The sequence below is a fragment of the Amphiura filiformis genome, chromosome 14 (assembly GCF_039555335.1).
Source record: "Amphiura filiformis chromosome 14, Afil_fr2py, whole genome shotgun sequence".
Lineage (NCBI taxonomy): Eukaryota > Metazoa > Echinodermata > Ophiuroidea > Amphilepidida > Amphiuridae > Amphiura > Amphiura filiformis.
In genome coordinates this window covers 40967429-41111607 of record NC_092641.1, presented here as the reverse complement: position 1 = coordinate 41111607, position 144179 = coordinate 40967429, and the positions used below count along the sequence as shown (strand labels likewise).

At 37.0% G+C, this 144179-nt stretch overlaps 3 protein-coding genes, 1 long non-coding RNA gene and 1 other non-coding gene across 5 annotated transcripts; 1 reads left to right on the top strand and 4 right to left on the bottom strand.

The window, feature by feature from the left end:
* The first annotated feature begins 29099 nt into the window (after positions 1 to 29099).
* LOC140170100 (uncharacterized) lies at positions 29100 to 34765 on the top strand. Its single transcript, XR_011861489.1, has 4 exons — positions 29100 to 29289; positions 31924 to 32027; positions 32655 to 32729; positions 33602 to 34765. It is a non-coding gene; the product is annotated as an uncharacterized lncRNA (long non-coding RNA).
* A 16457-nt stretch (positions 34766 to 51222) lies between these two features.
* On the bottom strand, positions 51223 to 51295 carry Trnaa-cgc (transfer RNA alanine (anticodon CGC)). The gene has a single exon. It is a non-coding gene; the product is annotated as a tRNA-Ala (tRNA).
* Positions 51296 to 56957: 5662 nt separating this feature from the next.
* Positions 56958 to 70912, bottom strand: LOC140170099 (uncharacterized). The gene is made up of 5 exons (XM_072193423.1): positions 70797 to 70912; positions 69422 to 69640; positions 66849 to 67013; positions 62453 to 62606; positions 56958 to 59304 (listed from the first exon to the last, which is right to left on the bottom strand). Exons 2-5 carry the CDS (start codon positions 69621 to 69623, stop codon positions 59241 to 59243), a joined length of 585 nt encoding a protein of 194 aa, XP_072049524.1. The 5' UTR covers positions 69624 to 69640; positions 70797 to 70912; the 3' UTR covers positions 56958 to 59240.
* A 3788-nt stretch (positions 70913 to 74700) lies between these two features.
* On the bottom strand, positions 74701 to 80163 carry LOC140169024 (uncharacterized). Its single transcript, XM_072192310.1, has 4 exons — positions 79956 to 80163; positions 78440 to 78604; positions 77577 to 77730; positions 74701 to 75507 (listed from the first exon to the last, which is right to left on the bottom strand). Exons 1-4 carry the CDS (start codon positions 80155 to 80157, stop codon positions 75444 to 75446), a joined length of 585 nt encoding a protein of 194 aa, XP_072048411.1. The 5' UTR covers positions 80158 to 80163; the 3' UTR covers positions 74701 to 75443.
* A 23593-nt stretch (positions 80164 to 103756) lies between these two features.
* Positions 103757 to 108707, bottom strand: LOC140169419 (uncharacterized). The gene is made up of 5 exons (XM_072192679.1): positions 108695 to 108707; positions 106850 to 107068; positions 105542 to 105706; positions 104501 to 104654; positions 103757 to 103856 (listed from the first exon to the last, which is right to left on the bottom strand). Exons 1-5 carry the CDS (start codon positions 108705 to 108707, stop codon positions 103793 to 103795), a joined length of 615 nt encoding a protein of 204 aa, XP_072048780.1. The 3' UTR covers positions 103757 to 103792.
* Positions 108708 to 144179: the final 35472 nt, after the last annotated feature.

Below are 144179 nucleotides of genomic sequence, written 5' to 3'. Positions count from 1 at the left end.
AGCTATGAAATTAGTTTTTTTCAAACCTAATGTTTCGGCACATTTGTAACGCTTTGTGCTTCCCTCAACTTTCAACCAAATTTGCAACAGAGTTATATTTATATTATATTTATATAATTATATTGTATATACTAGATTTCGCAGTTGTTGGGTTGGGCAATTCTCGTGATAGGCCTAGACACAACACCCGTTACCCATATACATGTCCTGACCTTTTTAAATTACTATGATATACGTCTCTCAATGATCAAGACCAAATTTAACACAATTTAATCAGCTCTATTTTGTAGCTGTGACCCGTACTTCGGTACCCATAAGCTGGAAACCTATCGTACGCCTCTTCCAAGCCCTGTCTTGCTACCACATTAAAAGACCCCCAAAATACCCCGAAATTAGTATCTGGATGTAGGCCGTCTTTAATACCATCCGGCTTGAAATGTAGGGGGGGGGTCGGCCTAAATTACCAAAATAACATAAAATGAGCCATTTAACCGAAAGGGGTATGTGTGTGTGTGTGTGTGGGGGGGGGTTGGCACGTCCCCCGGGATTGACGCCCATATAGGCCGCTACAATAACAGGGTTCTGCTGAAATTAATAGGCCTGTTCCGTATTGAAATTTATGTCGAAAATAGGCCTATTGGTCTGATGATATGTACCTGTTAGTTACATTGCGATGCTTTCCTATGCGAGCACTGCGTTCGTCGGAACTCCGCTAATACGCCCGTTGATACTTGGACTGCACCGTAGTCAACGTGCACATTTTGCATACTTTGGCTATTGCACGCTGATTTGTATTAACTTGTGTGCAATTGATAGATTTTCACATCTGATATTTTCAGTCACCCTACTCCCTCTGTTTGTTAGCTTCCCAAGTAACATCGAGTTAGCTATGCGGACCCGTGTACGCCGTGCGTGTAAGTCAAGTGGCGGGCGTCGTATACGCCGACCCCAGACAAACAAGAACCTAGACCTATAACTTTGGTTTGCGTAGTGAAGTCAACACTGCTTAGCAACGATTTTGACAAGGACGCAACCCGGACGCAAACAAGCAGACATGTTCGCGTCTACAGAACACGTTGCATTTGACGCGGGCGATAACGGCGCAGCAATCACGCAAACGACCGCGTTTTTCGTTCCAGACATGAACGCTTATTTCTCCGCGTCCGACCACCCGACCAAAATCACCTTGGATACGTGGCTTCACCTACTGCCACGGTTAGGGATGGGCAGTTACAGGTCTAGGTGGTATGTCTATGTACGCCGACGACGCTAACGACGGCGCGGTTCAGGTGGTGTATGACGTGCAGTCCCTAAATTCAGTAAATTTTCATCGTCAACCGTGTAATTGAATGGGATTATTTTGAAATTTTAAAACGCTTGAAATATCACAAACAAATAGGCCTATGTTGATAAATAATATAAATACAAGTTAAAACCGTTGGGGTTCGATAATGAACCCCACAAAACTAACCGAGTATATGGAAAATGCCATACGGCCGGGCGGTTTTACGAGTTGCCGGCTCGATCATGTCATCCGCCGCCTGGCGCGGTTTATGCTAGACATGTGGACGCGTTGGTTGGCATAGGCAGTAAACAAACAACCGCTATATTGCCCGAAAAACTCACTTTTTTACTGTTTTTGCAGCCAATTCTTGACCGTTTCCAACCAAATTTTCGCATAACCGTCTCCGTAAGTTCCTCGATCGCCCGTATGAATTTGGCGACATTTAGATCGAAACTGACGGAGCCTTTATACACATACATAGATAGATACATACATAGATAGATATACGAAGTAGATAAGGCTGACTTGCCAGTTACAAACAAAGTGCTCAAACCGTAAAGGAGAGCGTAAGTATAAACAGAAGTAATGCAACAATTAAATTTTTATGCAACTGGCAGTTTCATCCATGATGGAATCATCAGGCATACTGGTCTTAAAACTACAGTACAAGCACACACATATATAAATACAATCATTTAGAGAATAAAAGATAGGATTTTGTCTTTTGCCTATCCAATATCGTGTCATAATGGATGGGCTGGCCAATATTTTTATCGTAGTGGATACCGGCGCATCACGAACATCTAAGCCGCCGAATCGCGTTCTTAGTTCTCGCACGTGTCTTACGCGAACGCATTATCGCGCGATCATTGAGGAGCAACAAGCGTGCCGCCGTTGCGTGGCGGCGCGCGCTCTGACTAATATCACTATCAACTATTGTGAGATATTATACACCAGAAAACCAATCAAATTACGTGAATTCTTTACAAGACGCACCCATTGAATAAGAATATACAATGATTGTATAATGATAAGTTTTTATTTTCAACGGAACAATAATTACTGGCAGAAACTCGATATGCGCGACGCTGTCAGTGTGCGTGTGTTACGCTGTTAAGATGCGCAAGTTTTATGACCCTACTAAGACACGCACGCCACTTTATGGCGTTGCTAAGACACGCAAGTTTTCGCGCGGTAAATATTATGACACAATAACACTCATTCATTTATCAACGACTATAATTAAAGACGGAGATAAAAAGAATTTATCGCGTCTGATGTCACTGTCAATTACGATCCTTGATTGGTTCACAGGTTAATCAGCGCGTAAAAGGAAGACCGGTCTATCTGGTGCTGATCGGAGAAAAGGAATAGCAGCAAATGGCGAAATAATTACGTACTTTTACAAGGCAAAAAGCAGCTTTTCTAGGCATTGTGGACATGGTGCCTTCGGTTAAGAAGGTTTCCTACTATAAAGACCTAACTTTTGAGATGGTTTGCATGTCGAAAGGTGCAAAATTAACAATAAGGCGCCCGGTTATAAATCCGCGTTCAGCAAGTCATCATCACGACACTTGTAAACAAACCGTGCTCGAGTTTGATTGACAGATGACGTCAGACGCGATAAATTCTCTTAATTATCTTTATCTTTCATTATAGCGGGAGTGCCCGCGCCCCCGCTAGCTGAGTAATCACTAAAACGGGAAGAATCACTGCACAGAGTTAATACTTTACCGAGTTGATATTTTATTGTTCCTCTCACCCCCACCCACGCACACACCAAATAAGCATGATAAGACCACAGAATTTCTTTCTTTCTTTATCGAAAGCTCAAACTTATTCTATTGGGCTATTTCAGATAAAAGATGCCCTCCCCATAAAGAATGTAAACACTAATTGATGCAATAAATGTTTGTAAGTCAGGGCATCGGTATCAATGAAAAGAACGGACATCCGGTCAAAAAACCCTACCTTGGAATGGTGAATATAATAACTGATAAACATGGAAAATACTAAGGAATTCTGTTGAAACTAAAAAATATATTGGAATTTCGTACCTCAGAACTAAGATAATCTGGAATGCCAACTGGATGGGCATCCTTGATCGGTAATAGCAAATTGCCTCAGTATACAGTGGGCCAAAAAATTGAGGTACCTTTTGTGTTCACCCCTGTATATCCTAAATAAAGAAAAGTGTTTCAAAATTAAAACAAGCAGCTAATACCTGTACACTTTAGCCTTGGTTTTAGACCTCATTTGTTGAAATTGGTTGAGAATTAAAGAAACGGTGGTCTAAAACCTAATAAAGAAACAAAATCAAAAGTTGCACTTTTGTGTTCTTATCAATGAAAGCACGACGCTAGTGTTAACGTGTGAATCAACGGAAGCACGGCGCTGATTCTCTTATTCGTGAACGCGTTGTGTGCAAATCAACAGGGCATGCAATGCAGTAAACTGCAACTTTTAAATTGGCATCTTCCTTTTGGATCGTCACATCTTTCATGCTGGTTCCAATTATGACTAGTACCTTAATTTTTTGGCTTACTGTATATGTGACGGATGTCGCCAGTGCCACTATTGAGATATGCTCCATTGAACTTAACAATAAACAATAGGAAACAAAGGATTTATTGACTGTTTTATTGCTTTTTGACTACTTAAATGTCAAGACATGATATACAGCCTGTCTCAAAAAAAAATTGTGCAAGTGAAAAGCGCCCTCTTTGACGATTAGAAAATACCGTTGTGACATGATGCTTACATCTATGGCAAGCCAAGGGGGCCAAAAGCGTGGAACAGCTACGCGTAGCTTCTTTCTCGTTACGAGCAGCTGTTTGACCAATCAAAATAGTCAAATTTAATCACGTGGTTGGGTCGTTAGCTGCGCGTAGTATAGTTATAGGTATCCTCTTTCACAATTATTATCTTGTAATTAATTTACGGAATTAGCATAGATAACGAACGGGTAAAGGAGGCCAAATCACAGCACGTGTCAAGAGAACATTTTGCTAATGCCTGGCTAAAATGACACAAAGCATATTTATTTAGTGTTTCCAAGTTTACACCGTGTTTAATAGCAAGTAACTTTATACTCGGGCTGTATTAGCGGTGCAGGGGATATGAAGGTCAAACAACAACTACTACCGGTACTGATGTAAAGCGGTGTGTAAAGATATTGCAGGGAAAGCGATATCACATGCCACTGTGTAAATATGGAGAGAGTAAAATGGGTCATCATTTTTTTGCGGAACGGGGGGGTCCTAAATTTACAACAAGTCGGCGTCAATAAATTGCGGCCCTCACTATTTCGGCATCAAAATGTTGTGACCCCCGACTCCCACCACCGATACACCTTACCCCCTAGACAGGCTAAAATTGTATTGAAATCAGTCTTTTTGAATACAATAAACACACTATCTGTAGTCATCTTGTGACTCCCTACATTTTGTCATTATCAATTTATGACCCTCTTATTTTTCTTTCAAAAAGTATGACCCCTATATTTGGGATCCCTTCCGAAGAAAATGATAGCCCCTAAATATAGAACAATCATCATTCTGTTCAGATATTACTTTAATAGCACCTATACCATTTTTTGCTGATATAGGCCCTACTACAGATATTTTCATTTACAAAAATTAACAACGTAATATTTGTGAGAGAGGATGTTTACATCAGCTCCACGTGTTTAAAACCGCGAATCTGATTGGTTAATAAGCTGCACGTAACGAGAAAGAAGCTGCGCGTAGCTAGTCCCACGTTCTGAGCCGCTTAGCTTGCCATATACATCAACGTCAAGGGCACAGGCCTAGCTCTCAAATACCGCTTGTACTGTTCAATTTGCTCTTTTTAATCTCGAGATATGTTTAGTTAAGAACGAAAGGGTGAAATCACAATTGTGCCACTTTTACTACTGTCTGTTCAATTAGCTTAGATTCTTGTATTTTTAAGATATTTGAAAAAATAAAAAATTGTGGTCAAAGTCATCAAAGAAAAGTGTTAGCACAGCCTTAGACCCAACGTGATTTATACTTGTCAAATTCCAAAGTTCAATTTGAAACCCCATTTATTTTCAATTTTGGTCTTTTCCCGCGATATTTTGATAACAAGCCGTAGAATGTCGGGCACCATAAACTTTTTTGAACCAATCCATTTTGTGCAATGGGGACGATTGTCATAATACTTAGATGTGCTGAGATAGTATTTATTCGACCATCCGCATCGGAATGTATCTTGTCTAGCAATAGGCCTATTTTCGTGTTGAAACCCAGCTGTTGGAACATTACCATAAAAATGTGAAGATGAACTAAGGTTTTCAGAATAGGCCCAGCTTACATTAATACATTCCTTGCTATTTATTTTTTTATTTAATTAACTAATTAATTAATTAATTAATTAATTAATCAATCAATCAATCAATCAATCAATCAATCAATCAATCAATCAATCACTCAATCAATCAATCAATCAATCAATTAATTAATTAATTAATTAATTAATTAATTAATTAATTAATTAATTAATTAATTAATTATTTATTTATTTATTTATTTATTTATTTATTTATTGTGTGGATGGATCTAAGAAGGTGTGAGCCTAGGCCTATTATAAAACTACACATTTATTTTCAATTTGTTATTACGTTTTGTTTGTTGAATACAATCTATGAGAAGAAGATTTGGAAACAAAAGAACTTTTGTACAAGAAAGTATTATTTAAAACAATGACTTAGGTTATAGAAAACAATTTTTGCAAAGTCACTGTATCTGAAAATGTCAAGCAAATGCTGTTCTTGGGAAAGAATGGTGGTATTAAACAAAACTCAATTACATTTTTATCGATGAATGCAGTTGAAATAAGAACGAAATCCATAATTTTAATGTCATTGTTTAGGAAAAATAAAAATAATGCTCGGAATAATGTTATCCATAAAACGTAATCGCGCACACCTCACTGAGCTTCACCTAATTTCGTGCAACAAAAACCGGTGGACCATCATATCACCTATAGACCCTATCCAGTAACCGGAACGGTATAACAATTGAAATGGCAGGACAGATTGCATTGGCAGACAGATTTTCGATAGGGTCTATGCCCTAAGTTGAGAATGGACCGTCCCACTCGATTTGTGAAAAGGTCGCGAACCCTTTTGGTGGACCCAAGTAACTGCCTAAAATGAGGCAAAATTGAATAGAAATGGGGTTTTATATTGAACTTTGGAATTTGAAAAGTGTAAATCACGTTGGGTCTAAGGCTGTGCTAACACTTTTCTTTGATGAGTTTGACCACAATTTTGTATTTTTTCAAATATCTTAAAATTACAAGAATCTAAGCTAATTGAACAGACAGTAGGGAATAGGGATGTACATGTAAATCAATGATAGCTGATGTTGATGCGTCTAATGTACTCCCCATCAACACCAGTGCGCGTGCATTATTTTGTTTAATTTCATTAATTTGTCAAATTTCATGACCTTGTCAAAGTTCATTAACCCATAAGTGTGTAATATTTGTTTGTCTTTTAACATGTCTTGAATGACAAAAAGAACAGTATTTACCATGGTAAAATCATCGACATGCACATGTATTTAATTTTACAGCAGAATGTGAAATATTTATTTATCGTTTAATTTGTCATTGTACCTTCATGATAAAACATTAAAAACAATTTTGTATTGTTGTGTAATTGATGCATTCTTTTGATCTCTCTTGATAACCTTGATGCTATCATTGATTTACATGACTTTGTACAGCCCCCTTCCCTAGTAAAAGTGGCACAATTGTGATTTTACCCTTTCGTTGTTAAGTAAGCATATCTCGAGATTAAAACAAGTAAATCGAACAGACTAAACGGCATTTGAGAGCTAAGACTATGCCCTTGACGTCGATTTAAGCATTATGTCACAAAGTTATTTTCGAATTGCCACAGAGGGCGCTTTTTACTTGCACAATTTTTTTGAGACAGGCTGTACATCATTTTAAAGCTAATTTCAAGCAGAATATTTTGGTTGAATATCTCAAAAATGATGATTGGCGACTTCCGGGCTCAGTTGTGCTGAGGAGTCACATATTTGTTATTAGGAATGTGCACATGCGTTACCGTAAACGTTCGCCTAATGGCGCTAAGGAATTCATGGAAATGAGAGAGCGCCATCCCTGTAAAAGCCGACTATTATCACTGATCATTAAGGGTACGTGTAGTTAAAGGGTGAAACCTATCGACACATACAATTATGAACAAGATCGAACAAACTTGTTCATGATAATGCGGTAATCATTCACCTGATACGTTGTGGCCCAGTGAGCAGAGCATTAGACTATAGTGCGAGGATAAAGAGAACTTGTGGAGAAGATTGATGGTTCGAATCTCATTCAGTAATTTCTGACAGATTATGATGTCTGTCAATGTTTTTTTTCTGATTTGAGGAAATTTTATTCTCTATTTTCTTGATTTTATCTTTAACATTGTTTATATAATTTTATTATTTTATCTTGTATGTGTCTTTTTTCATGATTCTTTGTTTTTATCGTTTAATTTTAGAGTAAAACTCAATCCATTCAATCAAATGTTGTAATGAACCTATTTGATTGTATAGGCATTTGTTATGTGTGTGAGACGAACTGTCGCGTGCGACAAGTCTTTCAATTCGCGCGAGTGTCCTTGCCTATGCATCAGTGGTCATAAGAGGTATATCATTTTATTCGAAAGGGGAGGGGGGTCCCAAATATACGGGGGTCATAAAGTCTTGGAAAGAATAATAGGAGAGGGTCATTATGACCAAAATGTAGGGAGTCACACGATGACAACAGAAAGTGTGTTATTTTATTCAAAAAGACCGATTTCAATACAATTTTGGGGTTTGGGATCATAAAATTTGTGTTGCCGAAATAGGGGGTGCGCAATTTTATTGACGCAGACGTTTTGTAAATTTGGGACCCCCCCCCTTCCGAAAAAAATGATAGCCCTCTAAGCGGATTCAAAAGATAACCTCTGCCCCAATAATCCCTAGCTATATTTGTTTGAAACTGTTCCACGGAGGATGTATCATAATAGGCTCAGTCTTCAAATGATATAAATAAAATTTGAATGAGTGAACGAACAAAATCATACAACGACCAACTGAATAGAGGCTGTGCATTTGACGTATCATCCCGTAAATATGGCGGACTACTCAAATGCATTCAACAAAAGCATGATTGCATCTACCGCGACAGTTCGTCTCAAACACATAACAAAATGCACTACGATCAAATAGGTTGATGACAACATTTGATTGAATGGACTGCACTGCGCCATGATTACGGGGAAGAAACCGGTTCAAATCCTTTGTTTGGAGCCAATCGATAAACGCAAGGCCTCTATAGCTATCATTGAATACTGGCTAGGATTCCACAACACAATGAGAACATGTTATAAGGCGCTTTGGAAGGCACACAATACCCCAATTGCTTTCCATATTATGTGCACTCAACAACTATTCAGTATCGAAGCCCGGTATCGAAGTTACGTAATATTACTATGTCAACGGGATCACGCGCTTAAGTAATGAACCACGATCGAAGCAATCAGTACACAAAAAGGCATACCAAAATAGCGTGATCGTAATGATCGCCATACAAACAGTGCTTGGCTCCGATACCATCACGGAGTTACGTAACTACTAGGTAGCAGATGGAGCAAATTTTGTCAGCGGTTTTTGTTGCCGTTTGTTCGCAGTGCCTATTTATCTAAAACAATTAGAAAATTAAAATTAAATTAAAAAAAAATCACAATATTCGTTTGTAAAATGGAGACAAAATCCAAAAACATTTCTTGACCCTTCTTCACATTAAAGTGGGGGCAGAAATCAAGATTCGAACAAGTTCCATTCACCATTCAAGGCGCACCCTCTACCGACTGAGCTAACGGGTCAGACAATAGAAGGGTGTAATTTTGAACTGAAGAATATTGACAAAATATGAAGAAATTACAATGTTATAAAAAGATTTACCAAAATGAGTTAGGTATAACGTATGAATCGATTTACAAATTAAATCCAATGGCACTTTGAGAAAGAATACCTGTAGAAACCCCAAAACATTTGCTGCTCTAGCAACTAACCTAGTGACCTAAAGTATTGGGTCATGTCACGATATTTTTTTCTGAGGCATTATGTCCAGGTTGCTCAATTTAACATACACGTATCCTTAATGCTGTTGAGATTTTACAAGGATGGCGCTCTCACATTTCTAAGAATCCAAAAGCGCCATTAGGCGAACGTTTACGGTATATGTTATATGTCAAAGTAAATCTATAAAGTCTGTGACATTGCAAAGCCTATTAAGTCAATTAAATGAAAATTCAACAGGCATATGGAAAGGTTTCTATACAAACACGATTCTCTTATAAACCATCATGCGCACAGTTTCGACCTCGATACACCTGAGCACATATTTTCGTCCCAAGAGCTTCCAAGCAGAGAACAACAAGCAGTGAATGTCTCCACCACAGTCTTTGATTACACTACACGGTTGAGTGCATAGCAATGTAGGAGCTGTGAAACTTCTAGCTAAAAATGGGCCTGTTTGACTAGTTTTTGTCGAAACCTCAAGTGTTCCCTTCATCCAATCAGAATTCTTTTTATATATCAAACGAAAGCTAACACTTCCTCCTAAAATCACTTTTAGTCACTAAGTCAACAGATAACACAATTCAATGTTATAGCAAGGCGAATGTGGAAAATTACGATATGCGACGACCATGCCATCTCGTCTGGAGAATGTAATATAAGCAGACTGGGAACAGGTTGTTTTCCCTTAGAATTCTAGGTCCATAAAAAGGAGTAGATTTCCATTGACGCGTTTGTATACATACATATATCTGCAAAAGACAAAACACAGTGTCACATGAATTATGGAGGATATTATTTAAGCTGATAGGCCTATATCCATCCCCTTTGGGGTTTGTCATGCCTTTATTTTTGTGGAAAATGAACCAAAGAACTACCTGTAAAGTTATAAGCTTGGACAGTCCAATCGTCAACCCGATCTCCAATGTTTTCCCTACCTGAAAGATGTTTTGTTCAATGTATCAAGAGCGGGCACCCTACTATACTCTGCATACATTAATACATGCGACCAAACGTCCCTAAAGTTTGAATGGGTTTATCTACATGCTACTTAACTACCATGACTGCGAAGGTGTTAAGGGCAGTCCACTTAAGGGTGGACGAGGTATTGTTGGTCGAAGCAACCAAAAAAATCGATTGTCATCATCTAAATCAATATATTATTGAAAAATAATACTCTGATGTTTTGCAAGAGTGCATTCTACAAATCATATACTTTGAAAACTAGCTTAATTTATTGTTGCTAATGAGTTATCTACGTTTTACAAAAGTGTTGTTGTTTGAGCCCTTTTTACAACATAACTCAAGAACCACGGGATCTACAAAAGTATATCTTTGATATTTGGATTCTTCTACCCGCTCGCTATGAATTGAGCAATGCAATTTATGCCAAACCTCACTACCACAGGCAAGATGCTGCGAACTACCAAATCGCAACAATTTTAAATAGTTGCTAACCTTAAAGGACGTTTTTCAGAGCCACATAATCTTTTACACAATTGGTTTATAGACTAATAACCTATACCTTTGAGCGCCCATCCCTGGCCACATTGTTAGGTGAAGGTTCGTATCCATGATGATTTTGACAGATTGACAGGAAGCTACTATGAACATTGAAATAGAAGATGAGGCTTACTCTTGCGTAAATCAAGTTGCCTGGAGAAGTGCGCATAGCTAGCCGTATTTATCAAAAAGGAGGACTCGCTCGTTTGTGTCTTAATGAAAATTATCGACTTCACTACGCACATCGAATTCAGATGCCTAGGTGCTTCTTTGAATGGGGAATGGAACCCCTTTTTGAAGGTTGGAACATTTCAGTGGACAAGGGGCAGTCCACTTGATCGGCTCTTTTCAGGGCCACCGGATATAAACGGCTCTTTGCAGAGTCACAATTTCTTATCTACGCATGCATAAACAGGGAAGCCATCTATTGCCAAGGGAAGGCTGGTCTATATGCAAAGATCCCAACAGTTTTGAAGCTAAGTGATTAATTGACAACTTTCTAACACGACTGAAATCAGTTTGAGCGCGGTTAGTTAATGTACGTTAACTGTACATTTTCTACGGGCGTTTGATCAATGGGGGTTTGTTTTTCTTGTCACTCGCTACGATTTCTAGAAAGTAATTGGGCATTCTGTCTCCAATTCAAGAATGACGAGAAAGAACGAGTGTCAAGAATGACGAGAAATTAAGAACGAGTGTATTTAGACAGCCAATTTGTAATCATGTTGATAGGGATAGTCCTCAACCTTACCGCCACGAACCAACGAGGGCGTCGTCCTGGTAGGCATTTCCGGTACCATCTTCCCAAACATATCCGTTAATCTCCCCGAATGCAGTAGAAGTGTATGATATCCTATGGACGCTGGGATGGCTAACGGCACAATCGACAAAAACCTGTTTCACATCTGAACAAAATTATATAATGTAAACCGACATGTGTAGCGCTTCAGAAGCATGAAAACACAATACAAATCTTGACATACAACAAATAATCGTAAATTACGGTACTTTACAACATCTGAAAACTACTGTACATAAGGAAGTATTAAAGTAAGCAACACAATGTTAAGCATTAAAATGAGCCTTTAAGTTAACTTAAATTTAGCAAGTGATGTCAAATGACGAATATGATATTGAATATTGTTCCAAAGTTTATTTAAAAGCTGAGGCAGAGGAACCATTTTCACTAGCTAATGAACGGACAGGATTATACACACGTTTCTAGCTTGTCATACACATAAAAAAGATTGATTCTAGGTGGTTCACAAGTATTGAAACATTTTGCACGGGATGTGCCACCCAGACTTTTGGATTCACCGAAAACCTATCCATCGGTATACCAAAGAAAGTAACACAAAAAACGTGGCACACTCTCGTATTCCTTCAACGAGGATAGCCCCGGAGGCCAAGCCTCACAACCTAGCTCAACCAGTGATTAATTAATCATATTAACGCCCACTAACTTAAGGTGTTAAGTACAGGATGAGTTAATGAAAGTGCAATAGAGCCCAACAGGGCAAAGGAGCCATATTTATTTTAAAAGCAGGTTGAACTTTTTAAATTTTAAAACGTTATATAAACGATATGCATGAGTGGCCTTGTGTTAAAAAATGAAGTCTTTATGACACATTTTGCAGCGATATCCAATTGTAATACTTGTCCACGAGACATTTAAATTTTGAATGTCAGCATACTTTTAGGTAGATTTGGAACAACTGCCATTTTCTTAACCTAATTGGCACTGCGGGTGAATGGAGCCCCCAAAGTGTTATTGTCGCTGCTTTTGTTAAATAAAAGAAACATTTGTTGTTATTTTTATATTTACCTTTACTTCAAATATGTTCATTCTCTATAAAAGAAGAATACAAATTCGTTGGCGGGTTTTTTAAATGCCGAAAGGAAATGCGTGCAAATCGAAATGGAGTGAATTACAAAGTATCCCTTAACTTGGTAACAAAAAAAAACCTGGAGTTGGAGTCGGGTGAGGTATAAAGGACGTTTAAGTAATATTAGAAAGTTTGAACCGATGAAAGGAATTAAAAGAATACAAAATTCAATCTTGATTTCTGTTGTTTTTATTGCCCATTGAGTACTCATAAATATGTGACCCCTCAACACAACTGAGCCCGGATGTCGCCAGTGCCACTATTGAGATATGCTCCATTGAACTTAACAATAAACAATAGGAAACAAAGGATTTATTGACTGTTTTATTGATTTTTCACTACTTAAATGTCAAGTACTATAGACATGATATACATCATTTTTAAGCTAATTTCAAGCAGAATATTTTGGTTGAATATCTCAAAAATAATGATTGGCGACTTCCGGGCTCAGTTGTGCTGAGGGGTCACATATATGGTGCCTCGTGGACAAAAACAAAATTGGTAATCGCAGTAAAAAAGACGAATTTATAGAAAATTTCAACAGTGGGAAAGTTCAATTTGGTTCTCACGTAAATATCGATTCTTTACCCTATTGCACTTTTTAGACACACCCTGCAATTCCAATGTTTACCTTCTTTACCAAATCCAGGTGCTTGTCCATTAATCACAATCACACAATCGTCAGTGTATAACTCTTCAGCAATTGTAGAATAATCACCGATTTCAAACAGTTCTGATACTCTCGCATTAAATGCTTTGATCTCGTCTCCAAGGGAAGGACTGCCTGTGTTCGGTGCTAAAAAGAAAGGGTAAGGGTTCATTCAATTTATTTAAGATGATACCCATGTATAAAGATGATGATAACGACGATGATATCATCATGCAACAAGATAATTATGGTCAAAAATTGAATGTTTAATTTCCTGATTTCTCCCATTTTCTGCGGACAATCATGCTTTTAATTGTCTCGGTGGGGTCTCGTTATTTGTTTGTATTTCTTGCATTGCCTTTGGGAATGAATCTCTGATATTGAAATAATATACTAGAATGCGTTACAAAAATGCAAACATTTACCTGTCAATAGCTGACACGAAAATTTCCCATCATCTTTCTGTTTGAGTTCCTCACAATGCTGAGTGCATGCCATATGGGTAAGTGTATCCGAAACCACCACGCATTGATTACAGAGTGAGATACAGTCCTCCGTCTCGGAATTCACAAATTTGCAAAACGTGATGAAAATACCAAAAACCATGACGACCAGGTTCCTCTTCATTTTGACTGAAATATTCCCTGTATTGTAACAGACTGTAACAATAAGAATTATGCACAAAGTTGGGTCACTTTTGTGCCATGTTCGCGTTAATGAACTTTCATATTTATTAATCGAGTAGATGTCTTTATGTCTTCTTCCTTCAATGTACAGTAAAAAATGACAGGTGCCCAGTGGTCACTCATGAGCAATAAAAGAAATATGAGGTCAGGGGGGTCAAAACACACAATTACTCCGATTTCGTTAAAAAATTATACCATTAAAGCCTTCTACAGGTCACAAGGATTCAGAAAATATATAATAGAATCTAAAAACTACGTAACGCGGGAAAAAACGTCAACATCAGAAATGGACTCAACGGGCAGTAACTCATTTTGGTGCGTTACCATAACGAAACATTGTAGGTGGAGCAAACTATTTTAATCATTGTAGCAAGACAAACATTTTGAGACAATTTCCTCAAAATTGTGTATATTTGCTGTGCTTTTCCAAAGAAAATAAACACAACTCCAGACTGATTAGTCGTTATTAGGGTAGGTCAAACTATATGTTTTGTAAATCCTTATGACCTTGTGAATATATTGGAATAGTAATAATAATTTGGAGGACTTTTCAACAGCATTTGAGCAGTTTGAATTTTGACATCTGTACGAATCTCAAAATGCTAAAAGCTGACAGAGGTCCAGTAAACCTATTTTTGATATTGGTGGTCTTGAGACGCAGTATCCATCAAAAACAAAACCTATGGACACCAAAACAACACTATACCCACTGGCAGCCGAACTACCTATAATCTTGTGTGTAAATATGTATACGCACAAAGAAGAATTTTGAACTTAAATTTGAATGCGTAATAGTGGGCTGAAATGTAAAGATTATCCTTAGTTATAGAAATGAATTATTTTTAACACCCACCAAGAGCTTACATTTGTTTAAAGGTTGTGGAAAATATACACTTACCAGTAAACAGTTGATGTGGTCGAAGTGCCTAGTTTGGTTGATGTCCCCAGAGAAAAATGATTGTAAATCAAAAATTGATTATTATTTACATATATATTTTTATGGTGATAAAATTATTGCTTAGGAGCGCACCATTTGATTCCAGGGGGCATGGAAATGCTGTTATTAAAATAAATACAGGGTGTCCCAGAAAAAAATACCGAGCAAATAAAATTGAACGTAAGTCGAGAAATAGACATCAGAATCAAAAAATTTAAAATGTATTGTATAGCCTATTTTATTGCGCATCACATACTAAAATTTTATTTGATTCGGTTGACTGGTTGCGAAGAAATTAACGATTACATTATGCGCGCATCAATGCAGTTCATTCCAAGTTTGATAAACAGGCGCTTTTTTTTCATACTCGCTCATCGCTTCCTAAAGTTTGTGTATCTCATTAAATTTAGTCCACATTATCTATTTTATAATCCGACGGTGTTATATTATTCATGCTTTCACTGAAGATGAATAACAGTTTGTCCGAAAAAACTTTGATATCTGCAATTGGAAGCTTTCCAACTTTAATTCTTTAGGTTTTGCAAATATGTTATTTTGAACTTTCCAAAGAACATGAGCCAAGAATAACAATGATCAAGTGATTACAGCTTTACGTGTGATTTAGATACCATTCAACATTGAAGTTTTAAAAGATTTAAACTTTGCATTACAATTTCTTGGAAATATTCCAAAAACATTAATGTGTGTGAGAAATTTTTAAGCCAGCTGGAATTCTTTATGCAATAATTCTTTATGCAACGTTTTTTGAACGTTTATATCAACATTAACGAAAAAAAGATATTTAACAGTATCTAGCATCATCTTACATGCAAGCTTTCATTTGCAATATCGTGCAGGTTTTCTAATGTGAACAAAACGTAATTAAATGTTTTGCAAGAAGCAGATTGTTTAAAAAAGAACGAAAGGGATTTCAACGAACAAAATATGGAGCCCTTTGACCACTAGTGCGCATTGTGTTGAACGATCTTTCTTTCAAACTTGGAATGAAGTGAATTGACGCATGCGTTATGTAATCGCTCATTTCTTCGCAACCAATCAACCGATTCCAACAAAATTAGCATATAAGATGCAGAATAAGATGGGCTACACGCTGATTTTTAGATTTTCTGATTCTGATGTCTATTTTTGACTTACATCCAAATTCATTCGCCCGGTAATTTTTTCTGGGACACCCTGTATATAAAACTTCGCCCACATTGAAAATAAAAAACAATTTTGCCGCCCTCGCCAGACCCAAACTCCCATACCTCTGAGAGTCAAATAATGCGTCCCTTAGAGTGTACATACATTGGGCGATTTAAGGATTTTATGAGTTGTTGAAGCAAACTTAAAATTGATAAGTTTGCTAATAATACGATTGGATACGAGAGTACATCGAACGATTCAAAACTTTTCTGATTGGTCGAATAAAATAAAATTGGTTATTTTGATGAGAAGCCAATATTCTAACCAGATGTGTTAAATTGTGGATATGCATTTAATAAAGTAGGCTACCTAATTGTGATATGCGAGCCTAATATGCTTAAAATTTGGTTATAAGTTTTTTTTTTTAAAACTGGCTGGTGATATTGTACTTTTGGTAATTTTAGCATGTTTAGTAGTTAGGTCAAAAAGTTCAATGTGGTGACCACTCTCTGGCTAGTAAGGTTTGACGATTGATTCGACTTCTATGGACCATTTAGAAAAAAATAGCCCCCATGTCCCTCGCGAAAATCCCGGCATTTTTCAATTGAGGCCAAAATCCAAAATGGCCGCCGCCACCATTTTGAAAATTTAAGTTTTGAACCAGAGCACCTATAATCATGCACAAAGACACTTTTTCGGATATGTCGAGTACAAGGATTCCGATTCTGACATTACTTTGACATTACGACCTCATTTTTACCCAGAAATCCAAGATGGCGACCGCCTGCGCCATCTTGACAAAATAAGTTTTGAACCAGAGTACCTAAAATCGTGTACAAAGACACTTTTTCTGGTAAGTCGACCCCAAGAAATCCGAATCTGACATTAATTTGACGTTATAACATAATTTTTGCCCAGAAATCCAAGATGGCCCCCATTTGGTAGAGCGTAAATGTGATTTTTGAATGAGAGCAGAATCATAAGTGTGTCATTTACGCCTTATCTGGGGTTCATACATACATGCTATGTAACGGCGCGCGTGATTGGTCGAGAGCCGGGCATAAACAGCGTATATGCCCGGTGGCCCGGATGTGCGATCACGGGGTAGGGAAAACGAAGGAAATTTATGGTTTTTAATGATGTTACTTGGCATTTTTTGTTATTTTTTTGATGAAATAAGAATCACAAAATGTTCTGGTATGTATGAACAGGGTTCATTCATATATTTTCATGACTAAACGGTTGTTTATGCCCTCGGGCCGCAAGCGGCCCCTCGGGCATAAACAACCGTTTAGTCATGAAAATATATGAATGAACCCCTAATTCATGTCCGTTATATGGGGGTTAAACTGCATTATCTTGGGTTTACATCCCTTATCTAGGGATAAGGCGCCTTATATGTGGTTTTATGAGTCAATTGATTAAATAAAAGATGTTTGATTTCGTTCACGCTTGACAAACGTAACTTGATCAAGTTCAAGCGTCAAAGTTCAAACTCGAAGTTGCCCAAAATTTTAAGTTTGAAACCTTGATGTTGGGCAAAATGTTTCGGTTTCGAGTTTGGATTGCCTTTCGTTTTTGTGATTGCCATTGGTGTTACAATTGCCCCAGTGCAATTATTTTATGATACGGAGTTCATTTGTCTATTTAACACCTAAAATTGTGTTCAAATTCAATTTTGTTGCATGAAAAGCTGCGTATCCAAAGGTTAGGCACTTAATAAAATATGTGGAGTCCACAATATTTAGGAAACATAATTTACATGATCTAGTCAAGCAGCACCCCAGTATAATTTTTCCCTTGCATACACTGTGTCTTTTCAAACCATATTTTTAAATTAGCGAATCTTCATTTTGTTGATGGTGGAAACCAACATACACAAAACGAAAACGGCAAACATATGAACCATCTGGACGTGGCGGCCCATTGTCTCCATTGTCAAAATTTATTGACAAAGAAACAAAGGTAGGTGATTGATGAACATAATAATTATTATCCTGATTATACGAGGGTCATTCAAAAAGTTCTACCCATGATTATACTGGTTGAACAAATTCATCAGGATCGGTAGAGTAAACTCATTAACCAAAGTTCTTGATATCAGTTCGGGGGCACTGCTAATTCAAAGACGTCTCTGATATCAAAGACTCTTCAGTGCCGAGACACCTGACAGTATCATAATTCAGAGAGGTCTCATAAATCACATACTCCCTAGTCTCAAAACCCAGCCGCAAACGATATTAGTAAATGTTGGTGAACGTGAACCGGCGCAGCGGGAATAATTTTGCGAGTAGGCCTAATCAGGGTTGTAGCTAGCCCAAGTTGAGTGCCTGCTAATTTTACTATCCAATTCATGAATTAAAACGCAGGCTCGGGGTACACTCTTTATAGTAAACGTAAAAAATCGGGGAATGTCAAAAAAAAAATTGTTGTTCTTTTTCATAACTTGAGCTTTAATGTTGCAGAATAACTTTTATTCCTCGACAACATTTGGCAAACTTTCAATTTTCCGTACACATCAAAACTCAACATGTGGTGATGAATGCACCAAACTACATAGAGTATTATACTTGAACTTCAACATTATATGGGAGTAGTAAATTAATTGTTCAGGCCCCGACTCATGGAAACAATTTCAACCAATACCAAGAAGAAACTATAGAAGCATTTTTATTCACTATTTCATTAAAACATTTTTATTTCCTAAAATTATTATCATCGTTATTATTTACAGGGCGTTTCTAGATTCCGAGACCGCCGGGGGCTGAACTGAACAAAATTTCAAAATGTTGAACATCGGCGCGGCAGCGCCGCTAGGGTTGTCTGAGGGGCGATGTGCCTCCTCACCCCTCCGAATTAGACATTTTTTTCAATGTGAAGGCCCAATGGAGCCATTTGGTGCAACATGTTTATTGGTTATTTTCGGAACATATAGTACTTTTTACAGATTTTTTAACTGACCCGCAAATTTTAGTTTTAAATGAATACGTGTGCTCAATAACTCCTACAATTCAGCCTAAGTGTAGCCTTTTTGTTTTAACGCAAGGGGTGCTTGAGGGGGATATGCTATAATAGGCTTATAGGCATATGAATGATAGGCCTGTAATTCATACAAATTTCCTGCGGACCTGACTTCTGGGCCGCAAATGTTATGGGTATGAACCTACTCAATTAGGCCTATATCATATGGATACTTGCAAGTTAGCCTTTTCTTTTTGACGGAGAGGGTACCTGAGGGGGATGTGCTCCCTCAGAAGTTGTGGAAATTTCAAAAAATTAATGAAAGGCACAATAAAGTCATTTTGTGTAAAAGTTTACACTTATTTATTGGTATTATTTTCGGCATAATAGATTTCAACGGACCCGAGTTGTGAGGGGGATATTATCCTCAAACTAAAAACATTTTACATTAGGCCCCTATTATTAACTTATTTTTCCGACCATCATGATTAAGCATAGCCTATAGATAGTCCTTCAAGAATGACCCACGGCTATGTGGGGGGGGGGCTCGGCGAAGCCGAGCATGTTCGGCAAAGCCGAACAACGAGGCCGAAGGCCGAGTAGCGAGGCCGAAGGCCTCAACATGCTCAATACTAGTATATAGTTTTAAACTTCTCAAGCCGAGAGTCATTCTTGAAGGACTACCTATAGACCATATCATCATGTCATGATAATGCACAATATGTATTTTAGAACGGATTTCCAGTGGATGCGATTTCCTTGTCACAAATTTCAAGCATGCAGTGGCGTAGCTATAGGGGTGGGCAGCGTGGGCGGCTCGCCCACCCTGGAAAAATCTGGGGGGAAATTTTGGAGCGAGAAGGGGAAAAAAGAGAAAGGAAAGGGGGAAGAAAAGAGAAAGGAAGGTAAAAGAAAGGATAGAAGGGAAAAAGAAAGAAGGGGAAAGGAAAGAAGAGAAAAGGAAGAGGGAATGGGGAAAGAAAGGGTCAAGAGGGAAGGAAAAGCAACAGAGAGGAAACCTGAATAAATAAAAAAAAGAGGGACATGAAAAACAAAACAAAAGGGAAGCCTAAGAGGGTCTATGGGGGAAGGAAAAGGGAAAGGGGAACGAAAGAGGGAAAAAGATGAAAAAAGAAAAAAGAACAGAGAATTTAAGGAAGGGAACGGAAAGTGATTTGAGGGGAAATAATTTAAGTGAGTGTAATGGAAGAGGGAAGGAATGAGAGAAAGGGGAAGAAACTGAAGAATATGAAGAAGATGGAAACAGAAAGAATGGAAACAGAAGGGGAAGTGATTGGAAAGTAATTTAATGGAAGGGGGAAGGAATGAGAGAAAAGGGAAGAAATTGAAGAATGTAAAGAAGAAGGAAAGAGAACGAAGGGGAGAAGGGGGAAATAATTTAAGTGAATGTAATAGTGAATGTAACAACTTGTTAAATCAACTCAAGAATATCAGTATTGTTTTATTGTATTGTTCTTACTTTGTAAATTCATTTTTGTTTCCTTTCAGATATAATTCTAGAATCAAAACTTTACATTTTTACATGGCAAAATTTTAACCACACTGCAGTTACTGTCCGTTTTCCTATACATAATACACAGTGCTCTTTCCCATTGACGCGTGACCTCTACAAATAGCCTACGTTAAAAGTATGGGGATATGCCTAGTTAACGTCGCTGTATGAAAAATAAACGGCCGATATTAAAAGTACTCTTCTAATGTTCTAGAAAATATAGTTTTGTAACATGTCCTAAATTTTTAGCTAATTTAGATGTTTGGAAATATTCGCACTTTGGTGTTTTAGTTAATGTTATAGGTAATAGTACATTGCCTAGTTAACGTCGCTGTGTGAAAAATAACCGGCCAATATTAAAAGTACTCTTCTAAAATTCTAGACAATATAGTTTTGTAACATGTCCTAAATTTTTAGCTAATTTAGATGTTTGGAAATATGCGTACTTTGGTGTTTTAGGAAGGATATGTAAACGACAGATAACACCAAAAATATGAAGAAATTATTTCCAAACCGTGTTAAGGGCGTACTACACCCATATATTGGTTTGATTGGTCTAAAAAATATTTTGTCATTTATAGCTAGGCGATATATGCACGGATCATGTGAAATAAAAAAAAAGAAAAAAAAAAGAAAAAAAAAGGTGCTTTTAAACCATTGTATAGTAAGTCATTTTAGCCCTATATATTTTTTTGTTTACTGTAACCTAGTTACTCAGATGCGTGTTTCATAACAAATCATAATTTATTCTTTTCAACATGTTCAAGTAGGGTACATGGGTAGAATACATTAAATCCTTTGTTATACTCTCTATAGAAAATCTAGCGGTAGGCCCTACATGCAAAATATATAACACTGAATAAATTAAATAAACACTTACACAATAGATGCATATAGTCATTAGTCAAGTCAATACTATGTGTTGTTAGGAGAAGAAAAGGCTATTAGGTCACCGTATGTCAGGTTATAGGTCAATTGGTTCAGGTCAAATTTAAGCATCAATTTTGAATACACATGTGAGAGTCTGTGATATCAGAATGAGGAATAATTTTGATATTCTGTCTTAACTGGATATATATCGAGAAGTGCAAGGTGGATATACTAATATACCTTGGGATGTAAATGGTGAGTACAATTTAGAATGCCTATAGTTCAGATGGATTTCACAAATAAATATAAAATAGTTACCAAAATCACAAAAGCTAAGCTTACGGAAAACTACCCAATATGGTGGTATAGGTGAAAAGAAATACAATTTTTTTCAACATTGCTGTAGTATGGTTGTGGTAACCTGTTACCTATGGCTTAATTAAGTTTCAGTGAAATAATGTCGCAAGTTAAAAATACAAAATATAGCTAGCTCAACATTGAAAATAGAAGCATTTTAACAGGTTCGTTTTTTGATAGTTGTGGAGCACCAAGTTCATGAAGTCATAAAAGAAATCAGGGACCACGCATTCCCATTTTACATATCAACATTATTTCCCTAATGTGTTAGCAACACATATCTAAAATTTTAACGAAATCCGTTGATAGTAAGCTTTCCAAAATGAAGTGAATTTAAATCATCAGTGATGTACCACCTTTTGGCTTCTACTTTTAAAAGCATGTAAGCTACGTTGATACCGATGCCACCAATAAAACGAGAAGATTTGCCCCTTCATTTTGCATACCACTTTGTTTTTGTAATTTCTTCACAAAATGCAAAAAATGCAAAAAAATCAATGGGTGTAGTACCCCTTAAGTCTGCAAACCACCATGTTTCTCATTTTCAAGAACGCTGGTTAACAATAAGCACGCATTGTCTCATTTCGTAAACAAAGACCACACACAATTGTTCTCTAGCGCTCGCTTTATAATCGTTCACCCAACTGAAACTATAATCCCAGCGCATTGCTCCATTGTACGTGTAAAAGCAGAAACATATGATGTGTGTATTTAACCAGAGAAGATCAAATGATTTAATCAGTTGAGCTGTTTTCAATGAGTGTTATCTTGGTTTAATAGCTTTTAATGGGGTTTAAGTCCTGCAAAGGTCGAATTGAATTCTACTGTAGACATGACTGCATCATGCATAATAATGTTACAAATGTATGCAAGGATGCTTCTCCTCATGGTATAAAAATGCCCCAAATCAATGAGCTTCCGGGGCCCTAAAGCGGGCCCTTTCAGATATTTCTAAAATCAAAACTTTACATTTTTTACATAGCAAACTTTTCACATAAACACGTTACAAATGTATGCAATGTGTCTTCCCCTCATGGTGTAAAAATGCCCCAAACCCATGAGCTTCCAGGGGCTTCGCCTCCCTGGACCCCCACCATGGGCCCTAAAGCAGGCCCCTGGACCCCACGCCAGTGGTCGCTCCACTCGCTATGCTCGTTTCGCTCTATTTATTTATTTTGGGGGAAATTTTTGAAGCCTTGCCCACCCTGGCAAAAAGAGGGCTGCTACGCCCCTGCAAGCATGAACATAATTATGATGCGCAATGACTCAGAACGTACTCTTCTTCTTTACTTCCTTGTTTTCTTTCCACTTTTCTGCCTTTCTTTTGCCTAAAAATGTCCGGACATTGAAATGAGGCTAGGTGGCTGTGGCAAAACAAAATTTTTATCCCAGTTTTGCTAATATTTTGTGCCGATTTTTGTAACATTTTCGTCCCGGTAATGGTATTATTTTATATTTGTTTTCAGTTTTCGGGATATTTCTTTCAATTTTTGGGAAATTAGACCGAAAAAGTAGGCCTTTTCCTTTTCCCTCCCTTTTCCACCCCTTCGATTTTTAGGGGGCACTGTCTATATACCTTACTGCCCCACTGGCTTTGCCCAGGCCCGTACGAAGGGGGAGGGGCGTGCGGTGTGGCAAAAGAAAACAAATAGGTTTTTTATGCTTTTTTAGTCAAATAAGTTTTGGGTAGAAGGTCCACTTTTTACAAAATCGCACCACCCCCTGGAAAAAGGTCCACCTTTTAAAATCAGCACCCCCTAAAAGAAATACTGCGTACGGGTTTGGCTATGCCACTTCTCTGTCACTCCCATCCCCTTACCTCCCTCTCTTCCCTCTCCCTTCTCTCTCTCTCTCTGCCTCCCTCTTTTTTTAAGACCCCGGGGCTGCAGGCCCCAAAGCTCCACCCCCTGGGCACGCGCCTGGTTTACCGTAATTTGTTGATCTATTTTGAGCCACCTGATCATAACATAACCCCACCCCTATTAATAAAATACAAGTGTCCATATTTATCCGAATTCATCCCCATGCACGTGTGCAAGAAGAGTCAGGCCACGAGGTTAGGCCTGAACGTTTCCATAGGGGCCTCATTTTTGAACATATTTTTGAAAAGGTGCCGCCAGCGTGCGCCCACAATGCGTGCCAAATATCGCTCCCCTCCCCCCTCGTTGACTGGCAAATAATTCCTTGTCCCCACATTGTTTTCCTTAGCCAAAATATTCACCCCTTCCCCGTGAATTGGGATTTTTTTACTGCAAAACGTTGGATTTGGGCCGTAAGAGGCTCGATTTTGCAATCTAAGTATTTTCTGAGACCATTTGTCAGAATTTGCACAGATAGATATGATGTTTGCACAGATAGATATTTGCTAAACATAGGAAAGCATATTCTGATACATTCACCTTCGTGCCGAATTGCTGCATCTAGCGCCGAACTGACAAAAAAGCACGACGTATGTGATATCACAGACCCCCGTATGTGAAATCACTGACCCGTCTTTGATATCAGAGACGTCTTTGAATTAGCAGTGCCCCCGAACTGATATCTGATCCAGAAATTGCACTTACTTTGTGTACGTTTCAGCAACACTGTTGTCTTTGTCAACACTTGATGATGAGTGATTCCTACTGGCAACCGACGCTAGATGTATATCCAGCGTAGGTCTTGGTGTTGCTAGTTGATTTTCCATCTGGGGATTTTCTTGAACCCAGTTCTAGAAACTCATCAAAAATGTGTGAGAGTTGATACTGCCCGTCGTCTCTGTTCATGGTGGTGCCCCTCCTCTTTCTAATGTCTATAGCCTCCTTTATCCAGCGTGTAAATCGTTTTTGTTCCGTGCCAATGATCTCAGCGTCCCCCCATCCAATAACTTGATTTTTGTCCACTACATGATCTGTTATTGCCGACTTGTTAACTGTTGTAAGAGATTCTTTTCTACCTGCCCTGGTGACTACTGTGCTGTTGACCTTCTCCACTTCCTTTCTGTGTTCTTCGAGCCGCGTTCCAAATTTTCTTCCAGTTTCCCCTATGTAAGACAGATCACAGTTCAAACAGGGGATCTTGTAAACAGCCTGGGTCAAGTTGTTGGGATGACGCTTGTCTTTTGGGTGAACCAGGTCTCTGCGGAGCGTGTTGTGTGGCTTCATTGCGGTTGAGACATTATATTTCTTCATCACTCTAGACACCCTTTCTGTTACTCCTTTCACATACGGTAGCACAACCATACCTCGGCTTCTGGTGCTGTCATCAGTCTTTTTAGCCGATTTCTTTGGCTTGACACTTTGCATCTGGTCTTTGACTTTTTCAAAAGACCACTTGGGGTACCCACATGTTTGGAGCGCTTCTTGGATTTTCTTTTCTTCTTCCACCTTATCCTCCTCTTCAGTTACGATGGTGTCTTTCCTGTTGTATAATGTGCGTACTACTCCGAGTTTCTGATGTAAAGGATGATGCGACTGGTAGTTGAGATATTGGTCGGTATGTGTAGGCTTGCGATAGACCAACAACTTCACTGTTCCACCGTCTTTCTTCACAATCAGGGTGTCCAGAAATGGAAGCTGACCTTGTGATTCTTGTTCAAAGGTAGATTTGATGGAGCCTGATTTGTCTACTTGGTTGATGTGGTCTGTGAGCTGCTGGACACTATCTCTTTGGATAACCTCAAGGATGTCGTCGACATATCGGAGCCATAGCTTCGGTCTACAATCAAGCGGCGCAGTAGCGATAGCCTGTTGTTCTAATGCTTCCATGAAAATGTTGGCCGCTATCGGGCTTACGGGACTGCCCATCGCCGTACCAGTAGGAATCACTCATCATCAAGTGTTGACAAAGGCAACAGTGTTGCTGAAACGTACACAAAGTAAGTGCAATTTCTGGATCAGATATCAAGAACTTTGGTTAATGGGCCATGATTATACTGTTTTAAGAGTATAATCATGGGTAATTGTCTGATTTTTGGTTGTTAAGATGTGTTGCCCACATCTAAACTGCTTTATTTCTGTTCAAATAGTAACTAATGCTTGCAGCTAGTATACTTTACTGGGTATCGTGTCTCTTGCACAACAAAACCGATAAATGTTCAGAATAGACTGATCAGGTGAGCACTTCAAGGTTAATAACCAACTATTCATATTTCCACGTCAAGATGCATCCATTGCTTAAAATGAGGGCCTAATTATAATTAAAGACAGAGATAAAAACAATTTATCGCGTCTGATGTCACTGTCAATTACGATCCTTGATTGGTTTACACAGGTTAATCAGCGCGTAAAAGGAAGACCGATCCGACCTGGTGCTGATCGGAGAAAAGGAATAGCAGCAAATGGCGAAAAAGTTCGTACTTTTACAAGGCAAAAAGCAGCGTTTCTAGGCATTGTGGACATGGTGCCTTCACCAAAGAAAGTTTCCCGCTATAAAGACCTAACTTTTGAGATGGTTTGCATGTCGAAAGGTGCAAAACTAACAATATGGCGCCCGGTTATAAATCCGCGTTCACTGAGCAAGTCATCATCGACGACACTTGTAAACAAACCGTGCTCGAGTTTGATTGACAGGTGACGTCAGACGCGATAAATTGTCTTTATCTTTGTCTTTCATTATGTAAATTACCCATAAATGTGGTCTATTCAAAAATTGGCCAATTTCACCAACATTTGTGTTTCTGTTGAACCCTTCGATGTATTTTTTTCATATAAAATATTGATGTTCCAAGCCAAATCAGGGAGTCAAATGGGAATAAATATTTATCCTGAGTAAGCAGTTGGACAACCGCATCTTAAAAACATTTTTTATATAGAGTGGCCAAAGTTACAATATTATGCTTACTAAACTTTCGGCTTCAGTTTTTGTCCGTATCAAATCTGTATTTGTTTAACCAACATATATAACCAAAAATCACATTTTCATCAAAAATAATTTGGTAGTAGCTTATATTTAGGAGTACAATCATGGATAATTTCAATATCCTGAAATGTAAGATAACAGAGATGTGATGATGGAGGTAGAACTTTGTAAATGACCCTCGTATGATTGAAAGGTCTAATCAAACCGTATATATTGGCTCTTTGGCTATTATTATTCTATGGTAAAAAAAGTAAAACTTACGACACAGCAGCAAATATTTGAACCAGGCCGCCATTGTTAATACAAATTGACAAAGAAACAAAGGTAGATGACAATTTAAATAGCATTATATTCGGTTGAAAGGTTCAATGTTTACTTTTAAATCTTCTGGTAATCAAACCTGATAGTTGCTGGCTGTTAGGCTACTACTAGTGTTTAGTAAAGAAATAAAACTTTAGGCTAGAAATCATTTTGAAACTATTAGTCGCCAGTATTTCACTATAGATTTTGCGCCAATCACTTGGCTTTCGAGCCTAGCGCCTATCGATCATTATAACCCAACCGTACTCCAGACTTTGTGTGTTTTACAGGGTGTCCCAATATGATTTCCACCAGTACATGCCATCAAACTAGTATATAAAATCTAGGTTCAATGCTAAATATTTCAAATCTAAAGTTATATACCAAACTGGGAAAAATATCTTTTAATGCATATTATGTTAAAGCTATGAATTTAGTTTTTTTTATCAAACCTAATGTTTTGGCACATTTGTAATGCTTTGTGCTTCCCTCAACTTTCAACCAAATTTGCAACAGAGTAATTATATATTTATACAATTATATTATACAGCCTGTCTAAAAAAAAAATGTGCAAGTAAACAGCGCCCTCTATGACAATTAGAAAATACCGTTGTGACATGATGCTTACATCAACGATAAGAAAGCAGTCTTAGCTATCAAATGCCGTTTGTTCTGCTCAATTTGCTTGTTTATGTTTAGTTATAAACAAAAGGGTAAAATCACTATTGTGCCACTTTTAGTAGGGAGAGAGATGTACATGTAAATCAATGATAGCTGATGTTGATGCGTCTAATGCACTCCCCCTTTCGGGGCTCGTACATCAACTTCAGCGCGCGTGCATTATTTTGTCTAATTTCTCTCCCAACAAGTAATACGAGTTCATTGACCTATAAGGCGAAAAAAAAAAAAGAAAAGCTGTTCTACGGGCGGACGGACCTTTCAATTAGGGTCGGTCGGTCGGGCTTTTTTTTTTTTAAATGACCCAAAAAATCACCAAAATCTGCAAATATTTGCAATTTGCAAAAATACAAAAAAAAATTGTTCCTGAAATTGTCGAAATTTGGGTCGGTATTCATTTGTACAGGATTTGTTTTTCCCAATTTGTTAAAAATCTGGGTCGGTCGGGAACAGGGTTTTCTTTTTTCGTCGCCTAAGTGTGCAATATTTGTTTGTCTTTTAACAAGTATATGTCTTGAGTGCCCAAGAAAACAGTATTCACCATGATAAAATCATTGACATGCACATGTATTTAATTTTGAAGCAGAATGTGAAATATCTATTTATGTTTTAATCTGTTTTAAGTGGAAAAAGAGAATCATATAATACCTGTATCATGATAACACAGTCAAACCAGTAAAAATAATTTTTATTGTTGTGTAATTGATGCATTCTTTTGATTTCACGAAGGAACTCTTGATAAACTTGATGCTACGAGGGTTGGCCAATAATATCGTAGAACAAGGTACTTGAAAGAGTACTAGCGAGATTCTGTCTATCTCACTCTTGAAATTTTTCTTGAAACCTTCTATGGCCGGTATTCACAAAAGGAGACTAACTTTAGTCCTGGACTAAATCGGAGGTTTAGTCCAGGACTAAAGTTATTTGGTATTCACAAAAGTGGACTAGGCTTAGTCCTGGACTAAAATGATGCAAATAGGCCACCAAATTTAGTCCACTGAGAGGGCAGGTTTAACTTGTGGACTAAGCGGTGACCGGTGGCTGTGAAATAGCAGTTTTGGGCACTTTTTTAAGCATTTTGTTGAATAAAAATACTGTCAGGGGCAAACAAAGTGATCAGAACTTTCAAACTTACTGCAGCTTTGTAAATGTTATAAAAGGTCGCCTTGGAACCTACGTAAATAAGTTTATAGGGCGAGTTTAGTTCACCAAACCGGGAATCGGGCCGCGAAACTACAAGAAAGGCTGAAATTTCCGGTGAGTATTGTGATTATTTGTTCATTTTTTTTTATTTAAAAAACGTTAAAACATTAAAGCACATCATCTGTGACGAAACATCATTAACATGTAAATTAGTAACGCCCCGCCCATCAACAGTTCCCGGAAGTGCTTTATTAATGCCCGTAATTAATTGGAATTTTGACATGTAGCCGTACCTAGCGCCACATTACTCGGGTAAAAATGCCCAATTTTTCCATCTAAAAATGCATTTTGTATATTTTCGTTCGTGTAAGATTTAACGGAGACTGTGGTCTGCAAGTAATGAAGCATAGACGTGAATTAGTAGCCAGGTATGCCGTAACCAGAGCTATTTTCAACCTTAAATTGTCATGCCACGTAAGCTAAATACATGTATGTATAAATTTGCCATACATCATGAAATGCTAGCATACATAATACATGTATAAACAAGTCATGGTGTAAAGGTAAACACTGGATCACGGCGATCAGAAGGACATCATGGTTAGGTTAACTAGGGTACAGTCTGATTTAGACTCGTCGCAGCGCGATGCGATGACATCGCTGATGGCTATGCCTGGTATGCTGCGATACTTCTATGAAATCTGAGCAGCCAGGTTTTTACAAGCTTGCATGCTCGACGGTGAAAATTCTCAGCGTGTGGTGGAAATTTTGTTGATGAAAGTTGAACTTTCTCCGCATTGCGCTGCGATATCGTGGCCATGCTGCATGCATGCATGCTTGTGATTGGCTGCTTGAAAATCAAGGTCTACAGAATGACTATAAAAAGGAGATGCAGACCCCACATGCATGACATGAAAACATCGCAGCATCGTGCGATGAAATTAAAATGAACATTTTATCTCATCGTGTGATGCCGCAATGTTTTAAAAGCATAGCACCTATTATGCTGCGGTGGAGTCTGAATCGATCCAACTCTTAAAGCCCGATCCTGACTCCACTTCACAGCGCAATGCGATGCGTTTCAAACATCGCAGCATTGCCCGATGAAATTAAAATGTACATTTTATTTTCATTGCGCGATGTTGCGATGTTTTAAAAGCATGTGGGATCTGCATCTTCTTTTAAGGTCATTCTACCGACCTTGATTTTCCAGCAGCCAATCAGAAGCGTGCATGGCTGCGATATCGCAGCGCGATGCAAAAAAGTTGAACATTGTTTAACTCCATCGCGGACCGAAATTTCCACAGCGCGATGAGAATTTTTACCGCTGAGCTCGTAAACACCTGGCTCAGATTACAGTTTTATCATCACACCGCGCTGCGATGTGGAGTCAGGACCGGGCTTAACTGGTATAAAGCCATATAAAGCAGTGCTGGTACAGTAGTGATCACACAGGCTTTATCCACCCTGATGTGGCAGTGACGTAAGTGCCCATTTCATTGGGCGCAGCTACAAATCGAAAGTGTTTGCTCAAAGTGCCGCTGGCGTACACACGCACATGCTTAAAGACGCTGCATAGATGCACATGCGAAACAGCTGCCTTCAGCGGTGTCCGAGTCCGATAATCTCAAGTTCCCGTAAAAAAAACTATACTGTGTTTCATCTCAAGTTTAGGGTTATGCCATGTTCGATTTAGTAGTGGCAGACTCAAATCAATGCATTTACGCGATTTAGTCACCAGCGTATGGACAAATCGCCCTTCTACGTGTGTGTAAACATCCAGCGGGATTAAGGTTGCGCACAAGATAGACTACAGGTCATGACTTGTTACCTTGCTTGGCCAGCGAATGAGGTGTTGATGTATTAAATGATTGATTTGGCCAATCAGAGCCTTGTTTATGCTAAAACAGTGCCAAATCTCAGACCGCTGAAGATTCCGCTGGATTTCGTAGTGGCATATATTCAAATTTCTTGAAGTATAGTTAATCTAGCATATTTGGTGGAATAAATTCGCATGAAGCGCGTACAAATTTGCACTTTTGAGGTTAAGATGGCCAAATATGAGGTTTGTGTGTAATTACGCTCACACGCTTGTACATACTGCATGTACACTTGCGCACGACAGTGCGTACCCACAATAACTTTATGCGCACGCAAGTGTATACCCACAATAACTTCGAATGCATACCCACAATAAATGCATACTGGCGGTACCCCCAAAATAACTTGCACACACGTGTGAGTTCACGAACACTTTCAGATACACACATACCCGGGGATAGCACAACAAGAATGATATGTAACCTAGTGGCTGGCATGCTGGGCCAGTGGGCCGGGTGCATACCTCATGCAGGGGACTTGTAACATTGGTATGCAGGGGATGGGGTGTAAAAGTGGGTGTACTAAATACATTTAACAGGGACATGGTTAAAAATTCGTGAATTTAATGTGTGTTTTCATTTAAGATCCACATGACCCCTGTGGATGTTACAAATATTTTCCACAAGGAGCAGTGGCGGCGCCAGGAATTTTTTTTTTCAGGGGAGCATTGGGGGCAAAGTGAATTTCAGGGGGCAAAATTGGCAAATTTTACTAAAATTGCCGCAAAAAAGTGGGAATTTACGTGATTTTGGTGGTTTTGCCTCAAAAGTGGGGGGCAAGAAAAATATTGGGGGGGGGGGCCAATTCCCCCCTTGCCACCCCTCCCCGTAGCGCCGCCACTGACAAGGAGAGTATGAATTTTAAATAGAATGAACGCATTAGGCAGCTTCATTGAATTCCATACACCCTCTGATAAAGATTCAGCATCTGAGGGAGTGTGAGTTTCAATTTTTCAAAATCTTTTACAGGGGGAGTGTGGACTTTAAATGGCTTAGCCCAATTACTAATAATTTGGTTTATTTCAACTTTTACAATAACAAAATGTCTCAATTACAAGTTCAATTTCATGAAAAAACAGTATAAAACTTGCTAGTGCTACTAAGTAGATTTTCATGATAGCACAAATGTTCAAATATTTGAAGATGGTATCTATTTCTGAAATGTTGCCATTTTGTTTTCAGTTGTTTCAGAGGTGTGAGACATTCGTTGTACTGAAAGCTACATTGGTTTGGTTGCACTGAAAACTGGAAATTACGGCCTGAGCCGTAACCTAAATCTACAAATGGTGAGTCTTTTTTAACATGTTTAATACAATGTAAGAACAATGGAAACATGATAAAAGGATGTCAATTCTTTAAATTTTGAGAAATCTGGAAATTTGCATGATTTGAAACCAACATAGACTCATGCACAGTCCACTGCACACTAAGACACACCCCACTCAAAATGCCCACCCCATACCAGCATAGCCACCTTTTCAACATCACCTGTGAGCATGCACACATACAGTAATATTGGGCTATTCCATTTAAAATCCGGCCCTGTGGAAGATGTTACAAATTTTCAAATGGAATGAACACACAGAAGGAGAGTGAGTGTCAAATAGTGTTGGTTAATGTGCTAATTCCATTTGAAATTCATACTCCCCTGTGGAAGATATTTCTAAATCTTCAACAGGTGGTGTGTGGACTTTGCCCAATGGCTTAGCCCAATATTCAAAATTGGGCTTGGTAATACCATGATGATATACTGGTTATTTGGTTAACATTTATAATAACATGTCTGAATTCCAAGTTAAATTTCATGACAAACTGTTTGAAACTTTGTTTTCATCACAGGAAAAATGTTAATTTTGTGTTAAAAATGTTTGAAGATGATATCTATTTCTAAAATGTTTCTATTTTGTTTTCAGTTGTTTCAGATGTGCCGTGAGACATTGGTTGAACAGAAAGCAAGAAATGACAGCCTTAGCCTAAATCTATAAATGGTGAGTTTCTTTTAACATGTTTAATATCAATGTTACTTGTAAGAATCATAAAATCCATAAAATTTTGATATTTTAATGAGATGTAAATTCTTTCAATTTCATAGTAAGTTTTGAGAAAACTGGAAATTTACATGAATTGAAACCTACAATCACATTGTAACATATTGTAATTCCCTGAGACTTGTAACGACTCAACTCGGACTCGACTCATCATTTTGGGATTTGTCACTTACTCAAGTTTTAAATCCCAAATGACTCCCAACTTCAGGTTTATTCTCAAAATCCCAAGTGATGACTCACTTTATTTAAAGGGGTGTACATAGCCAGATTGACAGCCTCATTTCCTCTCCCACTTAATCCTATCAAAATAGAGATTTAGTACCAGAAGAAAACTCATATATTTATCATAATGTCAGTGAAATTTTGGGCCTGAAATTTGTCCTGTTTAGATGTTTGAACAAAATAGTAATAGCCTCATCCCCATGGTTAACCATCCTGCACTGTCAACATTATTTTCACCATTGTGAAACAGCTGCTTATATCAAAACCACTAGTATAATCAGTGACGGCGCCACAGGGGGCATGGGGGGAATTGCCATCTCAGTCAGAACTCTTGCCCCCCCAAAAAAAAATTCCACTTTTTTCGGTAATTTTGTGCAAATTTGTTGATTTTGCTCCCCTGAAATTCACTTTTCCCCACCCCCTAAAAAATTCCTGGCGCCCGTCACTGAGTATAATAATTATAAAACATGGTAATCAGATTATTTTGGTACAAAATGAAAACCAAAAAATCTGACCACCCACAGGAGAAAAAGAAAGAGCCCCAATATTATGAGTTTCTAACTACTCTATTTCTTTCTTTCTTGTTACAGGTATCTTCAAGCATGATGAGTAGTAACATTTGACACCACCAGTTGGATGACTAAAGATGTTTGTGCAAGATCTCATTCTCTTCTGTGGATGTTTTTAAAGGAAATCAATGTACAAATGATACATAAAATGTTAAAGAACCACTAAATTTGATATGGATTGCAAAGTTGCAGTGAGCATTTTTTCTGGACCATTCCAGTAAATCAGCATAATCATGCCTCTTCATTTCAAGGGGTGAAAAATGTTTATTATTTAATTATTAAGGGGGTACTACACCCTTGTGGTAAATTTGTAATAATTTTTCTGTTTTTCTCAAAAAATAATAACACACTGGTAACAAAAGTTATGTATATTATTGGGGCAAGGAATCCAATAACTACGCTGAAATTTCAGTGACTCAAGACAACCGAGTCAGTATATATGATAGGAAATGAGGTACATCCTAGCGGTACCTTATTTCTTGTCATAAATAAGAAGCCGCTTGACTTGGGTCACTGAAATCCCAGTGTAGTAATTGGATTTCTTGCCCCTATAATGTATATAACTTTTGTTACCACTGTGTTATTAGTTTTTGAGAAAAATGCAAAAATAGACACAAATTTATCGAGGGGTGTAGTACCCCCTTAATACAATTTGAATTTGTATATTTTAATACAACTTTCTATGGTGGCAGATTAAAGTTTGAAGTTGTTATTATTGATCTTGTTATTTATTAAGCCAAAGCAGATAACCGTTACCTCTTTTCTTGTTGACATTTGTTTATTAATCTTTAGCTGCCCAAAATACAGTGTAGTTACTCACTGAACATTTTGTCTGTTTTCGCCATGGAAGTACAGGGCGCTATTGGGTAATATTTGGGATCTAGTTTTGCCACATTTAGTCCAGTCAATCTAAACAAATTAGTGGTGTCACTCACCACTAATTGCAACAGATTTTTTTCACTTTTATACATTTTAGAGATGTCCCCTGAACATCATACCAAAAATATACTAAAATATACTTGGTGGAAAGGTAGTTTTTGGCGGGAAAAGGTCATACAGGGGTCAAATTTCAAAATTGCTTTAATCTTTTTAAAAACTATACCAAAGCATTCCTCTAGTCTTAAGGATTCAGAAAAAGTATAGTTTGTCATATCTGTGATGTACCATTCTCAAGTTATAAGTGAAAAGGTCAAAGGTCAAATTTTGGGCTCCACATGGGTCAATTTCGAAAAAATGCTCCGATTTCCTTAAAAATGGTCTCAATGTGTTCGTCCTTTAAAAACACTTCAAAATAAGAATAGTTTGCCATATCTTGGATGCTTCGTTACCTAGGTAGCAGAGTAAAAGAGGTCATTGACCATTGAACTCTATTGACCCCGACCTAGTTTTCGATGTTACGCATATAATTAAACAACCTAAACAGTGCAAATATTCTTTAAATGAATTATGTTTGCAAGTTTCTAACAATTTGAGACCATTTTGGTTTAAATCAGACAATGTTTAGTTTTTTGACCTCTGTTGAACCCAACATTTGACCTTTGACCTTTTCGGCTATAACTCAAGAACCGTACATCACAGATATTTTTTCTGAAACCTTATGACTAGAGGAATAATTTGGTATAGTTTTTAATATGATTGGAGCAATTTTGAAATTTGACCCCTGTATGACCTTTTCCCGCCAAAAACGACCTTTCCACCAAGTATATTTTAGTATACTTTTTGTATGATGTTCAGGGGACATCTCTGACATTCATAAGAGTGAAAAAAATTCTGTTGCAATTAGTGATGAGTCAAAACCCACTTTGACTGGACTAATTATGATTAGTGGAACCAATGTTTTTTTGCATCCTGACCTTATGCCTCAACTGATAAGACTAGAACTGGTTCTCCATTTTTTATGCCCCCTGTGCTTCCCATGAAGGGTCGAAGGGTCATAATGGGGCCAAAATTTCAAATTTGTTATATCATGTTGCACTCCATCCCTCAAATTGTTTGTTCCTCTCATTGCTTGGAATCAAAAAAAGTCAACTGTCATTCTGTATGGTTAGTTCAGAAGTTATAGAGTAAAATAGGTCAAATATCACATGCACAGTGGCCAAATTTTCAAAGTGCATCGATTTAATCACAACTTGTCTCAAAATACTCCTTGGGCAAACAAAATAGGAAAACAATTCGTTTGAGAAATGTATAAACTCAGAATAGATGAAATCACATGATGAGTCAAAGGTTTATATGCATGCACATTTCTATTTGACTTTGACTGCATAAACTCTGAACGGGGACATGACTATGAAAATTTGTACCAAAATTGTGAATTAAGTATATGTTTGAGATTTCCTATAATAAGGGAGTAATTATTTGACCTATCTGACCTTATAACTCCTGAACTAAGAAGAATATGACCATTGACTTTTTTATTCCCTGTGATGAGTGGAACAATTTGAGATACGTAACAACATGATGGGACTATTTTTAAGTTATGGCCCCATAGTGACCTTATATTGATACATTAGGGAACAACCCAAAAGTTCGATGAACCCCGGATTCCAACCCGGATTCATAGGATACAGGGCCGTCGCTATGGTGGATGGGGATGTGGAGGAGTGCGACAGTGCAATGATATTGATCACGTTTATGGAAGAAACCAATATTCTATTTTATTTTAAAATATTTTTCTTCATAGGCTACCTTTTTGGGCACGAAAAAAATTATGACTTGCTCGATTTTCAATCAAGGTGCGGTACAGCTGATTTAAAAAACGAACTAACAAATAATTGCAGGTTGCGAGTACTGCACTCTATATCGATTTGAATTTTTTTTTGAAGCAACCACTGTAAAATGTCAATATCGTACTTCAAAAATACTAAAATTTTAAAATGATATTTTAAATCCTTAAAAAAAGATCAACTTTGACCGATGTTTTAACTACTTTTTTACAAACGTAATCAGACTTTTTGACCCCCTCCCTCCATAACGAAAGGACTTTCGTTTATAGGGCTTCATCGAACTTTTCGGTTGTTCCCTTATTATCATCAGCAAAATCGATACTTAGAAACATTCCTGTAAAATTTAAGATATTGATGTTCCTGGTAAACATGTTAAAAAACAGAAAAAAAATAATAATAATAAAATTAAGAGAAAAAAATGAAAACCATAATAATTTATGTGTGGGTGTGTGTTTATCAGTCTAAACGCAGGACAACCGATTCTTTTGTTCTGCTTAGTCGCGCTAAAAGTCGATCGATACATGTTAAAATCAGCACAATTCCGAGATGCACCTTTTTGCTATGAAATTTATTTTCTCGGTCAAATATAAAGCAATTTTTTTTTCTTCAGTAATGTCAAATAAAAACATAGTGCTTGGATGAACATTTTTTAAAAATCCTGGTGTTAAAATTAAGCATCAAATTGTGTCTTTTAGTGTGATATTTTTGATTTTTATAGGCCTTTAGTTCGCCCGTGAGCTTTTTACAGAATTCATTTTTAGCGTCTCAAACTAATATAGTTTGCTAAAGAAAGATATTTCCCACCTCTGTAAAGCACATCGTGTGGGTCTATATATTATAGTTTTAACAGAATTTCCGTTTTGATTCCATAATTTCTGACTACCAGCTGAAATATTTTCAAATCCACGCGTGAAATCTTCGGCTAATACTAGCATTGTGGATCGATATCTCTGGGTGCCCGGCCTGGATAGAGTGTTGCCAGAACTTCAATATAGCAAAGAAATTACCTGGTGTTTCAATTGTCATGAAGGTGACTGGGTATAGTGCATTGTGTTTGTTTGAAATTGCTTAAACCCACCGAAAGTCATAATGAAGCAGCCAAAACAATACAAGGTTAAACATGGAAGTTTATAACAACCTATTATAATGACCTAAAGGAAAAATCATTTATGGCAACAATGAGCCTTGCATTGTAAGTCGTGGTTAAAATGTGTTGAGTACCCACCCCACCCCCATAGGCCTACATAATATTACATACCGGTACCTTATAATATTTATATAGCACGGCTATAGCTATACATTTATAAAGTAGGTCCTATAGCGCTAAATTATGACAAATAGGCCTACACAAACCCGAACGCAAGTCTGAAGGGTGTAATGAAAATGCCAACCCGCGATGCCCGATGGGGGGGTCATTCAAAATTCACCTGGAGATAGGAGGGACAGAAAATTAAAATCCCCTCTAATAACACGCGAATTTTTCTAGGTTTGGACAGTGGATTTTCCCATGGACCTCATCCTAGGTAAATAAACAAACAAACAGACAAAATGGTTTTCATAATCATGGAATCCATAGCCCCTATAAATTGAAATTGCAGGCTATCACGGGAGCAAATTTCCAAAATTCACCTCATTTACCAGAATTGGGGATTCGGGCTACCAAATCGCTGGTCAGGCAATCCTGGTTTTCAATGGAAAAGGGACCTGGTTGGCAACAATTGAAATATCGATTAATTCAGCTGGTTGCTCTCGAGATAAAGTACTGATTTTGACATTTTCGGAGGATGAAGGGAAAAGGGTAAAATAAAACGGAAATTCTGACAAAACTATAATATATAGACCCACACGATGTGCTTTACAGAGGTGGGAAATATCTTTCTTTAGCAAACTATATTAGTTTGAGACGCTAAAAATGAATTCTGTAAAAAGCTCACGGGCGAACTAAAGGCCTATAAAAATCAAAAATATCACACTAAAAGACACAATTTGATGCTTAATTTTAACACCAGGATTTTTAAAAAAAATGTTCATCCAAGCACTATGTTTTTATTTGACATTACTGAAGAAAAAAAAATTTTGCTTTATATTTGACCGAGAAAATAAATTTCATAGCAAAAAGGTGCATCTCGGAATTGTGCTGATTTTAACATGTATCGATCGACTTTTAGCGCGACTAAGCAGAACAAAAGAATCGGTTGTCCTGCGTTTAGACTGTTATGGTCATTTGAATTTTGGTAAGTTGGGTAACATAATATTAAGTTAATATATTTCACGTTTATGAATATTACCGAGGGGACTAACCAGAAGTCGTTATTTGACGTATGACAAAATTGACAGAAGTGTTCTGTCCCTATATTTCAAAAACAATTTTTGGGCTGAAATTCTATTTATCAGAAAACTCATCATTGCAAAACAAAACATCTATTTTGGACATACGCAGTTCTGGTTCTAAGCCGTTGTTTATATGCAATGGTATTTTGTTACACATCTTATTATTTAATTAAGGCAGGGCTGGCAATAAGTTTTCATGATGATGGTTAGGGGCCTACTTTGAATTTTGTCCTTAGCCCAGCTATGCAATAGTTCTGAGCCGGGGGATTTCCAAATGGCAGATCAAGAAATATCCGCCCGCGCTTTGCCAAAATCCCCCCAATGCAAATGCCAAATATTTGGAATTGGCATATTGAAGCGTTTTCGTACTGTTTTCCTAAACCTTTTTACAGCGTTTTATTAAAAAAAGGTGCCCCATGAATTTATTTTAATGTAGACATTCCACACGTATGTCTATTGAAAATTTGATGAGCAGGTGGAGGGGAGATGTGGTAAGGGCCAAGAGCCGCTTGACCTCTACTGCAATATACGCTCCCTTTGGGATCTTCAAAATTTCTAAATTACTCAGAATTTTAAATCACAACAAAGTAGGCCTATTCCTCTTAACCACGAGAAAGCCCTTTTCTTCCTGCAGTCAGTGCCGCCGAGAGCCATTACCGGTACGGGTCCGAGGATAAAATGATCTTTTATTTTTTATTTGCTTTTATGGACCATTAACGTATGCTTTCTTTATTTTTTACGGGGCCCCGGGGGTAACACCCCCCCCCCCCTTAACCCTCCTTGTCGGCGGCACTGCCTGCAGTAGACTTTACATTACGGGCAATAACCAGGAGCGAATCCAGTTCCCACGGTCCCTGTACTCCCGTGTATGATTATCTGCCGTTATTAATGCTCGTCGGAAATTTTGTAAAATATGGGATGATTTCTGGGACGCACAAAAAAGTTTCATTTTTCAAAACAAATTCGCAGAATGGTGCAAAAAGGTGTTCTTCGTCTAAATCAAGTAAAATAAATGTGCATAATGTATATCCAATTATTCATCATGCACGCAATATTGCTCGAAATGCTTATTTTGGGAAACAGAAATGGTGCGCATATTTTAACTCGGTTGCGGGACTAGTTGTAGGCCCTACGTGTTCCTGTCCAAAAAAGCATGCGAGGGTCATGATGCAGTCATGTCTCCAGTAGAATGCATCTCGACCTTTGCAGGACTTAACCCCATTAAAAGCTATTAAACCAAGATAACACTCATTGAAACAGCTCAACTGATTAAATCGGATCTTCTCTGGTTGTGCACAAGTGACTGTTTTCATGTGCGATATCGCAATAAAGCTGGTATTCATAGCTTCAGTTGGGTAACCGATTACAAAGGAAACGAAAGGAAACAATGTTATGTGTGGCTTTGTTCACGAAATCAGACAATGTCGTGCTTTTTGTAAACCAGCATTCTTGAAAATGAGCAACATAATGATTTTTGACTTAACACGGTTTAGAAATAATTTCTTCATATTTTTGGTGTTATCTGTCGTTTACATGTCCTTCCTAAAACACAAAAGTACGACCCTCTCCAAACACCTAAATTAGCTAAAAATTTAGGACATGTTACAAAACTTTATTTTCTAGAACCTATTTAGAATAATTTAAATGTAGCTTTTACCGGTTTTTTTGTGGCATCCTTCAGAAGTGAGCGGTCCGATACCAATATTTTCGGTCAAATCTCCATTCAAATAACACGGGGAGTTGGCTAGCTATGCCTTGCCCTCACTCATATTTTACAAAAGTACGACCATTTCTGAACATCTAACCTAGCTGTAATTTTAGGTCATGTTAGAGAAATATATTTGCTAGAAGTTTTGGAGAATAAATAAAATATTGGCTGGTTATTTTTTTTTTTTTTTTGTTAACTAGGCAAGTGTCCATTCTCCCAACATACATCATTTGTAGGGGTCACGCGTCAATGGTGAGAGCACTGTGTATTGTGTATAGGAAAACGGACAGTAACTGCAGTATGTTTCGCGAAATCGATTTAAAAAGGGTGTTTTTGCTCTGAAATGTTGGCAAAATGGTATTCAAAAAGGGAATGTTTTCAAAGTTTGCCAACATGGATGACCACCCGCGGATACACGGAGTGTGGGGTGCATACAAAGGGACACTTTGACCATTTCTAAGGCAATTTTGATAAAAATGTTGCAAAATTTTACAACTCCGATCAACCATATACCCCTCGAGCTCATCTCAGAATTGCCAATAGAGGCGTATTTGCCGTGAAAATTGGGGTGAGCGAAGCACGAGCAGGAAAAATTTGTCAAACCTGGAACCGCTCCTCCTGGCAATCCCCTATTACTGCCCCTCCGCCACTCACTTTTATATACGCTAAGCCTACTAAATAGGATATAGGGCTACTGTATTATGAGTGATTTGTGGAAACATCGTTAATAAACGTAGGGCCTACTTTTACTTGTTTAATGTTACTATTTAATTTTTTTTGGCAGCCGTTCTTTCAAAATCTTTAATTAAAAAAGAAATTTAAAAGAAAGAAAACACATAAATAGACATAAATATGTATTAATGTATAAATTACAAGTTGTGTACAGGGTGTTTCAAGATTGATTTCTTGTTACATTCTTAATCGGGCTGCCATTAAGAAAACCCGCGATCGATGATGTGCGGCCTCTGACGACGCTGTTGCGCATGTGCAGTTCAATTAATCCGTGGATTGACCTTTAGATCTCGCGTTAGTCCAGGCCTAACGCGCAATCTGAAAAGTTAGTCCGTGGATTAACTTTCAGATCGAGAGTTAGGCCTGGACTAGTTAGTCCAGCTTTTGTGAATACCAATTAGTCCTGGTCCGTGGATCATCCTTAGACCAGGACTAACTAGTCCAGGACTAGGGATAATCCAGGACTAAAGTTAGTCTCCTTTTGTGAATACCGGCCTATGTCAACAAAATGGAAGTCTTCCGATAGCTCCTTGAGCCACTCTTCAGTGAAGGCTCACCAGCACTGATCACCAGCAAACCTGGTATTATGAAGGTAGGACTTAAAATTCTAAAATAGGTTTCACTAACTGGAGGCCATGCCTGAACCACAATGTAGTTACTTTATTTAACTTACCCCTCTGTCGTAATTGGCAGCTTGACAAACTAAGAATAGCGTACAGGACACAATCCGAGAACAGTCACATTCATACCGTCAACCTGATTCACATGATGGCTTGCCTCAATTTTGCTATCAAAATTGTAAGATATGCCTATGATTGTACTTTCATTTGGCAAATGATCTGTCATCAAGACTCTCCCTGGATCTCAGAAACAGCGATGAAGACCTTGCACTATGGTGACCGAGTGATGATCTTCTTAGGGGTGGGAGATCCAGGTGCTTTCACTAAATGCACTCGTAATTCCAGTGATTAATATATGTTCTTATCACCTTTAGCCACATATAGATTAAACTTGCCTCGGTCCTCATTCTAAGTGTATAGATGGTGTGGACCTGAATATGTCAATTGGTATCAAGATTGTACATGAAGATTCTGGGACCCCATCTAGAAGACACCATACATCAGAATTGTCATATTTTGTGGCTATCATATATTTCTTATTTGGCTCTTTATTCATTATCAATGCCCCTGTACCAGCACGTATATCATTAGTGGTGACGTCAGCAAGTCTTTTGGACCTTGGATGATCTTCAAGGACGCTCATTCCATTCTTGAACTCTAAGAACCATTTCGTTGCTGATGAATACCAAGGACTTTATTACCATTTACAGCAACTGTACATTGTTAAATTTCATTTGAGTTTTCACCGTCGTCCGGAGAAATTTCCATAATGAGCATTTATTCACTTCTGTTAGTACCTATGAATTCATGGAGGTAGGCTTCCTCTGAAGCGTGTCCTGCCCACATACAGTGATGCAAAAAATCTAATATCTTTGCAGTAATGTTTTGAAGGAACAAGCTTTCCAATGCGACCAAATTCAATGCCGTGCGACCAAGTAGCATACGGAGTTCTACGAACTTTTTGACCGCCCCTCGTATCATTGATTTACATGTGCAGCCCCTAGTAAAAGTGGCACAATTGTGATTTTACCCTTTTCTTGTTGATTAAACATTTCTTGAGATTAAAACAAGCAAATTAAACAGAACACGACATTTGAGAGCTAAGACTACGCCATTGACGTTTACGTAAGCATCATGTCACAACGGTATTTTCTGGTTGCCAAAGAGGGCGCCTTTCACTTGCAATTTTTTTTGAGACAGGCTGTATATACTAGATTTCGCGGTTCTCGGGTTGGGCGGCTCTCGTGATAGGCCTAGACACAACACCCGTTACCATACCTGCCCTGAACTTTTAAACTACTATGGTATACGTCTCTCAATGATCAAGACCCAATTTGACACAACTTAATCAGCTCTATTTTGTAGCTGTGACGCGTACTTTGGTACCCATAATCTGGAAACCTATCGTTCGCCTCTTCCAAGCCCTGTCCTTAGCTGCTACTACATTGAAGGACCTCGAAAATACCCCAAAATTAGTATCTGGATGTAGGCCGTCTTTAGCACCAATCCGGCTTGAAATTTAGGGGGTGGGGTGCAATCTGCCAAAATTACCAAAAAGTGGCTGAAAAGAACAAAAAAATTAGCCATTTAGCCGAAAGGTGTGTGTGTGGTGGGGGGGGGGCGACGTCCCCGGGATTGACGCCCATGTAGGCCGATACTAATAACAGGGTTCTACTTAAATTAATAGGCCTGTTCCGTGTTGAAATTTGTGTTGAAAATTGGCCTATTGGCCTGTTAGTTACACTGTGATGCTTTCCGATGCGCGCACTGCGTCCGTCGGAACTCCGCGAACACGCCCGTTGATACTCTGCGATAGCACGCACACGATATTGCACCACGCGCACACGATAGCGCGCGTCGGACAGACGGACACTCTGTAATTAGTAGTATGATGTATAAAACAAAGAAGGCAAACTAACAGTTTTGATTTGTATTAATCATTTATTACTAACTAGTTTCGTGCACTAGGCACTTTTCAGATAAAAGACTTTATTTTCAACGGAATAATAATTACTGGCTGAAACTCGATATGCGCGACGCTGTCAGTGTGCGTGTGTTACGCTTATAAGACGCGCAAGTTTTATGACCCTACTAAGACACGCACGCAAGTTTGTGGCGTTGCTAAGACAGACAAGTTTTCGCGCGGTAAATATTTTGACACAATAACACTCCCTAATTTATTAACGACTAGCGGGAGTGCCCGCGCCCCGCGTGGGCCCCTAGACTCGATCCTCCAGTCCTCGAATACTCGCGCACAGCCGCTCCATAAGGCATCGTGAAGGATTGTGGGTAAAAAAGGCGCCGCCATTAGAGGCCAGAAGGATTCAGGCTAGTGGACCCCCGCTCGCCGAGTAATCTCTAAAACAGGGAGAATCACTGAACAGAGTCAATACTATGGCGATGGATTTCTCCCATACCGAATTGCTATTTTATTGTTCCTCTCACCCCCCCCCCCCGCACACACCCAATATTAGCATGAGAAGACCACAGAATTAAAGCCATAGAACCAGGGTCCTATTTCATAAAGCTTCTATTTTCAATCGCCATGATGATGTATATAAACTTTAGATTAGCCATGTGATATGCCTAGTAACTGCGAGATTTGACATTTGCGAAATTTTTCGAGACAACCTTATACCCAATCTTTTTCTGTTTTTTTTACAGATTTAGGGGCCAATTCTTGACCGATTTCCCCCGAATATATAGTTTATTGCCCCTCCCGTCTTATAATTTATCTCCAGTGTGAATTTCATGATGCTTCGATCAAAACTGAAAAAGCCTTATGGACAAAAAAAAACGTGGGACTATCCGCTATTAATATAGTAAGATTGATTAGTCTTTTCGTTTAATTCATTTTAATCAACTTCTGCTTTGTTGTCACCTAGCCTCTCCTTCTTTCCTCTGTTCCTTCTTTAGATCACATCCCGCGTCTCCCTCTTATCCTCTCTCCCTCTTTTAGACTAAGATTTTTGAAAAAATGAGGTGAATATGGAGTTAACTCGGTGTATGATACAAAACATATTGATGTTCCAATATTGTCTACATAGCTCAAACGTAAATTGACTCGTCTAAATGTCGCTTGCATAAATACCGATATTTTTAACAGTATCGTTTTTGTTAACCAAAATACCATCCACATTAGTTCCCAAGACTTTGATGAAACCATAGATACCAAATCGGACTGCAGGTGCCGGTGATGAACAGATTTTAAACTAGAATCAAACGAACCAGCTTAGGCCCTCTCAAAACGTACTTTTTTAATATATCGCGTTGTGAAAAAACTTACTGCTTTTTCCTTGTTTTTTATAACAAGGAAAAGCTTTACTTACCTCAAACTTCACACGTAGTGTTGTCTTAATGTCCGTTGCTGGTTGGTATTATTTCGATTATGCGATTCATGATTTAGGGCTATTTAGCCTACATTTGACCAAATATTTGCCCACACAATGATCGAATATATTCCAAAAATGGCGCTGCATTCGGTGTCACATTAACGACAAGGGCTAAGATGTGTGAGACTTTCTGACACTATATTCACGGTTTTTCTACTAGCTATTCAAACCTATGACAAATTTGGCTGCTTTGCGATTTTTAATACCATTTTCACCCTGATGTGACAGTGACGTCACGTCAGTACTGTGCGAATTTTATTAGGTGCAGCCTCACTCGCTAGAGTTCGATCAAAGCGCTGGTGTACATACGCCGCATAGATGCGCGAGCGAAACAGTCGTTTCAACGCGTTGACGTCACTGCCATATCGGGGTGAAAAATGGTGTAGGTAATAGATGACTATACAACCTCAAACTCGCCCCTCGATAAAGGTTGGCAATTGAAGCAGACCTCAGTTTAGCGAACTTTGCCTGCTTAATGCGGGATTTTTTGTAAGTTACACAGCTGAAGTTGTGAAAGGGTTGAAAGACTACAATATTACGGCTTAAACAAGAATTTGTTTGTTTGGTCTTTATTCCTATAGCCACATCCCTTAATGGATATCATTATCTTACACCTTACCGTACCTTTCGATTTCTGAAGCTCCTTTATTGCCTTTGCCCCTCTTTGGTGATGCTAGAAGCAGGAATGTTTGTGATCCCACATAGTGGCGTACGTGATATGATTTGATTTTATTAACCTGCACAACATCGCGGCCAAACGGCCGAATTGCATACAAGAAACAAATATTATGAAAGAAACCAATTACACATAATTATAAAGAAAAGAAAAGAAAAAAGGCAACTTGGCATGGAGGACAGCAGAGAGATGCAAAAGGGCATAATGGGAAGCCAGTGGCGTACCGTGGCCGCCCCAACCCCGGGGGGCTGAAGAAGAAACAATTTTGCCGCCCCTTCCTTAACAGCTCGAAAAGGTTGACCCAATTTTTTTCACGGTCGTTTGAAAAAGTGAAGAGCAAAAAAAAAAAAAAAAAAAAACAAAAAAAGGATTTTAGAAGCTAGCATCCAAAAAGCAACATTTTTTAAATTTTTTATGCATTTACAATTTTGGCGCCCTTTTTTATTTGCTAATTCGTTTTGCTAACCCCTTCGTTCTTGCCGCCCTGTTTTTGCCGCCCTTCTTCTTCCGCCGCCCTTCGTTTTTGCCGCCCCTACTACTTTGACCCCGGGGCTGGCGCCCCAAAGCCCCAAAATACGCAAATGGAAGCCACCAGCACGCAACCTACTACTGCTTATTCAGCAGATTAATGTAGTAGGGAATGAGGCTTTCGGCAAATCTGCTAAGTGCGCGCACGCAATTTGGAGATATGGGCTGTATTTCTCAGCTGTGTTCCATGGACTTCACTTCTACTAGGAGGGAGCAACATGTTGGTACGCTCTGATTTAGCAAGCGATTGCGCGAACTTAAGGTTGGTCTGAACCATGGAATTATGAAAAATGTTTAGCTTTCTCAATTTCTCTTTTCACCTCATTACGCAACTGAGTTTCAAATGCTGCTTGACGTTTTGATATGAGTTTCTTTATACGTGGAGTGATCCACGGTTTATCAGTCTGATGAATTTTTAGTCATTTAGTAGGAAAGTAAAGTTCCATATCCGTGTTTAACACAGAATACAGAGCACCCGTTTTATTTTGAGTACCATTGCATCCGTGGACCTCACTCCAACTCTGATCCTGAATCCATCTACCAAAATGCTCTGATATTATCATCACGAAAAGGCCGCGGAATCTTGGACTTAACTGTGTTCTTAGCAGTGGTGTTTTTAGGCTTCCATAGAACACATGCATGATCACTTTTACCAATTGATGAGAGAGCAGATGGTGGTAAATAATGGGTTTGGATATTAGTTAGAATGAGATCCAGGGTTGCCTGGGCTCGAGTAGGAAATGTGATTATCGGATTAAGATCATTACCACGGGTTATAGCATTAATTTTTATGTTCATTCGGTTGAAATCACCAGAAATACAGAACCCGCTTTCAGGATAAGTGCGAAGATGGTCAGTCGTTTCGATAAGGTGCTTCTCGAGAACAGGTTGGAAAGGGGAATCAGTTACTATGTAGACGCAACAGAAAGTTATAGCAGATATTCCTCTTGGTAATCGGTGAGGCCTATCTTGAACCCACAAACGTTCCAGCTCCTCAGGTACCTGGATGTCAAGTATTTTTGAGGGGATATCGTTTTTAACATAGATGGACACACCACCACTACGGCAAGCTTCTCTACTTTGGGAGTACAAGGAGTAACCCGAGATGTTCAGGGGTGAACCAGGATTCGCTAATGATACCAATATTAATATGTTCTTGGCGCCAGATAAAAATAAAATAAATGTAGATATTTATATAGCGCTTTATGCCGTAAACAGCCTCAAAGCGCTTTACATTTATTCCGCCGTTAATAGAATATGTCGGAACCACGTTTGCTGCATACAAATGGCGCAGGGTTCATCAGTATAACGACTGCTACTACCCCTAACAGCTTCCCATTGCACCTGGGTGGGGTGAAGCAATCGAGACAAAGCACCTTGCCCAAGGGCGCAACACGGTGGCGGGACGGGGACTCGAACCCACGCACGTAAAGCAAGCTCTCAGATTATGAGTCCAAGGCCGTAACCACTGAACCACCGTGCCCTCACAAATATCAACTTCATCCATCTTATTAACATAGATTGAGCGTTAGTCATAAATACTGTTGGTATTGAGAGGTAACATTTTTGGGAAGGTTAGGCTGTCTTTTTTTCCCACCACGTTTACCCCAGTGACGCCAACGTTTCCTTTCAAACTTTTTGTGTCCAATAAGAGGAATATCATGATGGTGGATCATGCAGGGTTGACGAAGAACATTGAGAGTATCTAGATGTTGGCAAGTTTCTGCTGATAGTGGACATGCAGTATATTCAGTACATAAACCATGTATTTTAAAAATATAGCTGAATATTGAATGCATTTGAAGGCCAATGACATGGATGACTGGGCGGCCGAATTGCATACAAGACACAAGAAACAAATATTATGAAAGAAACCAATTACACATAATTATAAAGAAAAGAAAAGAAAAAAGGCAACTTGGCATGGAGGACAGCAGAGAGATGCAAAAGGGCATAATGGGAAGCCACCAGCACGCAACCTACTACTGCTTATTCAGCAGATTAATGTAGTAGGGAATGGGGCTTTCGGCAAATCTGCTTGTGCGCGCACGCAATTTGGAGATATGGGCTGTATTTCTCAGCTGTGTTCCATGGACTTCACTTCTACTAGGAGGGAGCAACATGTTGGTACGCTCTGATTTAGCAAGCGATTGCGCGAACTTAAGGTTGGTCTGAACCAGAGGATGATTTAAGGAAGCCCCATCATGCACTGTAAAAGTGTTATCACTAGAGTTTCAACTGCCACTTTACTTTTCAAATCCCATTGAACTCTGTGCAAAAGATGTTGTTTTAGAATTGCTCGTGTGTCATTATTACTTGGTCGATTTCAGATCTAAAGTGATGTATGCATGAAGGATAATTCACACCTTCTGCAGATAACATAAAATGTGAAATCTACCAACTTTTTGAAGGTGTTTTTACTGTAAATATATCTGTCCAAATTCAAATTTAACCATGCACGTGTGTATGCAGTGGGCGGGCAGTCGTGTCATGTTCACTCACACAGCTGTGCTAACCGCAAGACTTGCTGGGAAGTGCTTAAATCATCCTCTGGGTCTGAACCATGGAATTATGAAAAATGTTTAGCTTTCTCAATTTCTCTTTTCACCTCATTACGCAACTGAGTTTCAAATGCTGCTTGACGTTTTGATATGAGTTTCTTTATACGTGGAGTGATCCACGGTTTATCAGTCTGATGAATTTTTAGTCATTTAGTAGGAAAGTAAAGTTCCATATCCGTGTTTAACACAGAATACAGAGCACCCGTTTTATTTTGAGTACCATTGCATCCGTGGACCTCACTCCAACTCTGATCCTGAATCCATCTACCAAAATGCTCTGATATTATCATCACGAAAAGGCCGCGGAATCTTGGACTTAACTGTGTTCTTAGCAGTGGTGTTTTTAGGCTTCCATAGAACACATGCATGATCACTTTTACCAATTGATGAGAGAGCAGATGGTGGTAAATAATGAGTTTGGATATTAGTTAGAATGAGATCCAGGGTTGCCTGGGCTCGAGTAGGAAATGTGATTATCGGATTAAGATCATTACCACGGGTTATAGCATTAATTTTTATGTTCATTCGGTTGAAATCACCAGAAATACAGAACCCGCTTTCAGGATAAGTGCGAAGATGGTCAGTCGTTTCGATAAGGTGCTTCTCGAGAACAGGTTGGAAAGGGGAATCAGTTACTATGTAGACGCAACAGAAAGTTATAGCAGATATTCCTCTTGGTAATCGGTGAGGCCTATCTTGAACCCACAAACGTTCCAGCTCCTCAGGTACCTGGATGTCAAGTATTTTGAGGGATATCGTTTTTAACATAGATGGACACACCACCACTACGGCAAGCTTCTCTACTTTGGGAGTACAAGGAGTAACCCGAGATGTTCAGGGGTGAACCAGGATTCGCTAATGATACCAATATTAATATGTTCTTGGCGCCAGATAAAAATAAAATAAATGTAGATATTTATATAGCGCTTTATGCCGTAAACAGCCTCAAAGCGCTTTACATTTATTCCGCCGTTAATAGAATATGTCGGAACCACGTTTGCTGCATACAAATGGCGCAGGGTTCATCAGTATAACGACTGCTACTACCCCTAACAGCTTCCCATTGCACCTGGGTGGGGTGAAGCAATCGAAACAAAGCACCTTGCCCAAGGGCGCAACACGGTGGCGGGACGGGGACTCGAACCCACGCACGTAAAGCAAGCTCTCAGATTATGAGTCCACTGAACCACCGTGCCCTCACAAATATCAACTTCATCCATCTTATTAACATAGATTGAGCGTTAGTCATAAATACTGTTGGTATTGAGAGGTAACATTTTGGGAAGGTTAGGCTGTCTTTTTTCCCACCACGTTTACCCCAGTGACGCCAACGTTTCCTTTCAAACTTTTTTGTGTCCAATAAGAGGAATATCATGATGGTGGATCATGCAGGGTTGACGAAGAAGATTGAGAGTATCTAGATGTTGGCAAGTTTCTGCTGATAGTGGACATGCAGTATATTCAGTACATAAACCATGTATTTTAAAAATATAGCTGAATATTGAATGCATTTGAAGGCCAATGACATGGATGACCGAGCGAAGTAAACCACGCAGACGCGCCGGACGCGAGTTGTTAAATGGTGATGAACAACGGTGAAACATGATTGAATCCCTTTCAACAACGAACAGAAGCTAAAGATCGTATAAGGGTCTATGGTATAATTCACGATTATTTTACGAGGAAATGTCAGTTAATCATTGTCTTACAATAACTTCGATGATTTCTCTGTTAATATCAGCAATAAAACTACAGAATAAAACGGCAAAGTTTAGCCGCTACCTGAAAATACTGAATTCAACTTGTAAGCTTGCATACGCACAAAGGTTCCAGGCATGACGAATTTTACGCGCTCTCGCGTAACGCGTAGTCTCGCTCGCGTTCGCGTATACGCTACAGTAAAAGTGTGGATTCATCACCGTTTAACAACGCTTGGCTCCAAAGGTATAGGAAGAGTTGTTGAAAGAATGATGATCACTGTCCATAATTGAAGAGCACGTGCAGGACAAATGCAAAATACATTTCGGAGAAAAACGCGTTTGAAGTATATGCTACTAATAACATAGTCAGTACTCTTCCAATATTATCTCTCAGTGGATCGATTACCATTGAAATTAAAGTTAAAGGATTTAAACACTATTAAACTGTAAACAAGGGAAGTGGCTTACGCATCATACACTGGAACATAGACATTCCAACTTTACAAACTAGCGCACGAGATCAAATGAATGATGCTTAATCGTTATTCTTAATATAATCAATATACAGGGGAAAGAAGAATTACGCATCGCACACTAGCAAAATTAAATATGAAAATTCAAATGGAAACATGACATGCATAGGGAGATATACCAGAGTAAAAACTACCTGCCTGTGAGGGGACTTGAACCCCAGACCTCTCGCTTGCGGGGCGAACACTCTAACCCCTGAGCTACACAGACTGTCCCTGATAAACAGCACTCAAGTCTGGTACTTATGGATATGAGCAGTCAAGGTAAACAGTACAAACAGTACAAACAACACATTTTATACCAGTGTACGTAAACTCAATCAAATACGAGATCAATTGATTTGAGTAATGTTTTAATGTTTTAAGTTCCAGTGTATGATGCGTAAGCCTCATCCATTGTTTGTATGATGATATTAGGCTGGCGGGTAAGCATCATGACTTGATCTCGTATACTGGTATGTAATGTGTTGTTTGTAGTTATTTATTTACTTAATCATTTATTTATTTATTTACTTAGTTGTTTATCTATTTCCTTATTTATCTACTTAATCCTTTAGTTAGTTATTTACTTACTTGATGCCTGCTTATTTTCTTAGTTATTTAGTTATTTATTCAGTTGCCTACTTATTAATCTGTTTATTTATTCACTCATTTACTTATTACTTACTTTACTCGATTAAAGAATGCCCGGAGAACATATAAGAAACATGAATCAAGAACATATTAATCATTTAATATATACCTCATATATAGATTCCTGTCATCTGATTGGTTGAAAGTGCAGTCATTGAATTAACTATGCCCGCAAAATGAACTATGGACCGGTCCATGGAAATGAACTTTGGACCGGTCACGTGCGTCACGATCAAACTGCGCGTTTTTCCTAGCGTAAAATGATATTACGCACGCGTTAATGTTTTCACGCGCTATAATTACGCAGAAATCGCAGATTGTAATCTGTATGCCGTTCGCATTGAAACTAGTATTAATTTCTCTTCCCAAAATCGATGCTTTTAACCAAACAGATGACAAGAATCTTAAGATTTGGTATATAAAACAAATATTGACTGCTTTTTATTCGGGGCATGGTTAAAATTATAGGCCGGCGGTGATCTCAAAACCATGACTATGCCCCTCGGCTACGCCTCGGGGCATAGTCATGGTTTTGAGATCACCTTGGGCGTATAATTTTAACCATGCCCCTCATAGCAGTCAATATTTGTATAATATAAATCAATATGGCAACAGAAACAAATAAGTAATGGCAACCCGCATGCCTCATTTTCTTGTAAAGAATGTAAATATTCGCTGTCCATTTATTTCTCAAAAAACACAAAATATCGCCAAATGTCATTAATTAGTGTCAATATCATATACTTGAAAATAAGCGAATCATATGATATGTCCCAAAAAAAATTACCGGGCGAATAAATTTGGCCGCAAGTCGAGAAATATACATCAGAATTCAAAAATCGAAAAATCAGCATGTAGCCTATCTTGTTCTGCATCTTTTACGCTAATTTTACTGGAATCGGTTGACCGATTCCGAAGAAATTAGCGATTGCATAACGCATGCGTCAATTCACTTCATTTCAAGTTTGAAAGAAAGATCATTCAACACAATGCGCACTAGTGGTTAATAACTGTCAATGGGCTTCATATTTGTGACTCCTCGCCACAACTGAGCCCGGATGTCGCCAATCATCATTTTTGAGATATTCAACCAAAATATTCTGCTTGAAATTAGCTTTAAAATGATGTATATCATGTCTATAGTACTTGACATTTAAGTTGAAAAATCAATAAAACAGTCAATAAATCCTTTCTTTCCTATTGTTTATTGTTAAGTTCGATGGAGCATATCTCAATAGTGGCACTGGCGACATCCGGGCTCAGTTGTGGCGAGGAGTCACATTTTGTTCGGTGAAATCCTTTTCGTTCTTTATAAACAATATGTTTCTTGCAAAACATTTAATTAGGTTTTGTTCAAATTTGAAAGCCTGCACGATATTGAAAATGTAAGCTTGCATGTAAGATTATGCTCGGAATTATAGCATAAAGAATTCCAGCTGGCTTAAAAAATGTTCTCACACACATTAATGTTTTTTAAATATTTCCAAGAAATTGTAATGCAATCTTTGAAAACTTCAGCATTAATGCTGCATGGTATCAAAAATCACACGTAGCTTAAAAGCACTTGATCATTGTCATTCTTGTGGCTCAAATGGAAAGTTAAAATATAACATATTTGCACAACCTAAAGAATTAAAGTTGGAAAGCTTCCAATTGCAGAAATCAAAGTTTTCTCGGACATCTTCAGTGAAAGCATGAATAACATAACACCGTCGGATTATAAAAAAAGATAACGTGGACTAAATTTTTACACAAACTTTAGGAAGAGGTGAGTATGAAAAAGCGCCTGTTGATCAAACTTGGAATAAACTGCATTGATGCGCGCATTATGTAATTGTTAATTTCTTCGCAACCACTCAACCCAGTCAAATAAAATGTCCGTATGTGATGCACAATAACATAGGCTATGCGCTTCATTTTAAATATTTTGATTCTAATGTATATTTCTCGACTTACATTCAATTATATTCACTAGGTAATATATCTGGGACACCCTGTATAGTACAGGGCGCTATGGGTTAGGGATTTTATATTCTTACATTAGTGGAACCAATGTTATTTGGAATCCGTAAACCTTAAATGATAAAACTGTGATTGGTTCCATTTTTGTCTGTGCCCCCTGTGAGTCCCACGTGGGGTCGAAGGTCAAAGTGGGACCAAAACTTAAAGATAGTCTCATCATGTTGTTATGTATTGCAAATTGTTCCTCTCATCACAGGGATTAAAAAAGTCAATTGTCATATTTTTTCTACGGTGCTCAGTTCAGAAGTTATAAGGTTGAATAGGTCAAATTTTAAAAATTTTATATAAAGGGGTCAAAATTAAAAAATGATCCGATTTCATCGAAACTGGACTCGAATTACTCCCCTATAGACATCTCAAACATATACTTAACTCACAATTTTAATGCATTTTTGTATTGGCATGTCCCCTTCAGAGTTCATGCAGTCAAAGTCCAATAGAAATATAGACAAGCATAACATTTGGCCCATGATTTCACCCGATTATGAAGTTATATATACATTTCTCAAATACATTTCTTTCCTGGTTGGTTTGCCCAGAGGAGTAATTTATGACAAATTTCAATTGAAGCAGTGCATTTGCAAATTTGGCTTCTGTGCGTGAGATATTTGACATTTGACCTTATTTACTCTATAACCCCTGAACTAAGCACCCTAGTGCAATATACCAATTGACTTTTTCAATCCTAACTATAAGAGGAACAATTTGTGGTATATTACAACATGATAGAACAAATATTAAATGTTGGTTCTTTGAACACTCGTGGGAAGCATAGGGGGGCATGTTAAAAATGAAAACAATTATAGTTTCATTCTTCAGTTCTCAAGGTGTAAGGATGTCAAAAAACATTGATTCCACTATAAATGTAGGAAAGTTAGATGCTAACTCAAACATCACTCCATAGCGCCATCGACTAATTAGTTACCGAAAATATTTGCAGGTAAATATTTATTTATTTACCTTCTGATTCCGTTGAAAGATTTAAAAAAAATTGGGTATTTTAACTACCGGAACCTATTAGCCTACATAGCAGAATTATAGACTTATCACATTAACAAATTGCAATTATGAAAACTAAAAACTTTTATATACTAAAATATATTCTTAGTCAGTGGGAGTGGTCTAGTTCGTAAACACATAATCTTCGCCGGCATCCACTAAATAATATTGGACCTGCCTGTCGTCTATCACACGGTAGGGGATAGTAAAAACAAAAATTTCTTTTTCAGTTTCTGTATTTTGTTTATGAAATGAGTTTGAATCAATTTACATATTGTATAAGAAAAAGTCGGATATCTGTTTTCTGGAATATTAGGACCTAATACACCTGACGCTTTATATAATGATAGGTGAAGAAACCCGGGAATTCGTAGGTAAAATGGTCGACTAAGCAATATTTATATTGAGTTTAGAGGTTCAAATTCTGCTACATACAGGGTGTCCCATAATGATTTATACCGGGAAAGTAGTATTCTTTTAGGTATGAAGAGCATTACTATTGGTAGTATTGTTTTAAATTCTAAAAAAGTTAAATATAATGTACTTAGCTTTCTTAGGATTTTTTTATTTCTGGAATGGGACGTTTATATAGAAGTTACAGGATATTGCGTAAAAACTGTGAATTCCATGTGTTGACAAAACAATGTATAATATAATTACAAACCGTTCAGCACCGTAAGTTATTTGAAAAATGTTATGCAGTATATTTGTTGTGTCCTGTTCTTACCTCTAAATATCTGATGTCATATTGCAATGTTTTACTTGATCCCATATCAAGAACTATTCAGCATTGTAAGCTGTGTCAAATTTGGTGTATTTCCTATAAAATAATGTAGGATTTCTTCAATATATTGTACAATGCGGCTGGACGATAAAGGAATCCATGTGTTATGACGCTTTTCAGAATTAGCAATGTCACGCCAAAACGAATCAAGCTATTTCCATGAAAGTCACAGAATAAGTAGTAGTGTGTCATTGCATTGCACTTATTAAAATTATATACACGGTGGTTGACTATATATTTTTGATATTTTGTTCATACACACTCGCTATGTAACATAATGTGGTTAATACGTGTAGGACGGTCTATAAGTGGAAACATCAGGAGAATAAAAATTATCGACAAATTCATTAACCTTGTTGTCGGTGTCATAATGAAGAATATCAAGATTGAAGTCAACATATAATAACACAGTTTATTTTCAAGCGAAATACGATCTAAAGAGTTGCACAAATCAGAATTAAAAGAATCAACATTAGTACGATGGGCGCGGTATGCATTACCTACAATGATGTTTTTGGGTTGTGGTGAAATGATTTCAACAAAAACAGATTCAGTTCAGAATGATCAATATCATTACGATCGGCTTGAATCAAGTTTTAATTGAGTCTGGCTTTATATGATAATGTATATGTAAAGAGAAGCACCACCACTTATCCTACCTTGACGAGGGATACTTACCAAATTATAATTTTATTGGAAATGTCAATCAGATTTGAGAGACCTCCTTGAACTAGGTTTCGGATAGGGAAATATTCGAAAAGGTGAAATTTGAATTTGAAATAAATGCATTGATAAGATCCTGGTTCTTGTTAAAACTACGTACGTTTAAATGCAAAATTGAAAACCCAGGTTTAAACAACAAGTTAATGTCAAATGAAGGATCAAGCACATACAGGAATTTAAAATACCAAGGGTTTGAAGGTAATCATGCGACTTATCATTAATACAAACTTCAAATAAGAATGGGTTATTTATTTTTTTTACATCTAAGATCTTGTTATAATCATAAGAATTATTGCAATAACGAATAAAAAATTCACCATCATCAAGAATGTGGTTAAATGGTATATATCACCAGAGTAATAATTTGTAACAGAACCTACTGTCGTCATCAAGATTACCATGATAAACACATATTTATGATACATGGATTTGCAGAACTTACATTGAATAGAATTGCAATTCACCTTATAAATACATTTATTACATTGATTACACTCAGTCATCACACTACCAACATAGAACAAGAAACAAAAGGAACAAAAAATAGACGACAGAAATCAAAATATGTGTGCAAAACAATATAACAGGAAAAAAATAAACAAACAAACAAATAAATAAATAAATAAATAAATAAATAAATAAATAAATAAATAAATAAATAAATAAATAAATAAATAAATAAATAAATAAAAATAAGGAATAAACGGGGGAAAATCGGAAAATCTATTAAAGAATATGAAATTTTTAAGAGAATAAAGATATGCAAAAATAAAACTGGGTCTGGGAACTAATTTTCGGATAACGATATTATGGTTTATAAAATGTTCATCAGGAAATAAATTGGTTTGAGTTATTTAGAAGGGTAAAGGTAAATTAATTTAATTGACTTGTCATTATTTTTAACTACCTACGGCTCGATGAAATTACATAATGTCATTAAGTAAATGGTAATTATGTGATGCGATCAAGCAAAATCAGTCGGAACTCGGAAATATTGATTTTGAGATATAGGCAAACAAAGGAAATATTTCCTTATGTTTCCTGCTGTTTTGGAAACTCTTTAATTGCTCATAATTATCTTTGGAACTGTTTGCTTAATGTTAATGGGGTTTTCTGCATAATGCAGCTTTGTAAATGCCTTTTGTTATCCTATAAGAAACGGAAAATTTAATATTTCCGAGTTCCGACTGATGTTGCTTGATCGCATCACATATTTTTAAACAATGTAATTCAGAATGCAAAAACTTATAAAAATCTGAAAAATTGCATAAAATGCATACAGGTGCCTACAATTTCATAAAATTATAATCTCTGTAAAATGTTAATCAGAAAAAAAAGTACACAGCGGGTTTATTGATAGCCAGTTAAACGGAAAATGAAATGAAAAACGCTTACAAACTCTGTATAATAAAATGCACACATCCTTCCCTAAAATGTCGCACAGTAGCGTAAAATTCTCAAAATGTAAATTCCACAAAGTTGCATAATATAAATTTTATTACAAAAGATTAAACACATTGTATATGAACTAAATGTGTATGTAGCGCTTAAGGGGGCGCAACACTAATTCAACCTCCCATAGAAGCACAAGTGAATTCAGCCTTCTTCAAGCGCCATTTTTGGCATCCCTGCAATATTTGGCAAAATAAATTTGGTATCAAATTATAGCTCTGTTTCTGTAGATTCCAAAACTTTTGTCGGCATATATCGATGACCGTTGACTTTTTTCGTTATTTGGCGGTGCAATCAATAAGGGCAAAAATATATTAAACTCACCAGTCACATTCCAAATTCGGAATTTGTTTTAATGCGTCAGAGAGTATTGCTTTTGACATAAAATGTCCGGTTTTTTCTGCATGTTATCATAGAACACACTTATCGAATTATATGAGCTGATATTTAGTGATTTAAAGTGAACATGTCGGTATATTTGGTCGCTACAATTTCATATTCACTATGGAATTCACCGAATTTCGTTCTTCCATAAAATGCGTCGTGATTTAGTGTTGCGCCCTCACTGAAAGAAAATTACGTGTCAGAGGCCAAACCTTTTGGTCTGAAATTGAAAACGACACCCCACATATTAATTTTGACTCTTAAGTAAGTGTAATTCTCAATGAAAATGACAACATCCGAACATCATTTTGACATCAGTACAGTATTGCACTGACTCCTTTCGGTGTCAAAATGCGATTAATACCGAAATCATCAGCATTGTCAAATGAAATTAAATACTCCACCGGATGTCAATATTTTCCTGAATAGTGTATATCGGAAAGAGGCGTCGGGACTCACTCTGAGTGTTGCTGTTGTTGTTTTGTTGTTGTTGTTGTTGTTATTTCGACATCAGAACCATATTGGTCTTTTTCAATCGACCGCCGATGCTGCTTCGATACTTATGTAAGTTTATATTGATCAATATCATAACAGACTACGATCCCCCGGAACGATCCATGTGTTATCAAAATTGACAAATTGACCAAGCATTGATGGTCTATCAAAGATCGAACTAATTTGGCTCTACCGGCTTTTCCAGATAAAAGATGCCCTCCCCGATGTAAACATTTGATGCAATAAATGTTTGGAATTCCGCAAACCAATATCAATGAAAAGAACGGTAATCCAGTTTAAAAATACAGTTTAAAATAGAACAGAGTCCTCATTACCTGTATAAAGGTATACGTTTCTGTTGTGTAGGACGAAGAATTCAGATGCAAAAAGCGATATAAATTTCTCGATTTGAGATATTGGCAAATATAACTCGACAAAATGTAAATAACGCAATAAGAAAATATGTGCTGTTTTTTTATTATAGTTTCAAAAATTTGAAAGTTGGGTGTCAATTAAATACAATTTTAACAGGTCACAGGTTACATTATTTACTTGCATTTGCTTAAAATATTAGTCATGATTTTGAATACTTTGAAAACTACTATTTACTAAAAAACGCCGTCTCACTCTGGAGAATAAGCAGAGACGGAACTTGTTGTTTTCCTCAGAAAGCTATGTCCATGAAATGGAGCAGAGTTCCTTTCACGCGTTTGTAAACATACATATACCTGCAAAAGGACAAAGCACAATGTTCTCATTAATTATGGAAGGTACTATATAGACTGATATTACCTTCTCCTTTGGGTTTTGCCGTGTCTCTATATGGAATATGAACCAAAGTACTGCATGTGAAGCTGTTAGCAAAAATCCAAGGTTTAAGGATGATTGTCCGATCCGACCTCGTTCCAGTGAGGGTCCGGACTCGAGTCCACTTTTTGTTGGACTCGGACTTGACTCGGACTCGGATACAAAACGACTCGGCTCGGCTCGGCTCGGCTCGGACTCGGACACAAAAGGACTCGGACTCAAACCGAGTTCGGTCCGAGTCCAGTCTAAAAATGTCAAAATAGATGTCAAATTCATTGACTTCGCGTAATTATTTGGCCATTTTCCCAAGTTAATTGGGGGCTGTCAAATCTGTGATTTGTCATATATCTTACATATCCACCAAATTATTTAGATTTATCTGTCACTTTAATAGCAGAATCATTATTATTGTAATCATTAATTAAATAATTGTCAAATGCATAATGTTATTAAATATTTGGACTATATAAAATATCTAAGACTTCTTTCATGGAACTTTCTAATCCACTAAACTCTTGAAAGACAGAAACATGCACAGCACAATGGACCATACACCCCGGCTCTCACACAGTAACTTGGTACTCATCCAGAGGGCTAGGGTGTCTGTAGTTGTATGTGCTCACTACTCACTGCACATTTGTCTGGGACATGATGATGATGATGATGAAGATGATGATGATGATGATGATGATGATGTTATTTTTCTATAATGTATTTGAATTCATTGCCCTTTATTTACATGTAATTCTGTACGCAACCTACAATCCCGAAAAAATTGTGTTCGAACACGTACTGTAATTCCTATGTTCTTCTTAGCATAGTGCGCACGCTATATGAGTCACTGGAAACTAAGAATTATAATAGAGTTCTCTCAATGTTCATCTTAAGCATATCCCCTCCCCTTTCCCCACCAATCAATGTTGGGAGAAGATATGGTGAAGATGATCATATTGGGCATGCCAACATTGCACGGGGGTAGAAGGGGACCATTTCCAATAAGGCCTTAAACGTGTTCGAACAAATATTTCTAAGATTGTAGTTACACTTTTCTAGTCCCTGGCTGCAAGTTAACTGTGAGTTTACATGTAGTGTGTCACCCCCACAGCCACACACACAACCCAGCAAACACAAAACGTTTTCGACATCATTCGCAAAAGGTTATAAAAGGTTGTCAGAAAACGTTTAAATGTCGGGTTATATAAAGGGTATATTAATGGTATAAAACGTTTTCATAACATTCAATAACATTTGTTGGTAATTTACTGCACAGCAAACACAAATGTTTTACTGAAAACATTTAAATGTTGGGTTATATAAAGGGTATAAAAACGTTTTTAATAACATTCCAAAAACATTTTTGAAAACTTGGTACAAATCATTCAAAACAGAATGTTATTTTGGGGTTTAAATATTTTGCCAGAATATGTTTGCTCATAATATTTACAATAACGTTTTAAAATGTTTTCACGACCTTTATATAACCCGACATTTAAATGTTATTAAAACGTTTTGTAAAAAACATTTTAAGAACATTTATGTGTTTGCTGGGTGCAAATATTTTAACATAATGTTATTTGAATGTTGACAAAATATTTGGCCAAAAATGTTTGCAAAAATAGTTTACAATGACATTTCGAAAACATTTAAAAAATATTGTTGTAGTGTGTTTTCATACAAAACGTTTCAAAACGATTTCATGACCTTTATATAACCCGACATTTTAATGTTATTAAAACGTTTTGACCTAAACCAAAACCCAAAATATAACTTATTTAAAACGTTTTAAAAACGTTTTTGTGTTTGCTGGGAAATAACCACACATGACTGCTGTCTGATACATGTAGTTTTTACGATTTTGATTTAAACTTTTGATCCAAACACAAAGAATTAATTCCTACCTCGGAATTTTCAGATGGTACTCCATCTTTCATCAGCGAGTGAGTGACTGTATCTGGTCGCGATTTTCGTGGCCTTTGACCTTATAACAGACTCGTAGACTCCTGAAAGTTTGAACCCCGCATACTCGACAGAGACAGCAGGTGGTTCCAACGTGGAGTCAAAGAAGCAGTTCACATCAAAGCCAACCAACCATCTCTCAACAAAGACGGGGGTGGGTGGGTGGCCTTTGGTAGGGTGGGTGTGTATAGGGAGCGGTGTGTGGTGTGGTGTAGTGACCTTTGACCAATGACCTCCTTTTCCACACTTTTATCATCAAAATGCCATAACATTATGCAAAAACTTTCAAAGTATCTTATTTTTCAGCAAATTTGTTATGTAAATTTTCAAATTAGAAACAATATGTAATTTTGCTCCATTTTTTGCAAAATGTTCTTCCCGATAAGCCATTTTGTCAAAATGTTATACCAAATGACCCCTTTCTTTCAATACTTCTTTCGGACTTGGCTCGGACTCGGATACAAATGGACTCGGCTCGGCTCGGATGTACACGAGCTGGGCTCGGGTACAAGTCTGCCACATTCCAATGTTTTTCCCATTAAAATGTAATACTATATGCACTTCGTTGATAGTAAATTTAGCACTTACTGATATTCTACGATACCTTTATTTGATTTGGCATCGTATGTAGCTGTATTATTCGATAAAGCAGTATTGATTTAATTCGCCATGGTTAGCAAATATTAACCACATTTCTAACAACTCATCACTTGTTGGTGTTGGGGTGTGTTTAAAAATGTGTTGCCTTTTTAAAATAAAAATGAGAAACAATTGTATATCGCGCTCACATTTAGTCTATACTTTCAGTTGATGTTCTTTGTAAAAACATCCTCCCTCTGGAATCTACCGGCAAATGGGTATAATTTATGGGATCAAAGAGTCCTTAATTACTGAGTATGAACTATCAATATCTATGATGTAAGTATCAACATATATTTGATTAATTTGTCAAAAATATGAGAAAAAGAGGGCGCAATGTGGGTTCTGTTTTTATTGGGACACCATGTAGTACGTTAATGGGGATCCTGTCCCCTTTTTAAGAATGACGAGAAAGGACGGGTGTATAGACAGTTATTTTTAATCATGTTAATACGGATAGTCCTTAAAGCTTACCGCCAAGAATTAACGAGGGCGTCATCATGGTAGCCATACCCCGTACCATCTTCCCAAACATATCCATTATTCTCACCGAATGCAGTAGAAGTGTATGATACCCGATTGACGTTGGGATAGGTTTCAACATAATTGACAAAACCTTGCTTCATATCTGAAAAAATTATATGATGCGATAAGCACGCCGAAAGTGATAACATAATATAGGGTTTCCTGGTCAATTTGGCAACTTGTGCGTTCGATAAAAGCGTCATTGTTTTTCGCGCCAGATTGAATGATCGCAACGAATCCCGAAAAAAAGAGAGTAGTCCTATGTAACACAGAATAAACACGCAAATGTTTTAATGGGTAATGCTTGTTATGAGAAGTATACTTTAGGTATAGTGTTCATTTATAAACACATTAATGCGTGTAAATACAAATACGAATGTAACATATGTAAATATTGCTTTAAACACACGAACGTGTTAAAATGTGTTTAAAAAATCGCTTAACACGTTCGGGTGTTAACAATATGAACAATATTATTTAACATGTTAATCTTCACGTTTCCAGGATTACATGTGTTTAAAATTTAACACTCACTGTTCACCTTCACTGCATAAGTTATTAACATGTTCAAATGTTTATTAGATCTTATATTTTTGCAGACACCGAATAAAATTTAATAAAATTAGTTCACCCGCAACTGGTTCACGTTATAATGGCCATTATTCAAAAACGGGTTATTGTATTAAAAATTTGTAAAATGCGTTGGAATCAGAATTTATTTCTGCGCATTTGGACACCTCATTTGATACGATATAGTGAGGTCCCGATTTAAAAACACTTAGATATCATTACACAGATTTTCCTTCCATTATACTGAATACAAATCAATATAATTTACTGCAACTTTAAAATCTTGGGTTGATTTAAAGACCCATTCAGTGATCCCAGCTCAAGTGTAAAAAATTAAAATTGTTTATACATTGCCTCATTTCAAATATATAGTTTTAGTTTTGGTTTTGGTTTTGGTCACGTGGTTTCCTATTGTCCTGCCTAACCACTTGAATCACAAGATATCGAACTCTTTGTTTCTACCTTTTGTTTAAAACTAAACATTTGTGACAGGTAGTTTCGGTTTTGGTTTCAGTTTCTTATAAGTGGTGTGACGAATAAAATTACAGGATTTTCGAGTTACCTGATCTAAGTATACAAAAGAAATGTTTAAATTTCGCAGTGCAATATTCACGAGCAGAGAAGTCGAACAAAACAGTCTACATTTGAAAGCATTGATTTAGTTTGAAAGCATTGGCTTGAGACTACGAAATAGCCTAAGCTGATTTCACTGTGAAAATATATAGACCATCGAAATATTTGCATTCGACATTACAAAAGGGCCACTACTGTAATTGTATAGGTGCTATAAACAAAATCGATTCATGTCCTTAATCCCATGTACCAGAATCGATGGAAGGCCATTATATGACCTCTAATAACCTAATGACTTTACTGAAGCAGCAAGTAGAAGATAGAGGGGAGAAGATTGGGGTGTGTGTGTGTGTGTGGGGGGGGGGGGGTTGGAGGGCAAGGGGATATGGGCCGGGAGAGAGAAAACATATGAGAGAGAGCATTGGAAGTGAAAGAGAAGGGGAGGAGAGCTCGAGATGAAGATATCGAATGTAGGGGAGGAGGAGGGGAAAGGGGTAATTTAGGAAAGAGGTGGTTATATAGGGAGGGGAGCCCCCCTCTTAAAGAGGTATGGGCTGTGCTTCCCGGGGATAATAAACTAATTCCTAATCAAATCATCTCCATGCATCGTTTATGTTTCATACAAACAAACAAATTCCCCACCCCACCCCATCCTTCATTATACGCGCATGTATATGATTTCTAGGCCTAGAACTCGTGAGTGTAAGATGCCACCTACCTTCGACAGAGAGCATCAACTGTCGTCCGCGGATAGATTTCCGATATCAATCATGATAATAATTATGTTAGCACAATAGGCTATTGTATACTTCTGGTTATATACCCTATACTGTGTCCTCCCAGCATAATAGTGTTATGATTGCAGATCAGATCAGCCCTACTTTTTAATCCCTTGATTTTTGGTTTCTGAACAAAAGAGAAACCAAAACTATATATTTGAAATGAGGGACAGCTTAAAAGTGAACGATAAGTCATTCAAATTGTCATTTGTAACCCCTCGGCACAACTGAGCCTTGAAGTCGCCAATCATCATTTTTGAGATATTCAACCAAAATATTCTGCTTGAAATTAGCTTTAAAATGATGTATATCATGTCTATAGTACTTGACATTTAAGTAGTGAAAAATCAATAAAACAGTCAATAAATCCTTTGTTTCCTATTGTTTATTGTTAAGTTCAATGGAGTATATCTCAATAGTGGCACTGGCGACATCCGGGCTCAGTTGTGCCGAGGGGTCACATTTGGTATTTTTGAAATGACAAATGTGGCAAAAAACTAAGAAAACAGCAGTACTGACGAAGTTGAAGCCCCATTCAAATACATGTAGCTAATTTAGATACTCTCAGTATCTAAATTACAGATTCATGTAAAATATCTTATTTTGTCTTAAATACACGGCTTTCGGATGAACCACTCGCATGCTATGTTAGCACATCTATGACAATGACAAAGGTACCAAAATCTGAATGTTGATGATTTTTACGATCGTCCGGATGAGCAAATCACTAAATGGTCCTTTAAGGTTACACGAAGAAACGTATAAAAACGTATAAAAGACGTATAAAGTTGTTCTCTAAAACCGCGTTTTCTCAGCAATCAAATATCGCAGTGAGTCAAATGTTGGTGCATGGATGTATCTTTACATTATTTTTGTGTGTTTATAAAAAATTTAGAATCCGTTTGAAAATCCTTCGTTTAAATCATTTTTACGCACCATGTTCACAAGATCAAAAACACGTTCCATGCAATTTTTTTCAAATGTTCGCTCCGTATAAAACCACGCCGAGTGATTGTTTTCTCCTTTTTTGTATTGTACTACAAATCGATTAAAGAAATAATGTTGCCATGGGGAAGAACCAAATACAGTACCGATTAAATTTAAAAAGCCCGTTTTTTTGGGAACATTTTCGAGAATCTTGTCTGAGAAAAAATGTTTTGTGAAATTATCGATATCTTGATAACGGGGCGTTAATTTAGACATCTGAATACCTACATTATTTCTCAACATTCTGCCAATTGCTATCCCATTTGATTTTCACTCCAAATTGAAGCTAGTATTGCAAAAAACGAGGTTTTTCCTCCATCACTTCGTTCAAAATTTCAGCGCCGACATGCGTGTTTATTCTAAGAGCCATTGTGCGGACGCGATTGTAATCATTAAGTAATTGCATCAATAGTTACATATCCGCTTCGAGAACAAGAAATTTCGTAAGCTGATGTATGGTCGAGTGGATAGGGCGTTGGACTGGGAATCTGTTATGAACAATTTTTGTGGGTTCGAGTCCCCGTGTGGCTGAATTTTCTTTCCTTTTTTTTCTCTTTTCTCATTTTTACTTTCTTTCTTTCCTCTTTTCTTTCTCTTTTTCTTTTTTCTTTTTTTTTTTTTTCTTTCTCTCTTTCTTCCTTTCTTTGTCGTTCTTTTCTTTCTCTCTCTCTCTTTTCTTTCTCTTTTCACTATTTCTTTATTCTTTCTTGCTCCTTTCTTTTTAGTTTTATTTGATTGATTCGCTGACTGCAGTGAATCGTGATTGATTGTTTTTCACTTTATATAATTCAGAAATTTGTAGGCCTGCTAAGTCTGTCTTTTTGAATATTCTTCCCAAATTCGATTTGCAAATAATTGCTATTTGATACTGTTGTTGATGTTATATTTAAAATTTATAAAATCCTTATGAAAATTGCCGAAAACGGCTTGTGCCCCTCCCTCGGCATCCGACCCGGCATGCCGCCCCTCATGACACCCCCGCCCGCCCCCGACTCACGAGCTCCGGGCACGAGCTAAGCCAAGTTTCATGTCTTGACCGTGGATCAATATTCTATTGTAAAGTAGGCCTACGTCCCAGTACGCTTGTTCATTTTCTGCATGGCTGTTTCTGTTATGAACTTACGCCCCTCTGAAATCAAGCGCATGAAAAACTCTCGGCTAACCTTAAATATACGCTGCGGCGTCAATATTTAGACAATTGCTACAACTGAGGTGTCAAAATGCGCAGAAATAAATGCTGCTTCCAACGCATTTTATAATCGCCCGTGTTTGAATAATGGACATTATTTAAGGGGGTTATTTTATGATGTTAGATGTTAATGACAAATTACACACATCAGGCGTGTTAGTGTCAAGGTTAATATTACTATTACAATGTGAGCGTTGCAATCTTGAATTTATTTCAAATTGAGGTGCCAAGTAATTCCACTGTTTACCTTCTTTACCAAATCCAGGTGCTTGTCCATTAAGCACAAGCACACAATCGTCAGTGTATAACTCTTCAACAATGGTAGAATAATCACAACTTTCAAACAGTTCTGACAATCTAGCATAAGATGCTTTGATCTCGTCTCCAAGGGAAGAACTACCTTTGTTCGGTGCTGAAAAGAAAAGAATGGGCCACTTTAATTAAAATAGGTCACGTGCTAATTTGAGTGTCACTTCCAGGTTTGAGGTTTGATATTTCTTGCGTCCGTTTTCGAATCTTGTAAAAAACTGTGATTCATCAAAAGACAAACCTTTTATATCAATTCTAAAAAAAATACAAAGTCAAAAACGCGTACCATCTTTTTAATTTCAAATATGTGATTGCTTTATCCTTTTTTATATTGTGGTACAAACAAATTAAAGAAATAATGTCGTCATTTATCAGAAGCAAGTGCAGTACTAATTAAATTTATAAGGCCGATATTTAGGAAGATTTTGGTGATACTTGCATAACATGACATTTTGGAATATTATCTATATCTTGATTGTGGAACGTTATTTTGGACATCTATCTACCTCAATAAGCCCAATCGGCATTGGAAGTTTGCAATGCATTGTGGGACAGTTTTTGCAGTTTTAGGACACTTTGTCCTTTGACCTATCGGGAAAATTGCTGCAATTATTAATAATTAATTTATTATTGTCATAATGTTATCATTAAAAATATTTAAATAATTAATTCATTTAATAATAATGTTTTTTAAGTTTGTTTTTATTCTAGTAACACGTTTTAAATTATATTTTGTACGCACAAAACCCGAATTTTTCTGAATTTTCCAGATAGGTCAAAGGGCAAAGTGTCCTAAAAAAACCGGAAGTTACAATAGCGATTTGGCTTATTATTTCTTCATTTTTCTGCCACTTGCTATTCCACTTCTATTTCACACCACAACGAAGCTAATATTGCAAAAACCGATGTCTTTCCAATCGATACGCTTTAAATTTCAGGCCGACAAGTTTATCATAAAAGCCTGTGGACATGGTTGTACACTATTGCATATAATTATTTTGAGATCAAGATATTTCGATAGTATCTCCGTGGCGTAATCGGCTAGCGCGTTGGACTATGATATATATATTTTTGAGTTTTAAAACCTAGGTTCGAGTCCCTGCCTAAATCAATAACATTATTTCTTTTCTCTCCCTCATTTTTTCTTTCTTTCTTTCTTTCTTTCTTTCTTTCTTTCTTTCTTTCTTTCTTTCTTTCTTTCTTTCTTTTTCTTTCTTTCTTTCTTTCTTTCTTTCTTTTCTTTCTTTCTTTCTTTCTTTCTTTCTTTCTTTCTTTCTTTCTTTCTTTCTTTCTTTCTTTCTTTCTTTCTTTCTTTCTTTCTTACTTACTTACTTAGGTGTGCATATTTTATCCTTGCCCCTGGGCGCCACAACCTTTACCTACGTAGCTACGTCAATGCATACCGTAAACGTTCGCCTAATGGCGCTATGGGCTCCCATGATATAACTGGAATTTTAGACACAAACTAAAAGTGCCCTCCCATAAAAACCCCACCAGCAAATAACGACATGTACCCTTAATTCCTGTTGGGATTTTTAGAGAAGGGAGCTCTCTATTTGTACATGGAATTTACCCCCAAGACAAAGAAGCCCAGGTGCGCCATTAAGCGAACGTTTACGGTAGTTGCTTTATGGTGTACCCAGACTGGTGTACAGCAACGACAAATTTCATTTTCCCTTTTCACATTCTGTCAGCTCGAACTGTCAAAAATAATCCAAGTATCCCCGGAAAACAATCAAGTATATAGGTATTACCTATTCTAACCAAACTTTGTGCCTCTCATCATGATCAAGGGTATACCTTTAAGCAAAGTGTGTGATAAGCTTGTGGTAAACAGTGTACTTCGGTTATATTTATAAATGCGCTTTTATAAATACGCACGTGAGTCATGGGACGACATACCAAGCCCAGCAGGCGTGACCAAATCCTCATGCATTGACCACTATACAGAAAAGGATAGGAACTAACTTAAAGTATAATTGAATAGCAAAATTATTACACATGGGGGATTCCGAATTTGTAATAATTATGTTATCAAAAACAACATTTTGAAAGTATATGACGACGGAAAAAATATTCAACGACGGAAACGTTTACAATATAATCACACAGTTGAGAATAAAATAGACAACTTTGCTGCACAGTAGTCTCATGCATTCAAATATATAGGAAGACCACTCGCTGTTATGGTAGCGCGGAGGTGGTTACGTGCGTATTTATAAACGCGCATTTATAAATATAACCGAAGTACACAGTCTGGTAAGCAGTCTAAAAACTCCGGACAACCATCCGTTGCCTCGGCAAAGGTTTTTTCTTGTTGTTGTTTGCTTGTTTGTTTTGTTTTGTTTTGTTTTGTTTTGTTTTGTTTTGTTTTTTTTGTTTTTTTTTTGTTTTTGTTGTTTTATCTATTTATTTTGTTTTTGTTTTTTGTTTTTTCCTTTGCCTTTTGGTAAGGAATCTCTGACATTGAAATAATATACTAGAATGCGTTACAAAAATACAAACATTTACCTGTTAATAGCTGACACGACAATTTACCACCATCCTTCTGTTTGAGTTCCTCGCAATGCTTAGTGCATCCCATATGGCTAAGTGTATCCGAGACCACAACGCATTGATTACAGAGTGTGATACAGTCCTCCGTCTTGGAATTCGCAAAGTTGCAAAACATGATGAAAATACCAGCAACCATGACGACCAGGTTCAACTTCATCTTGACTGAGATATTACCTGTATTATATATGGTTTGATGAATGTGACATTAATGACCTTTATGTATTCGTTTTTACAACTCATTTTTATGTAAAGTTATTTGGCTTCTGTGAATTTAACAAACACAAAAATCAAGAAAAATATTAGGCTTCCTTGGGAAGGATTAACTTATCCACATACGTGTATATATGTGTCTTGCCCTCTTTTTGTCCTATTATCCATTGTGATTCTTTTGTTTAAAGTCAACTGTCGATTATATCAAGTAATTTGGATAGTGGTCATCTTATTTAGATAATTTGGACAGGCCAAGATACTTTGGAAGAGGCAATCAGACATTACAATGTGTCCAATTGTTATTTAAATAGCGCATTGATTATAACTACCCCGTAACTGTGCGAGAGGAATTCAATATGTCGGCATACAGAGCTTAACTCGAAAAAAAAAGGACATCTCGTATCCTTAAATGCAATTCTGTGTTGGTACGGCTATCGTGTCATGTACATATTAGCTTGAGGATGATACATTATTATTAGCTTTAGGCAGCAGTGGTTCACTTTTATGTGGTTATTATACAACTGTTTTTAATATGCTCTGTACGGCATGGAGGACACTTGATTGCTGAAAAGGTACCCCTCCTCTCCCACCCCCACCCTCCTGCCATCCCTAGTTACTGCCCGACTCAGGCCCGTACGCAGGATTTCATTTAGGGGGTGCTTATTTTGAAAAAGTGGACCTTTTTCCAAGGAGGGGGGGGGGCAAGTTTGTGAAAAGTGGACAAAATTTGGACCTTTTTGTCCAAAAAAGGGTAAAAAACCTTTATGCAAGTAAATCAGGATTTTCCCATTAAAATATCCCTTAAAACTTTGATTAAGGGAATATCATGAACCTAGAACTATAGCCCCTCTAGCGTAACTGAGTACAGCACATGAACCCGACGACACATAATTATTCCAACTGTTTGACAACTGTCGAAATTCCAGAATTTTGACAACCGTCGAAATTCTAGAATAACGACAGTTCCAAAAGATTAGACGCACCAAACCTATGTAGCGATATGTTATACATAAAATTATTCATGCATAATTCTTAAACGCAAAATTGGAATTAACTGCAATTTTGGGAATCAAAAGGCCTTATATTTTGCCGAAAAAGAGAGTAGAAAGCAAACACATACCAGTACACAGTTGCCGTGGTCGAAGTACCTAATTTGGTTGGCGTCTCTCCAGAAAATGATTGTCAAATCAAAATGATATTCTTATCTATATAAATTGTGGGTAATAAAAAAAAATTGCCTAGAGAGTACACACACAGAAAATCTGCACATGTTAAGTATAAAAAACATGTAAAACAAAATAGTGTAATTATTACATAATATATGTAAAATTATCTGAAATGTAAACATTTAATTTATGCCATTTATGTAATTATTGCAAGTGCCGTAATTGATCGGATTAACTACCATAGCAATATATGATTACAATTTTGAATATGTCGCCCTGGACTACAACGTTCACGCGGCACCTATGCATTGAACCATAGATGTCGAAGAAATTTACATTTTGGCCCCCATAATGATCTTCGACCCCTCGTGGGAAGCATAGGGGGCATAGGAAAAAAAATGGAACCAATTCTAGTTTTATCTTTTGAGGTTTACGGATGCCAAAAATCATTGTTTGACTATGTCGCCCTGCACTACAAACAGGTTGCACGCTTAAACTGTGTATGTCTGCAATCATAGATCGAATACAATACCGCTTGTTTCAAAGATCTTACAGGTGCAAGTGATCAGCATGATATGGTTCAATGCATAGGTACCGCGTGAACGTTGTAGTGCAGGGCGATATAATTAAACATTGTGTCCATCTATTGCTATGGTAGTTGTTCCGATTATTACGTCACTTCTACAGCGAATTGCTGTGGTAGTTAATCAGGTTACATCATGCCTTCTACGACGAATAGCCTCAGATTGAGCATGTTATGTACAGTTATGACAGCGTTGTGAGATGCCGGGCCAGAATGCATTTCACGCTTACGTATTGGTTTGCTAATTGCGCTGAATATTTACATTTACACTGAAAATGTTCTCGTTTGCTCACATGCATGAAGGAGGAGGGGATATCCATATCCTTAACCAAAAGAGTTTACCACTACGCCGAAAAGTAGACCCACGTTAAGAGAGCTATTAGTTGACCTGTCCGGTCTTTATTTTGTGCGTTAAAGAAAGTAGATCAATTGTAGGACGTGCATTAATAATTGCGATGCTTCTGGAGAGGTGTGACACGAAAATTCTAAAAATAAAATATTTTGATATTAATCCGCGATGTTACAAGACCCACCGATTACGAGCTGATCAAAGTATGATATTATTCTTATTCTTGTATGTATATAATAATGGTGTGCAATCAGCAAGAAAATAAATTGGAACATCCTTGATGTATTTATTATAATATAAATAACAGTGGTCCAAGAATTTCCCCTCGGGGAACACCATATCTGGCATTTAAAATCTTTAACTTTAAAAATTTAATAACATATATATTTTTCTTTACAATTGTTCTAATGTTGGCGTAATATCATCGTAAAGACAACTTCTTGTTTCTAAGAATATTTTACACGATTGATCTGACTATGTATTGCAAATAATGAACATGGTAACCAAACGGCTCATTATTTTGTGATATGCCTTTCTTCTGCCATAACTAACAAGTTACATGAAATATATAGACTTTGAAAGTGCATATACGACTCGATAATATTTTAACCTCATTTTTTGCATCTAACTACAGCTCGATGGCAGTACACACCTGGTTCATTGATGGTTTTATTATAATATAATATAAACAACAGTGGTCCAAGAATTTCCCCTTGTGGAACACCATTAAAAGATTAATAACATAGTTATTTTTATTTACAATAATGTTCTAATGTTGTCGTAATATCATCGTAAAGACAACTTCTTGGTTCTAAGAATATTTTACACGATTGATACGACTGTGTATTGCAAATAATGAACATGGTAACCAAACTGCTCATTATTTTGTGATATGCCTTTCTTCTGCCATAACTAACGAGTTACATGAAATATATAGACTTTGAAAGTGCATATACGACTCGATATTTTAACCTAATTTTTTGCATCTAGATACAGCTCGATGAAAATACGCACCTGGTTCATTAATGTAAGATTAACTGTGTTATGTTTTATAAAATGTTAATTAGAAACGAAATTGGTTGGAGTTATTTGAAGGGTAGATTTTCATTTAAAATGTAAATTAAGTTAATTGAGCTTTTACTTACAGCTGCAGGTACACAGCCGGTTCACTGATATCAAGTTAAACGGAATTATGTTTAAAATACCGTGTCCCAAAAAAAAGGTTACATGAAGATTTTTGAAAATAATTTAAGTTAATGTTAACAAATAAAGATATCCTTTTCATGAGATAATCTATGCACCCTCTACGAGTACCCCTGAGAATGTCAAGTTCAGAAGCTACGTACTTAATCCGTATTCCACACATTCCTGAGCAAGCTCTTTACGTGACATAATGCAACACGAGGTTCATTATACCACCGTCCATTTGGCGGGACACTTGAGTAGGCCCAACCATGGCAGATACAGTATTTTAGAATAAAACCTGTTCAGTTTTATTTCAATTAGAGTTCAGTCAGAAATGTAAAAACAAAAAGCAGCAATTTCAAGTCAACAAAATCCAAACAAGGCCTAAATGCAAAATATTGTTATTCATTACACTATGTTGATGACAGGAGATACAGCGTGCAGAACTGCTTTCACCAAAACGTGTTCTTTTCAAATGAACACCTTCCTTTATTTGTAACCACCAAGAGTCAAGAAGTTCTAAAACTGATTTATTTTCAATATGTTTCTTTTGTTCAATAAGTTCACCAATGAAAAATAAGAGAAAACAAAGGTGATGTGCGTATGTTCAACTTTCGCGATATTTTGATGCTTAGCCACTCTTAACACCCCTGCCATCTTGCGCTCTTAAGTTAAGTTGCTTTTAAGGTTGATCTGAACCCTGGAATTATGAAAACTTTCGGGCCTCATAACTGCTAAATTATTAGTCTAAAGAATATAAAAGTATACATTTTTAGAATGGAAATGACTTGATGAATTCATCTGCGAGGTCCATTTTGGGCCAAATTGCTCATTTTTGGAGAAAATCCCAAAAAAAATTTTATTAATTTTTAAAAACTACATAAAAATATCTAGGGAGCGTTTTTTCAGTTTTTTGAAAAAAATATTTGAAATTTGGGCGAAAATCAGGCTTTTTTATGATTTTTTTGAAAATTTTGCATTTTTTGACCATTTTTGGTGCAAATTTCTCAAAGTTGGTCAAAAATCAAAAAAATCAAAAAACGCTCCTTAGATATTTTTATCTAGTTTTTAAAAATTAATAAAAAAATTTTTTTGGCCAAACAATTTTTTCGTTACGTTGCACGAAAAATTTGGGCCAAAAACCCGTTTTTGGGATTTTCTCCAAAATGAGCATTTTGGCCCAACTTGGACCTCACAGATGAATTTAGCAGGTCATTTCCAGTCTAAAAATGTATACTTTTATATTCTTTAGACTAATAATTTAGTAGTTATGAAGCCCGAAAGTTTCCATAATTCCAGGGTTAAGACCACCCTTAAGATACGGAATTGAAACTTAGCAAACAGTTACAAGAAGGATCAATAAAATAATATCTGGAAAAATGACATTATTTTGTTGTACCATCACAAAATGCGGTTCATTTTCTACATGTAACCTTTTTATGGGACACCTTGTATGTTGTTAATCAAAATTCAAAACATTCAAGATACTTAGGAGCGTTTAGATTTATAAGTAAATGTCTATTTGCATGTGCTGTCATCTTGCTATGTTGTTTGTGGCAGAATACACATTTTGAAGGTATTTCGCATCAGACCGGAAGTGAACTCTTAATGACCTTTGACCCCACATCTATGGACACCCTCTGTGCCACTACATATTGTATAAATATTTATAAACCACGGTTACAAATATTTTCCAGAGAGATTTCCTTTTTGATATTTGGGGATTAGTAAGTAGAACAGACACATATTTCCACGTTTGCTATTGTTGGCAATATCAACATTTTTTATAGCAAGAAAACCCTTGTTTTTTTTCAAAAAATAACACATATTTAACTACATATTATAAATGAATTGCACATTTTTCTATAGCCCGACAAAGATGGTTTTTTGAGCTGGCAGTCTGTGTTCTACTACTATTCCAAAAAGGCAGCACTCTTTAACTCTTCTAAAATATACAGCAATATCTCATTTTAAACTCATATTTCCCTTAACAAAAACGACTTGTTTTCAGCCAGTGACTGTAGACCATTGATTTTATCCTAATGCTGTTACGTAATTAAGTGCGTGATTATAATTTATACATGTGTTGTTTGAAAGCCAAAAGCACAGTGGTCATAGAGAAATGCCATCAAAATCCATTATGGGACTACAAGTCAACACTCATTACATACTGAACCCCCTCGTACTCATCTAAATTAAGTGCCTAATGTAGAGTCTTTTGTCGTTTGACAAACATCCCCTTGACAGAACAAAAGGTAGAAATTTTCTACGTGCCTTTCTTTTGATCAGCTATTGATATACTCGTACATGTCCCGAGTTAAAGCGCAAAGACGCTCTTGGTGCAATATGACCATGAAACGTTTCCGTAGAAGTAAATCAGAGCAAGAAAAACAATCGATATAATTGCAGGCGATGTAGATGTTGAAGTAAATTAGCAAACTTAATTTCGCAAACTGTAAGCAGAGACGGAACTTTTGTATTTCCTTAGAAGTCTATGTCGATGAAAAGGAGCAAATTTCCATTGACGCGTTTGTAAACATACATATACCTGCAAAAACACAAAACAGAATGATTTCATGAATTATATGGAAATTACTATAGACTGATATCGCCGCATTCGCCTTTGGGTTTTGTCATATCTTTATTTATGTGAAAAAGGAACCAAAGAACTGCCTGTGAAGTTGTCAGCAACAATCCCAGATTTATGGATGATAATCCGCTCAGTCCTCATCTATGTTTTTCTCATTTAACTTCGTTGCTAATTAATTTAGGATTTACTGATAATCTATACTTCTATTTGATTTGACATCATATACAGCTGTATTATTCAATACGACAGTATTTATTAAAATTGATCACATTTCAACTCATCACTGGTTGGTAAAAATGTATATCAAAGTAGGTGTCTCGTAACCCAACGATCACAAGTTCAAATCCCATCTCAAAAAACCTAAAAGTGGTTGTTTGCAATGAAACGGTTAAAAATATATTTTTAGTCAGTGCATATTTGACCCCGTATTTTTAAGTGTGTATAGTTCATGAACCTACAGGCTTCTAAACTACCATGCCTACGAAGGTGTTAAGGGCAGCCAGCTAGAACGGCTCATTTCGGAACCGCCTAATCTTCAGTACGAATGGATTATAGACAAACAACCTACAATCACGGATATAAATAGTTCCAACACTTGTGTCAAAGTAGGACTGTTTAAGACCGTATTTCTGATATACTTGACATATTAAAACTTCGCTTTCTTTGACGTGATGTCTGAACCATTTCCTACTACTACAACCCTCCCCCTGCCCCACCAATCAATGTTGGATGTTTCTAGGGGTGCATGACCAAAAAACAACCATCAACAATGATAGGAGAGAATGGGTATTTGTGCAAAGCTCTCATTTTGAGGCTAATTGACTAATTGACTACTTTCTACCATGACTGAAATCAGCTTAAGGGTACACGGTGTATTGTTGGAAGAAACAGCCAAATAATAACACTTTGTGATGTTTTGCTTGATTTATTGTTGTTGAGTTATGTACATTTTACAAAAGTGTTGTTGTTTCAGCCTTCTTTACAACTTAACTCACGAACCACAGGACCTACACATTTATATCTGTGATATTTGAATTCTTCTACACACTCGCTATGAAATGATGAATGCAATTTTTGCCAAAGCTCACTGCTATTCGCAATATGCTCTGCACTACAAAATCGCAACATTTTAAAATATATAGTTGCTAACCTTAAGGGATCCAAAATGAGCGTTTATTGCGTTTCGACAGTATTTTTTGTGGGACATGAGAGCACCTCAGACCTATCGAATTGCATTCTGAATACGAAGCATGTCTTTCTGATATCAAATAATTTTCATTTTTTTAAATCACAATATAATACAAATTTTATGACAAATTATAAAAATTTGATATTTTTCAAATTTTGATATATAACAGTCCTCGAAGTAAATTATATAAATCTAATGATATATTCTTAAAGTGTATGTAGCAGGGAGGAAAAGCCGACGGTCAATTGAAAATTTTGACCTTTCATATTGAAGATATGGATTTTTTTCCCAAAAAGACCTAATTTTTTTTGGTGTTTTGGGAAAAAAATCCATATCTTCAATACGAAAGGTCAAAATTTTCAATTGATCGTCGGCTTTTCATCCCACCTACATACACTTTAAATATAAATCATCAGATTTATAAAGTTTACTTCAAGTACTGTTAAATATCAAAAATATCAATTTTAATGATTTGCCATAAAATGTGTATTAAATTGCGAATTTCAAAAAATCAAAATTATTTGATATCAGAATGACATTTTTCATATTCAGAATGCAATTCGATATGTCTGATGTGCTCTAATGTCCCACAATAAATACTGTCCAAACGTTCATACCCCAGCCCTTAAGTGCAAAGCCGCGATTGGATAATAATTATACGTGCGGTTAATGTACAATCACTACTGTGGTTTGATCGATGGCAATGTTATCTGTCACTCGTTGTGACTGCTGGTATGTTAATGGAGATTCTGTCCCCTTTTAAAAAATGACGAGAAAGGACGATTGTGTTTTGACAGTTATTTTTAATCATGTTAATACGGAAGGTCCTTAAGCTTACCTCCACGAATTAATGAGGGCGTCGTCATGGTAGCCATACCCTGTACCATCTTCCCAAACATATCCGTTATCCTCACCGAAGGCAGTAGAAATGTATGTTATCCGATTGACGCTGGGATAGTTATTGACATAATCGACAAAAACTTGGCTAATAGCTGAACAAAATTATATAATACGGTATAATAGTGATTGTATCAATAAAGTTCTCTTACATAGTAAGCCCAGTATCACAGCGTGTTTAAAAGCATTAGATCATTAATCTTAAAAATTACATATAATCGTTTACGGTCCGACACACATTATTCACGGTTGTTTTATTTTAAGCCAAGTTGAACGCTGATGGCGCTATTTATCTTCAATCTTGTTTGCATCTTTACAAGGGGTAGAAACTTGTATAATGGCATTACAACATCATAAAAGTGAGTAATATATAGCAGGAAAACTACTTTTTATCATGAAATGAAAAGAATAACTCATATTACCGGGCTAAATTAAATTTAAAAAATAAAAATAATGAATAAAAAGGCCGCCCGCCTAATGTTTTAGTCTCTGATATCATTGGTTGAGTCTTGCTTTCTGAAGAACTCAGATGATATTTTTTGAATTGGCTATTTCCTTCAATTGAGTGGAAGTCAGGTGGTAACGAATTCTAGTCGAAACGAGTTCTTAAAACATTTAGTTTTTGAATGGTATGGTATGTAGGTTTTTGTGGTTGGGCGTCTTGTGAAGCTAGCGTTTGGAAGGGCGCAGGTATATAGCACTAACCACACTAAATATCAAAAAATGTGGGTCCAACTAGTGTTAAGGTTATTAATTACAATGTGAGCGTTACGATCTTGAATTTCAAAATTGAGAAATGTTTACCTTCTTTACCAAATCCAGGTGCATGTCCATTAGTCACAAGTACACAATCGTCAGCATATAACTGCTCAGCAATAGTAGAATAATCACCACTCTCAAACAGTTCTGATACTCTCGCATTAAATACTTTGATCTCGTCTCCAAGGGAACTACTGCCTTTGATCGGTGCTGGAAAGAAAGGGCAAGGGTTCATTTAAAAACTGCGAGTTTGTATAAAGATCCACAACGTTGATATCATCATAATCATAACAAGATAGTAAAATATGAAAATTTAGTTCAATAGGTAAAAGGTTTGCCCACTTTGGCATTCTTGGTGAAACATTTAGTGTAAAAAAATGCCGGGAATACTTATACTTAAGCCACGAGTCGAGTTTTAAAAGTCAAAGCCCCGATTGATCCTTTCAAATGATAGAACACACATAATACAGTAAGCCAAAGAATTAAGGTACCAGTTATGTTCACCCTGTATATCCTAGATAAAGACAAATATGTCTTAATTAAAACAAGGAGCCAATGCCTGTACTCTTTAGCTCTGATTTAAGACCTTATTTGTTGAAATTGGTTGAGAATTAAAGAAACGGTGATCTAAAATCTAATGAAGAAACGATCGAAATCAAAAGTTGCACTTTTGTGTTCTAATCAATGAAAGCACGACGCTAGTTTTAACGTACTAATCAATGGAAGCACAAAACTAGTTTTCTTGTTCACGAACGTTTTGTGTACACATCAATAGGGTATTTAATGCAGCAAACTGCAACTTTTAAACTGGTATCTTCCTTGGGTTTTGGGATCGCCGTGTCTTTATTTCTTGAACAATTTCAACGAATGAGGTCTTAAATTCGAGCTAAAAGATGCAGCCAATGGCTGCTCGTTCCAATTATGAAATATATGTCTTTGTTTAGGATATACAGGAGGTGAACATAACTGGTACCTTAATCTTTTGGCTTACTGTATTATCCATATAGGGAGGGCGAGTTAGCGCAGCGGTAGTTCCCTCGCTTTGCACCACTGAGGTCCCGGGTTCAAGCCCCGGCGCGGCCCAAGGACTCATGTGCACTTGATTTATCCCGATTCCATGCTCGCTCTCGCAGGTTTTCTCCGGGATCTCCGGTTTCCTCCTGTATCGCAAAAATCGGTGATTAGTTGTTTGGTTATCAAAATCTTCCTTTACCCAATGGAATTTGGGGAGCTGCACAGATAATTGGTGGATGTTACAATCTAAATGCGGATAGGTGTGCGCCGTTCGGCAGCAACTGGCCTAGTTGATGCTACGTGATTGTGATGATTCACCATTGCAGCGAAATTACAGCGCTTTGAGTCCTCTAAGATCTGGAGAAAGGCGCTTTATAAATCCAAAATTTATTATTTATTTATATACTAGGTTCATTTCAATGAGCAATGGTCAATTCTTTTTAAATTTCAAATCTTGTGCGTAAAGTTACTATTTTTGCTTGTTTTGTCATACGGTTGTAAATGAACAATGACTTTGCTTAAAGAGCGCTTAGAAATTGATATATACCTGTTAATAGCTGACACGAAAATTTCCCACCATCTCTCTGCTCGAGTTCCTCGCAATGCTTAGTGCATCCCATTTGGCTAAGTGTATCCGAGACCACAACGCATTGATGGCAGAGTGCGATACAGTCCTCCATCTCAGAATTCGCAAATTTGCAGAACATGATGAAAATTCCAGCAACCATTACGACAAGGTTTAACTTCATCTTGACTAAGATCATATATCTGTATATATTTTGAATATTTTGATGAATGTGACATTAATGGTATGTAATCGTTTTATGTTGCTGTGAATTTTTTATTGGGTTTCGTTTTTCTATACTATATATGAAAGTTCTAGCAATATCAGGTGGTGAACTACGCCCCGAAACTGATGGAAAGCGGGCGGCGACTTAGTGAAACCACTTGGCCGCCATATCGGTGAGGGCAAAAAGAATCACCACCCAACTCTGTATAAAGGTATACATTAAAATTGAAATTAAAATTAAAATTGAAAAAAAAAATCGCTTCAATAACATTATGTTAAAATATTTGCAGGAAGTTATCACAAATGTTTTTGAATATTATGATAACTTTTATACCTTTATATACCTTTTATATAACACGACATTTAAACGTTGTCTGGCATCATTTACTAACCTTTGGCGAATGATGTCGAAAACGTTTTGTGTTCAGGGTTATTAGGTTTGGTAGGCATCATTTTTGCCAGACGGTGGCCGACGTCATTCAATGCGGCAACAGCCAATTTCGTAAGCAAAACAATATAACGGCTGGACGTTGGGCGCAATTTTTTACAAAACGTTCAAACCTGGCTTATATCACCTATTGTTATTTAATGTATATCCTTTCATATGATAATAAAGTAGTCAAGAGGTGAGCTCTTATAGAAATAGGCAAGCATTTTTTGGCACGCCATTTGGAAATTTGACTCCCCGGTTCATACTTATTGCATAACCCCTAAAAAGTTAGATATGCATGAAAAAGTTTTATGGTCTTATGATAACACATCAAAAGTCCCAAAAAAACAAAGTAGTGGAACAGTACCTAATTTCCAAATGGCCGCTTATGTAGGGGTTAAATTCAAAGTTGGTCAAATCTTGTTAAGGGGGTACTACACCCCTCCATAAATTTTTGTCTATTTTTGCATTTTTCTCAAAAACTAATAACACAGTGGTAACAAAAGTTATCTGTATTATAGGGGCAAGGAATCCAATTACTACACTGGAATTGTAGTGACCCAAGACAAGCGGTTCGTTATTTATGACAAAAAAAGAGGTACAACAATGATGTACCTCATATCCTATCATATTTACTGAACCGCTTGTCTTGAATCACTGCAATTTCAGTGAAGTAATTGGATTCCTTGCCCCAATAATATACATAACTTTTGTTACCAGTGTGTTATTATTTTTTGATAAAAATGTAAAAATAGTCACAAATTTACCACAGGGGTGTAGTACCCCTTAACAACCATGCCAATGTACTGCTCTCCTCATAAAGAGTCAGAAAAAAAATAGTTTGACCAGTGTCCGATATAATAGTTCTTGAGTTATAGGCAAAAAGGTCAAAGGATGTTGGGTGTTTTGTTACATAGATAACATCACAAAATAAGTCAAAGTAAACCCGGCTCAATGGAATTTGATCTTATTTGCAATCTCACCAAGGTAGCAAACGACCTGAGACCTGAGATGTCAAAGTATTCTTTTTATTAAATGCTTTTGCAAGCGGAACAATATGAGACCATTTTTTTTATCAAGATCGAGAATTATTTAGTCCAAAACTTTGACATTTGACCTTTCTCATGAAATATACCTTGGAGATGGGTCAAACTATAATTTTCATATTAGTTGAATCATTTTCTTACGATCCGTGACCATTCATAGCATACCTTTGTTTCTCTGTGGATTTGACTAGATGGACATATTCTAAGAAAAAATAGCTCCTATGTCCCTCCCAAAATGGCGGGAAAATCTATTTATAGCTCATTTTTCAAAATGGCCGCCGGTGACATTTTGAAAAACATGAATATCTATATACCATGTTCTGGATGGGCTATAATGACAAATAGTATGCCGTTTTCCACTATCTATGGCATGCCCAACCTTTTAAGATAAAATTCAAAGTGTTGAGAGGTCATCTTGACCCCTAAATCCAAGATGGCCGCCAGTTCCATATTGAAAAACATGAAAATCGATATATCATGAAGTGGATAGGCTATAATAACAAACAATGTGTCGTTTTCAACTATATTAGGCATGCAAAACCGTTTAAGATCATATTCAAAGAGTTTGGGGTCACATTGACCCCCTATATCCAAGATGGCCACCAGCGCCATATTGACAAAAACATGAAAATCTATATACCATGAAGTGGATAGGCTATACTGACAAACAATGAGTCGTTTTCTACTATTTTTGGCATGCCAAATCTTTTTTTGTCAAATTCAAAGTGTTTGGGGGTCATCTTGAACCCTAAATCCAAGATGGCCGCCAGCTCCATATTGAAAAACATGAAAATCGATATACCATGAAGTGGGTTGACTATAATAACCAACAATGTGTCGTTTTCAACTATTTTTGGCATGCAAAACCATTTAAGATCATATTGAAAGAGTTTGGGGTCACCTTGACCCCTAAATCCAAGATGGCCGCCAGCACCATATTGACAAAAACATGAAGTGGATAGGCTATACTGACAAATATTCCACTATTTTTGGCATGCCAAACCTTTTCATGTCATATTCAAAGTGTTTGGGGCAATTTGACCCCTAAATCCAAGATGACTGTCTAAGCCATGTCGAAAAACATGCACATCGATATTTAAGATGTGACACACATGAGGCCAATACTTTGTTTTACTCAATTACTTATACTATAGATTTTGAAAGTGTTACCTTTGTTCTTTCAGGAAAGTTACACGTTAAGAGTATGTGATGGAGAACTAGAATAAACTAGAATGCATGCTGAAAGATCATTGCCCTGTAAAAGACAGGTTAGAAAAAGTAGAGAAATGGGAGAACACAAATTTTTACAATGGAAGGGCCTTGATAAATTTCAACATGTCAATGCAACAGTGGAATGGGATAAAGGACCTAAAGGTTTTCATAAGCATGCTACTTGTTGTACCACGATGTCTAACACACACGCTCACTGCCAAGCCACAAAACGCAAGCACAACTCTGAGAAATCAAAAAAAAAAAAAAAAAAAAAAAAAAAAAAAAAAAAAAGGCTGGGATGTCCGGTCAGCAATTATCTTTCTCAGGACCTCCTCCCAAGAAACTTCGTTCAAGTATAGGTGTTCTGCATGATAAGGTATTGTGCGTCCACAAAAGTCTAGTAACCGGGACAAAAACACTTTTGTTACTTTTGACACAAGATGCATGGAGAAGATTTAAGGCACACACTACCTACATTGCAGATGAGGATATAAGAGAGCGGTTAGATCCCAGACAGGCAAACAGCCTTTGGCTTGGAAATCAGATACCACCGTCATTGCTGGCGTCAATATGTCAGCAATTAAGCGATCTCAGTGAAAATGCAGAGCATCTACAGCATGTTAACCTTCGGGAGGCTCAAGCTTTGTTCTTTCAACATATCCAACAAGTCATATTTAAAGATCGTGAAATACGCACCCTTGAAGGACTGCTCCAAGATTACATTCGCATTACTTCAAACTACGGGCACTTTTCCCAAGTAAGGTCCAGCTACCTCAAGGAACTTCTGATCAAAGAATTTGGAAAAGTCATAGGATTTCACGAACGTATTCAAAAGAATGTTAGTGAGCTTGTGTATGATACAAGAGCTGCCGGTACATACATCGAGGCCGCGCTGTTATCACTAGGAGTAACGGATGACCAGTTGGTCAACAATGTCGCAACACGACTTAGAGAACAGGTCATCAAAAGAACCACTATTCCTTGGGCCCCGTACATACATGAGTTGGAGCAAGATGAAAACTTTAATGAGTTCCTACTAAAGCTCATTACCTGGTTGAAAAAACCTAACACAGGTTCAGCTGATGACAACCCAAACGTGTGATCAATTTCGACAATCTTAGAGAGCAATCGTTATTTAAGACAGGGGTTGGCATTTTGAAGGAGGAACCCGATTTGTTTTATCATGAGGGGGGTCGAAAGTTTTTGTTGAACCAGGAGGGGGATTGTTAAGTTTTAAATTGAGTAATTAGTTTAAACAAGGGCGGAATTTGAAAATTTGCTTTCCCCTCGCATCCACTCAAAATTGTCAGATTCACCCTTTTAAACTTAATAATCCCCCTCCTGGTTCAACTAACAATTTTGCGTTTCCACCTCAACATCAAATAAAAAATCGGGTTCCCCCTCAAAATGCCCATTCCCCCTGTCGTAAATAACGATCTCTCCCTACGATTGACGCAATTGATCGGACCTTTGGGTTGTCATCAGTTAGACCTGTGTTAGGTTTTTTCAACCAGGTAATGAAGTTTGCTCCACCTCATCTATATACGGGGGCCAAGGAACAGTGGTTGTTTTGATGACCTGTTCTTAACCAACTGGTCATCCGTTACTCCCAGTGATAACAGCGCGGCCTCGATGTATGTATCGGAAGTGCTTGTATCATACACAAGCTCACTAACTTTCTTCTGAATACGTACGTGAAATCCTATGTCTTTTCCAAATTCTTTGATCAGAAGTTCCTTGAGGTAGCTGGACCTTACTTGGGAAAAGTGCCCGTGGTTTTTTGACGGTGGTATCTGATTTCCACGCAAAGGCTGTTTGCCTGTCGGGGATTGACGATATAAACGTATCTAACCGCTCTCTTGTATCCTCATCTGCAATGTAGATAGTGTGTGCCTTGAATCTTCTCCGTGCATCTTGTGTCAAAAGTAACAAAAGTGTTTTTGTCCCGGTTACCAGACTTTTGTGGACGCACAATGCCTTATCATGCAGAGCACCTATACTTGAACGAAGTTTCTTGGGAGGAGGTCCTGAGAAAGATAATTGCTGACCGGACATCCCAGCCTTTTTTTTGATTTCTCAGAGTTATGCTTGCGTTTTGTGGCTTGGCAGTGAGCGTGTGTGTTAGACATCGTGGTACAACAAGTAGCATGCATATGAAAACCCTTATGTCCTTTATCCCATTCCACTGTTGTATTGACATGTTGAAACTTATCGAGGCCCTTCCATTGGAAAAATGTGTCCTTAATGTTCTCCCATTTCTCTACTTTTTCTAAACTGTCTTTTACAGGGCAATGCTCTTTTAGCATGCATTCTAGTTTATCAGTCTCTTGGTTGCTCCGTAGCTCTTCGGTGTCTGTTCTGTTCTCCATCACATGCTCTAATCTATAGTAATTGAGTAAAAATAAGTATTGGCCTCATGTGTGTCACATCTTAAATATCGATGTTCATGTTTTTCGACAAGGCTTAGACAGTCATCTTGGATTTAGGGGTCAAGATGCCCCCCCCCCCAAACACTTTGAATACGACATGAAAAGGTTTGGCATGCCAAATATAGTGGAATATTTGTCAGTATAGCCTATCCACTTCATGTTTTTGTCAATATGGTTCTGGCGGCCATCTTGGATTTAGGGGTCAAGGTGACCCCAAACTCTTTGAATATGATCTTAAATGGTTTTGCATGCCACAAATAGTTGAAAACGTCACATTGTTGGTTATTATAGTCAATCCACTTCATGATATATCGATTTTCAGGTTTTTCAATATGGCGCTGGTGGTCATCTTGGATTTAGGGTTCGAGATGACCCCCAAACACTTTGAATTTGACAAAAAAAGATTTGGCATGCCAAAAATAGTGGAAAACGACACATTGTTTGTCAGTATAGCCTATCCACTTCATGGTATATAGATTTTCATGTTTTTGTCAATATGGCGCTGGCGGCCATCTTGGATTTAGGGGTCAATGTGACCTCGAACTCTTTGAATACAATCTTAAACGGCTGTGCATGCCAAATATAGTTGAAAACGACACATTGTTTGTTATTACAGCCTATCCACTTCATGATATATCGATTTTCATGTTTTTCAATATGGAACTGGCGGCCATCTTGGATTTAGGGGTCAAGATGACCTCTCAACACTTTGAATTTTATCTTAAAAGGTTGGGCATGCCAAAGATAGTGGAAAACGGCATATTATTTGTCATTATAGCCCATCCAGAACATGGTATATAGATATTCATGTTTTTCAAAATGTCCCCGGCGGCCATTTTGAAAAATTAGCTATAAATAGATTTTCCCGCCATTTTTGGGAAGGACATAGGAGCTATTTTTTTCTTAGAATATGTCCATCTAGTCAAATCCACAGAGAAACAAAGGTATGCTATGAATGGTCACGGATCGTAAGAAAATGATTCAACTATATGACGAGAGGAATACATTGGTATTGGTTTTTAGCAAGATTTTGCCAAATTTGAAATGTCACTCCTTGCATAAGCAGCCGTTTGGATTTATGCAAGTTAGGCACGGTTCCACTACTTGGACTTTTTTGGGACTTTTGATTTGTTTTTGTGTTAACTTTTGGGAGATAGGCGCATTCGAAAAATACCTTATTAATATTATTATATTGTTGTTAACTTGTTGTTTCACAGAATAGTTTACACGAATGGTCACACGATAAAGAATGCAGACTACAGCGTATTGCATATAATGAACATGGTAACCAAACGGCTCATTATTTTGTGATGTACCTTTTTCTGCCATAGCTAAGTAGCTACATGGACATTGAAAGTGCATATGCTACTCGATTTTTGTTGCCTCATGTTTTGAACTTAGCTGCAGCTCGATGAAAGTACACACCATGTTCACTAATGTAAAGTTAATCATGTTTTTTGTTAATCAGAAAAGAAATTAGTTGGAGTTATTTCGAAGGGTAGGTTTTCATTTTCAATGTCAATCCATTTAATTGAGTTGCAATTTTTAACATACAGCTGCAGCACAATTAAAGTACACAGTTAGTTTATTGGTATCAAGAATCGGAATTCAGATGTATTGGTTGGGTCCTGTTGTCGTAGTGGGGCAGTATTATTTAAATCTCATTGTCATAATCTGATTGTATCTTTGTATCTATATATCTTGGTTACCGTAATTAAGATGGTGTCTGTGGACCATGTCTGTATGTTTTTTATTCTCTTCCACCAGGCCCAAGTACAGGTGAATAAAAATGGAAATCAAAAGAAAAATAAAACAGAATCGGAATTATGTTTAGAACTTGTTGTTAATCACAATGTAAAAATTATACAATTTTTGCAAATTTGCCCATTGTATTTTAGTTTGTACTATGATGTCATTACATGAATATTATTATCTTAACTAAGCATACACTAGTTTATTGGTCTATTGTTAGGGTGACTTTACCAGCTGTAAAAAATATATTGTTTCCTTACACGGAAAATATGCCTTTTGATTATGTAAAATTAAAGAATATAGAAACAAAGTTTTTTTTTGAGATGCTTATTATAAATTTACATAATTTCACGCACGATACATCTACAATATAAAACAACAGAAATAAAACACAGTCAACAGAATGATAGATTTGTTTGAGACGTTTATTTTAATTAGTCATAATGTCCCTTACAGATTAGTACAATAGACCCTATGAAATTAAACCCATTTGAAATGGTATTGATATCCCTCATAATACATTATGAAACAAAAGATAAGCATTTTGGGAACCTCATAAAACAAAACTTAACACAAGCATCCACTTTTTTCAAAATATATTTTTAAAGCCTCATCAAACACAGTCAAAACAAAAGAATAAATTTGTTTTGTTAATTTCAATTACTCATACTTGTGCTCATAATACAATATTAAAAACGTATTCTTATGTTACAGTTTGTAATATGAGGCTTTCGAAATTTACAAGAACTAGTACAAGAATTCACTTTTCAAGATGATTTTTTCAGATCAGCACTATATCCCCCATAATACAATATGAAATGAATTTCGACGACCTCATAAGAACAACTTTTAAGACTTTTATTTCAATTCCTCATAATTTCCCTCATATAACAATATAAAACGTGAAGAAGTACTGCTATGATCATAGTTTCAAAATATACATTTGAAATTGGGTGTCAATTAAATTAACAGGTCACAGGTTACATAATTAATGTGCATTTACTATTATGTTATTGATAATATAACGGAATTGGCATTTTTACTTAATACGTATCCCTAATGTTAAAACCTTGCATAACATTAATGTAACTTTGAACAACAAAGGGCGTCAGTGTAGTTATCCTAACCTGTCAGTGCACCAATGTGCTTAATATTGGCACCAAGTGTACAGTGCTTTATAGTAGGGATGACCACTGTTAATACAGTTTCCACTAGAACGATTTTTCATTTACTGTGTGCGTGCACTCACACACGTATTGTCTATGGAGAAAGTGATCGATACAAGAAATCCCAGGCCTGTTAAATGGCGTACATACTTGTTTTGATCCAAATGTAGGCCTATATCAGGGTGTTTCAAGAAATTCCTGATTCCACCAGAAAACATTAACCAAACTTTTTCCTGTTTGGTCAGTAAATAGAGAGGACCTTCCTTCATGAAGAGATCAACTTTTTTTTATGTAAATTTTAATGAGATGAGAACTACAACAGGTTGAAGTGACACCATCCGTGCATCAGGTGTTCAAACGCAATTATCTCCGAATTTGGAGTGAATCAGGCAAGCAAACTTACATACTCATAAAATTTAACTATTTTTGAAGACAAAATGTGCAGGATGTTAAGAAATTTAAGAATGTTTAAGCCTACCGCGGCCCATCTCAAATCTTTTACTTCCCCGTGCACTACTCACTACCTAGTCTGTGTTACATACCGTGTACCTATATCCATAGGGAGAGAAACTACTGGGAACCACACACTCTCGGAAACCATAGTGGGCACATGCCAACACAGTGTATTGCTCAATGTAGTAAAGATAACCTTTGAGTTGGAGCAAATTTCTCAAAATTGGTAGTGATTAATGTTACCAAACTTATGCCATGATGAAATATAATAATTTTTGAAGATAAAATGTGCTGACCTTAAAAGATTGAACAATGTTTAAGACTACCGCTATTCATTTGAAATAATGCACTTATTGTTCATCTCCTCTATGGAGATATTTTCCATGGCGGCCATCTATGATCATGCTTGAGGTTTCACCAAACAAACCATGGGTTTTGAGGTCTTATATTTTTTGTTGTATGTCAACAAAATCGATTAAATTTTCAGGATGATCTTATTTTCATGTTGTTATAAGCAAATATAATGTTCCAGATAACGCTAGTTAATAAATACATTAAGAAAAAGTACCTTAAAGTTGCACTTTCTGTTAGTATTCCTTTTTGGACTTTAACTTTTTAACATGTTCTAGCAGCCCTATATAAAACCGTGACACTCGAAAGGCCATATCTCTGGAATGAAACGTCCGATTAAGATTATTTAAACGCCAAAATGTTTCTTTCATCAATTCCAAGCCAATAAGTTAGGTCTGAATCAATTTAAAAGTACTTCAATTTTTAGTGGACATGCCTATTTATAGTATTAGCACTTTAGTAAAGAGACTTGATTTCTATTAGGCAGAACGGAGCCAATGAACTTGCCATTCAATAAAACATCAAGACCATTAAATTAATTATTCCGTAAAATCGTTTAATTCGCGAAAAATGTATTATCAACTTTCCAAATAAATGTATATTTTGTTTGTTAATCTTGAAAATGATTAAAACTTCGATATACGTATGATATATACACAGGAACATGGCAATAAGTGGGCCAACTCGGTTGATTAAGTAAAATCGGTCATAGCATTTAAACCTGAATTAGGAAAGAAACCAAGTAAAGTTTTCTGTTAGCCAAGATATTACAGATTTAACTGCAAATCACAGTTGCACCATGACCCCTTTTTATTTCTGAAAATTAAAATGCAATTGCTAATCGCAAAAGTCGACTTTATGTAATGTAAGCTTAATATGCACAAAAATGTCAAAAGTGGCCCACCTTGTTCTGGACGATTTAGTTAATTGACCATATATAGCGTTTGAGCCCGAATTAGAAAAAAAAATCTGGTAGCCAAGATGCTTCTGATTCCACTGCATACAAAATTGTTATCATGATCTCTTTATTTTTTTTCGAAAATGCGAAATTGCAATTGCATAATTTATATTGTCACACACTGTATATTGAAACATGCATTATAAAAAATATTATAAGAGAATAAGCGCTGGCTCCTGACATAATCCCTATTGGTCATCGGACATGTTTATTTAAATTAAGCCGCTAATCTTGTGTTTGATTGTGACAAACAACCCACTTGACAGAACAAAATGTAGAAATTTTGCTGCAGTCTGTTACACATGGCGATCTTTTGATCGCATACTGATATACATGTCCTGAGTCGAGATGCTGTTGGTGCAGTAACCAATCAAGCGTTCGCGTTGAAGTAAATCAGAGTAAGAAAACCAATCGATATAATTGAAGTTGATTAGCGTGTCTAAATCAATTGGCAAACTTCATTTCGCAAACTTTAAGAACATACGGAATTTTTCATATTTCTTTAGAAGTCTATAACCATGAAAAAGAGCGAATTTCCATTGACGCGTTTGTAAACATACATACATGTATACCTGCAAAAGAAAAAAAAACAAGACAAAACTAAACAAATACCACAATGTTCTTCAAGAATCATGGAAATTACTATATAGGCTGATATCGTCATCCCCTTTGGGTTTTGCCATGTATTTATTTATGTGGAATAGGAACTCAAGAACTGCTTGTGAAGTTAGTATGGTTTAAGGATGATAGTCCACTCCGACATCATCCCCATGTTTTTTACGATTAATTTAGGACTTACTGATATTATACAACATTTCTATTTGCTACTGCTATTCGATGGGGCAGTATGTTTTGATTGCGCCATGGTAAGCTAAGATTGAAATCACATTTCTGAGAATACATCTATGGTTGGTGTGGTAGTATAAATAGGTGTTTTATAACCCAAAGTTCACGGATGATAATATACTTTAGCCATGGGCAAATGTAGTCTATGTGCAAAGCTCCCACCATTTTTTAGTCTAATTAATTGGCTACTTTCTAACACGACTGAAATCAGCGGTTAGTTATTGTAAATGCTGTAGAGTATCTACTGACGTTTAATCACTCGCTGCAACTATTGGCACGCATTTTAAAGAATTTTAATCATGTTACAACAAATAGTCATTACCACTCAGAACGTTACTTACCATCTCTATTGTTATGCATAGTCGTGCTGAAAGTCGATCGATACATGTTGAAATCAGCAGAAATCAGAGATACACCTTTTTGCTTTGAAATTACATTTCTCTGTCAAATAAAAAAACAATATTTTTCAGTAATGTCGGATAAAGCATGGTGCTTGGATATACTTGTAAAGAAAACCTGTGTTTAAATTGGGCACGAAATTGTGTCTTTTAGTGTAAAATTTTGGACAATATAGGTCTCAACTTCGCCCGTGAGCTTTTTTTGGAATGAACTTTTTAGCGTGTCAAACTAGTTAAGTTCGCTAAAGAAAGATTTTCCCCATCTCTATAAGTTAAATCGTGTTGGTCTGCATATTATAGTTTTGTCAGAATATCCTTTTTGGATTTCAATCTCCCAAACATATCCGCTACTCTCACCGAATGCAAATACAGTAGTAGCAATTGACATTCGATTGACGCTGGGATTGCGTTCGAACCAATCGAACCAAACCTGCTTCGTATCTGAACAAAACTAGACCTATATGCTATTTTAACATAGAAAGAACGATTGTTTATATACACGTACATTTTGAAACCCTATACGTCCAATAATAATGTCGTTCAATATTAGCAGCACGGCAATGTTTTTAAAGCAAAAATGACAGAAATAAAAAGATGCGGGAAATTATATTGATTTGAATTAAGCGCGAAGATAATGGCGGGTTTTACATGCTACAATGCTTGCGTAATAACTATTCATCGCTATAAAATGCAACTCTTAAATTATGTTATTATTTTCTTTAAAAAACACTAGTGTGTGCTAATCACTTTGCTCTCGGGCCTAGGGTCTACGTCTGTCGATCATAAAACACAACCATACTCTAGACTTTGTGTCTTATACAGGGTGTCTCACAATGATTAGCACAAGTACATGCCACCACCTATTCCAAGACTTCTCACTAATGTACACATTTGTAATGGGTATGTTAAATCTATGAAATTGGAAACCTAGTTTTTAACCTGATTTTTTTGGCTCCACGTTAAGGTTACTGAATAGAATAAGTTGGATGACTTTAACAGCTGTAAAAATATATTGTTTCCTTACACGGAAAAATATGCCTACTAATCATGTAAACTGAAAGAAAATAGACACAAATGTGTAAAAATGCAACTTTAGCCGATAAGTTTGTCACCTGCTGTCTTCTTTCATTGTTAAATAAACACCTCAAATAAAGAAAGTCTGAAGTTATTTAATACAATAGAAAAACACCTTACTTTTGAAACTGCATAAAACAAAGTCAAACAGTAGAATAATTTTGTTTGAAACATTAAAATGCCGCTTAATTTCACTCATAATACATAAAATCAAATATTTTCCTAAAGTTAGACTTTATTTTATGATCTTTAAAATTGTGTTTGTTTTGTTTTTTACAATATTATTCAGGAAAAACTCAAATTTTTTCGAGATGCTTATTAACCCTTATAATTTCCCTCATAATACAATATCAAAACATAAGAAATAAATGTTAAAACCAACAAAGCCGAGCAAATGAATAATTTTATTTTTCGATATGCTTAATATAAATTCGCATAATTCCCTGCTTAATACATTTACAATACAAAACAAAAGAAATAGAACACAGTCAAAAAAATAATTGATTTGGTTGAGACGTTGATTTTAATTATTCATAATTTCCCTTATAGTATAATATAGACCTTATAAAAAACTAACCAGAACAGTATAACAACATAAATGGCAGTGATTTTCTTCATAATACATTATGAAACAACAAAAGATATGCATTTTGAAACCTTCATAAAATTAAATCTAACACAAGAATTCACTTTTTCAAGCTACGTATTTCAAATCCTGATAATTTCCCTCATAATACAATGCGAAACAGAAATAGATTTTAAAATCCTCAGAAAACGAAGTCCATAAAAATAAATTTTATATGATCCTTATAGTTACCCTATGTTTGTTTGTTTATTTCAATTCCTCATACTTGTGCTCATAATACAATAATTAATCAAACAACTTTTTCTCATGTTGTTTTATGATACTTCGGACATTTATTTCTTACGATATTATGAGGGGCAGTACAAGAATTCACTTCTTTAAGATGCTTATATCAAAACACAATTTCCCCCATAATACTATAAAAAATTCAGATGTTTATTTCAATTCCTCGTGATTTTTCTCATAACAATATAAAACGTGAAGAAGTGCTGTCATGATCATAGTTTCAAAATATACATTGGAAATTGGGTGTCAATTAAATGAAAGAAAATTTAACAGGTCATAGTTTACATAATTCATTTGCATTTACTTAATACGTATGTTAGTGATAATTGATGAACAGTCTATAACGGAATTGGCATTTTAACTTAATACCCTTAATGTTAAAACCTTGCATAGACTTAATGCTTTGACCAACAGAGGGCGTCAGTGTAGTTATCCTGATCTATCACTGCACCAATGTGCTTAATATTGGCACCAAGTGTACAGTGCTTAGTATTAGCACTTTATAATGAAAGACAAAGATAAAGAGAATTTATCGCGTCTGACGTCACCTGTCAATCAAACTCGAGCACGGTTTGTTTACAAGTGTCGTGATGATGACTTGCTGAACGCGGATTTATAACCGGGCGCCTTATTGTTAATTTTGCACCTTTCGACATGCAAACCATCTCAAAAGTTAGGTCTTTATAGTAGGAAACTTTCTTAACCGAAGGCACCATGTCCACAATGCCTAGAAAAGCTGCTTTTTGCCTTGTAAAAGTATAGCCTGAGTCCCTTGGCCCCGACCTCGAAACTATTCAAAATGGCGGAATAAAATGGCCGTTTCTCGTTCGGGGCCTGAGAACGAAACATGCAAAAAAGTGTCGAGAAATTTCTTTTGTATTTTATTGTTTTCACGACGGAATTCCGGGGTGCATGCGCAGTAGCTTAATAGAAACTAGTCAAACTCATCAGCAGTATTATCGTTGACGCCTGTGCAATACTTGTTGTACGGCCAGTAAGGGCTTGTAAAAGAGATGATTACATGATTAATTATTCATGAAATTGAATTTTTTGTGAAATCAGAGCAGAGAGATGCCATCAGCTTGTCTGTGTGAAAGTGCATAGAAAAAACAACAAAATATGTTTAATTTCAAACCTGATTGTCAACGGTGAAACTTTGGCTGGAGAAGTTGAAGGTGACGTTGCTTGTTATCTTTTAGACCGTTTATCTGAAGTCATGGGTTCTTTTAGAGCAAAATAGGAGGCATTTTTGTGCCAAACAAACGGCGATCGGCATGATTTTCTAGTTTGCAATTCATGAATTGGATGTGCACTGTCAACAAGCAGCCCGATAAATTCAACTATACGGATTGTACACACACCGAGTGATTTGTATGTTATTCATTGGTCAGTGCAGGCTAGGCACCTAAGCATGTAAGTACTACAGAAAGCTCAGTCATGCACGGTCTCAAGACAGACAAAAAAATTCATTGTCGTGATGATCATTGCATGAATGATCATGATGATTGCATACCATGGCATGATAGTATCCTGAGTATGGCATACATCAATGTACATCAGATTCAGACATGCATAATTGACAAATATGCTGCACGAAGAGCAGAATGTTGTCATGTTCTTGAACCCGCCCAGGTCTTCATGTCATATTAAATCAAACCATGAATAGGCCTACAATGAATAGCACCGGGGAAAAGCATGAACAGTGTGATCGTGATGGTGCTGGTTTACAAATTTAAATTACCATGAATACGATGTCCCAGTGTTTGTCATGTCTGAATCGGAGTATGCTGTGAAAGTTTAGTGCCAACCTGTCAATACATTGTAACTTGCCTCACCGAGAACTGTGCTGTGCAACTGCACGTCTCCTACATCATACATCAGACGCTGCACTGCACTTGAAATCGAATGGATGGTATTCTTCATGTTACAAAAGGTAAGTTCATGTCTTCATGCCAAATCATGGGTTGGATCTCCAAGTCTCAATTTTACAAGACAAAGACTCGATCCACAAACGGAATTATGACTAGGCCTAGAATGCCTAGGCTCGGGCTTCATGGCTTAGGCTTAGCCACAAAGTATTCAAATGTGAGTAGGCCTAGAAGAATGATAGGCCTTAGGCTAAGCTAGCCTGTCATGATATGTTTGGCATGAATGTAGGACAAAATACTGGTCCTGCTAGGCTGCTAGGCATAGCAGTAGTAGTAGTACCATGACTCAGACTGTACGGTACATGTAATTCTATTTACCTAACCTTTTCCAAGACGGCTGGGCCTTGCACGCATTTCACCATTAAGGCATTACACTTACCGTAGTCTATGGCTGGGCCCTCATGCATCGTACCGTACTGTCAGGGGCAGGCATTATACTTGCCGTAGTCTACGCATACACACATTAGTCTAAGACTGGGCCTATTATACACACATCGTATCGTTATGTATGCATGGTGTAAGTGTGTTACACTTGCTGTAGTCTACAGCCGGGACAGCCGTGGGCCTACTGTTATCCTACTGTTATTAGGACGTAAGTTGCGTAACATTGTGACGTAAGTTGCGTAACACTGTGAGTTGCGTAACATTGTGTGACGTAAGTTGTGTGACGTAACTTACATTAGGCAACGTAAGTTGCGCGATGCAACATAAGTTGCGTGACGCAACATAAATTGCGCAACGCAACGTCAGTAACGTTGGGTAACTTAACAACGCAATGCAACGTAAATTACGCAACGTAAGTTACGTTGCAAATACTTGCATAACGTAAGTTACGTTGCATACATTAACAACGCAACGTAAGTTACGTTGCATTAAACGTAAGTTACGTTGCGTAACTTAACGCAATTAATGCAACGTAAGTTACGCAACGTAAGTTGCACAAAGCAACGTAAGTTACGTTGCGTAAATTAACGATGCAACGCAACGTTAGTTACGTCACGTTAGTTGTGTGACGTAAGTTGCGTAACATTGTGACTACAGTACCGTAACACTATACTGACTACCAATCCCGTACCGTAGTCCTAGGCCCACTCCCAACTGCACATTTATACATGACTTACAAACGGTATAATCTAAGGGGGTTGTCATTTTCTTCGGAAGGGGGTCACATATATGTCGGTGACCGGAGTGAATTTTTTATGACCCCCTATCGCGGGCTAAATTTTTACGACCCCCTTAGGGGCTGTGCAATAATTATGAGTCCCCAGGGTAAAATTTCCAAATGGCTCGCCAAAATCGCTTGCCCACCCCTCTCGGCCCACCAAAAATCTTTGCCCCCCCTTGAACATGCCAAATTTTGGGGATCCCTATTGCTTCCCCCCCCCCCCCATTTTGGCTTGGCAAAAATTTCTTGCTCCCCCCCCCCCAATTTTACCCTCCTCCCATGGCTCATAATTATTGCACAGCCCTTATATCTCGAGTCAAAAGTTTAATGCATATTTTATTATTTTACAAGTCGAAGAGCATGGGGACTGAGATGAGTGACAACTCAAAAATGAGACTGAGATGAGTGACAACTCAAAAATGCATGATTTGCTTGGTTTGTTATTTAAAAGTAACATTGTTTTTAATCAATAAAATAGAAATAATATTATTTAAAATACGGTTAAAATAGTAAACACTTTATTTATTTGTTATTTTTTTAAATATCTTGTTTATTTGTTTATTTGTTTGCCATTCATCGTATTTCGTAGTAAATTCATTCATAAAAAATTTATTACACCCACGTGATCACAACTAATTAATTATTCATGAGTGCGTGCGCTCGACACTTTTCGAACGCAATCGTTACCAGTCCTCACCTGCAAGCACAACCCGATGACCGTGCGTAAGCAGTTGATAGGTCTGTCACACTACGACGGACTGGATTAACGTACATCACCGAATACAAAAATATTTTATTCGGTGGAAAAATCACCAGTCCGGCAGAAGATTCGGTGGGATTTTGGGTCCGATTCCCGTTCGTCTCTCTATGCGTTGTGGCCGCTAATAACCCTGCAGGCGTCTTATATCCGATCGTTCAACGTCCGACAAATGACCGGATATGGGGTCCGATTCCCGTTCGTTTCTCTATGCGTTGTGGCCGCTAATAATCCTGCAGGCGTCTTATATTCGATCGTTCAACGTCCGACAAATGACCGGATTTGGGGGGTCAACGTCCGACAAATGTCCGGATTTTGGGATCCGATTCCCGTTCGTCTCTCTATGCGTTGTGGCCGCTAATAATCCTGCAGGCGTTTTATATTCAATCGTTCAACGTCCGACAAATAACCGGCGAATCCGTGGCATGTGGCACCAACAGGGACGTCCACACTATCAGAAAAGTGGGGAGGAGAGGGTGTTTGAGAGGTTTTGACCCCTTAGAGGCAGTGACGTAGCAAGCACTTTTTCAGAGGGTGAACAAAGTGGGGAAAGACAACTTTTAAGGGGGAAAACTTTGACGAAAATGGTCAAATATTGGCTAATAAGTACAAAAGGACTACAAATCTGATATATCAGGGCAACCAGCGTCATGGGGCAATAGAGGTGAAAAACCTTTGGACAATGAGGGCCCAATTGAAGCCATTTGTCATTTTTTGGATCAATTTTAGCACTATTATTGGGTACTATTTTAGTTTGAAACAGCCACAAATTGGTGAAACGAAAGCCTAATTGAAGCCATTGAAAAGTTTTCACAATTATTGTATAATATAAACAATTGTTTTAAAAATAACACGTGGATGTCCATAGCAAAAAAAAAAAGGAAGACTTGTCCATTTTTCAAAATAAAGTCAGTAATAGACCTAAGTCCGTCTTAAATACTGATTTTGGTGACAAAATGTCACGGGCCCTACATATCGACAGGCCGGCAGTAATTTTCACAGGCTTTTGGGCCAAGGAACGACATTTAAAGCATTGCCTATAATAATCACAGGCCTATACTTAGGCTTACTATATACTATCCTGGGCCTACACAATAACATACAATTTAACCTTTTCCATGTTTTCTCTTCTTTTTTCTTTCTTGTCAATCACTAAAACTGGTAGGAATTTGATATTGCGTCCTCTACCCTTCAGAAAGTGCCCCTCCCTCAACATGCCCAATACTACTTACATGCATAGGCCTACTAAATTACGTGCAATTTAACTTTTTCTCTTCTCTTCTCTCTTCAATTTTTCTCACTTTCTTTTCTTTTTCTCTCCTTTCCCCCTTTTTTTATTGTCATTAACTAAAGTACTGGGGGGAAATATGATATTGCGTCACACACCCTTCAGAAAATCCCCACCCCATGATTGATGCACATGTTCGCCATAGGCCTACATCCGGCACAAGCGCCTGCGAAACCTTGCAAACACCTGCGGTATATAAACGAAAGAATAACGAACAAACCCAGGGTATATATACAGAACTGTACGAACACACATCGGACAACTTCCGAACATGTGTATTCGGCACACTCCGTTTCAAGTTTTGTGCATGCACAAAACTTGAAAAGTATTGTCGACGGACTAAACAAACATCACCTAACACGAAACGCATTTGGCGGATAATAGCAGGACATATGAAGAACATAAAACGAACATTGACGAACACTAACGGATTTGCTAAAATACCATCCGTTTCTTATACGGAAGACCGATCCGGTGTAGTGTGACACTAACACGGTCTGGGTCAACGTACATCACCGAATGCAAAAATATGCTATCCGGTGGTGAAGGCCTCACAGGAACGTATTTGCAACGAACACGGGCCGAGTGCAACGAACAAAGAACGAACATGAACGAAAGGAGAGCGAACAAACTCCGGCAATATTCAGCACCATACGAACACACATCGGATAAATACCGAACATGTGTATTCGGTACACTCCGTTTCAAGTTTTGTGCATGCCGACGGACTTAACGAACATCACCTAACACGAAACGCATTTGGCGGATGATAGCTGGACATAAAAAGAACATAAAACGATCATTGACGAACAACAACGGATTTACTAAAATACCATCCGTTTCTTGTACGGAAGACCTATTCGGTGTAGTGTGACAGAAGCATGAAGGACTGGTGGATCAAGTCTAGTAAAAGTACGTATTTTTCGCCATTTGCTGCTATTCCTTTTCTCCGATCAGCACCAGATAGATCGGTCTTCCTTTTACGCGCTGATTAACCTGTGTAAACCAATCAAGGATCGTAATTGACAGTGTCATCAGATGCGGTAAATTGTTTTTATCTCTGTCTTTAATTATAGTAGAGAGACTGGATTTCTATCAGGCAGAATCGTTAAATTCGCGAAAGACTCACACCATGTATTATCAACTTTTCCAGTAAATGTCCTATTTGTTTGTTTTTGTTTTTCACCTTAGAAGTAAGCTAGAGACTTGGTAATTTCAAACCAGTTACATGGGCGCCCTCACATTATGATGTCATAGCGACATTATGTGGGAATGTTTGTACTTATTTTGGTATCACTGGATAGAGGACACCCATAGCTATACATTAGAACTAAATATAATGGTATATGAAAAGCTTATTTCCAAACCAAGTTATGTCCTCAAACCCATGTATCTGATTTACATGTGCGATATTGCAATAGTGTATGATGCTATAGGTATCAGTTGGATGCACCATTGCAAAGCAAACAGTGGATGGATGCACAGCAACAATACTCTCATCGTTGCTAATTTCAAACTTGTCAAAGTAATTGTGATTGTATCACACAAGTAAATGAAACACATGGGGTGGTGGACTTAACACAGTTTGGAAATAAGCTCTTCATATGATGTTTATAATAATGAAAATTAAGAGGGTCGCAACAACCCCGCTCTTCGGAGTTCGTGTTACAAAATATGGCTCAGGTAAAATCGGTCATAGCATTTAAACTAGGAATGAAACCAAGTAAACTAGGAATGAAACCAGGTAAAGTTTTTCTCCTAGCCAAGATATTACTGATTTGACTGCCAATCAGAGTTACGCCAAGACCTCTTTTTATTCCTGAAAAGCAGAATGCAATTGCTAATCCTGAAAGTCGTTTTTACGTAAAATAAGCTTAATATGCACAAATATGTCAAAAGTGGCCCAACTCGTTTCTGGACGATTTAGTTAACATGAAACATGAAAAGAGCTCTAGGCCATTATGTTATCGTGAACATATGGAAACGGCGGGTAATCCCACTCTTGATAATGGTTTATTAGAGTCACGCGGTAGCATGACCAGCAAGTTTTTAAAAAACGACTGATAAAGAAGAATAAGAAGATGCACCGCGGGACTATATTTACACGAAACAAAACGCTATTGTTCTATGATATTTTTCGCTGGGTACAAAATATATCTAAAACCATGCTAAATCGTATTTAATATCCAAAGTGTAATATTTTAATAACTCATTAATTCAAAAAGTTACACCAATCATACAGTCAATCCGATTGTTTGATAATAAATAAACATTCTTGCTTTATTTCACGCGGTATTTCATAGCCAAAATTAGTGGAAAATCATAGCTAATCATACTGATATCCACAATCTTTCGTCACTGCTACAGCCATACATGGCTGTCACTGTCGCACTACCTTTTGAGATTCACTTTCAAATATACCCTAGTATATTCCTGGATACCCTACATACAAATTCTGGATCCCATTCGCCAAAAAATCAAGTTTTTCGCAATTCTTTTATTCTTTCCGGACCACAGCATACATTCATATTAATAAATACTCCACTTTCACACGTCGTAATATCGGGTCGTCCCCGTGGCGAAGCGGTTAAGGTCCTGGACTTCTAATCTATTTATGAATTTTTGCTCAAGTTCGAAACTTCCCAACACTTTTTTTTCTTAATGTTTTATTAACCAATTTATTGTCATAAATCAAGAATAACACCATCTCGAACATCCATTGCTATTATGATATTTTTTTTTCATCAAACAAACATGTTTGATTTTTTATTCTCATTTAGGCCTAGGCCTACTTTCACCATCCAGATGCTTTCACCATGCCTGACTATCATGACATCTTCGTCATTTAAAACACATTTATCATTGGCTCTGTTCACAGTTCAATCTGAAATTATATTTGCAATAAATATTATAAATTGTCACAAATTAAAATCACAAACCGCGAAAGATCGCCAACAACTGCCGCTGAATATTGATATCCAACTAGATTTCACCGCAGGGCTATAAAGAACCACAAACCGCGACATTTGGATATCCAACTAGATAGCCCAGCAGGGCTACAAAGAATCACATACCACGAATATGGATATCCAACAGGCTTAAACTATAAATTAGCTCCCGATAGAGGGCAGGGCATGATAAGGGAAATTAAAATCACAAACCGCGAAAGATCGCTGACAACCGCCGCTTAATAGGTATATCCAACTAGATTGCCCCGCAGGGCTACAAAGAACCACAAACCGCGAAATTATATCCAACAAGATTGCCCGCAGGCTTATCGATTATAAAGAACCACAAACCGCGAAATATGGATATCCAACAAATTAAGACCACAAACCGCGAAAGATCGCCAACAACTGCCGTTAAATTTGGATATCCAACTAGATTGCCTCGCAGGGCTATAAAGAACCACAAACTGCGAAATTTGGATATCCAACAAGCTTAAACTATAAATTAACTGCCGATAGAGGGCTTGATAAGGGAAATTAAAATCACAAACCGCGAAAAATCGCCGACAACCTCCGCTTAATAGGGATATCCAACTAGATTGCCCCGCAGGGCTACAAAGAACCAAAAACCGCGAAATATGGATATCCAACAAATTAAGACCACAAACCGCGATAAAATGAAATGAAATGAAACGAAGAGCCACAAACCGCGAAATTTGGATATGCAACTAGATTGCCCCACAGGGCTACAAAGAACCACAAACCACGAAATATGGATATCCAACAAGCTTAAACTATAAATTAGCTCCCGATAGAGGGCAGGCTTGAAAAGGGAAATTAAAACCACAAACCACGAAAGATCGCAGATAACCGCCGCTTATACTAGGCATATCCAACTAGGTTGGCCCGCAGGGCTACAAAGAACCACAAACCGCGAAATTTGGATATCCAACTAGATTGCCCACAGGCCTATAGATTATAAAGAACCACAAACCGCGAAATATGGATATCCAATAAATTAAGACCACAAACCGCGATAAACGAAATGAAACGAAATGAAGAGCCACAAACCGCGAAATTTGTATTTGCAACTAGATTGCCCCACAGGGCTATAAAGAACCACAAACCACGAAATATGGATATCCAACAAGCTTAAACTATAAATTAGCTCCCGATAGAGGGCAGTGCTTGATAAGGGAAATTAAAACCACAAAGCACGAAAGATCGCAGATAACCGCCGCTTAATAGGCATATCCAACTAGGTTGGCCCGCAGGGCTACAAAGAACCACAAACCGCGAAATTTGGATAGCCAAGTGGATTGCCCCGCAGGGCTATAAAGAACCACAAACATTCAAACACGATTATCTTGCCCAGTCGGAGCATTTAGACGTTTCCGTAGTATAGGCTTAAATATATGCGCATTTACCAGTTCCAACTCCGTATCTCTCTGGCATTGTCAACATTGGGTGTGTGTTGTTCATATTTACATTTTCTGTACATATTTACGTTGCCTTGAATAATTAAAGTATATTAAAATATATATTGATCATTGTGTACGTCTCAGTCACGCGTGACGAGCAAGTTTTAAAAATAAACGACTGATAATGTTTTGTTTAATTATTTATTGTCATAAATCATGAACAGCAACTTCAAACATCTATTTTTCGTTTTATGGAGCACTTTGTAACCTGATGACTTTCCAAGCTTGGAGCTGCTTGGTTACATTCATAAAAAAAGAAAAGAAATCTACCAAAAAAACGTTGACAACGTAAAGAAATCAGCAAGTTTAAAAAACCCACCTCGGCTCACTTTTTGAAACTTGGTCCCATTTTGAATACCAACAGCAAATCAGTGTTTTTATTTTATTTCAACAGATAACAGAATACAGCGTTTCCAACAAGATTACAAGCCTACTACACTTCTGGAAATGTTTTAAATTTATATAATATGATGAAGTTTAAATCAATACCTTTTACAAATGGGACCAAGTTTCAAAAAGTGAGCCGAGGTGGGTTTTTTAAACTTGCTGATTTCTTTACGTTGTCAACGTTTTTTGGTAGATTCTATCTTACGTTGTTTTAATGTGTAGTAATAGGCTTGAATGAAAAGATATCCGGGATTACCCCACTCTCCCCTATAGTGTCCGCTTCATTTACTTTCGTCATTCAGCCCGCTGCCTGGAAAATTAATTTCGCTTCGAACGGGGCAAGGACCCGTACGAGGCCGAACTTTACCAACTAAATGTCTCTTTTTTTAATGGGAAATACGCATAAAATTGCAACGAGTGTCAACTTAACTTTTAATGTAATATTTGTTCTCTTGGAGTTAAACTTGTTTTTGCAATAGATATACCCTTTAAGTATCGAGATGCTGTTGGTGCAGTAAGTAATAAAACGTTCGCGTTGAAGTACATTAAAGTAAGAACACTAATCGATATAATTGAAGTTGATATAGAAGTAGAAGTAAATTGGCAAACTTCATTTCGCAAACTCTAAGCAGATACGGAATTGTTCGTATTTCTTTAGAAGTCTATGTCCATGAAAAGAAGCAGATTTCCATTTACGCGTTTGTAAACATACATATACCTGCAAAACAAAAAAACAACAACATAATGTTCTTCAAGAATTATGGAAATTACTATTTAGACTGAAACAGTGGATATTTACGTAATTTTGGGGGCTTTGCCTCAAAGTGGGTGGGGGGGTTAAGACAAGTATTTGGGGATTGCCCCCCGTAGCGCCCCTACTGGCGTTAACCAAATGTGGGGAAAATTGCGTTACATCAGGGCAAAAAATAGTACATGCCGTGTTCAGAAGTATATGTACTTTTTGTCTGGTGAATGATCACCTGTTATAAAAGACTGCTTTTAAATTCCAGTGGACAAGGGGCAATCCAGTTGATCGGCTCTTTTCAAGGCCATCGAATCGTCTCTAGGAAAGGAGAACCCAATATAATAAACGGCTCTTTCCAGAGCCACCGTTTCTGAAATAGATAAGCGGCAATATATGCACACATACTAGGAAGCCATTTATGATAGTCTTTAGCCAGGGCAAATGTAGATAAAGTGGCTACTTTCTAACACGACTGAAATCTGCGATTAGTTAATGTACATGCTGTACAGTCTCTTCTAGCGTTTAATCACTGGCAACTGTTACGGGCACTCCCTCCCACTGTTGGTACTTATTTGTATAATTCTAATCATGTTAAAACGGATAGATACTAAGCTTACCGCCAAGAACCAACAAGGGCGTCGTCATGATATGCATTTGCGATGCCATCTTCCCAAACATATCCACCGCTCTCACCGAATGCAGTGGTAGTGAATAAAATCCGATTAAAGCTGGGATTGCTTTCGAACCAATCGAACCAAACCTGCTTCGTATCTGAACAAAAGTATATGATAATTAAAATTAATAAATTTAGATATTCATTCCACCGTTGTAAATACGCCAATTTAGCTGCAGAACTTATAGTCGTTTTCACAATAATTTACTAACAGAACGATGGTTTATTTACGCGCATTTTTAACCCTATACGTCCAATGTGTTTTTAAAGAAAAAAATGAACGAATGCCAGGATTTACAAGCCTGAATGCTTGTGTAATAACTATTCATCGCTATAAAATGCAACTTTAAAATGAGCGTAAATAAAGCATCATTCTTTCTATTTGAAATTATTGAGAATACGATGAAGCTATAAGGGTATATAAAGTGTACACAACGTTTTGATAAATTGTTAAAAACTCATTGTTTGGAAACTTACTGAAAACTATTTTAACATGATGTTATTTAAGGGTTGACGAAATATTTGGCAAAACATATTAACACTTTGAGACCATTAAATGTTGTTGTCGTTTTTCATACAAAACGTTTCATGACCTCTATAAAACTCTACATTTAATGATATTTAAACGTTTTAACTCGGCCAAAACCCAAAAAAAACACAACAGCTTTAAACCTATTATATACTTAATGCCTTTGCTTAGTTACCAACTATACTCAGATTCTGATCGCAAAAGTCCCCTAACCGTCTCACTTGAAATGGACTTTCGCGATCCGACTTTCTTGCGCCATGTGAGATAGTGACCATAGTGCGAACCGAGTATAGTCAAGAAAAAAGGCCATGCTCATACAAGTGTTAAAACTTAAATCAATGCATACAAGATGGGCTGCCGACAGATCACCAACTAGGCGGGCGGGCAACACACTATAATATTACAAGTCACTGTAACATAATATTGCAAATTGCGAGATGTCAAATGGTTATTTACCTTCTTTACCAAATCCAGGTGCATATCCATCGAACACAATCAAACAGTCGTCAGTGTATATCTCTTCAACAATGGCAGAATAGTCACCGCCTTCGATCAATTTTGATACTTTTGCATTAAATGCTTTGATCTCGTCTCCAAGGGAAGGATTACCTTTGTTTAGTGCTGAAAAAAGGCAAGAGTTCATTCAACCTATTCAAGATGATACCAGTTTGCCATTAAAAACATTTGAAGCTTCAAAATGCCGAAAATTGCATTAGCTGATTTTAATGCCACCCAGGGTGATGTTGCAAATTATGGTCAAAAATAATGACTGCTCAAGTTCCTGATTTCGCCCAATTTCTTTCTTTTTTCGATTTAAAGTCGCACTGGTCATAAAATACGACTACACTACTCCTATTTTATGGATAAGAATCTGATAACCGTTTCTTTCTTTTTTTATACTTATGGTGCTAACCGGGATGGGTTTTTTACGGGACATACACACGTATCCGATTCCACGCATTCCTACACCTCAATTGCATCCATTGATGGAAGCAATCCCCCACATCCAACCTGAAATGTGAACTGATGCAGGGTTGCGTGAATTTTAAAATATGTTCCCTCAATCGTATGACAAAATGATGATGAAGGTTTACAATGCAATACAATACAATATAAAATTGATTTTGAAGCAACGCTTTTACTCCCCATTTGGCAGTTATAACACCAGTTTGGTGCGGATGGGGCGAATGAATTCTGCTCATCAAATTAGTGCATATTATGTCGTTTTGCAGTTATCGTAAATAGAAGGTCCTACATATTCCATTGTGTATTTCATGGATTCGGACAGGCCAGTCTAGGCAGAATATCTTCTTCTAAACTAAAGCATGCAAAATGGAATTTAGTACCTTTTTAAATTTCCGATAGAAATTAACGCGTGTACCCTATATTACATATGATCATATTTATGGGTAAATGGAACAATGCACCATTTAGCGATGCGAGCACAGGATAATTTCACATCCATTTTGTAGTAGGTAAAGATATATCACTGTTTCCATAAACCATGATAAAAATGGACTAGTTATGGTCTTCGCTAATAGTGTACCTATGGATTGGTGCGCGGACACGACAAATTGAAAAAAAAAGGGCTTTATGGCCAAATATGTGATTAACTTGGTCAGAAACCCAAATACGGGCGTCAACATTGGGGGGTGATTGTATGATGGAGGGGGGGTGATTGTATGGATCATTTCCCTGGCAAAATATTGGGGGATTTATCCCCCATCCCCCAGTGATCTACGCCTATGAAATAGAAATATTTACCTGTCATTTGCTGACACGAAATTTTATCGTCATTCTTCTCCTTCAGCTCGTTGCAATGCTTTGTGCATGTCATATGGTTAATGGTATCCGAGACCTCAACGCATTGATTACAGAGTGCTACACAGTCCTCCGTTTCGGAATTCGCAAAGTTGAAAAACGTGATGAAAATACCAGCAACTGTGACGACCAGTTTCATCTTCATCATGACTGAGATATTACCTGTAAAATAATCCTGAGAAGAATTAACTTATTCACAACATCTGGGTGTTTGCGCAGCTTCTTGGTAGCTTAGCATAATATGAGTCGATAAAGTAAAATGAGTCCTTTTTTATCAAACTAAAATCAAATCCACTTAAAAACCATAATGCTTTAGATTACAGTATGAGGAATTTCTATTAAAATTAATGGTTCATGACATACGATTATTTTAATGCTGCTGAGAACAAATAAATATGAAAGATTTGTATCCCTCTCTGGCACCCAAATGTCACAGTAGTACCAGCACAAAATATGCTGGTCGCCCTAAGTTTTAATGCTTCTACCACAGGCGCCACTGGTTTTCAGTCACGTAATATATTCAGATTCATACGTATTGTACAAGAAATATCATGAACCATAACAACGAAAAGGATGTCTTTGCAGTCAAGGGCGTCAATCCGAAGTTGATTGTGGGGGTGGGGGAGGGGCACAATATTTGTGAAATATGATCTGGAAGAGGGGTGTCTGAGGGGATGTGCCCCCCTGAGTCGTTGGATGGGGGTCAAAGAGAGAACTGTAAGAAGGAAATATTTAACCCCTGCTGATTTAATATTTAGTTGGCTTTGTCATGTTTATCTGCGTGTTGTTTACTTTCTTCAATCCTTCTACTAATCCGTCTTTTTCCTCAGTCTCCTAATAGCCCTCTATTTCGGTCGGTGGTGTACCATATGTGACGTGTCATGTCAAAAGGAGACACTTTTGGGCAGGTTATCAATTTTGAGGTTTTTACACATCTTAAATATAGAGATATTTTGCTCCACAACGCCATTTTCTCCAATGAAAAGTGTAGATATTGAGTTCGTAAGTTAGGGTATTATAAAATTGGAAATTGAGATATCGGCCTTTAAAAATATTATTGACAATGTAGAGAGTAGGAATTACCTTGAAAAATGTCTCAAAAAATACAAGATGCCAGTTAAATATTCCGGTCTGAAACTATCAGACCATATTTTTTAATATTAATAACATCACAAATTCGCAACAAACCCAAATTGTGAAAAAATCACCCCGGGTAGGTTTTTGGCTATTTCTCCATTTACGATCCTGCCCAAAGTGTCTCCTTTTTACATGACACGTCACATATAACAGGAGTAAGATATAGACAAATGCTTTTTACCGATCAAGTTTGATGAAGTGCGCGCGAGAAAATGTTCAATTTTATATTATTTTAGCCAAAAATTAAGATATAATACCGAATATTACCTGTATTTTTCAGCTAATCTACTTAGACCAGGGAAGTATTTGCCGGTTTGATATTGTGTCCCCTCCATCCCAAAATGTAGGGGGAACCCCCCCCCCCCGGATTGACGCCCATGCAAGCAGTTAGATATTCGTGTCCAATGCTATGGAGTCCCCTATAAAAGTAGTACAATTTAGTTCAAAAGTACTAAATATATATGAGGGCGCTCGATCTGAGCTGCCTGCACGGAATTTCTGTTTGTCCTGCACATTTTGTTGACAAAGTCGTCCTCCCCTCAATTCCAGCCATGAGAGATATATGGTGACTTGAAGAAGGTGTCGGTTTTGAAAACGGGTGGTCCTGATAACATCCCTCAGAAGGTTTTAAAAGATTTGAGCTTAGCTCACCTGTCACAGACATCATAAACACTTCTGTTCAAGAAGGTGTAGTGCCATCACAGTAGAAACAAGCAAATGCCTTCCCGCCTCCGAAGACGACACCCCCTTCAATTGACAAATTAAGACCAGTGTCACTTACATCAAACTTGGCCAAAATAGTTGAAGGCAAGGTTTCCAAATTTGTGTGTTTTTTCTTTTCAATCTCAGGTTGATGAGAGGCAATATGGCAACCAGAAAGGTATGTCGACTACCCACTGCTTGATAGATATTTATCACTAGTTGGTCTCGGAGGCAGAGAAATCTGATACAATCAGTACGTTGATACTAACAGATTTCTCAAAAGCCTTTGATGTCATCGACCACAGCATTGCTGATTCAAATCTCCTGAGCATGGGTGTGTCACCATCTATTGTGCAGTGGGTGGCTGACTTCATTTCTGGTAGGCAACAAAAGAGTAAAGTATGAAAATAGTCTGTCTCAATGGCAAACTTTATTGGGAGGGGTTCCACAAGGTACAATCTTGGCCCCAATAATACTTTTAAGTATTATCAACAGTGCCCAAGAGAATGACAAGAAATTGGACATCCACGTGTAGAAATATGTTGACGATCTGACCATAGGTGAAAGCAGGGGCTATGGGAAACAACAGCGATTAACATTTTAAATGAAAACCAACCCTGCTAAATAAATCCTGCCATTTTCTTTTATGAAAAATAATAAAATTTAACGATACTGACCCGGTTAAAAACATCACAATAACTTTGCTTAACAGTTAATTCTGTGATATATCTTGTTTACATTTAAGGGGGTACTACACCCCTGGCCAATTGTGTGCCTATTTTTGCATTTTTCTCAAACATTATAGCGCATAGATGACAAGTAAGATATGTATATTATAGGGGCAAGGACTACAACTACTGCACTGATAATTCAGCAACTCAAGGCAAGTAGTTATTGATTTATTGATCAAATAATTGGTTTCCCTCATTTTTGACTGTAACTCCACAACTGTTGTTTGTGCTGAAATAAAATTTCCAGTGCAGTAGTTGTAGTCCTTGCCCCTATAATATACATACCTTACTTGTCACCAATGCGCTATAATTTCTGGAGAAAATTGCAAAAGTAGGCACACAATTGGCCAGGGGTGTAGTACCCCCTTAAAGCTCCATTTCTTAAGAGATAGGGACCCCCTCTCATGTAATCATGTTGACAATAACAAAGTCTGTCATGACTATCCCCAAACTGTAAATGGGGATGATCACATCTAGAGAATTTTAGAAAAAACAAACATGCAGGGTTGTAATGTCTATTATAGACCATTACCATTTCACATTACAACAGTTATAATAATTATTCATCTTGGGAACTCCCAGATGCAGATTGCATCTGTTGCTAAATGTGAATGTGAAGGAGTTTTAAACTTATGTTAACGTTTGTTAAAAAGTTACGGGCCCGACCGATCCAGATTTTGCGTTTTGGGAGATTTTTTTTACTTGTTGCTAAAATCATGTAAAATTAGCCGGTTTGGGGCCAAAATTTATTGATTGTGACAGAAAATTTTGAAAAAATTCAGAACATTTTCAAAATACGTTTGCAAAAAAAAAACAAAAACTACTTGAAAAGTCCATCCACCCGTAAAAATGGGGTTTTTTTCGTCGCCTCACCAATAAACTTTGGTAAAAATTAGAATGGTACTTGTATAGTAAAGTCACTACAGTGTGAACAATCAAAATCTGACCTTGGAAGGTCACAAAAAATTTTTTCTGGATTTTCTGCCGCCCCACATAGCTCAAAGTTGATGAAAAAATATCACCTAAGGCAACGAGAGGAGGAAATACAGTTAGGGACGCACCATTAGATTCTCGGGGGGAGGATATGGGAGTTTGGGTCAGGCAGAATTTTTTTTTCGCCGCCGAAGGCGGGTTTTTTTCGCCTCCGAGAGCACCAATTTTTTTTTTTTTAGCCGCCTTAGGCGGCGAAAGTTTTTTTTTCAATTTTAATGTAAATTTTTATACAAAGTTGGGTGGGGAAATTTTTTTTTGCTCATCAGTGAGGCAAAATTTTGTTTTTCCGTCTCACTAGTGGGCGGTGGGCGAAGTTTTTTTTTTTCGTCTCACTAGTGGGCGAAGTTTCTTTTTTTTCAAAAAACTCCCACCCCCCCCCTGGAAATCTAATGGTGCGTCCCTTATGCAGAGCTCATTCTGAGGTCAAACTACATTAGAGTAGGCCTACTTGCGTATGCAAGATTTATAGATGGCTGTTTCCCACGCCACTGGATTATCAATGGTTTAAATATAGTGTATTACCAAACTTAAGCGGAAACCCCGAATAATTCCCAAATGTAATGGGTGATTCATCAGACATTCTGAAAAGAAAATACCACAATACACTTTATTTGAGGCAAAGTTCAATATTTACCAACAATATACAGACCGTAAAAATAAAAATAATATTATACAATTACAATGTTGCTTTTCATAAAAAAATAATAAAAGGGTTCGTGGCAACAATGTTATATGCAGTGGAATCAGTAATATATGGACTAAATTTTTACCTGGTTTCTTTACCAGTTCTTGCTGAGAACTCGGCGGGCTTTCATATCATATCATATCATTTTATTTGCCAGTAAAAAACACATATACATATAAAATATTGCACAATATCAAAATTACACACAAATATAAATATAATTGTTTCCGGGTTCAGGAGACTTGAGACAATTAGCTGCAGCGAATTGCCGGATGAAATATACAGGATCGATTGAAGGACTAGACTTGGAAGAACTTGTAGGACAAACTTGAAGAATCAGAGGTATGTTCTTTAAAGAAATAAACTCTTGATGCATATTTAACTTCAGTATTCAATCGGTGTTCCACTATGTGTTTAAAGGCATATAGGCGAGTAGCCAATCAGTCATTTTTACGCTCGAATACGGGGATTGTAATGTACAAAGTTAAGGGTACCGATTGGTTGGTCGAAAATGACTTTTGGCACACATTCTTGTGGCGCCTTTTAAATAAAACACTCTAAAAAGGCTTATGAAAACCGTACGAAAACGCTTAAATATGCAAATTTCCCTGCTCGCGGCGCTCACAACATGTATATAGACCATTTAAAGATTGCAAATTGGTATCCCAAAATTTGGCATGGGGATTTTTGGCGGGCCGAATGGGGGGGCAAGCGATTTTTGGCAAGCCGTTTAGAAATGTTACCCCCGGGCCCCTCAGAACTTTATCCTCATCACTCTGTATGGAATGGGGTGTTGCCAAATATACAAATTTCATTTTCGGTTAAAGCCATATTATAACATTTCCATACAAAATAGATTAGCATTTCTTTTGTATAAAATGTTAGTTTTTATAATCAGATATGTCCCCTTTTAATTTGGAGCCGAACAACTGAGGTAAAGCAAAGAAACTTGGAATTTACTACCTGCGCCGATGTCGCCAATGTGTATCATTCCGTTGGTTGTGTTACGGTACTATTCTTTGATGTGTATGTCTGTCCCGCACGCCGTGTACGTACTATGTTATGAACATCGTCTACGCGTTCGAATAATATTTCCATCGTAATAATAAAACGACGGTTTCTGCGTTTTATTCAAAATATTGGATTTTTACATAACTACAGCACCTATATAGTCTTGATTTTTGCAGGGGATGTTAGTTCAATAAAGTACAATATAATTATGTAAAAACAGAATTTTGAAATATATCGAGGGCGTCCTCCTCAGCAAATGTTATAATATAGCTTTAATTTAGGGTCAATTTGCCCAAAAATTGAGAATTATGTTTGGACATAATTTGTTATAAAATTGTTTTTGGAATCAATGGAAGACACTCGACAGAAACTAAAAACGTTTCAAAAAGTGACAAAAACTCAGTAGATAAGGTTCTTAGTGTCTGCTCCAGAATGTTCACTTACTTGTGTACGTTTTCCATCTTGATCCCTGACTCAGGAACTTATCAAATATGTGAAATAGTTGTGAGATAGTTGAACATTCTGGATCAGACACTAAGTGAATATTCTGGATCAGACACTAAAAACCTTACCTATACTGAGTTTACTCTACCGATCCTGATGAATCTCTTCAATCAAGTGACAAAAAACATTCAAAAGTGGTTGTTACTGGCATTTTATCCTAAAAAACACACATGCATTTTGACAATTTTGCTATAAATTTAGAATTTGCTCTACTTAGTTTGTGGCAAGCTGGTAAGCCTTCCAAATTACCACTTGGTATGAAGAAAAGAAATTATGAGTTGCCAGTGATCAGAATGTATGTTCACTTCATCCGAAGTTAAACATGTTACATAATACACGGATGTCATTTGATTTAATACTAACGGCATTTTGTTACAAGCAGGCAACTTAATAGAATTCCTTCTTCGTGAGCAAAGAGTTTGGAATATGATGTTGCCACAATTAATTTTGACCATGAAATAGCTATAATTTAACGAAAAATGTTTGGACCCAACATTAGTAAAATGCATTACAAATAATTTGCTTAATAAATCAGGTCTAATAGCTCTAAAATGTTTTATATTGTGTAATATTATATTGAGATAAGGGGGCAGGCAGGATCACTCAAAGTGGGAAATTTTAGATATTGTTTGTATTGTATATTTAAAAGTAATGATGATAAGTACATAAAAGTATACATTGTCAGAAAAGAAATGATGCAAGGAATGCAAATGTTTACAATTTTGATACGGCTGTTTGTTTGACACTGCAAGATTGCATCTGGTCGCGCGATTGATTTACATATACTGTGGGCAACACTGGTAACAAACGCTCTTCATTAGGTCTAAGTTAGGGCCTATTCCAGGGAAAACCAACCTAAATATGATATATTTAAGGTTAAATATAAAACAATAATCAATAATTATAATCCACAGAGTGTAACTTTAAAATGGCAACAATATATATCAAACACTCTGTATATCACAAAATCATGTTTTCCCATTTGCATATCCGTGAAGAAGGAATAAATGTTTGACCCCACACAGACAATTGAATTAAAAAAAGGTTACCTTCATTTACTTTTGTTATCACACGAAGAAGGAATGTTTTCATGTTTGACCCCGCACAGTCAACTGAATTAAAAACTGAATTTAAAGTAGGTTACCTATATATTTCTTTTAGCGTAATGCTGGCCATACACGTTCAATTTTATTGGGCAATATCAATGTTCCTAGATACAAAATCTACCATTGTGCACTATTTTAATGCATTGTGTTTCTCTTTTGTTTGTTATGTTTTGTTTTGTTTTTACTTCTTTTGATGGTAACGTTTCTTAATTAAAGGGGGTATGACTTCCTCTGGCCTTACACTATAGTAGACTTGCTAAGAGGTTGAACACTGCATTTTTTAGAACAAAGGTCCCACTTGGCATGGATGTTCCTTGGGGCAAGAGAAAAGATTCATCCAAAGAGACACTCTGTCTCATGCATAAAACCCCTAATTAGCATAAATTATGCTAATTAGTACCCAAAATAAGGTATTTTCTAACTTTTGGACCATTTCACCTAAAAAAAACTATAAATAGTTGAATTTGGTTTACTTTAGGGTGAGGAATTCATTTTTGGGGGTGTTTTGGGAATCCGTGCCCATTTTGACCCTCAAATTCAAGATGGCTGCTGGCCGCCATCTTTAAAATAGGCGTTTTTACAACTTTTGAACCATTTGAGCTACAAATTTGTGTGACATATCAATTTGTACTAATTTGGGGTTGGAAAACTCATTTCTGGCACTGTTTATGTGATACGAGGTATTTTGAAAAGGGTACCAGGGTTTTTAAATGTGAATTCCGAGGTACCTGTCATTGGCTATATGGTAGAAGGATGAACATCAAACTTACTTATGAATATGTATACCTTAATTTTAAGCACCTTTGAGGACACACTTTATAATGCATATTTTTACACAGTTTTACTATTATTTTCAAGTCATTCTATTGATAGCAACAAGCGTTATTTGATTTAAAATGATCAGTATGAATACATGAGACTGAAATTTGTGTTTTATTTGTCAGTTTTTCAGAGATGAGCCAATTACAGATCCCGCATCGGTAAACTTATGTGGCCAACCTAAAAAAATAGAAGCGTGTTACACAAAACGGCAGAAAAATATCTCAAATCTCAGTGAGTATGGCGATTTGCCTAGCTTTGTAGTAGTAGATGGTATCTCTGGTTGTGGCGGTGGTGCGAGTAGTGTAGTAGTAGAGCCGTTGCAGAGGCGCTGTCAACCAACAGAAGGTGGGTCAGACAAAGCTGATAAAGGCTGAGAGGAGTACATACCGAAACAGCCCGGTGAAAACAAGGTGGATGAGCTGTGGCATGGTTTATGAATCCCACATTGCATACCTTTAGCAGTCTTTATAGAAAGGCAGATATAGTTCGTGAAACCCACACTGCCAAAATTATAAAAGCCTAAGGTTTCAAGAAACTTGAACCTGATCATCTGGCACTCCTTTGATCACGGGTAAATTCCTCTTCGACAGGATATGGTCAATTTGATCCCTGACATCAAGGAAATACAAAGGTCATCTGGTTGTTGGGATCTGGTGTTTCATGAAGATCTCAGTCAAGCAGATGTTTTCAGGCTCTTTCTCAAATACCTCAGAAGCAGACTCTCTTGTTCCAACATTGAGATCTTTACTATTATGTTGTTAGATGGCCCTTGCATCGATGTCAATATACATCCTGCTTCAGATAAGCTTGTGTTATCACTGGCTTAAACCACCCGATGTTCAACGGTGTATACAAAAGATCAGCAAATGCCCAGAGTGTGCCACACTATCTGCGTGAAATAGAGGCCACATTATCCCTTATGATGGTAATAAAGGTATATTATGATGACGGTTATAAAGGAGAGTCTTGTTGGCATGCCGGCAGAATGAGGTTGAGTATTGATATTGCCAACTCATTACTCATTGGAAATGGGAAGATGTTGTAGTTCTTGAAGCCACCAAAGGAGTCTTCACGACTGGCGGAAATGACCGCATTGATTATAATTCCTCATCAACAACTGTGTCATTTCAGTCTGTTTTCCATTGGACTGGCATCAGCATGTACCAAAAGACTGCGATCACTCCCAGTGGATGTATCTTTGCCTAAGGATGACATTTTTCATGTTCCATCACTGCATGACATTAACAGCCATCCAATACCTGCATCCAGATCACTGCAGCAGGTCCTCCAATATGACTATCAGTGGTTGAATTATGTAGATGATCACTTGGAAGCGCAGCTAACTAGTGACGACTGGGGTTCTTGGGCTCCCTACCACGCAGATCGTTCATCCAGGTCCCCCCTTATTCATTTCAAAGCCCTCTATGCTCCCACTGCTGACAGAGTCAGCAAACAGTCCTATTACAATATGCTTCACTGTATGAGTACCTCAATCCAGGACAGACACTCGTTGACACACTTGCAAAGCGTTTTTCAGTGGAAGTTTTCAGATACAGACATTACTGAAGTTAGTACCTTGTCTTGTTTGAGGCCATGCACACTTTAAAAGAGTTTTAGGTGACAGGTTGGAGACCAGTGGGGGAACCACACCTATGAATAAACAGTGGGAGAGCATAGTCCTTCCTTAGTGCATCTCACATCTGCAGGACTAGATATGTGCACCAAGTATCAGGCACAGCTGTTCATTCTGATGAAGAAAACCTATACCCAATATGTTGAGTTGAGGCAAACTACTGCTACAGGCCTTGCTCCTGACTTGCCATTTGCTGCCGCTCGTCAACCCATCCCGAAGCAGACTTCTGGTTTAAGTCTTCGTTCTGCCAGCATGTCAACAAGATTCTCCTTTATAACCGTTTTCATATGCACCTTCATAACCATTATAAGAGATAATGGAGCCTGTCGTTGACGCAGATGACGTGGCACACTCTGGGATTCGATGATTTTTTGCATACGGATGTACATATTGGTTTGTGCCAGTGATAACACAATCTTCTGTGAAGAAGCAGGACGTATAGCGACATCGATGCATGTTCCATCTAACAGCATATGTAGGAAAGATTTCAATGTTGGAACAACAAAGTCTGCTTCTTAGGAATTTGCGAAAGAATCTGAAAACATCTGTTTTTTATCAAGAATATCCCTTCACAGAATCTTGACTGCTTGTGCCAAATAAGATGATTTTCTAAAAATTGTTTCAGAAGAGTCCTTATTTGCAGTTGTTGTCCCTTGGGATTCACAAACCATACCAGAGCTCATTCGCCTGATATCACTGTGTATGCTCATTTGGTTGGTAGATAAACAAGCAAAGTAGATTTAAACAAATATATTGAGATATTTACCTCAATATTTCGATGTGTACAACACACATCTTCATTAGGAGGGATCTGATGATGAACTGATGGAGTTGAATGTCCTGCTCTCGACCTTTGTTGTCCTTTCTGTTGATCGGATTAGGGCATTATATAATGAAGGAAGCTCATTCAGCTTGTTTTCACCAGGCTGTTTTTGGTATGTAGTCCTCTCAGCCTTTCTCTTTGCTTGCCCGACTCACCTTCTGTTGGTTGACAGCGCTTCTGCAGTTTTTTATGTCATACGGTATGCTTAGTTTCCTTTGGCTCTATCTACTACTGCACTGCTCGGGCTCGCACCACCACCATGTCATACTCACAGATATCCGATATATATTTCAGCAGTTCTGTGTAACAAGCTTCTATTTTTTTAGGTTGCCCACATAATTTTACAGATGATGCTGGATCCTTAATTGGTTCATCTCTGACCAACTGAGAATTAAAACAAATTCCAGTCATATGTATCCATACTGGTCATTTTAAATCAAATAATGCTTGCTACTATCAATAGAGTGGACTGAAAATTCAAAAAACCAAACATGCATTATAAAGTGTGTCCCCAATGGTGCTAAAATTAAGGTATATTAAAACATAAGTTTGATGTCCATCCTTCTACAATGACAGGTACCATGGAATTCACATTTAAAAACCCTTGTACCTTTTTTCAAATTACCTCCTATCACATAAACAGTGCCAGAAGTGAGTTTCCCAGCCAACATTAGTACAAATTGATATGTCACATAAGTTTGTAGCTCAAATGGTTCAAAAGTTGTAAAAACGCCAATTTTAAAGATGGCGGACAGCGGCCATCTTGGATTTGAGGGTCAAAATGGCTACGGATTCCCAAAACAAATGAATTTCTTACCCAAAATTAAGCCACTTTCAAATGTTTACACATGTCTATAGGTAAAACGGTCCAAAAGGTAGAGAATACCATATTTTGGGTACTAATTAGCATAATTTATGCTAATTAGGGGGTTTTATGCATAGATACAGAGTGTCTCTTTGGATGAATCTTTTCCTCTTACCCCAAGGAACATCCATACCAAGTGGGACCTTTGTTCTAAAAAATGCAGCGTTCACTCTATTTTCACCCCTTAACAAGTCTACTACTAGTGGAAATTGTAAAATGAGAATTACTAATTCACCTGTCAACAACCTGTCACAGATGGTCGTTTTACACTGAAATTAATGTGAACTTAAATTTTCTCATAAGGAATTATTATGATTACTTTCTTTTGATGCAAAACACCTACATTGTGTTAATTGTGTCCAAATAGGTGAATCTAAGGAAGCCATAACCAGTATCTTGAGACTTTGCTAATTTTAATTTATAATCTCACGGATTTCATTATTGATCATAATTTTAAAAAACAAATTTAAATCGATAACCTGCGCCGTCTTAGGTGTTATCTGAGATTTTAAAAGGGATAAAGAACAAAATTTAAAGGAAAAAAAATCGGCGACAATTGGACTCGAACTCTAGACCTCGTGATCACAAGGCATTAACAAAACCACAACACTGCAGTAGGGCCGTTGTCAGTCGTGCAGAGTTATTTATAATAAGAATAACAGGTTGATGGCCAAACGGTCGACACAAACAGTGTTAAAAGAAATAAATGTAATTTTCTTTATTTAAATTGTGTCCACCGTGAGGAAAGTGCACGAATCAAAATTCCAAGTTTATTTTCTTAACCCTAAATACATTGCCAACAAATATATTCGTAGTAAACCGATACAATCATGTCTATTTGAGACGTTTCAGTTCAGTTTTGTACTACGCCACGGGCCATACGTACATTGAATAACTTAATATACATTACAAATCGATTGAATGTTCGTACAGTTCCTCGTGGTACAGCGTTAGAGGATCTGACTTGTAAACCGTAGGCTTTATTGAGGGTCATGGGTTCGAATCTTCTGTAGTGCTATTTTTTTTTTATTATTGTTACTTTTCCTCTTCTCTTCTATAAGATGAGGTTTAAAAACCTTTTTTATCTCAACTTATTTATTCAATTTATACAACTGCATTATTGGCATATTTTTATACCAAAGATCTATGAGTGGATTGGAAGGTAAAACTTATATTTCGTCGGTCACAACACATAGTGGCGTACGTGAAGGAAAAAATACGTTTCCGAGCAAACCGTTTTTGAAGGATATGCTACTAGTAACGGGGTCTATACTTTTCCACTGTTATCTCTCAGTGGCCCAATTCCATTCGAAATTGAAGTTTAAGGTTCAAACTATTAAACTGTGTCTTTAATAGTTAACAAGGAATAACTGTTATAGGATAATAGTTAGCTCTAAAGCTATACGCCACTATGTGAAACGGAAAATTTGGAAAATCACTCTACGCCACTATGTGTTGCGACCGACGATTTGTGTGATTTCTTGTGAATTATTGGAAATAAATTATCTTGGATAATTGTATAATAATGATCGTGTTCAAAGACCCTAGATACAAAATCTACCATTAATCTACCTATTAATGATCGTGTGTACAATGCACAATGGTAGATTTTGTATAAAAGGGTCTTAAATATTGCACAATGAAATTGAACGTAAATGAGATTTCAGTTCATGCACTACAAATCATGTTAAAATTGTCATATTTGGCAGAGTGACTGAACTTATCATGATAATTCCGCTCTCAACTAAATTGATATTAAGGGCGGTGGCTCTAAAAATGTTAGGCCTTGTTATTAGACAATTTCTCGCTCCATGACTTTCATGCTGGATCTCGGAGCTTGTGTCTTTGTTATGCTAAATCCTGTCCCTATTTTCTGTGCACAAGGTCCTTCTTATACAGATGAATGCACATGAAAGAATGTATCGCACGAGTATAACGTGCGATGTAAATATCGCATATCGCGATAGTTATGTCAAGGAATGCTCATTAAGAAGACACTGTTCAGTGGTTCATATATTTTTTGTTTGTTTTTTAATTACTTAACCCACAGACTTCATATTTTGTGGGGTGGTGTGTCAGCACAATACGTTTTATTCCGCGGCAGAAAATGTTGTTTTGGAGACCGTTGCCATGGTAACGGCGGCCATCTTGGATTTTTACGCACTATGTTACGCGCAGCTTTTTTTCGGTAACGGTTCGTCCAATTTTGACCAAATGTGGTGTTTAAGTCATTTATATCTATATTTACGTTTGTATAGAGAGGTTTTTTCGTGCCAAATAAACGTTTTACTCAGGCGGTGATGGAAGCGATATCGCCAATTTTGAGGTCGCCATTGGATTAACACATAATCATGAAATCTTCACAAACAATTCTAAATTTGTTATGTGGTGTCAAAGCAAAATTATCTTACTCTAAAACCGTTGGGGTTCTGCAAAGTACCCCACTGCAAGTATGTTAATTTTCCATTTGTAATTGCTAACCGTGTATTGCGAATGGGGCTGTCAGCCCTGTATCTTCGCCAGCCTCGTACGTCAATTGTTGCGCTTCCTATGCCGCCTGGTTTTACTATACGCGAAATGACGAAAGCCCTCATTTTCGGGGGAAATTATGCAAAATCGACCCGTTTGTATGGTTACCATACATTTTTTTCAACAATCGCTCTATACAAATCTAGATGTATATAGAAGAGACCTACCCTCCAAATCTGAGCTAAAAGGGACACTGCGTTACTGAGAGAAAAGCCGTGCGCTCTATTTTAGCATGCGTCATTTCGCAACATGCAGAAAAAGTATTTAAAGTCTAGAAACACTACCAAACACTACCACGCCTCAACGCACACCCGAGTCATTCATTATGACATAACGTGAAGAAAATATGTGCTAATTCGCCGAGGGCGCTCAAACGCACATATTTTCATTTACTGGGAAAATGTTGTTGAACTTTGCTCAGAGGATCAAGTTCAAAATGACTTATTCTTGTTCAAAAATTCTTGTTGATATATTGGGCTCCTCCCATGATAAAAATTGGTACATTGCAAGTGTATTTCAGCTGTGATGAATGCCAGACGCTGACGAAGTTTAGGAAGTATCACCTTAAACCCCTATAAATTTGATAATAAGAGAACAATGTTAAATAAAGTCAAAATTTTGCCCCCCCCCCACAAAGCTCAAATTCAGCCTACCTAAATCCGCCATTTTGAGCGCCATATGTAAACTTATGGAAAGCACATAATCAAACAATTATTTTACACCATCTCCCGACACACCCAAATTAATATTTAGCCCGTGCGTTTTATGCAGATTCCGTCAAGACAAGTCGTGGCATTTTGCGAAAAAATATATTCCATACCATTAATGTTAAGTCTGTACTAATACATCAAATTTAACATGATTTGCACGATTGTTAGGGGGAAATCTCACTATTTGACTATTTTTAGGATCTATTTATACACTATTGTACACAAATCCATGTAGTCTCCCGAAAGCAACTTGTTTGAGTGCTTACAATACTATTTTTATCACAATGAGTTACCAAAGTATGATTAAATGGAATAAAATGGCTAAACTCGCAAAAAAAATTAATGTCTAGCGGTCCGGGCACAGATTAGGAAATGTGACAAGTTTAGTGATATATTGTATGATCAGAAAATGGGTCCATGTGCATATTTGTTGAATTTATCAACCTTTGGTAATTTTCTTTGTAATTATTGCTTTTTGATGAAATGGATCTTGATTTGAATATTTCTTTAACATATAATCATGTAAATCTGCAGTAATTTTTTAATTATTTGCTGCTAAGTTTGTATGATAAATTTAAATAGTTAAAAATAAAGGCCATCAATCATTGTTTTTACTATAATTTTTGTTTGTTCCAGCATACCAAATTATTTCATTATTCTCTGTAAAAAATAATAACAAGTCAATCTTAAACGGTCCATTTTAAGCTAGAAATTTGAATTGAGTACGCCAATGCGCAATGCATTGTGGGATCGATATTTCTTGAGCAGGCTTTGTGCCGCCATATTTGTCATATTTCCTAATCTGGAAATTTGCCCGGACTGATATTAAGATTATGTACACTTCATAACTCCATCAAAAATGCTTTCAAAATAATTGGCTTGTTAAAGAAAGTTTTTAAAGCACATTTGTCGAAGTTAATTGAATTCATTAAATGTCGAACGTACATTTTAGATTTTAGATTTTAAGGTTAAGTTATGCTTACAAGAATATTTATGAAACAAATGCTCCATACATGAGGGATTATTTTTCGAATGTATTGTTTTGTATTGAATATTTAAAAGTAAAAAGTATACATTTTCAGAAAATAAATGATGCAAGGAATCGAACTAGAACGGCCTATATGGGTAAAAAAAGGATCAAAAATTGACTTTTTTTTTTCAATTTTGACCAAAATTGTGGATATTTTAAGATATATTCTTAAAGCGAAGAAAAAATTCTATTTGGATATTTAGGGTAAGTCGTGGTGGACGAAAAACAAATTGGCATGGAAAATCAAATTTGATGCTTTTCTCAAAAAATACTTACGACACATTTTTTACGCTGACCCCCTAAATTTCAAATTGCTGCCACGGGAAACGAAATGGAGTATAAAGCTCAAATTTTCAGAATTTTCTACCACCGCAAAGAAAAAGAAAAAAACGAAGAAGTGTTGCGGTGCACATCCCTGGATATTTTCAGGTATGTTGAAAATATATCCTTGAACAACATTTATGAGAGATATCGGCTTGGGGTCTTGATACATGCAATCCATTCCATGCTATATCAACACGTGGGTTGGCTGATCAGTGGTCATTCCCTCAGATTTTGCTAAAAATCATTTCTAGCATACCTCTATTCACTCGGTCGGACATCCGGGAACATTGTCCCCTTCGTCCCCTTTGCACAAGCGCGCCCATAGCAACCAGCTCGAGAAAGGAGAACTGCACATGCGCTGCACATGCGCACACTGGTTTTACAAGGCTATTTCCCCTTTGTGACGTCAGCCCGACCAAGAGAATAGGCATAATGAAATTTAAATCGATCTGTAATGTATATTAAGTTATTCAATGTACGTATGGCCTGTGGCGTGGTGAACGGAAACGTCTCAAATAGACATGATTTCGTCAGTTTACTTCGAATATATCTGTTGGCAATGTATTTAGGGTTATGAAAATAAACTTAAAATTTTGATTCATGCACTTTCCCACGGTGGACAAAATTTAAATGAAGAAAATTGCATCAATTTCTTTTAACAATGTTTGTGTCCACCGTTAGGCCATCATAAATAAATTTGCACGACTGAGAGCGGCTCTACTACAGTATAGTGGTTTCGTTAATGCTTTGTGATCACGAGGTCTAGAGTTCCATTGCCGCCGATTTTTTCCTTTACTCTTTATACTTTTTTTAAATTTCAGATGACGCATACGATAGCAGAATTTATCAATTCATGTAAAAAAAAAAAATATGATCAACAATGAAATCTGTTAGTTTATAGATTTTAATTAGCAATGTCTCAAGATACTGGTTATGCCTTCCTTAGATTTTACGTTCACCCATTTGGACACAGATAACGCCATGTATAAGTTTTGCATCAAAACAATGTAATCATAATAATTCCTTATGAGAAAATTGAAGCTCACATTAATTTCAGTGTTAACAGTACGACAGCAACTTAGCTCACTTCCGGTAATTTTTACCGGCGTGACCTCTGCTGTTACGTAACGCAATGTTGAAAATCAGGTGGCAAATACGGTTTTTAGAAAACATCAAAAAATGGAATACACGAGTAGTTTCTCCCTCATTTCCATATTGAGCCCATAGATAAGATATGAAACATGAGTATAAGGCAAAGAATAACGTGTAAAAGTTGAATTATTGTGGAAAAAATGAATGCTTTTGGTGCGCGAAGTAGCCTAAAAATGAGAGAAAATGCATGTCACGATCACTAAAATGGTTATATCTACAGCTTTGAGGAAACGCCGGTCTAATGCTTTTCTGATATGATTAACATTAATTAACCAGACCTTGTATTACAATTTCAGCGAAAATGAGAGGTGGAATAATCTAGTCGTAGGTTGAAAAGGTGCGTTATTTGAGTTCTCGTGTCGTAAGCGCACGTTGCAAGTGTCACGATGCTTCACGAAATAGATCCCAGCCGGCGCTGTCTATTATACATGTTATATTGATTAATATAGCAATTAAAAACGTCTATTGTTATTATATTTTATAAATGCAAAATACTCTATTGTAAATCAAAATATTGTAGTCGTCAAAGAAGGTAGTATCATATCTCATTTAACTGAAGTACAAGCAGTTTTGAAAAGATTGTTGTTGAGTGAGATCTTTGAACATTTTGAACGAGAAATAAGATGGCAAAAGAATACCCTTTGCCAGAACAAGATGGCTTAGTGGACAGAGCGAAGGTGTGCAGTGCGGAAGGTTGAGAGTTCGATTCCCATGTTATCTTATCAATGATGTGGAATTTTTCAGTTTGTTTTTCTTTTCTTTTTTCCTCTCCCTTTTGTCTTTAATAATAGGCCTAATGAATGTCAGATTGAAGGCCCACTTTTTTCATGATTTATTTCTTGTTCATGTTTAGACCTAATCCTACATTCGAGTTGATATCTTTTTTAAAAAATGCATTTAAGTTCAGTAGCTTTCAATATGAAATAATCAAATAAAGCATGTCAAACTTAAGTAATATTTAAAAGTTCAAGAATATATATAGGCCTATCAAATAAAGGAACGTCAACACAGATTTTCACGATTTTTAATTGGACTAGACCCTCCCCTATCGGCAACATATTTTATGAGCTTTTATGCATACATATCAAATCATGAGATGCACGAATTTCAAACCATATATTTTGGCATATTTGTAATTTCTACACAATGTCCAACTTACACCTCGGATTACACCTAATTGGAATCAGCCAAATTCGTTGTCTAGATAGAGCAACTAACTTTGATGTCTTATTAAGACTAATCCCCCATAGAACACCACAGTTAAGCGGTCAAGATATTAAGTGTTTTCTTTCATTTTTATCTCGCTACTTCTGCTTCAAATGTAACGTGAAAACCTTCCTGACAGTTATTTACTAATATTATAAATATTGTAATAATTTATGGAATAACAAAACTTCAAATTTGCCCGAAATCGTATATTATGGCTTTAATAAAAATATGAAAAATAGGATTTAAAAATATGAGTTAAAATCAAATCAAAAATCAAAGAGAGGTGCTAGCGGGGTTCGAACCAAGATCGACCTTCCAAATACATGTATTTACCTCTAAGCCATACCAGAGATATGATAGACTCGGTGACAATAATAGCAATGTTATTCCCACTCAGTGGCTTACTCGTGTATTCTATTTCTGGAATGAATTAACACCGTCCAAATAATGTAAAACAAACCTTTATGCTGACTTTTAAAATTGTTTGAACGTTGGGAGTATTATTTTCAAGTTAAATAACCAACAATGGACAATTGACAATGAAAGTTTCTTTGCAGGAAAAACATCGGCCGTATAATATATGGCGTGACAGTAGTCACGCACAACGATAAACATTTCAACATGTTCAATATGCGACTAGAAATATACCCCAACCAAAAATCATGAAATTTTCAGGCAAGCTAACTTTAGTTATTCTATAACATGACACCCATTTTTGATTCCGGCACTTTTTCTTGCTTGATGATATGAACATTTTTGTGTTCGTGACATGCAATTTTTCTCATTTTCCGAGCTACTTTGGACATGTTCAAGCTTCTTTTTTTCCATTTAATTTAACTTTTATACGTTATTTGTTGCTTTACACAAATGTTTGATATCTTATCTGTGGTCAGGGTACATAAATGGAGCAATATACGACCCGTGTCTTCCATTTCTGGAGCTATTTTGAAGAAAAAAAAAAAGCGTTTGCCGGCTAAAATTTCAACATTGTGTTACGTAACCCGTGTTCACCAACCCGTATAAATTTTCTGTCGAACAAAAGAGGTCACGAAGTTGCTGTCGTACTGTTAAACAACCATCTGTGATAGGTTGTTAACAGGTGAATTAGTATTTCACATTCATTTGGATGAGAAAATTTCATAGTTTTGTCAAATTCTCATCGCTTTGAAAGAATTTTCATTTTAAATTTCCACTAGTGCCACCACTAATTTCAACAAAATCTAATCAATCACCATTAATTTCTGAAAAGCATACTAAAACACAAGTCCCCGAAAATCCAAGTAGTGGAACACGGCCTAGTGTCCATCAATCAAAAATGGACTCTCATCACAAAGATTCATAAAAAGTATAGTTTGACCTGTCTCCGACATACAGCTCTTGGGTCATTGTCGAAAAGATCAAAGGTCAAATGTTGGCGTCTATAATAAAGTAAAAAAAAAATCAAACTGGTCTCAAATAGTTCCTTTGGCAAAAATAAATCAAAATGCTAAACGTTGCACTGTTTTGAATGTTTTGTTAGGCCTACATTAGGTAACTCCACAAAAAAGGTAAAGGTCAGCTGGGCTCAATGGATATTGGAATTTTTGCCATTTTAACAAGGTAAATAACCCCCTGAGATATGGCAAACTATTCTTTTTAAAGATATATTTGCAAGCGGGTTAATCTGAAACCATTTTTATCAAATTCAGATAATGTTTCAATTTTTGTCCCCTGTGGAATCAACATTTTGACATTAGACCTTTCCTATGTAACTTAAAAAATGTACATCGAAGATAGGTCAAACTATACTTTTTCTGAAACATTATGACGAGAGAAATACATTGGTATATTGTTTAATTTTAAATTTCACCCCTTAATAAGCGGCCATTATGGATTTATGCAAACTAGGCCCTTTTCCAATACTTGGATTTTCCGGGACTTTTGATATGTTGATTTGCGTGATCCTTCGGGAGATGGGTGCATACTTCAATGGTAGGGAGACTTGTATTGTTAGATAGTTGCGACCCAATCAATATCGCTCCTCCTATTCCACATCGCACTTCCTATTCCACATCGCTCTGATAATTCCCGGTAGCATATATGTTCGAATCCAACCAAAAGTGTCCACGGGCCAAAAATAAAAGTCCGAAATAAAAATGTCTCCACAATTTTTTCCTTTTGCCCATTGATTGATGACATATTGGCCTTATAGGAACCAAAAGTGCCATTACTAATCTTGAAAAATAAATCCAGGACGTGTGATAGTAAATGTGATATCAAAACCCAATGTTACCTACGAATACCACTAGGATGCTTTCACTATCGCAATACTAATCAACCTAAAACAAATGGAATATTCCCATTAACGCTTTTTTTCGTGTAATGTAGACCACAGGGTGTCAGGAAAATGCTAGCTCAACCAGAAAATATTTGTTTTATTTTTATAACGCGATCAATATGATCTTAGTCAATTTATGCTAGTTTATTTTTGAAAATGAAGTTTAGGTCAGTTTCTGTATTTTATTTATCAAATGAGTATGAATCAATTTACACATTGTATAAGAACGAGTAGGATATATGTTTTCAAGAATATTAGGAATTATAAGCATACACCTAACGCTTTATACAATGAAAAGGTGAACAAACCCGGGTATTCGTAGGTAACATGAGCGATTTAACAATATCTATATTGAGTTTAGAGGTTTAAAGTTTGCTATTATGGTAATGAATTAATAAAATGGTAGTTTTTAGATCTCTTTCAGATGGTACGTACAAATGAATAAATGCTATTACCTTAGATCAAAATTTTTTGATGCTTTTAGCAAGATTTTGACCACTTCATTTTGATATACAAGTAGTTAATCAGCAATTTTACATAATAAATAATTGTTGAATGAATCCGTATATGGGTAATAATAGTGTCCTGTGGTACCGCTTAAAGTTTTTGACAATTAATTTCCATTGGTAGCGACACTTCATTACACATGTCATGTATTATGCTGTATTCGTAAGTAACATTTCAGTATTTGTAGGTAAGAATTAGACTTTTGGTGGATATCCCAATCAAAACTTCATTTTATAAAGCACTTTGAATGTATCATTTTCTTTATGTGCGTTTATTGATACTTTAGACCCTATCATGTATTAATAATGTCGGTTCACAGCGGTTGAAAGAGTATTGAAGTAAGAAACAAAGGCACTAAAGTGACTTTAATTTGCTTAATTGCACACAACTCGCTTAAAACCGTTATTGCAGACTTGTTTGAGGGCAACTACAATTACCAGGGTCCATCATTATGTTGTCTAGATCATGAGACAATGACAACAGTCGTTTTTCCATGGTATTCGTAGGTAACCTTAGCGAAAACGTCAAAAGTTACCTTCGAATAAATCAATTTGGACACAAATTACTCAGACACCAGAAGGTCGGTAAACATTTAAAATGAAGCACACATGACAGTTGACAAATCCAAGTATTTATCCCCTTCTAATCTTCTTTGAATCTGATTTTTCTTTCAAATGAGCAGACCGTCGTCTATTTCAGTACATATTTTTCAACAATTAAGCCGTATTCAGTTTTGCATGGTGGGCATGTATGTGAATTCGCAACTTTCATTGACATATGATTTGATAGCAAACATACAGGCCTTCGTTATGTACCAATATGGGCATTGGCATGAATGGTGGTGTTTCACAATACTGTCATGATGTCAAATTGTATTCGTAGGTAACATTCGGTTACCGAAATTTACCTACGAATACTTGCTTTTATTGTTGACATCTCAGAAATATTTAAACGCAGGCTATTGAAACTTGGTAGAAATAAAGAGTGTATTACCCCACACCTATTGCTTAACTATTGTTTACTATTCTCTCACTTTGTGGAAATGACACAGCTTTTAACATGTATTCGGAGGTAATGCATATTTTTTACCAAACCTACCTTTGTGCCATTTAGAATTTCTGGCAGCTAAACACAATAATAAAGATGCCCGAATGCAATGCATTTCAGTATTGGACATATCAAAGCTTGTATCAATTGCGCATTTATTAGTGATTTCCATTTTTAAAGATATATCTAGTGCTATGAAAAATTGTATTCGTAGGTAATGTAAAAAATACCACTCAAAAATGATCACAAAAATTCATAATTATGTACAAATATGTGAAAAATTGAACAGGCAATCTTTGAATACACGCCTTTCAGGAAATCAATTTAGATTCAATCCAATGACTTCTTTTCATAACTGATTTAGACGTTTTTAAAAAATACTTTAAGAAATATTTTGAAAAAATTGGTAAAAATAGCATGTTTTGGGTCTCTGTGTCTACGTTTTTCACAGAAGGGGGTCTTATTATATATGGCGCGAAGCGTATGATCAAGGCGAATAAACACAATACAAAAATGAATGCCAATTGATTAATACTTTTAAGTTATGGCCCTGAACATGCCGTGTACACTTTTCGTTGGATTCGACCATATAATGGCACAAATATCAGCAATCTAGTTTACTATAGCCTATTGTAGTCATATCAGAAATTGTATGACGATGATGACACGAAGTAAGACGTATTTATTAGACTTTGACCCATTATTTTGAACATTAACCATTGAACTACAAGGTGTGATTTTTTATCCGTCATAAAAACCGCATGCGTTTACGCCTAAACGACCTAAGCTAATCGTAGATACATCATTTGCGCTCATTTTAGTGATAGAATGTTTACCCCAGCACCTTACCCGAGGGTAGGACCGGCCATCAAAGATGACCATAGGTATGGAGGGGGGGGGGGGGTGAGGCCCCAATGGTTTTCATTTCGCTCTGGTGAAATTATTTCAAGAGCTACTTTTAGTTAGGTGAAAATAGTCATTTCCTTTTATATTTAGCAGAACATTCGGTAAAAATCGCATTTTTGTAGAATTTTTAGCCGAAAGTCAATTTTGCATATACTTTTGTACATACCCATATCAAAAAATGAGACCTTTCCGGATAACTTCCCGATAGTCACCGGGTAGACACCGGCAAATTTCACATGCAAATTAGATAGGTAGCGGGTGACTACCCGATAAATTTATGGGAAACCATAGTGGATACCTTTCAGGTAATAGGTACCGGATGACTACCCGATGACTTTTTTGGCAACTAGCGGGTAACTACCCGGTGACTTTTTTTGGGAACTAGCGGATAACTACCCGATAACTTTTCGGGGACCTAGCGGATAACTTTTGGTGACAATATACCTGGTGACCTCTTTGGAGACTTCCTATTGACCTTTTGGGGAATGCAGAAATACAAATTCATGAGTATGCACAAATTTATTAGACAGTTAGTAAGCTTATTATTTGAATTGTAGTTTTTGGAGAAATACAACTCTGTAGGCATGGCAGTTGAGCTTATAAAGTGCTATCTTGACATTTAAGAAACTTGAAAGTGTACAATGTAATTGTAGTTATTGTACAACAATTTTCTTCTGATGTAATTTGGTTCACACCTTTATAAGCTGCATACATGTACCTTAATTAATGTACAACCAAATTGTTATGATATAGCATATGTATTACAGTACCTAAATGTGATGACACTATAATTTTTATATCAAATATATAATTTATTTACAACAAATAGCTTAACATAAAGCTTATATCAGTTAATTGACACATTAGCTGATGGTATTAATTTAATTGACATTAATTTACTGTCAAAATCATGTATGATTTACTAGAAAAGATATAAACTAAAACATTCAAATGTGTCATATATTAGGTACATGTATAAAGACTGCATCAATATACAAATCATTTCATACAAATTTTCCTACCTGCATTATCATATGAAATCAAACATTCAATGCTTTATAATTCCTACATCATGTTCCAGATTAATTAGTAAACATGTTGTAATGTCCTACATGTAAATCCATACATTTGGACCACAAATAACTTGAATATTCTGCACAAATATATTCCAACTGCCAACAGCTAGCTGCTCCATTTTGAATTCATTCAGTGACCTTTGACCATATACCCACCCACAATGCATTCTTAAGATGCTTTATGCTATTTTCAAGGTCAAATTAAAAGCGGATAACCACCGGGTAACTCCTGCAAAGAATCTATGTTTCTGGGAACCTTCTGGGTAACTCATTTGAAATATTTGAGTTTTTGGGAGACTTCCGGATGTCTGCCCGAAAACTTTTGGATAACTTAATTAGGTATCCGCAAGGTATCCGCTAGCGGGCACTTTCGGATAACTCTGGAAAAGGTACCCGAAAGGTTTCTGATGACCACCGAATGGTCATCGGGTGGTCACCGGGAAACTTTTCTTTTTGCTATGGGTAGCCAGAATTTCACCAATTTGAATGGGTGCCCTCAGGTTATGACATCATAGCAATATTTTATGGGGAATGTTTGGTATCACTGGATATAGGAGACCCATAGCTATATATTACTACCCAAAAGAATGGTATATGACGTTTACAATTGAAAAGTAAGTGGGGTCTCAACAACCACCCTCTTCGTAGTTCGTGTTACAAAATATGGCTCAGTAGTTCTAGGGTTAAAAAATGACCTCTTCTTGTGTTTTAATTATCTTTTTAGATATTTCATGTTGGTTGATTGTTTAGATGGCATTCAACATGGATAGGTTGGATACACTTACCAATTCTGCTGGTGCATCTGCAATAAAAGGTAACCATCTTTCAGATCATAGTGCACTTACGTCCACGGCGAATTCACCGTGACCTTTCCAGCTATAAACCCGCTTATTCATTATTGAAGATTAAACCGATATATGCAGTACTAAACCATTATATAGTAATCTATTGTCCAATGCAAATTTATAACCACCTGATAATATTGATCCAATGAGCGACCGAATTGTCCGCTACGGACGACTAATCCAATCGATAATGACTCTATTGACATGTACGAACGGAGCCCCACTGATCGAGTTTTGGGATATTTTTCACTGGTTTGCAGCTATTTGCTGTCAAGGCGGAGTACCGTTATTATAAGGACTATGCCAATTATTTAAAGATTGACATGTTGAGAATAAGCTATTATTGATTGACAGAAAGTACTAAACTTGTACCTATGACGGTTTTATGACGCCAATATTCAAAATACGATCAAAAAATGGCTGCCCGGTGAAGTAAAATGTGCATTGGAATAACACGACGAGTTTGGATAGATGGTAGGATTTCTTTTTAATAAAAATGTATGTTATTAAAGCTTGTACCGGGTTGAAGATTCAGATATTTGGAAAAGAATAAGTATTTGAAACAGAGAAAAGTACTAAAATCATAGCTTTTATACTTTTTGATATATGATACTAACTAGTTCGTCCTCAATAGCTACAACATGGCGCTACCAGTAGGGTTCAATTGCCTATTGTGAGTGCCCCTGTGTTTTGTGCATACATGTAGTTAACAATCCACCAAAACAACGTTGACAACGTAAAGAAAGCAGAAAGTTTAAAAAGCCCCCACCTCGGCTCACTTTTTGAAACTTGGTCCCATTTGTAAAAGATACTGATTTAAACTTTGTCATAATTATCAACTTAAAACATTTCCAGAAGTGTTAAGTATCTTTAATGTGCCGATGCGATATTAAGTTGTTAGCATTCTGGAACGATCAGAAAGGTTATTATGTTGTTCTTGGCCAATATCCTATATATGCTTTGTTTTATAATAATTATTAAGTTCATGATCAATGATTGAATTAAACGAATAACAAGTATTCATGTTAATGGCAATGATGCTATTGTTTAAACGTTAAAAGCACCGATTTGCTGTTGATATTCAAAATGGGACCAAGTTTCAAAAAGTGAGCCGAGGTGGGGGCTTTTTAAACTTGCTGCTTTCTTTACGTTGTCAACGTTTTTGGTGGATTTTATTTCTTTTTATGAATGTAGCCAAGCAGCTCTAAGTTTGGAAAGTCATCGGGTTACGAAGTACTCCATAAAACGAATAAAACGAAACATAGATGTATGAAATTATATGTTATCCTTGATTTATGACAGTAAATAATTTAATAAAACTTTACCAGCCGTTTATTTTTAAAACTTGCTGGTCACAGCTACCGCGTGAATAGGGATACATATACATTTTAATATACTTTATTCAAGGCAACTAAGAAAATGTAAATATGAACAACAAATACCCAATGTTGACGATGCCAGCGAGACACAGAGTCAGTGCGATCTACTTCATATTGAAGCTGAGAAATGCGTGTATATGTAGCAAGGCTTATACTACGGAAGCGTCTAAGTGCTACGACTTAGCAAGATAATTATGTTTTAATGATTGTAGTTTTTGTAGCCCTGTGGGGCAATCTAGTTGGATATCCAAATTTCGCGGTTGATAGTTCTTTGTAGCCCTGCGGGCAATCTAGTTGGTTTCCATATTAAGCGGCGGTTGTTGGCGGTCTTTCGCGGTTTGTAGTTTTAATTTCCCTCATTCTTCATGCCAACCATGATTGTGGTTTTTGTAGCCCTGCGGGCTATCTAGTTGGATATCCAAATTTCGCGGTTGATAGTTCTTTATAGCCCTGCGGGGCAATCTAGTTGGATTTCCCTATTAAGCGGCGGTTGTTGGCGGTCTTTCGCGGTTTGTAGTTTTAATTTCCCTCATTATTCATGCCCTACCCTCTATCGGGAGTTAATTTATAGTTTAAGCTTGTTGGATAACTATACTTCGCGGTGTGTGGTTCTTTGTAGCCCTGCGGGGCATTCTAGTTGGATATCCAAATTTCGCGGTTGATAGTTATTTAGATTTATAGAGCTAGTTGAATTTCCCTATTAAGCGGCGGTTGTTGGCGCTCTTTTCCGGTTTGTGGTTTTGATTTCCCTCATTCTTCATGCTTTACCCAGGGGTTAGTTTATAGTTTAAGCTTGTTGGATAACTATACTTCGCGGTGTGTGGTTTTTGAAGGCCTACGGGGCAATCTAGCTGGATGTCTCTATTGAGCGGCGGTTGTTGGTGGTCTTTCGCAGTTTGTGGTTTTAATTTGTTGGATATCCAAATTTCGCGGTTTGTGGTACTTTGAAGCCCTGCGGGGCAATCTAGTTGGATATCCCTAGTGAGAGGCGGTTTTTGGCGTTCTTTCGCGGTATGTGGTTTTAATTCCTCTAATTTTTCAGGCCCTGGCCTCTATCGGTGGCTAATTTGTCTTTTAAACTGGTTGGATATCCATATTTCGCGGTTTGTGGTTCTTTGTAGCCCTGCGGGGCAATATAGTTTGACATGCCTATTGAGCGGCGGTTGTTGGCGGTCTTTCGCGATTTGTGGTTTTTAATTTCCCTCATTCTTCAAGCCCTGATCTCTAGGGGAGTGGGTAATTTATAGCTTAAGCTTGTTGGATAACCATACTTCTTCAAGTTGTAGCCCCGCGGGGCAATTTAGGTGGTATCCAAAATTCGCGGTTTGTGGTTCTTTGTAACCATGTAGGGTAATCTAGTTTGACATCCCTATTAAGCGACGGTTGTTGGCGGTCTTTCGCGGTTTGTGGTTTTAATTTCCCTCATTCTTCAAGCCCTGCTCTCTATCGGGGGTTCCGTGTGTCTGTGGTGGGGACAGTCCCTCATTTTAATAGGCATTTGGGTATTTTTGCTAATTTGTCTTTACGTAACTATGACTTTAATGGCCTTCCGTATTTGGTTGTATCTTTTTGGATACGTTTTTGTCCCTTCTGGCCTTCCATACTATAATAATTTTTCACACCTATAGAGTGTATGCAATAAACCAAACGGAACGGTATAACAATTGAAATGTCAGTCATGTTGGAATACAGTTCTACGATAGCTGAAGATGACAAAGGGACAGGTCTCTAGATCGATTCAACAACAATTCATACATATCACATGTTTTATTGTCCTATTATCATGCGAATCGCTCCGTGGTAGGACAGAACTAAAAATGAGAAAAATATTGGTAACCTGATCTAGATTCTTGTGTTATTCAGATTTAAATAAATAAAGAAATTAATAAAAATATTTCTTTTATTATTTGTTCAGCTAGCGGCTGCACTATACATAGGTTGTTTTTAAATAGGCCCTTAATGCAACAAATAATATCCCTGAGAATCAAACATCTTGCTTTGATAAAAAAAATAATATCATAATAGCACTGGATGATTAAAATTGTGTTATCCTTGATTAATGACAATAAAATTATTGCTTAATAAAATATTGAAAAAATAAGTTGGTCATCGGATTTCCAACTCGAGTCCCCGGATTAGGAGTTCAATGCCTTAACCATTACACCACGAGAGTCGGCTGTGGAATAGCGTGTCGATGTACAATATTTATTATATGAATTGATGTGAACAAAAGAGTTGTGAAAAACTTGATTTTTTGGCGAATGGGGTTCGGAATTTGTATGTACGGTATTTCAGAAATTGCTAGGGTATAATTGGAAGTAAATCTGAAGAAGTAGTGTGAAGGTGATAACCAGGTAGACCTGTAACAGTGTCTAAAAATTCTGGATCAGTATGATTTGCCACTAATTTTCGCTATGAAATACCGCGTGAAATGGAAGCAAAAATATTTGTTTATTACGAACAATGATTGACTGTAGGATTGTTGGCCCTTTTTGAATTAATGAGTTGTCAAGATATTACACCTGGGACTGTAAATAACATCTAGCATGGTTTTAGATACATTTTGTACCCAGCGAAAAATAACATCGAACAATAGAAGTGTCAAGTGTTTTAATGTTAGCTGTAAATATTGTCTCGCGGGAGCATCTGTTATTAGTCTTCTTTATCAGTCTTTTGTTTAAAAACTTGCTGGTCACGGCTACCGCGTGACTCTAATAACTGCATGATGTGTCCCTGTATGCCCACATGTATCGTCTAGCTATCTCTTTATAATTTTCTATCAACCTGTATGTCTATCTGGTCACGCTGTATTTCTTTTTCTCTGTTGTATGTTTATTTTTATTTCAAAACTAGTGACCTTCACCAAAATAATTATGATATGATGTGATTTCTTGTGTTTAGGTACAACTGGCAAGTACTACTGCGGTCGGCGTGTGTTGTCATGCTATTGCTGTGATGGCTATTGTGGACCTTACAACGGCTGTAGCTGTCCGGCATGTCAGGAGCTGAATGACTATGAGAAGAGGCATAAAGTAAGCTTTTAAGACTTTACTCTTGGGAGGGTCTACATACGAGTATAGAGGTTATCCGTGTTCTATATGTTGCATATCCTATCAGCGACTGCTATACATTGTTTAGGACTTTCAAAAGAAGTACCTGCATGTGCAACCATGACTGCTTTAAAATAGCCCGCCAACGTCATGCAGGTAACTCCGAGGTCGTGCATTGAATAGGTTTGAATGAGGAATACTACGGGAATCAGCGCTTTTTGTTAGAAGTCACGCATGAGTTATGTGGATAACCTATATCGTATATGGGGGCATTGGGGCGCCAGCCCTCCAGGGTAAAATAGGGCCGGCCATAAAGAGGGGGCGGCAGAAGAACAAGGGGCAGCAAAAAGAATTATTAAAGATAAAATGTTTTAAAATCGTGAAACAAATGGAGTAATACACTAGACTTGTTGTGACCCCTAATGACCTTTGACCCCAAAATATATGAAAACGCCCATAGACATTGGCTAATGTCAATGCATGGGTGCACGTGGCACCACTTTGCTATGTTACTTGTGGTAGAAGGGGCATTTTGAAAGTTTTTCGTCTCAGACCGGAAGTGACCCCTTAATGACATTTGACCCCAAATAAAAAATACCGCATATGAATTGGGTAACCACAATTCATGTGTGAACATACCGTTACTGTCCTATGTTTTTCTTATCAAATAAACATTTTTGAAGGTTTTCGTTTTATACCGGAAGTGACCCCTTAATGACCTTTGACCTCAAACAAAAAAATACCACATATATATAAGGTAAACATAATTCATGCGTGCACATACCGTCACTCTCCTATGTTTTTCTTAACAGTGTCATCTCCCCGATATCTTCATGGCAGAAAATGCCATGGTAGGTTGAATCCACAGCCACGCATGGCCATTGTATTCCCACCTGTTTAATAGTTTTTTAACGCATAATAGGCTGAAGGACATCCGACTAAGGCTAATCACATTAGCCTGTGACTGACCTCTGTACAGTCAGCAAGCATACATACGCCATTGTCATCTGCTTTTAGCTGCTTCTACGATAGTCTCCTACACAGCCAGTTTGTGTCAGTCGGTCTGTATGTTCGTGATAGCCACATACAGTCTGGCCCGAGACTACCTCCACGAGGGTCTACGCTGTGTTATTTAAAATCTGGATTTTGGTCACTTTTTCAGCTCAAGACGCACGCTAGTTTCTCAAGACGCTAGCTAACGACGATAATATCTGTTGAACATATGTTCAAGTGCAAGGAACCAGATCTGTTTCTACACCGGCATCCAAAGATTTATCGTCTGAATATCAATCGTGCATAGCACATTCACGTGTATCGATCCCATGTATTCATTTCAGTGTCTCTGGCTGTACTAATGTAATTATTAACCGGGCGATGTCGGTGTGCCCCAGACACCATGCAGAGCAAAGAGTTTCCTTTAATAACACCCTATCCACATCAGCTGATGTCAAATGCGGAGTTCCTCAAGGATCGATCCTAGGGCCGATATTATTTCTTTTATACATTAATGATCTCCCACTTTGTTCTAAAGCACCCCATTTTATTTTGTTCGCTGATGACACCAATATCCTTTTCTCACACCATAATCCTAATACATTAGAATCAATAGTTAATAACGAACTTAATCATATGTGACCCGGCAGCACAAACGAGCCGTAAATTCCCTAAATTGTATTCTGTGTTACGGTGTAAAATGTGTACGAAGGTCGTATTCATCGATAACTTAAGCTGGCCCGACTTATTTTGATAGTCAAAAACTAATCAATAATCCTATTGTTGAAGTGGATAATAAGCTTCTACCTTAGATGGCCGGCTATAGAACTTTTAATAGCTCTGGTCTTTGTTTGCTTTTGCTAAATCCTGTTCAAGTGGTGGGTTGTATTTTGTACAGGTATGCATAACCAACAATTAACAATGAGACAACTTTCTTAAACCTCGTTGACTTGGGGATGATTTGAAATGACCGCCAATTATGACTGTTTGATATATATTGCCAGCAATGTGGAAAAACAGACACATGTAAAAACGTAAAAAGCTATAATTTTGTTGAAGGAGCAAAGTTTAACAAACCATAACCTCGCTTCTGGATATCGTTTGAAGTCAAATGATATACCATTTTTAAGTTTATGATGTTTGTTTTTTAAACACGAAATAAAACAAAATTGACCGGGGGAGGAATTTACGGCTCATTCGCCGTGGACGGTCACATATATCAAATTGGTTCAAACTTAATAAATTGTCATTAAATATCAAAAAAACTAATTATATTATATTCAAAAATAAACATAATAATAAACCTGATATTGAACTTGACATTAAAATTAATAATTTACCCATCCAAAAAGTTCAAACCACCAAATTCCTCGGTATTCTGATTGATCATAACTTGTCCTGGACCTCCCACACACAACATGTTTCCAAAATTATATCCAAATACAATGGTGTTATTAGAAAGGTTAGACCCTTCTTACCGCAAGAGTCTCTCCTAACCCTGTACAATTCACTTGTTCTACCATATTTGTCATATGGTGCAATGATTTGGGCTGATCCCAACAATTCTAATATTGAATCACTCTTTCTACTTCAGAAAAGAGTAATTCGAACATACACCAATTCTCTCTGGCTAGCCCACACAGACCCTCTCTTTTCATCTCTAAAAACCCCAAAGATTAATGACATATACAAAATCCAACTTGCATCATTTATGTATCAATTTCACCATGACCTCCTGCCTAATGATCTCATCAAAGATGATTTTTTCAAAATCCAAACATTAACCCATCATTATGACACTAGGTACGCCCACGAACCATTCATTGAACCTTCAAATACCGTACTGGCAAGTAATATATTACATCTCGCTCCCAAGGTCCATTAATTTGGACTAGTCTTTCCTCAAACCTGAAAGCTTCTAGTTCACTTAATTCCTTCAAATATAATATGAAAAAAATCCTCATTGATCGTTATAGCTCTGTCGTTACCCCGTAATTTTTCTTGTTTATCATTTTCCAGCTGTCCCTATCTTTGTCTTATTATTATCTCACCCTATCTCTCCTTCCTTCCTTTCTTTCTTTCTTTCTTTCTTTCTTTCTTTCTTTAAGGGCTGGGGTATGAACGTTTGGACAGTATTTATTTTGGGACATTAGAGCACATCAGACATATCGAATTGCATTCTGAATACGAAGAATGTCATTCTGATATCAAATAATTTTGATTTTTGAAATTCGCAATTTAATACACATTTTATGGCAAATCATTAAAATGATATTTTTAATATTTAACAGTACTTGAAGTAAACTTTATAAATCTGATAATTTATACTTAAAGTGTATGTAGGTGGGATGAAAAGCCGACGATCAATTGAAAATTTAGACCTTTCGTATCGAAGATATGGATTTTTTCCCCAAAAACACCAAAAAAAAATTAGGTCTTTTTGGAAAAAAAATCTATATCTTCAATATGAAAGATCAAAATTTTCAATTGACGGCTTTTCCTCCCTGCTACATACACTTTAAGAATATATCATTAGATTTATAAAATTTACTTCGAGGACTGTTATATATCAAAAATTTGAAAAATATCAAATTTTTATAATTTGTCATAAAATTTGTATTATATTGTGATTTAAAAAAAATGAATTATTTGATATCAGAAAGACATGCTTCGTATTCAGAATGCAATTCGATAGGTCTGAGGTGGTCTCATGTCCCACAAAAAATACTGTCGAAACGCAATAAACGCTCATTTTGGATCCCTTAATGTAGTCGGATAACTTTGTTTTTGTCTTGTCTTGTACTGTTCCATAGGAGGGCATTGCAATCCCACGCTTTGCGTTTAGCAGTGTCCTCATCCTCCATTGTATGTGCATTCAAAAATAGTGTAGCTATTTACTAGTGTTTAGACATAACTTATTTATAACCATTGTTTCAATTCATCATTACCATGTCATTATTATCATATACCTAATATATACTATAGTATGTATGTTTATTATCTTATTCTCAGTATACTTTGCATATAATACTTATTTAATATGTATAGGTCCTAACATGTTGCATAGTATAATTTGTGCTATACAGATTAGTATATATTTTTGTATTACACCACATATAATCTGTGATTACACTGTATTTGTATGCATATATTTATATTGTACATACATTGTTGGATGAATAAATTTGATTGATTGATTGATTGATGCATTCTAATAACTTTCTGTACCCACTGAATCAGAGTAGTGATATAAAGAGAAACACGTTATTAGAGGTTTGCAATGGAGCTGGGCGGAATGCTTTTCATTTGAACTACCTCCCATACATCCCCCACATACATCTATGCCTCATCTAAATACTAATAACGGCGTGTCCGTCCGTCCGTCCGCGCGCTATCGCGTTCGCGTCCGCGCGTATCGCGTTCACGCGGTGCACAATCGCGTGCTCGCGGTGCGCTATCGCGGAGTATCAACGGGAGTGTGCGCTGAGTACATTGCGCGCATCGGAAAAGCATTACAGTGTGACTCTCATCGGACCAATAATTATAGGCCTTATTTTCAACACATATTTCAATACCGAACTCGTGCGCACACCAAACACGTGCATATAGGCATATTTCAGCAGAACATGACTATTTCCGGAATCCTCCAGAATGGTTAACATAAAAATTATCCGTTGTGGTAAGGCCTATAACCGTTTTTGCGTTCACGTTTCTCGCGATTGATTTCATTACTTTAGTAACGGCCTATATCCACATCCAGATACTAATTTCGGTTTCTCTAAAGTAACAGGGCAGGGATTGGAAGAGGCGAATGATGGGTTTCCAGATTATGGGTAGGCCTACCGAACTACCGAAGTAAGCATCACACCTATAAAACAAACAGAGTTGATTAAGTTGTGTCAAGTTGGGTCTTGATCATTGAGAGACGCATTTCATAGTAGTTTAAAAAGTCAGGGCAGGTATATGGTAACGGGTTTGGGTAATTAGAAATAGGCCTATCACGAGAAGCGCCCGACCCGAGAACCGCGAAATCTAGTATACACTGGTAATGATACTGATAGACATTTTACTTTTAAACTATCATGACTATTGGTCGAATCTATAAGGCCAGAGTAATGGAAGACACATTCGTTCACGCCCGAATTTGAGATTTCTTGATATTTATCAACACTAAGATGTATTCTTTCACTTGAAACTGATGAAATACAAATTGCTAATATTTACTCGTATTTTTGCTTGATTTGTTTCACTCTTTTCAACTCTAAAAAGTCACATGGCTCAAGACAGCTTAGTAAATTGGCGGGAAATAATGAGTCAGAAATTCGCGAATGCGAAATATTTTGATTAGCGTGACGCGGCGCAATTCTGCGCGTATGTCCAACGCAGTCTAGGCGCATTCGGTTTGTTGTTCAAGCCAGCAAATGTGGTGTAAACAAAACAAAAATTTGCAGTCAAAATGCCACTTAGATTTTTTAATTATTTTGAATTTTGGCGCACTGAAAGCAGACATAGATTTATTGGTGCAAAAAGATGCATATTTAGACCATGCACCAGATACAGCTTTTACAAGCGTGAAAGTCTTACCGTTTTAAAATATAAGGAGGTTTTGTGCATAATTTTGACATTTTTTTTTTACTAAAATGTCGATTTCTCAGAGTTCACTTTTGACAATATTGCACGATTTTTGTGACAAGCTAACTCGAAAAAATGCAAGCAAAATGTAAACTTTTTGCACTATCGTTTAGAGTACATCAAAGCCTAGGAAAGGTTTTCTCATTTTTTCAAAATATTTGTTTTAAACAAAAATATACACCATTCTGTGCAATTTTTAGCTTAATAGAGTGACAAAATTGCTTTTTTCACATGTTTTTTTTTCAATATTTCGAAAAAAGAGACAAATTTCAAAAAAATTAAAAAAACCTTCCCTAAGTTCATGTCTCTTCTTTATGAAAAGCTAACTGATTTTTTTTTACTCCGAAGGGATTTTTTTCTAAGTTGTCACAAACAAATTGGGATAAAAAAGTGAATTTTTGTGATTATTTCAAAAACTCGAGATTTTTGAACAAATCTGACGTCACCATGGGATTCCTTGACTCATTTCCTTTCCAAAAATGTATAGTTTTATATACTTTTGACATAAAATTCAGAATTAATGATGCTCGAAAAGGTCCATGTTCTCTTCCATTACAATGGCCTTAAGCCATGCATGTTTCATGAGCCTTAAAATTGGATCATAACCTACCAGTTTCTATTTCCTACCAGTTTCTAGTTATGATTTTGAGGAATATAGTTAATACGTACATAATAGTGGATGTTGTACTGAACATTCCTCTTCCGCTGATTGTTTGGAATCCTCCTACGCTTGATAGGAGTAAGGAATATACAGCTCCTGAGATAGGCATCTTGGCGCTGCTTGGCAGAATTCACATAAAAATCTTCAAACACCTCTTTGATGTCTTCCGGATCCAAATCCTACTGCCTACAGTCAGGGCCGTTCCTAGGGATTTTGCCGCCCCAGGCAAAGGCTCTCCCGGCCGCCCCACCAAAGCATACCAAACAAGTTTTAAGGGGGTTACCCCCTTGAAAACTCATCAGTTTTGACCTATTTGTATACTGCCCGCGACCGTTTCCTCTGTGACGTAGATTTTTTTTTGACATTGGGAAGGGGGTGGGGTTGGAAAAAATTTCTTGAAGTATATAGTGAATTCAGCACCTTTTGGCGACATAATAAGTTTATGATACAAATGCGCGCGAAAATGGCCAAATATGAGGTTAATTTATCCGAAACCCATGATACAGGCGTCAACATTGGGGGGATAATTGTATGGACCACCCACCCTGGTAAAAATTGTGGGGGGTTGTCTACGCCTATGGGTTTCCTTCTTTTCTGTATTTCTTATCCCACTTTTTGTTCTTCTTCGGCACTTAGTGTTTTCTATTTCTTTTTTCCTCTCTAATTTTTCTTTTGTTTTCCCTTTTTTCACCTCCCATTTCCATCTTCCTTTTCTCCGCCCATTTCTTCTTTCTTTTTCTCCGTCCCATTTCTTCTTTCTTTTTTTTCGCCCCGTGCCTTCTTTTCTTTTCTCTGCCCCGTTTCTTTTCTTTTTCTCATGTCTTCCTTTTCCGTTTCCGCCATGTTTTCTGTTTCTCTTTTCGCCCCTTTTTAATTTTCCTCCCATTTTTTCTTTTTATCCGGCCTCATTTTTTCTTCCCTTTTCTTTCTCCATTCCCTTTTTTTCTTTTTTCGCCCTTTAATGTTTTTTGGCGCCCTCTGCGTTTGCCGGCCTAGGCGACCGCCTTATCTGGCCTAATGGTTGGAACGGCCCTGTCTACAGTAACTACGCTTGCTATGATAATTGCAGCGTCTAAAACAAAACAAACACAACACAACCTTACAATCAGGGTTTACTTTTAATAACGCACAAAACACGCGTATTTACGCGTTCAGGCACTTTTCTGACTCCTTCAAATCCATAGTCCCAAAGTCCAATGCGTACAAAATCTTGAAAACGTACGCGTTCAGATATTGCAAGATTTGAATAGAGAAACACCCGATATTGTGCATTTATTCTCGGCTTTTGGCATTTGGGACCTACTCCCGATATGTAGGGCCCATCACACTTTGTCAGCAAAGTTAATTACTAATTACGTTAATTTACATTGAACTAAGTTAGGCTTATTCCAAAAGGATTTACATACATAAATTATTGTACAAATTTTTCATAAATCCAAAATACATGGCTAAATGAGTAAGTGAATAGATTTTAAGTAAAATGTTAGTAAATGGATAAATAAAATTACTAAATGGATAAATTAAATTAGTTATACTAGTTATTTTGATTAATTTTAATTTAATTTATTATTCAATTAACTACTTCTTAAATTCAGGTATATTTATATCTGACACCATGGTGACAAGCTTTTGCAGTCCCATTTTGTTTTCAATACACCTTTTCATTGTGCTCCCTAGGTTAATATCTGTACGGATGAACAAGTGGCCTGCTTATTACCCTTCACAATAAGTAGGGTGCACTTATCACCTGTCATGCTTATGTGTAATCGTAGATTGGATACAATACCGCTCTTTTTAAAGGGCAGGTCTATAACAAAAACAAGTTTATCTCTATTCGAAGAGAATAATTATTACATTACAAGTTGACACTTGTTGCATTTTTTTCGTGCGTATT

Bases quoted from the DNA above. Each gene is read 5' to 3' on its own strand.
- LOC140170099 (XM_072193423.1), bottom strand. From the start codon at position 69,623: ATGAAGTTGAACCTGGTCGTCATGGTTGCTGGTATTTTCATCATGTTT. The intron at 62,607-66,848 runs GTAAACAGTGGA...TAATTTTTTCAG, and splicing joins ACCTGGATTTGGTAAAGAAG to ATATGAAGCAAGGTTTTGTC. The intron at 59,305-62,452 runs GTAAGCTTTAAG...GTCCTTTTGCAG, and splicing joins GCCCTCGTTAATTCTTGGCG to GTATATGTATGTTTACAAAC.
- LOC140169024 (XM_072192310.1), bottom strand. From the start codon at position 80,157: ATGAAGTTAAACCTTGTCGTAATGGTTGCTGGAATTTTCATCATGTTC. The intron at 78,605-79,955 runs GTATATATCAAT...CTTTCTTTCCAG, and splicing joins TTCGTGTCAGCTATTAACAG to CACCGATCAAAGGCAGTAGT. The intron at 77,731-78,439 runs GTAAACATTTCT...AATTTTGTTCAG, and splicing joins ACCTGGATTTGGTAAAGAAG to CTATTAGCCAAGTTTTTGTC.
- LOC140169419 (XM_072192679.1), bottom strand. The intron at 105,707-106,849 runs GTAAATATTTCT...GCCTTTTTTCAG, and splicing joins TTCGTGTCAGCAAATGACAG to CACTAAACAAAGGTAATCCT. The intron at 104,655-105,541 runs GTAAATAACCAT...ACTTTTGTTCAG, and splicing joins ACCTGGATTTGGTAAAGAAG to ATACGAAGCAGGTTTGGTTC.